This window comes from Lineus longissimus, chromosome 19, assembly GCF_910592395.1.
Source record: "Lineus longissimus chromosome 19, tnLinLong1.2, whole genome shotgun sequence".
NCBI lineage: Eukaryota > Metazoa > Nemertea > Pilidiophora > Heteronemertea > Lineidae > Lineus > Lineus longissimus.
In genome coordinates this window covers 6,699,401-6,829,770 of record NC_088326.1, presented here as the reverse complement: position 1 = coordinate 6,829,770, position 130,370 = coordinate 6,699,401, and the positions used below count along the sequence as shown (strand labels likewise).

Sequence of the window (130,370 nt, the reverse complement as noted above, 5' to 3'; positions counted from 1 at the left end):
AATTTTATCCTTCCCTCCGACTGTGAGAAATCCTATCATTTTTTCGAGACCATGAAATCTTTGGAAAAAAACATTTTTTTTGTCTTTGTTTTTCCTCCTCCTCAAAAATATATTCCTCCAAAAATCCGAGCACCAACTAATAAAAAAAGTCTCACCTAAGGTAGTGGACCTATTTGACATTCAGTTGATAAATAAGTAAGGGAGTATTACTAAATTTGGTTTGTGGCAACTTGCCACAGGGGTTATAAAAGGAGTACGTCTGGTCGTATCACGCGATATTATATGTTTGGTCAGAGCCAAGTCCTGATTGGGTATTTTGGGAATGAGGGGATGACGTATGGTTGGTTACAAAGGCTGAAAGGGTGGATGTCGTCGTGGGTGCCGACAAATGGTACCCAGGTTCGAGATCAACTGGACAATAAGCACCCTGGGTGCCATTACACTAGACAAATAGCACCCAGCTTCTTTTTGCCTGGCTTACTGATCTTAGGGACGAGGACGTTTCTTGCAATCTCGTTTTATCTCGCGCCGTGGTACTTGTGGCATTAGCAGTGCGCGAAATAAAAAGAACAGATAAACAGAAAAATAAAAAAACGCGTTTAGGCCAATATGTCTTTGAAAGCACATTTCGGATGATTTATTCAGAAAAAGTATATAGGAGGGATATATCCGAAATGTGTTTTCAAAGACCTATAGGCCTAAACGCGTCTTTTTCTGTTTATCTGTTCTTTTTATTTCGAGCACTGCTAATGCCGCAAGTAACACGGCGCGAGATAAAACGAGATTGCAAGAAACGATGTTCATCAATCAATCTATCAATCATCAATCAAGCAATGAAATATAGGCTAATTGATGGAAATATATTACAAAGACATTAGCGAAAATAAGATTGCACTTTATCTGTGCAAGACCAGTAGACCCGCGCCCAGCATCGCCATTAGGGTGATAACAGGGGGCACTCACAAAAAATGGGTATTTTGCAAAAGGTAAGGTTTTGTTTCCCTCAGAGGATCAGAAGCAGAAACGGAAATTCTCCCCCTCCCCACGGTCCTGCTGTACATCGTCATTGTACATCATGTACTGTACTGTTACATGCATGTAGGTGATCTGATCGATCGAGAGCCGTATCATGCAACCACCAGCTATGTAATATATACTGTTCCACGTTTTACCGACGACGGTAGGCCTACCAAATGATATCGAACACTTACTTGTTTTCAACTTAAAATCGCCGGTAGGCCCCAGGCGATTTTTCTTGGGAGCTGGCATCCCCATCCGGATCCATTTTTGACGGCCTGAATGACAAACACGTGTGACTGTACACAGTGTGTGAAGTGCAGGCACAATGTACACCGTATTGTGCAGACGGCGTAACGATAGTACGATAAAAAATCCAGGCTGCATACAACCCCTATCCAGGCGGCGATGTCTTACAACGTCATAAACGGTTACAAAAAACTTTATTCATTATCACCTGTGGGCTATGGAATGCTAAAGCAGATATGTATTTTTTTTATTCAAGATATGTTTTTTTATATTCAAGATAAAGAGTGTTCAAAATATTTTATTTTCATTCAAGATATTTTATTTACATCCAACATAAACATTTTTTTTAGAAGAATTACCAGAATATTTTGCACCAAAAAATAAATATATATACAAAAAATAAAGTTATCCTTGAAGCAAAATTTAAAAGGTATTGCATATAAATTCAACATCTTGAACATAATTTATTCAAGTTTGAAAATATTTATGCAAGATTCACGTGACCATTCAAGACTCACGTGACCACACAAATTGATGACGAATTGACGATAGCGCAATTGACCAATCTAAACATAGAGGGGCGAGGTTGATGGACGGACGTAGTCCCTCTAAAGCCATTCGACGACCCCATATTGAAAAATTAATCCGTGTGGTCACTACATGACGATTGTGACGAGGTCGCGCAGGTGGCAGAGTGAATTGGCAGAATTAGTCCTCCTCAAAGTAAACTTACATTTCGATATTTGTGCGGTTTCCTAACCATGTATCATCTTTATAAGTTCGATTAAGTTCATAACATACTTATGTTTGTAGCTGATTCTATTGTCTATATTTATATTTGAAATTGCTTTATTTTAATCGAGGTCAAGAGAAATAGTTTTGGCGCCAATGAGGTCATCAATTTGTGTGGTCACGTGAATCTTTAATGGTCACGTTAATCTTGTATGAATATTTTCAATCTTGAGAATAAATTTACATTCAATTAGATTTTGAATTTATATACAAGACCTTTTAAATTTTGCTCCAAGAATAACTTTTTTGTATGTATATTCATTTTTTGATGCAAAATATTTTGTTATTTCTTAGGAAGAAACATTTTATGTTGGATGTAAATAAAATATCTTGAATGTTTTGAACACATTTTTTGAACACATTTTTTATTTTGAATATAGATAATTTTATCTTGAATAAAAAACACATATCTTGAATAAAAAAACATGTCTTGAATGTTTATAAAATATCTTGAATATATGTAAAATATCTTGAATATATATAAATTATCTTGAATAAATTCCGCTTTCGCATTCGATAGTGGGCATTGGGCTCCCAAAGATAATAATTATATTCATAAGCGGTTTTCCTGGCGGCACTTGGCTCTTAAATAGAGTATTATATATTGGCTCTTGGCTCTTAGTTTAGGGTGTCCCTTTATTCAAGGGGACCTCTTAGCAACGCGACACACAAATACTAGAAAATATCAGGACCTTAGGACTTCAACAAATGATTCAAAATTTGTGTGTGTCCCTGGAACGATTCCGACGTGGAACAATCTACATCAGAACTTAAGGTGTATCGCCATTTCGCCTACAATCATTTCGCCTACAGCCATTTCGCCTACAATCATTTCGCCTATAACCATTTCGCCTTCAGCCATTTCACCTATAACCATTTCGCCTATTACACATTTCGCCTACTTTTCAATTCGCCTACTAGCCATTTCGCCTACTTGCCTTTTCACATACTAGCCATTTCGTCTACTTTTACTGCTATTTTTGTTCTGCTGGCAGATAGGAGTACAGTCACTATACATCAGGTGGCGCTATTGACTAAAAACCTATGAATTATGGAACATTATGCACTATTCGTCAACCTATTTTTTGATAATCCATAAGTTTGTAGTCATTAGCCCCACCTGTGGTATAGTGACTGTACTCGTGTCTGCCAGATACATGTGACCAATGAAGCTCTCTTTAAATCTCCCCCTTACAAGTATTTCTACCACCGAAGCCATTTTCTTCAGTTTCCTATTGTCTGTGAATCCTTTTATAGGCTTAATTAGTTTGCTTATGTTGTGTGAAACACTTTATAGTGATCCAATTAATCCAGTAATTAATCCAGTAACCAAATTAGAGCTTCAACAACAACAAATTAGTGTATGATGATTGGGACTCTAAAAGAGAAATGGGATACAATCCTCTGCAACAGTAGGCCTACATAGGGCCAAAGATATAATCTAGTTTCGTCTTTCTAAGGTACCTTCATTAAGCCCTGGTTAGCCCGCCTCCAACATACAGGGCAAACACCATCTGGAACATGATTGGATGGCGCCGGGCAAGGCAGGGGAGTATAATGAAGTTCATCGGTGTAACTGACACATTTCTCGACGGGTCGCGTAATTGATCAGATTGTCCATAGTCAAAAGGCCTTTTTACATGGTGCGGGTTCGAAACGGATCGAGGAAGGTTCGGATATTTTCTACACGCACAAATGAGCCTTTGGTCATTGTGGCCAGTTTCTATCAGCGTGCAAATAATAAGCAAACCTTCCTCGATCCAGTTCGAACCCGCACCGTGCTAAAAGGCCTAATATGACGAAACATGAAATGAATATCCCTTTGATGATCAGGCTTATCGACTGATTCAGTTGAAGGAAAGTGTCATTATACGTACAGGATGGTTCAAAAAAATGTTCACGTTCGAATCGGAAAAATCCGTACAACTAATGCTGAGTCGCAATAAATTCAGTCCATTTCTATTTCCTCCTCCAGAATGTTGACAAACTCAAGCCCAATTTCCTCCTCCTCTTGATCTTGCTCCTGCAGTGGTCCGTCGTCAATTGGGGTTGCCCTGAACAAGGCCGACTCGAATCCACTCTCAATTACTTGCGGAGGTACAGCTTCCAAAGCCTCACTCACGATATTAACTACCTCACGCAGCCCAATACGTTCACAGGTCCCGTCATCTTGGGTGTTGTCATTTTTCCAGGCTTTCCACGTCTTCCGCAAATTGTTCTTAAAGGATTTCATCACGGCAACATCGAGGGGTTGTGCCAGAGACGTACAGCATGCCGGGATAAAATTGAGGATGCCTCCCAATTCTGTCACTCGGATACCGAAATTCTCCGTGCGGTGCACTCTGTACCCATCCACGAGGAGAAGAAATTGATCGGTATCTTGTGTGGTGATGTATGGCTCGAATACTTCATCTAACCAATGATTGGCAGTCTCCTTCATCCAACCTGCAGCGGAGGAGGTTATAATAATGTTTGCAGGCAAGTCCTCCTCTTGCAGGGCTGCCAGTTGTCGGACGAAACCAGTCCTCGGAAAAGTGATGTGCGCCTGTAACTTTATATACTCCCGTCGCGGTGATGGTAAGGGTCACCGTACAACCCAGCTTGGTGTTGGATCGTGACGTCCGCACGTCAACCGACTTGGCTCCCTTGGCGTTGGCTGTATACAAAGGACGAGACTCGAACAGTGCAAACGTCTGGTCCATATTGAAGAGGAATTGCAAGGCAATCTGAAACTGATCGATCGTCTGCGTCACGTCGTCGCGGAAGACCTTGACACGTTGGGCAGCGTCAGCCGGCAGAGTGCTGGTATTCTTATTCACTTTCCGGAGAGAGATCTTCTTTCTCTTCATGAATGCTTCTACCCATCCGGCGGAAGCGTGGAAAACGTGCTGTGTAGGTCTGTACTCTATGAAGCCTTGTCTTTGTTCGTCCGGCAACTGATTCCACCAGTCTTCAAAAATCATCATAGCACTGGCTTGTATGTCCTGGATCGCAACAGGCAGCCTCCTCTCTCTCAGCCGCTGGTACCATTGGTAAACACGCTCCTCGACTACCGGCCATTGACCCACCAGTCGCTCTTTGACTGTCCTGTCCTTGCCGCGACCTTCGCGCTCTTTCTCTTCCAGGTCTTCAAGGTTCCACTTTCTCAACGTTAAAACTGGGATCTTGTAATGTTCGGCAAACTCGTTCATGCTTTCGACTGTTCCATTCAATAGCCCTGTCTCAAGGTCCCGCAAGTACGCTATTTTCTCGGATACCGAATAGCTCCTTCGCCGTTTTCTCAAGGGTTCTTCTTGTTCCATATTGACTGTTTGTCTGGGGGCGAGTGATCATCGGCGTTAGGCCTTTATAGGCCTAGGATGTCTAGACATGTTTTTAACAGAAGAAAGTGACAACGTGTGCCATAAAGCCATGAAATAACCGTTTACATCGCGTCTGGCAAAAGCAAGGCACAGGGCCTACTAAATTTTAAATTTTACGAAATTCAATTTTCTCTGTAGTGAATTAATTTCACTAATTAATTTGGGACTCAATAAGAGGTAGGTCAATCCGATATCCACATTAGGTTGTAGGTCTGGATGCTGAAATGGGGCTTTCTAAACGAGACATTAAAATGTTGAAGATTGTTTTTCTGGCACACTCTGTATGAATCAACCCATTTGCCGATTTTGGAATAAACCCTTGAATGAAACTGACATTTCCTGGGCCATGTGCATTGACCGTCTCGTCGCGGCCGGTGCAAACGGCATGCAGTTCGGCCATTCACATTGGTCAGTGATGTTGAATAGAACTGAATGATCCATTGTAATGGTAACTTGGGGCCGAGGCCTAAATACCGGCATGAATATATGGAAGGTACCTTAGAAAGACGAAACTCCAGGGACGAAACTAGAGTATTTTTGACAGATACCAAATAAATTTGGTGGATTTGCAAATCCTTTGCAACAGTAGGTATAAGGCCTGATAACATATATTTTTTTACTGATACTGGTATCAATATGGAGGATTTCAAACAAATTTATTCAGAATCATCTGAAATGGCATTTTCTGTATGTAGGCGAAATTGCAGTAGGCGAAATGGCGAGTAGGCGAAATGGCGGGTAGGCGAAAAGGTAGGCGAAATGGCAAGTAGGCGAAATGGCAGGTAGGCGAAATGGTGTAGGCGAAATGACTGTAGGCGAAATGGCATTTTTTGGTTGGCGAAATGGCTGTAGGCGAAATGGCGATAAACCGAACTCAATCCAGGCAGTAGGCCTAAACATAACGCACGTGGTCCACACTTTGCCTTTCAATACCAAATATGGATATGGGTTTTCCCGGGAATTTCATGCGGGAAGTTGACAGGTTGTGCACAGTGCATACTCTGTTACTACTCTATGATACATGATACATCCAGTCATGCATTAGTCTGTACAGAAAGCCTAGTACACGGTGTACATGCAATGAGATGTTGGTACATTATTGGCCTGCCCCTGTAGGCTATACATGGGCTTGTGGTATTCGACTCGATGACTCGACGACGCGATGACTCGATGACGCGATCCGGTTGGAATCTTTTTAAAGAATATCACTGCTTGGACTGTAATTTATACATAGAATCATAAGTGGAGGAAAATAAAAAAGAACCGATCATTACCAACCCCTTTCCAGCTGTTTTCACCGTATCTAATCCGACCATTTTTCGTTTCCTTCAAGTTCGCATTTTTCATAAAACCATGCGCCATGTTGCTATGCAAGCCACTGGTATCTTACCGTCAATACAGCTAATACACCTAAATATAGCTGGTTCAGATCAACCTCCTACCCAGGATCTTTACGAGCAGAAATTCCAATGTTAAAATGACACGCGAGTTCCTGGAGACAAGGTTGGCTCTGGATATCCGTTCAGCACGGCAATATTAAATGTCCTATACACCTTTCCAGAAATGGGGCGCTGAGTGTCCGAAATAGTGATGTCATAAGGGGAAACTAGGCCTGTGCTGGAGGGACAAAGGAGATAGTCATGGTTGACCAACACACTTGAATGCCTTTAATGACGGACAAGGGGGAAAAAGTTAGTTCCAATGCAAGCCACCAATTTCGGAAAGCATGTATAGGGGCTGATGTATTGGGGGGGGGGGGGGGGGGGGGGCAGATGTCAAGGGACAGAAGAGGGACTGAGTGACTGAGTCTAAAAAACTGCACATATGCGAAATTCCGATTCTTGACAGACTACCACATGACATCTGACATTGGCCACTAGAAGCTTGTTTGTCAATTAAATCTCCGGTCATTTTGCATGCTATGAAACTTCCACGAGTCCTTTAAATATCAAAATCAATCGCGGGGACCAATCTTCAGTGGCCATGGCTGGGGGGGGGGGGGGGGACATCCTTCCACATACCGTAGCTTGGTATGGGAAGGCCGAGCTAAAACCTCTGCTGTTGCAGCGGTAGCCCGGAGACCAGGATCATGGGATTCCGTATTTTAGCAAAATCCATAGCAACGATCGCGTCATCGAGCCATCGCGTCGTGGAGTCATCGAGTCGAATACCACAAGCCCTATACATGCTTCCCAAAATTGGTTGCTTGCATTGGAACTAACTTTTTCCCCCTTGTCCGTCATTAAAGGCATTCAAGTGTGTTGGTCAACCATGACTACCTCCTTTGTCCCTCCACCATAAGGCCTAGTTTCCCCTTATGACATCACTATTTCGGACACTCAGCGCCCCATTTCTGGAAAGGTGTATAGGCCATGCATGAAATAAAAGTTGGTTTTTCGATCGTCTCTGCTCGGTGTATTTATTTATAATATTATAAAATAAATATCGCCATGTTATTGTTGATTGACGTTAATTCCTTACGAAAAATCTGCCCCCCCCCCCCCCCCCCGATCATCATCATCATCATCAAACACGCTTTCCGTCATTGGCCGACATTGCGCGCGCCACAAGGCATATCCGTGCCGCCCTATCATTCGCCAGTTCAGTCACATGATCTAGTATCAAAGTTATGTTAGTGTTTTCAAGGTCTGTTTTTATTTCAGTGACTCATCCACGTGGTTTTTGGTTTGCCTCTTGGTCTTCTTGTTGGTTTTCTTAATTCATCTACGGCTTTTTTTAATGGTGTTTCATCTAGTAGTCTTAGGAGGTGTCCCAGCCACTTTAGTCTTCTTCTTTTTACGTCTTGGCTCCATGGTTGGGTTGGTTGTTTGATACAGTTCTTGATTTGAAATTCTGTCTGCTCTTTTGACATTAATTATTTTTCTCTGGAGGGTTCTTTGGAAGGTGTCGATTTTCTTTCCCAGTAGTTTCGTAAGTGTCCAGAGTTCACTGTTGTAAAGATATGCTGGTGATGAAAGTCATGAAGATGTTCATTTAGATTCTGGTTGTGGCTCTTGGGTTGTTGAAATATTTGGACAGGGTGTTGAAAGCATCCATGGCTAGACCTTTTCTTTTCTATATATCTTTCTCAGTGTCTAGGTGGCTTCCGAGTTACTTGCTCTTTTTCCATTCGTTTTCTCCTGTTCGGTTGATGGTAAATGTTAGAATATGGTGATCTCCTTCCTATACTGTAAGGTGCTGCCACCTATGTTTGCTCATTATATATTCATGTATGCAAGTGATTACCATGAAGGCTTGTCAGGATATTACAATAAAGAATAAGTCAGTTCCCGTTCTACGTTCAATGCAAACACATGTTCCCTTCTTTTATTCCTTTCTCTAATGTTACCATCATGCCGGACTCTGCTGACTCTGCTAGCTCTACCACGAATCCAACAGGTTATGGACAGCAACACGCTCCCACTGCGCAAGGGAGATTTAACCGGTTAATTTTTGACGGAGATGAGAGGAGATACGAACAATGGGAGGTGAAGTTTTTGGGTTACATGAAGATACAAAAACTGAAGGATACAATAACTGCGGATGCGGATCCCACGGACGAGGTAGGCCAAGCTAAAAATGAACTTACATATGCGGAATTAATTCAATTCCTAGACGACAAAAGTTTGAGCCTGGTAATGAGGGATGCTGCGGACAACGGACGGAAGGCTCTCAGGATTCTGCGAGAGCACTATGCGGGCACGGGAAAGCCCAGGGTGATTGCGCTCTACACGGAGTTGACTTCGTTAGTAAAAGTTTCCGGGGAGACAATCACGGACTATGTAATTCGGGCGGAAAATGCAGCGTGCGCATTGAAAAACGCAGGAGAGACCGTCCAGGACAGTTTACTGATCGCTATGGTTCTGAAGGGACTACCAGAATCGTACAAACCGTTCGTTGTGTGTCACACAGACTGACAAAAAGCAGTCATTCACGGAGTTCAAGGGGGCACTCCGTAGTTTCGAGGACACGGAAAAGGCCAGAAGTTCGGGTAGTGAAGACACCGTGATGAGAGTGTTCCATGGTGCGCCTCATTCAAACCCAGGATGGAATCCGAATATCGAATGTTACTCGTGTGGGAAAACAGGACATATTTCACGGAAATGTCCGACCAAGAAACCGAATGCGCAGAGCGGATTTTCGGCGGGAAAATGGTGCTCGCAATGCAAGTCATCGTCGCATAACGAAAGCAACTGCAGAAAGAAGAAAAGGAATGCTAAGGAATCGGTAAAAGTCGTATCGGACATGGAGGACAGGAATGCCCATGATCAAGGTAACGAAAACTCATTTCATTCTTTTGCCTTCAAAGCAGCTGACCAAAGCTGTGAGCTGAAAAGAGACGCTTTGCTGGTCGATTGCGGTGCGACAACGCACATCCTGACTGATGAATCAAGGTTCAAGACGTTTGATTCGAGATTTGTGCCTGAGAGACACTACATCGAGTTGGCGAATGGCACAAAGTCCAATAATGTGGCTAAGAAGCGAGGTGACGCTACGGTCACACTGATGGACAGATCTGGGAAGAAATCCGAAGTTTTGTTGAGAAACGCGTTGTTCATACCCTCGTACCCACAGGATATCTTTTCTGTGGATGCCGCTACTCGGGGAGGTGCCAAGATTCTGTTCTATGATGACAGGGCGGAATTGGTACACAAAAGTGGAACGGTCTTTGATATCAAGAAACACGAAAGACTATACTACCTTGATATGCATGACTACCGCAGGGACGAAATCGCATCGATCACAGATACCGTGTGTGTCACACGTGATATTAAGGCGTGGCACGAGATTTTAGGACACTGCAACCTTGAAGATGTGCAGAAACTTCCGGACTTGGTCGATGGCATGAACATCATTGATGTAAAATCAGGACCTGGTGACTGTGATGTATGTGTTATGGGTAAAATGTGTAAAACAAGAAGTAGGGTCCCCAGGACACGTGCGACTGTCCCATTAGAAATGGTGCATACAGATCTTGCTGGGCCCATTGAGCAAGAGTCGTCTGAGGGTTTTAGGTATGCGATGGTCTTCACAGATGACTACTCAGGATTCGTGTTTGTATATTTCCTGAAGAGCAAGAGTGATGCAGTCAAAGCTACTGAGAGATTTCTGGCTGACTCTGCTTTTCTTGGAAATGTCAAATGCATGCGTAGTGACAATGGTACAGAGTACACCTGTGAAGCCTTCGCATCACTCCTCAGAAGGAACAAAATAAGGCATGAGAAAAGTGCGCCTTATTCCCCGCACCAGAATGGGACCGCCGAACGCTACTGGAGGGTGTTATTTGAAATGGGTCGATGCTTATTGATCCAAGCAAAACTTGGTAAAGAAATGTGGCCATATGCAGTGATGGCGGCTGCATATATTCGTAACAGGTGTTACAAGAAACGGGTAGAACAGACCCCGTATTTCGCCTTGACGGGTAGAAAGCCAAATTTGGCTCACATGAGAGTGTTTGGCTCAGAATGCTACGCTTACAGGCAAGACAAGAAGAAGCTGGACCCCAGGTGCACAAAAGGTATCTTTGTTGGGTATGATCGTGCGAGTCCAGCATACTTGGTGTATTTCCGAGAAACAGGAAAGGTCATGAAGCATCGTGTGGTGAAGTTTGTTTCCACCACAGCCACTCCTGAGAATTCCAGTGATGAGTCATCAACTGGAGTGTCGTATGAGGATGACGACATGTTCTTTGGGCGACGCGGTGATGTTGGCTCAGAGCCCTCCGCCGAAAATGTATCAGTTGCAGATGAGGTTGAGAATGTACCTGATGAATCATCAGATGAAACTATGCCTGAAACTGATGACATACGTGTTGAAAATGCCACACCCATTTTGAGAGAGTCCAACCCTGAGTTAGGTTGTGAAATCCCTAAAATCAGGAAACCCCCTAGTAGGGAGAGGAAGCCTCCCCCGTACCTCCAGGAAAATTATGTAACAGGCATGGATTCTTCTGATGATGATGATCAGGTCAAGATGAATGTTGATCAGGTGTACAAGGTCGTTTCATCAATTCCACAGAGCTATAGAGAGGCCACGAGGTCTCCAGATGCCGGTAGTTGGCAGGAAGCTATGAAAGATGAGATGAATTCTTTGGAAGTAAATGACACTTTCATTTTGACCCCATTGCCAAGAGGCAGGAAAGCAGTGGGGGGTAGGTGGGTGTATGCAATCAAAGAAGATGCATTGGGCGCGAAAACCTACAAGGCCAGGTTTGTTGCCAAAGGTTACAGTCAGGTAGAAGGCGTTGACTACCAAGAAACTTTTGCTCCAACAGCAAGTTTCACTGCAGTTCGTACCCTCATGCAGATGGCAGCTCAGGAAGGGCTAATCTTACATCAGATGGATGTAAAAACAGCTTACCTTAATGCTCCCATTGATTGTGAGGTATATGTTGACCAGGCTGAGGGATTTGAGGTCCCAGCTGATCCTGTTAAGCCGGCAGGAAGATTAGTGTATAAGCTGAATAAATCCCTGTATGGTCTGAAGCAATCGGGCAGAAACTGGAACAGCTTGTTGCATGGTCACCTCATTGAGGATAAGTTCGCTCAGAGTCAAGTTGATCCATGTGTGTATGTTAGAAAAACTGAGCAAGATTTGGTGATTATCATTGTGTGGGTAGATGATCTGATTATCGCGGCAAGCAGCGATACTGTAATGACGAGTGTGAAAAATCAGCTGAAACAGAAATTTGTTCTGAAGGACCTGGGGAAACTTGCATATTTCCTTGGTATCGATTTCGAGCAAGGAAATGGGTGTGTCAAGATGAATCAGAAGAGGTACTTGACCAAACTACTTGAAAGGTTTGGGATGTCAGATTGTAAGCCTAGATGTACTCCGTCAGAACAGAAATTAACTGTGGATGAAAATGATGAAAGGGCTGACCCTCGTTTGTACAGGGAGATCATTGGCAGTCTCATCTACCTCATGACATGCACCAGACCAGATATATGCTGGGTGGTCACCAAACTGTCCCAGTATGCATCCAAGCCCCTACAAGGGCACATGACTGCGGCAAAACATGTCTTAAGGTATTTGAAGGGTACCATTGACTATGAACTTTGCTACAGAAGATGTGAGAATGGTCTTTCTCTCACTGGGTATAGTGATGCTGATTGGGCATCGTCCCCTGAGGACAGGAGGAGTACAACTGGGTACTGTTTCGCACTGACTAAAGAAGGTGCGCCAATTTCTTGGAAGTCAAGAAAACAACCGACAGTAGCATTGTCGTCGTGTGAGGCCGAGTACATTGCCTTATCTGCTGCTGTCCAGGAGAGTCAATTTCTGACTCAGATGTTGCGGGATGTTGATGTTGATGGTGAATATGAGCCAGCGTTGATATATGAGGATAACCAAGGTACAATTGCCCTGGCGCGCAATCCTGTAAACCGCCAACGCTCCAAGCACATAGACATCCGTTATCACTACATCCGGTCTGCTTCAAGCGGTGGAAAAATCAAGCTTGAGTATTGTCCCACTGCCAGTATGATCGCAGATGTCATGACAAAGCCAGCCACAAGATTCAAGTTAGAAGGTTTTAAGAAATTCCTGTTTGGTTAGGAATAAGATGGTTTGGCGCTTTAATAGAGACTTGAAATAATCCCAGCTCAAACCATGGAGCTCAAACTGAGTCTTAGATAGATGATTAGGACCACAATGGAGCCTAATTACGTGTGTAGTAGAATGTTTAGTTAGAAAATCTTTAATAGCATTTGAACAGATTTACTTAGTACTTTGATGTTTTGTTTCCAAGGGTTTTTGAAGTTAAAGACACAAGTGCATTATTTAGAGATTATTCTTAGAAAGTTTCGATCAAGTGGGGGTGTTAGAATATGGTGATCTCCTTCCTATACTGTAAGGTGCTGCCACCTATGTTTGCTCATTATATATTCATGTATGCAAGTGATTACCATGAAGGCTTGTCAGGATATTACAATAAAGAATAAGTCAGTTCCCGTTCTACGTTCAATGCAAACACATGTTCCCTTCTTTTATTCCTTTCTCTAATGTTACCATCATGCCGGACTCTGCTGACTCTGCTAGCTCTACCACGAATCCAACAGTAAATTTTTGTCCCCCCCCGAGCTCCTACCAAAACACCAGGCAATCATCGACATTTGAACTACGTATGCAGTTCGTTTGGTTACAATTTCATTTCCCGCGAAATCTCAAAGATCACATGACCTGCAATCGCCGATTGGATATAACATTGGCTGTGTCGCAACAATACAAGCATCCTGAGGAAATCAGGGGTTAATATTGCACACATGCCGAAGAAGCGAACATTAACCCCTGATTTCCTTAGGATGCAATATACAAATAAACTACGCACGTTGAGAAGCAGGCAAATAAATAACTCAATCCGTATTTCCCGCAACTCTTGACGTCATCAATAAATAGTGTGGGATTTAGGTAATAGTAAACTGGACTTAGTACATGTAGTATTTCGAAGTATGGTGAACTCGCGCTCTGAAGTCAGATAACAGTGATAACCATGACTAGGGTCGCAGGTAGGTGGTTGTGAGTGTTATTAAGCCACCAGACTATATTACGTCTTGTACGTTTGACATACGCTGGATCGGAGTGCACAGTATACGACTGCTGGGGTCATAACATTTGTGCCCATAGGATAGATCGACAATCCCAAGAAAGATCATGAATAACAGGGTAAGGATCCGTCCTTAATATTATCAGTGCAGTGCCCTAGGCCAGGGCTAGTAAGCGCACAGCGCCTTTAGGTTGGGGGGAAAGACTTACTGGACTTTGCGCAACGAAACGAAACGAGCGAAATGGGGGAGCGACCATTACGTTTTACCCCGGTACGTCAAACCATAGGCCCCTGAATGCTAATTAGCGGGATTATTGAGCTAAACAATGGGATTAGCTAGGAAATAATATTATCAGTGCAGTGCCCTAGTAAGCGCGCAGCGCCTTAGGTTGGGGGGAAACCCCCCAAACCCCCTGGTTGGGACCCTGCTATAGTTCCTTCCGCCAATTTTTTGTTTTGATAAACATTTTTCTCCGTGTATCGCATTAGCAGTAACTCAACTCCATCGTCATAATAGCCGGCAAAGAAATGGAAAATGTCCCCCCCCCGAAAGGTGTCCAGACTATCGTAGTCTGGGACTCTGGCAGATTCTAATGTAAAGTGCAAGCTCTATTGAACTCGCGCAACTGTCGCCATGGAGAGCCCCTCCCCCCCCCAACCCCCGTCCTTCTGACATGTTTTAGCCAGTGCATTGGGGGGAAGGCCCCCAAACCCCCTATTGGCCTCTCAATAAGTCCTTCCGAGCTGCTTACCCTGGGGCGCTCGAGTGGAACCCCCAAACCTTCATGATGGTGCAGTCCTTTGACAGAGCGAGGAAGAGGTACTCCTTTGATGGTACCCTAACTGCAACCCTCAACCATCATGATTACCCTTCCTTTTCACTGGCATGATATTGGCAAGACTCCCACGAGGTCGTACTGGTGTCTTCCTTGAGGCAATTGCTTGTGGTCGTACCTGGGCAACCAATTCAAGGGGTCAGGGATCTAGGGATCAGGTTTTTCCCCCACCAACATGTTGCCGAATGGTTAATGCATAAAAAATTGGTTGGAAAGGGTTTTTGCTGGCCAAGAGACTTGAAGACACTTTACTCTTGAGGAACACCAGACTGATGAACAAAGAACTCAAGGAACATAGAACCCTCTTCATACCTGGGAGCATAAAAAGCCTGCTAGCGAATATTGATTATTCTTTAGAAAAAAACAGAAGATCTGCAAAACCAATGGTACCCCATAAAAACATGCATTCCTCCTAAAGGTGTCTTCGGATCCCACCACGGCCCATGTGGAATTCATTCAAAAGGTTTATTGAAATCTCAAAATAACATTTTTTTTTTCGGAACGCCTGCCCGTCTTTTGCTTCATTATTTCGGGATTATATCCATTTTAAGCATCTTTTGGATATCATTACTAAAGTCTCAAAAATCAAAACACATATGTCGGGGGGTAAACCCCCAGAAATTGAAGTTTGATTAAAAAACAGAGAGAATAATCGTGTGGTTCTCTCTCGGAGCTCAGAATAGTCGAGTTGCTACATTCGCGCGTTTATCTCTTCTGGCGGCCATTTTAAGTCAAATTTAAGCCATTTGAAACGAATCCATGGACTTGAGAAACATTGTTTACATTGGATACGTCGTATGCACGTTAACCATAGTAGCGCTTATTAACAACATTGTCGGCATCGTTTGATGGTGGTGAAAGCGAATAAATTCAGAAAACTCTCCGTCCACCATCCCCCTCCTTGGTAACCTGAACTCGCAGTGAATGGAGTCCCGTGCGCTGATTGGCTAGAAATAAACACATAATTCTGCCAGGTCGCTGTTTACAAGCAAAAAGCCAATCAGCGCGCGGGATTCCCTTCACTGCGGTGCGATGCTGGCGTCATTTTGATTAGATTACCAAGGAGGGGGATGGTGGACGGAGAGTTTTCTGAATTTATTCGCTTTCACCACCATCAAACAATGCCGACAATGTTGTTAATATGCGATTGATGGCTAACAGAAGGCATGGGATTAAAAATTGGAGTGTTATAGATGGCGTGATGAGCAAAAAATATTCCGTTTCTCTGCGTTTTCTGGTCATACGAGAGGTCCGAAGTGGAGCTGTCTCTCGCTTCAAATCTGGTCCCTCGCTTGCCTACCTTTACTTTTTTAACTCCATATATATTATTTCCTAGCTAATCCCATTGTTTCAACACCCTCCGCCAGCCTACCTCTCTGGCTGGGCACCACCTCCACAGCTAGGAACCTCTCTGACCAGGAACCACACGTGACTGGTAGTATCACTTCCAACCGTTTGAAGAAATGGCGGTGCTGTTGGTTGATATGTTGGCGTGCAGTAGTAGCTCAGCTCATGCTCCGCGTGCGGGTGTAAAAGAAATGCTGGTCCCCATGAATCTAAGTCCAGTCTAGAATTCCTTTGTGAGGAATATTAGTTCTTGTGGGAAAAGGGAGATATATTGTTCCGCTGTGATAGAATCAAATGCCCTCCCTTTCCTGATGCCCGCCTGTATTTTTCTTCTTCGGATGAAGGGTCTTGGCCTCTTTAGAGTCCTATTGAATGGTGCCGGTGTTCTATTGTTGAGGGCATTTAATATCAGGGGGCATCTGATTCTATTACACCGGCACCTTTAAATCATATGTTGGGTTTCTTTGTTATAGAATACAATGGGGCCTACATGCAGCATAGCACCTTTCCTTATTGCCCTGCCCTTACTTAGAGTAAATTATACTATACACCTGCAGGGCCAGGGGCGTAGCTAGCTTTTTGGTCTGGCGGGGGGGGCAAAAGGCTCTCTGGGGGACAAAATGACCCTTTATGAAATCTTTTGGCCAAAAACACATATTTTGGTGACCTCGGGGGAGGGGGCATTTCCCCCCCCCCTCTGCTACCTACGCCCCTGCTTTCCCGGGCCTGCTATATACTAGTCTCGTTACTCTAAGCCTCCTCTAAGCCCTGCCCGAAACCATCACTATTGTATTAGGTATAGGCTATAGATCACTCTGAAACACTAATTACTTGAGAAGTGTTCTGAGCACATTAATATTGGGTTTGCTGCCCGATGTCCAGCTTGTTCCAGGCTTCTGTTTAGGAGTAAGGAGATAGCGACACCCCCCAGATCGAGCCAATGACTGAAGAGCGCATCCTGGGAAGATGCCCAACGCTTGCAGCGTTGAGGAGGGAGACTTGACCGGCTGACGAACACCAACTCCGCTTCTGATTACTAGTAAGTCTGGAGAGTCTGTTAGATGGAAATGAACACAAAGAAGAAGAATTTCCAGGCTGAAGGGTCCAAGTAATGAAATGACCACACGATTTAGTTTTAAAGATGTATTTATTAATCAATCAATAGACATCATTTGAATTACAACAATTTTGTTCAGTGGACACATTCGCATATCTATTAATAAAAACCTCCTGATGAGAATTGAACATTTTACACTGTGACTACAATAAATGAATACCACTCTTGACTTTTTAAGTAAAATGACTATAAAGTTATTACCACAATCCACCCAATATTGAATATTTCAAAGAAGTTTCTTCCAAACTGATCAATAACCCAATCTGTTCAATATTGGGTAAACTGTGTTAATTACAGAACATTTCATAGTCATTTCTCTTGAAATGGTCGAGAGCAGGTTACCTCCACAGCCAGGCACCACCAAGTGAAAAAAGCAGTGTATGTTTCCCTGGCCTTATACAATTGATAACTTTGATAAATATGTTCTGGCGATCAACGAATTGACAAGATGACGATAAGAACTATGCCAGAGGTTAATTACTTTATGAAGAGGACTGTATATTTATATGGTACAAGCTATCATAAGATACCTACAATTCACTATAGCTGTAAATGCTTCAGCCTAGAGCCAGCGGCTCCGTACTAGTTTTACACACGATTGCGGTGTCTCTTCTCGATGTTTTGCTTCATCCCGTCTTTGTACTTCTCCGCCAGTTTCGGTTTCTTCATCAAGGTTCTCTCCAAGGACACCAGGCGGCGACGGGCGATCTCGTAGTTACATGGAAGTTCCGGACTGCCATCTATCCATGGGATGGAAACCTCGTAACATCCCTGCTCCCTGTGGTACACCTTTGAAGCTTCAACACCATCTATAATCCTCTGCTCTTCGGGTGTAAACTCTGTCTCTTTACCATCGGTCATCAAATCTTGGTTCCATAACGCACGTAAACAGCTATCTAAGTGAATATCTGACATAACTGAACAAGTGGCTGCATAGCCACCTATCTCATCCTGGTCCTGGGAAGACGTCCCTAGCATCCCAGTGCAAGTCCAACCAAGGGGAGTAAGACGTGCTACCGGCTCTCCTGGTTGTCCTGCGACCTCCTCTAAAGACATCGTCAGCTCGGGATGATCGGATCCTATTACTATGTCTACAGTCTCTGCACCATCAATTCTCGGGAAGTCAATATCTGCCAAATGAGACCATCTATTTTTGTTCATGCCCCAATTCTGAGGACGCACCCCCTCGCATAGGCGATCCAAAATTCTACAGCCCAGTCTTACCCTTAGGTTGCCATTCAAACTCTCCACCGACAGGGTTACTGTACCACTCTTGACCTTTGTACCAGTCGTCGTCATAGTTGACATGGTGATCGTGTGGTCCTCAATTCTGGAAATCCCCAGCTCAGACAGGACGGATCGACGAACGTAGGAGGAGTCGGACCCATCATCGAGGAAGGCGTTCAATCTTCTCATCTGACCATCAACATCTGCAACAAGAACAGGTAAAACTCTTAATGATACTTTATTCAGACGTACCTGACCATTCCCAGCAATTCCAAAACACCCAACAGGCTCAGGTGTGTTCTTCTTGGCAGCTTCTGTCTTGGTTTCTTTCTTGTGCAGATGTCGATGGTGGGTCCGCTGGCATCCGTCTATCTCGCACTTCCGGGGCTCCTTCGTGCAATTCTTCGCCATGTGTTTCCCACACAGGCACTTGTAACATAAGGCTTTTTCCTTCGCTATTTTCCATCGCTCTTCGGTGGAGGCTGGCTTCCACAACTGGCATCTCACCACATGATGACTGCCCTTGCATAACGGGCATTCGAACTCTGTTCCCTGGCGCTTGTCATCCTTCTGTTCGACAGGCTTCGACTGGGAAGTAGTTGTCTTCTTAGTGTCAGTGGCTGAAACGGCATAAGAATGGCTTTTATTACTCTCAGACTTTCTTTTACTGTGTGGCTGTTCAGCAGTTTTTTCCTTGGTACAAGGAGCACGCAGCTCGGACATCTCCAACATCAAGCAAACTTGCCGGTTGAACCACTTCGTGAATACAGCCAAACCATCCTGGGCATTTGTACTGCGCTGCTCTGCATACTTCACTAGGAGAGAGTGTGGAACCTTTTGCTTCACTAAAGTATACAAGACGGTGTTACCAATTAACTCCCGGGCATGGTCAGTGTCATCGAGTTTGGAGATTACGTCGCACATCTGGTTAGACAATTCTTCTAAGGCTCGCAAGTCACCCTCGGACACCTCCTTCCAAGTTAGCAACCGATCTAAGTATTTCTTTAGTGTACGAGTTTCCCCCCCATAGCGCTGGTCAAGTTTAAAAATAGCCATCTTATATTGTGCTGCCGTATACCCCAGGTTGCTGATTAACCTAAGGGGATGACCCGACAAGGCATTTTTCAACATTATCATCTTGAATTTTACTGGTACCTGAGATTGTTCAACAAATACCTCGTACTGCGCCCTCCAGTCTTCGAATCGGTCTCTGTTGCCATCGAATTTCGGTAGATGAGGTTTTGCCAGACCCTGGAAGAAGCGCTGTATCTCTTTCGTCTCGGCAGGTGTAACTTCTGGAACATCTTTGGCTGGAGTGGAGGAATGCTGTGGTCTTGGCATCGGTGTAGATTCCTCAATCGACTGCACTAACTCGTCAATCGGGTTCAACTTTGAAGCTGCTAGGACACCAAAGGGCTGCAAAACAGGCTTCTCACCCACCTTCTCATTACTGCTGGATAGGATAGGAAACTTCAAGCTCGCCAGGTCCTGAGCTTGAACCTGCTGGATCCAACTATTGTGTGCGGATGCAGACCGTCTCTTCCCTGTCATCTGGTGCTTTTCCCCTGCTGGGCTGAAATCTACAGGAAAAAATTGAGTCGCTCTTTGCTTTCTAGGCGGTAACGTGAAGACGACAGGCTTGGTAGGCATGGTAGGCTTAGCGATGCCTCTGCCATCCAACTCGGCCAGCAGCTGAGCCTCTAACTTCGCGCTCTCAGCCTCATCCTCGGCCTTCGCCAAGGCCAACTTCTGTTGAGCTTCCTGGATGCGCAGCTGTTCGACGTACCTCTGCTTCTCTTGTTTGACCTTCAGCATCGCCAACTCTGCCTTTACTTTCGCCAACTGTGAACGGTTAGACTGCGTTGACTGATGTGACTGGTCACTCTTCGCGTCATCAAAGTCGTCTTCATCTTCTTCATCTTCAGGAAGATTATCTTCTTCTGGTTTCTGGTGTCTGGTGTCTGGGTCACCCTGAGCAAGCAATGACGGCGTCATTGAAGGAGCCTCGTCTGCACGCTCTTCAATCTGGTCGATGACCTCATCTTCTAACTGCTCGACGATGCTATTAGCCTGACGGCCCCAGTCTACAAGGCGCTTCATCCGGTCCACGCTCGTAGTCAACTGTGTCAGTCTGTCAACTACAGAATAAACATCACGAGAAGATGACTTCAAGCGTTCTACCAATCTCTGCATCTTAGTTCTACTACCACGATCTCCTAAAAGCTTTCTCAACTCAGACGACATGTCATTAATTCTGGCACCTAACAACTGCCGCTCATCTTCTAACCAACAAGCAATCGTGTCCGAGTTCTCAGGGTCCAAAGCAGTAGCAAACTGCCCTCTATTACTGGTTCCAGACGTAGTTGCCGCGGTCATCTTACTACCGGGTTGTGACGTGGTCGAAGGTTGTGTTTCAAGTACCTCACCTGGACGGAGATCCAATGTTTGTGGCTGCTTCGGTTCCATCTCAGGTTGATCTTCTCGGATATTTTCCCACTCGTAATCTTGAAGATATGCAGGCTTCTTCTTGATTCGCGTCGACCTCCGAACAGCACCAGACATCGCTTATACCAACTGCAAATTCACAATGTACACCAAATATACGTGGATGCACACTATATACGAATTCCACTGCTAATACTATGCAGTATTGGGAATACTAGGATGTACAATTGACCCTCAAATAACGGCAGTAATACTCTCAATATCTTGGTAACAGTGCATCAAAGCACCACGGTCATCCAACAACTACTGACTTCACAGAGAAAGTGTAAATTGTAGGTATCTCAATCATCAATGAATAACAAAGGAGCAATCAAAATAATCCGGTCGGAGAGACCATGTTCTGGCGATCAACGAATTGACAAGATGACGATAAGAACTATGCCAGAGGTTAATTACTTTATGAAGAGGACTGTATATTTATATGGTACAAGCTATCATAAGATACCTACAATTCACTATAGCTGTAAATGCTTCAGCCTAGAGCCAGCGGCTCCGTACTAGTTTTACACACGATTGCGGTGTCTCTTCTCCGGCATCTACAACAGGCTATCCTCCGTCTCGTGTTCGATTGCAGACTTCGGTATTCCAGCCCGGAACGTCAGTAGAAGGGCGTAGTAGATTATATATATATATCAAATTATTTTCCCACCAAGGGGAATATATCAATACAAGTTTTTTCCGCTAAGGGATATATACTAAAATGCTTCTCACAACTCAAAGCGTGCTACAACACAAACAGTCTGTAACATTGACTCAGGCTGACTGAAGCAACCTGACCGCTAGCTAGGACTATATAAATGACTTCGACTCAACCGGTTCTGCCCAGATGGCAACAGACTAGTCCTAACTAGCCGGCAGGTCGTAACAATAAACTAGCCAGTAAATTAAGAATACTATACCGCCACGGGTATTCTATAAACGGGGAGGGACGTCAACAGCAAGGCCTCGTCCTTCTCGATCTCTGCAGGGCGGATTCGTCCAAATCGTCAACACGGCTTCTGGCGTAAGCGGAGAGACAGTGATGGAATCACACCCACTGGCTTCTAACTATATAACTATCAAACAGTCACCTGAATTCAATTTACACAGATTAAAACGTGGGTTAACACAACATCTTTTTAGTCCCAAAATACAACTGGGTTTTTATATAATGGTTTTCCAGAAAAATCCGTTCGCACGGTCTATAATTATTAAAGTCTATATAACAGGTTCGAGTATGTCCAATAACACCAATGGACTAAAATACTAAACGATAACGATTCATTCTAACCGAGAATCAACAACATTACAGCCCATTCATCGAAAATAGGCCTAAAAGAGTGGAGTGGAAAGTTGCTCAGGTCGACCTGATCTACGCGAGCCTATTCGAAGCACCTGGTCCGCAAAGACCAGAATGCACCTTCAAACATTAATACACCCCCCTTTTAGACCCCTTCTCAAACTATAGAAAACCATGTCAATTAAATGCACAGATAGCTATACATTAGCGAGAGGAAGACACAAACTGGTGATACGTTTACAAACACAGCACGATACACACGGTCAGTGCATCGGCCGTATACAAATGTACGTAAAGCGTGAAAGGCTTCACACCGGTAAAATTATGGCATTTTCCATTCTATCGGTAAAGTACGGCGTGAATCAATCATAAAAACGTTACCACCATTTCAACGCTGCTTCAACCATTTCAACCATCTCGCTACGAACTTCTGGGCGTTGTCATCTATAGAATAGTACAGAACCGGCGGCGATCCTCACTCAATCGCGGACGGAGTCGAAGTGCTGTCTTGAACACACATGCCCATGGGTGTTACCTAAGTCTCGCCAACATCTCGCAAAATCTCGGTAAACAATTTTTTGGCGCGGAAATAATAATACAATAACGGGGTCAAACCGGGTCAAGGGAGAAGTCAGCTGATCGCAATAACAAACGATCACTGATCGTCACAACACCCCTCCCCGTGACATGATCCGAGTTAGCCATGTCACAATATATATATACATGTAGTTCCTCAGAACTTAACCTACTTCTTGTCGTCTGCTTTTTCGGTAGTCGTCTCACCATCGGCTGCAATCAACGGAACAAGGCGCGTGATAGGACGTCGATACGTTTTTCCTCTGGACAAGACTGTCGCTGTTCTTATATGACCATCAGAACCTCTCTCTACTTCAGTGACTTTTCCAATCGGCCAGCTCCAACGGGGGCAACCTTGCTCCTGCAGGACAACGACATCATCGACTGCCAAATCAGAATGGACTTCTCTCCATTTTCCTCTCTGCTGTTGGAGAGTCAAATACTCCTTCTGCCATCTAACCCAGAACCTGTACAACATGTCTTGGACTAGGCGCCATCGATGTCGTGGGTTGTAGTCAGTCTCATCCACGACATCGATGGCGCCTAGTCCAAGACATGTTGTACAGGTTCTGGGTTAGATGGCAGAAGGAGTATTTGACTCTCCAACAGCAGAGAGGAAAATGGAGAGAAGTCCATTCTGATTTGGCAGTCGATGATGTCGTTGTCCTGCAGGAGCAAGGTTGCCCCCGTTGGAGCTGGCCGATTGGAAAAGTCACTGAAGTAGATAGAGGTTCTGATGGTCATATAAGAACAGCGACAGTCTTGTCCAGAGGAAAAACGTATCGACGTCCTATCACGCGCCTTGTTCCGTTGATTGCAGCCGATGGTGAGACGACTACCGAAAAAGCAGACGACAAGAAGTAGGTTAAGTTCTGAGGAACTACATGTATATATATATTGTGACATGGCTAACTCGGATCATGTCACGGGGAGGGGTGTTGTGACGATCAGTGATCGTTTGTTATTGCGATCAGCTGACTTCTCCCTTGACCCGGTTTGACCCCGTTATTGTATTATTATTTCCGCGCCAAAAAATTGTTTACCGAGATTTTGCGAGATGTTGGCGAGACTTAGGTAACACCCATGGGCATGTGTGTTCAAGACAGCACTTCGACTCCGTCCGCGATTGAGTGAGGATCGCCGCCGGTTCTGTACTATTCTATAGATGACAACGCCCAGAAGTTCGTAGCGAGATGGTTGAAATGGTTGAAGCAGCGTTGAAATGGTGGTAACGTTTTTATGATTGATTCACGCCGTACTTTACCGATAGAATGGAAAATGCCATAATTTTACCGGTGTGAAGCCTTTCACGCTTTACGTACATTTGTATACGGCCGATGCACTGACCGTGTGTATCGTGCTGTGTTTGTAAACGTATCACCAGTTTGTGTCTTCCTCTCGCTAATGTATAGCTATCTGTGCATTTAATTGACATGGTTTTCTATAGTTTGAGAAGGGGTCTAAAAGGGGGGTGTATTAATGTTTGAAGGTGCATTCTGGTCTTTGCGGACCAGGTGCTTCGAATAGGCTCGCGTAGATCAGGTCGACCTGAGCAACTTTCCACTCCACTCTTTTAGGCCTATTTTCGATGAATGGGCTGTAATGTTGTTGATTCTCGGTTAGAATGAATCGTTATCGTTTAGTATTTTAGTCCATTGGTGTTATTGGACATACTCGAACCTGTTATATAGACTTTAATAATTATAGACCGTGCGAACGGATTTTTCTGGAAAACCATTATATAAAAACCCAGTTGTATTTTGGGACTAAAAAGATGTTGTGTTAACCCACGTTTTAATCTGTGTATGTTGAATTCAGGTGACTGTTTGATAGTTATATAGTTAGAAGCCAGTGGGTGTGATTCCATCACTGTCTCTCCGCTTACGCCAGAAGCCGTGTTGACGATTTGGACGAATCCGCCCTGCAGAGATCGAGAAGGACGAGGCCTTGCTGTTGACGTCCCTCCCCGTTTATAGAATACCCGTGGCGGTATAGTATTCTTAATTTACTGGCTAGTTTATTGTTACGACCTGCCGGCTAGTTAGGACTAGTCTGTTGCCATCTGGGCAGAACCGGTTGAGTCGAAGTCATTTATATAGTCCTAGCTAGCGGTCAGGTTGCTTCAGTCAGCCTGAGTCAATGTTACAGACTGTTTGTGTTGTAGCACGCTTTGAGTTGTGAGAAGCATTTTAGTATATATCCCTTAGCGGAAAAAACTTGTATTGATATATTCCCCTTGGTGGGAAAATAATTTGATATATATATATAATCTACTACGCCCTTCTACTGACGTTCCGGGCTGGAATACCGAAGTCTGCAATCGAACACGAGACGGAGGATAGCCTGTTGTAGATGCCGGAGAAGAGACACCGCAATCGTGTGTAAAACTAGTACGGAGCCGCTGGCTCTAGGCTGAAGCATTTACAGCTATAGTGAATTGTAGGTATCTTATGATAGCTTGTACCATATAAATATACAGTCCTCTTCATAAAGTAATTAACCTCTGGCATAGTTCTTATCGTCATCTTGTCAATTCGTTGATCGCCAGAACAAAATAAAACTTTGAATCTGTTCAATATTGGGCAAACTGCCTTAATAATCGAACAATAACGTAGTCATTTCTCTTGAAATGGTAGAGAGCAGGTTACCTCCACAGCCAGGCACCACCAAGTGAAAAAAGCATTGTATGTGTCCCTGGCCTTATACATTTGATTACTTGAACAAATAAAACTTTGAGTCTGTTCAATATTGGGTAAACTGTGTTAATAACAGAACATTTCATAGTCTTTTCTCTTGAAATGGTCGAGAGCAGGTTACCTCCACAGCCAGGCACCACCATATTTTCCTCAACTTCAATGCGCCTGCGTTACCGGAAGTGATCAAAACGGAAACGGAATAGATCCAAACGGAGCATGCGCATCCGTGGTGCCTGGTCAGAGAGGTTCCTAGCTGTGGAGGTGGTGCCCAGCCAGAGAGGTAGACTGGCGAACCCTGATCCATTGTTTAGCCGATAATCCCGCTAATTAGCATTCAGGGGCCTATGGTCAAACACACACGCAGTGCTTGCATGCATTGCAGAGAACGACTTTTGAGTGATGACCCACACCCACCCAGGCAGCTGAGACACATGTCATGATGTCTTGTTGGACATGCCTGCCAATTTTTACTAAATAAAAGCATAACTTCACTTCACACTTTTCGGGGTTGAAAATGTACTCACGTAAATTACCAAAATTACATGCCAAATTCGCACATGACCTGTTATTTCTCAAAGCTTGGAAGCTCAAATGTCTGAATGTAATGTATGCGCGTAATGTATACTCTCAGCAAACGAATAGTTGTGATCGTCGATTTTTGATACGAATCGTTTCCTGTATGGCCGTTACAAGCCGTTGTCTGAATATGATGTGAACCTGTTTACCGTTCAATGCTGCTCCCTGTGACGCTGTACCCGCAAATGTTCAATGAAAAAAATGCTGATAATGACTTACACGGCTTGTTCGCATCGTCAACATAGTGGTACCCGGGTTAACTGTCTTTGCGTTTGGCCTAATTTTACAACGATTACTCCCCATGTAACCACGATCTAGGATGGACAGGCTGTGTATTATGAATAGGAAAAGTCACCTAGGGACCGTTGCGTAGAATACTTTTTTGGCGAAATATTGCGCAAAGTCCAGTAAGCGGGGGGGAAACCCCCCCCAGACCCCCTGGTTGGGAACCTGCTATAGTTTCTTCCGCCATTTTTTTTTGATAGACAGTTTTCTCCGTGTATCTCTTTAGCAGTAACTCGACTCCATCATCATAATAACCGGCAAAGAAATGGACTATGTCCGGACTATCGTACTCTGGCACTCTGGCAGATTCTAATGTAAAGTACAAGCTCTATTGAACTCGCGCAACTGTCGACATGGAGAGCCCCCCCCCCACCCCCGTCCTTCTGACATGTTTTAGCCAGTGCATTGGGGGAAGGCCCCTCAAAGCCCCTATTGGCCTCTCAATAAGTCCTTCCGAGCTGCTTACCCCGGGGCGCTCGAGTGGAACCCCTAAATCTTCATAGTCCTTTGACACGTTTAACCCAGAGAGAGGAAGAGGTACTCCTTTGATGGTACCCTAACTCCAACCCTCGACCATTATTATCCTTCCTTTTCACTTGCTTGATATTGGCAAGACTGCCAAGAGGTCGTACGCGGTGGCTTCCTTGAGACAATTGCTTGTGGTCGTACCTGAGCAACCAATTCAAGGGGTCAGGGATCAGGTTTTTCCCCCACCAACATGTTGCTGAATGGTTAATGCATAAAAAATTGGTTGGCAAGGGTTTTTGCAGGCCAAGAGACTGGAAGACACTTGACTCTTGAGGAACACCAGACTGATGAACAAAGAACCTGAGGAACATAGAACCCTCTTCATATCTGGGAGCATAAAAAGCCTGCTAGCGAATATTGATTATTCGTTAGAAAAAACCAGAAGATCTACAAAACCAATAGTACCCCATAAAAACATATCTTGGGATCCCACCACAGCCCATGTGGAATTCGTTCAAAAGGTTTTTTGAAATCTCAACAAAAAAATTTTTTCTCGAAACGCCTGCCCGGTTTGTGCTTGATTATTTGGGATTATATCCATTTTAAGCGTCCTTTGGATATTATTACTAAAGTCTCAAAAATCAAAACAGTGTATGTCGGGGGGAAACCCCCCCCCCCCCCCCGAACCCCCAAGAAATTGAAGTTTGATTAAAAAACAGTGAGAATAATCGTGTGGTTCTCTCTCGGAGCTCAGAATAGTCGAGTTGCTTCATTCGCGCGTTTATCTCTTCTGGCGGCCATTTTAAGTCAAATTTAAGCCATTTGAAACGAATCCATGGATTTGAGAAACATTGTTTACATTGGATACGTTGTATGCACGTTAACCATAGTAGCGCTTCGCAGAAAAGCCTGGCTTTTCTGCTGCGCGCTTATTAGCTTAGGGCACAGTGGGTTTGAATTCTTCAGAATAAGTGAGTTTTGTGTGGCAGTATCTAAAACCACATACCACATACCCACATACCCAGATGCCAATTTTTCCAGGTGGGGCAAAATTTTTAACGGCGTAGGCCTATCAACAGTTCAAATTGATCTGTTTTAGACTCGGAATAAGGAGGAAAATGATCACAAAAAGTTGAGAATATTTGGTCACATGGCACATCTTATTATTCGTTAGAAAAAACCAGAAGATCTGCAAAACCAATAGTACCCCATAAAAACATATCTTCGGATCCCACCACAGCCCATGTGGAATTCGTTCAAAAGGTTTTTAGCTCAGCTGACAAAGTCAGCTGAGCTTGTCAAATAAGCTGCTCAGTGGCGTCCGTCTGTCAGTCCATCCATCCGTCCGTCCGTTAAACCCATGGTGCACATTTTGTAACCGTAAGACCTAGATACTTCAATTTTGCATTTCTGGATACTTCTGGTCAAACTCTACTTTCAAAACAAAATTTGTCGCCATTCGACCTACTTCCTGCGAGCAAGAGCGCATGAAGGAAACTGGCCTATATCGGCCTAGGAGCAGCAGAATTAGTCGAAATATGCTCTAATATTAAGATAAAATTCTTGAAAATCTATTTTATTGAGAAAAAGTTCAAAATTTTAACAGGAGAGGGCGCTACCTGCCTTTTAATTATTTCTGCCGATTCAAATTCCCGCCCGATGACGTCAGCCATCAATGAAGTCTCCTATTTGCCAGTTCTTAAAACATGGCAGCTACGCAACAAAAGCAGTAGCTCCAGGAATAAATCACTGTTCACTTCAGCTTCGTAATCGATTGTACCCCCACTTTATTGTGTTTTGTGTGGTGTTCCTATTCAATCAACGATGTAAGGCCTTATTATGTTCGTTTTAATTGAGAAGGTGCATTATAAGCGGCCTACGAAATACCGAAGCGGAGACAAAATGGTGGCATGTTGTTTACTCCTGGAGGCTGGAGCTCATGACACTCAGCTCGATGACGATGGCCCGCTATTTACCTGGCTACGGGCTAGTACTACGGTAGTCTGGTAGGCGATATTATCACCAGTTCGTTTCAGTGGTAGTCATAAGGGCTTTAGGGACTACTTTCAGAAATTAGTTCTTGAAAATTTGGCCACATTTCTGTGAAAACGATATCGGAAGTGCATGCTCTGTTCGCGATGACATCGCCGATGTATTTTGAAGTGGAGAATTCCCACAGTATGTGCAGTGAATCGGCATGATTCTGTTCGCCTATTAAGTTTTAGTTCTACGATTCTTTCATGAGTAAAAAGTAGACATTCTAAGCAATACAATAATGTCACTCCCATAAAAATTGATTGGAAATTGAGGGAGCTACGCATTCTCTTCGGCAACTGACAGCGCATACATTGCATACTGTACAATACCAAATGGCACATTTTAAAAAGCACTCATTTGACAACGTAGGGAATCACCAGAAATGACGTCATCGCTGGTCTAAATAGAAAATTACGGTGGCGCAGTGGAGCACAAGAAAAGGTTAGCATTAACTTCGTCATGCAAGCTTCAGCAACAAAACGATTTCTCATGAATGATTTACTTGATCATCATCAGCTTGTTTTCCCCTGATAGATAAAAAAATGATTTACAATTTCCATCAAAGTTTTCTATTTTGTGTATAGTCACATGTTATTTAAAGCTCTGTACACACTGACAACATTTTGGGAAACATGTTGGCCAACATGTTGTCCAGGTGCGATGTTATCGAAAATGTTGGCAGTGTGTACAGTTCGGAAACATTCGGTAACATGTTGGCCAAATGTTGCTCAAATGTTGTCGAAATAATACAAAATCAATTTTGTTGCCGAGATGCTAATGATGTTGTCGAGTTTTATCCAATCAGAAATAGGCCACAAATCACATGATCTACCTTAAGCCATGTGATGTAGTCAAAATGGCAGCCTCAAGCAAGGAATGGTTACTGAGTGAAGTTGAACAACTTATTGCAGTATGGGAAAGTTGTGCCTGTTTATGGGATGTAACATCCAGGGAATATAAAGACAAGAACAAAAAGAAAGCTGCTATTCTAGAAATAGCTACAAAATTTGCCCCATGCTGGTGTCTCATATAAATCCATGGTCTTGTCCACACTCTTTTCTCATCTTTACGTCTTCTTCGCCGTCTTTCATTCAATCAGGATACGTAAAATTATGGCAGAGCCACCGAAAATACATCTTCTTCTCTTGGAATCTTCCATTGTTTATGAATTTCCCTCCAAAATATTCCCTCAAAAATCCTCATTTCTCGGAAACATTCGACAACAAGTTGCCCAACATGTTGTCGAATGTTGTCATGTGTATACAGGGCCAAATTTTCGATAACATCGCACCTGGACAACATGTTGGCCAACATGTTTCCCAAAATGTTGTCAGTGTGTACAGAGCTTAACTGGCAAGGAGCCAAGCAGACAATCAAAACTTACTATTGTTCAATAAAACATAATTTTCTTAACTCTGTCATATTTTTCACTTTCATACTAAACAACGCAGGTTTCCCTTCATGACCCAAGAATAATTCTTTAGACATTTTTAATGACTCGGAATCCATGCACTCTGATTCTCCATAAATGGATGTATGGTTTGACCAATTCTTGCATGACATGTCCACCAAACAAAATGTGAATGCAGTCCGGCAAAGAGGAACAACCAACCATTCACTTCGACTTTTAAAGGCTACATGATTCCAAGAAAATACATTTATACTACCAAGTAAAAGGTTCATCCTACATTTTCGTTCATATGTAGTCTAGCATTTACTTGACTTGGTAGCAAATACTGATTTCTAAAAATCCTTTGCTTTCACAAGTACTAAACTATTCCAATTTTTGAAGCATACTAAATACTTCAAAATCTGGAGTAAAAGCTTATGCTAGTTTTTATATATGGCCCATCAACAGGTGCATACCACAAACCATGAGAATGTTCCAACAGTGGCATAATTATGTCAACCAAAAACATTGGTACCGTAGTGAACGCAAAAGGATATCAAATACCATGGAGCATGCATTTTCATGCATAATAAACTGAACACCGGGAAGACATTAATGATATTAACTCAGCTGAGCGCCAGGCCCTTGGGCCTCTTGTTTGAAATCTCAACAAAAAAATTTTTTCTCGAAACGCCTGCCCGGTTTTTGCTTGATTATTCGGAATTATATCCATTTTTACGTCCTTTGGATATTATTACTAAAGTCTCAAAAATCAAAACAGTGTATGTCGGGGGGAAACCCCCCCCCCCGAACCCCCCAGAAATTGAAGTTTGATTAAAAAACAGTGAGAATAATCGTGTGGTTCTCTCTCGGAGCTCAGAATAGTCGAGTTGCTTCATTCGCGCGTTTATCTCTTCTGGCGGCCATTTTAAGTCAAATTTAAGCCATTTGAAACGAATCCATGGATTTTAGAAACATTGTTTACATTGGATACGTCGTATGCACGTTAACCATAGTAGCGCTTCGCAGAAAAGCCTGGCAGAAAAGCCTGGCTTTTCTGCTGCGCGCTTATTAGCCTAGGGCACAGTGGGTTTGAATTCTTTTGAATAAGTGAGTTTTGTGTGGCAGTATCTAAAACCACATACCACATACCCACATACCCAGATGCCAATTTTTTCCAGGTGGGGCAAAATTTTTAACGGCGTAGGCCTATGAACAGTTCAAATTAGTCTGTTTTAGACTCGGAATAAGGAGGAAAATGATCACAAAAAGTTGAGAATATTTGGTCACATGGCACATCTTATGTACAGTGTTCTCGCCAGGCTGGTTTTTCCGGGCAGCACCGCCCTGTTATAACACAGAGGGCCGTACACTGCCCTGTTATAAAATACGGCGCCCCGTTAAAATAACGCTAGCCCTCTAAAAAAAACCTCTAATAACTCTCGTCAACACGCACCGCTCGATTAAAACCTCAAAGCTTCTGCCTCGAGTGATTGGCAAGCGTAACCATAGCAACAATTTCTGCGTCACGAGTCAACATTCTTCAGCACAGCCGTCTCGCGATTGGAGAGTAGTGTAATGTTGTGAATGCGTTCTGACGACTAGCGCCAGCTCGTCAGCTGATTGGTCAATTATGGGCGACGTCAATTTGCAAACCTAGAGCACATGGCTAATTGGAGTTTTTCGCGGGAGTTTCTGCCATTGTACACCGATCTATTGTAGGCCCTTACTCTTGAATGAAGCTATGGAATTGGGCCTCAAAGTTAGTATATTCTCAGGTGAGTTGTGTTGACGACGTGAAGTTAAGAGGAAGTGTTTTAGAGCGTGCTTTTACGAACACGACGATAGTCGATAGAGCTTCTAACACTGTGAGCTGACCAATTCGTGTTTGTGTAGGCCAGGGACCTTATTCACAAAGGTTGCGTAAATTGAGTGATTTGCGCATACTTAAGTCATGCGTAACCTAACTTTCCGCAAGAGTTACGTATCAGTTACACTTTATTCACAAAACCCGCCGAAGTGTTTCGTATGTAATGCGTAACTAAGTCGCACGTAAATGTTCAATACTTTATTGGCCTTTATGCGGATATTCGTCCAATGCGAGCCATGAGATGATGTAACTCGTCAACTTCATTTCTGGCACATATGTTTCATTTCCGAATTGGCAGCCACAATGTCTGCAGGGAAGAGAGCCCGCGGAGCAAACTTCACCAGCAAGGAAGTTGGGAAGTTGGTAGATTTGGTAGAGTTGAATTATATGGTTATTTCAAGCAAACTAAATGATACTGTGTCGTGTGAAAAAAAACAGAAAGTGTGGAATGAAATCACTCGTCGTGTAAATGCCATTTCTGATGTTGTTAGGAAAACCGATACTTTTCGTAAAAAATGGGACGATCTAAAACTAAAAGCCAAGCGGAAGGCAAACAGGCTCCGAGGGAACAGGAACGAGACGGGAAACTTGCCGCTGTCAGGAGATGAAGACCTAGGATCTGAAGCATTAACTGAAATGGAGGAACGGATCATTGGCCTGTTAGGCGATGACCTTGTTTACGGAATTGAAGGTGGAATCGACACCGACAAACGTTTGTCTGATCCCTGACCTTCAAAGAAGGTATGTTCATCTCGATTTTCACAACATTTAATTGTTTTCATTTTCTATTCTACATTTAGCTTATCGTTATCGGTAGGCCTACCTTTTGAAGTCATCTACATATATCTGTGAAATTCTACAGGGCCTAAATGGCTTTAGGTTGTGGCATTCCCTTGCTGTTAGATAATATCAATGGATCCTCTTTGACAACATACAAAGTAGCAGGTGTAGTGGTCGCGCAAATGCCGCCAGCGGATGAAAAACGTGTTTCATTGAACGAAAAATAAATTCGCAAAAGTGGTACCTACCCCCTCCCACCGTGGACTTTTTGCTACCCACTCCCATTGAGTAGCCAAATTAAAAGAATAGGCCTACTGAATTTTGCATGGGAAAAATATCGATCATACATCTGAAAGTGTCCGGTTTTTCAGGTTGCCTTTGGAATTGGGCCGCATTCGCCAAGGTTTTTCGAGAGTGATGTTCCTGAAAGTGCATCCCCAGATCCGACCCCACCATCTTCTCCGACTTTCCTCCAAGACGAAGAGGTTCGTTTTGGGAACCGGAAAGGATCGCCACCACTTCCATCGAAAGGCAGAAGAAAGACATCAATTGTGACTTACAGCCCAAGATCGCCGACCCTGCCAACATCACCGACTACCTTTAGCTTCAAGACCAATCAGGCTCGAACTCCTGCAACTGCTAAAAAGTCAAAACCACCTAAGTCATCAACGCGTCTGCCAACTGATTGGAAACATGGTGATCAGCAGAAAGACGCGTTCTCCTTCGTCTACACTACTCCGAGATTCTTCGTCAGGTAGGCATTATTCTTGAGATATGACCAAATCTCATTGCTAAAAAGACTCATCAACTCTCATAGATTAATTAATATATTTATCATTGTCACCCTAAATCCGATAAGACCGTCGTGGAAAAAATCACACTCCGTTTCATGCGGTGATTGAGAATTCAGTTGAAAATTTTTCGCTGCCTCTTATAATTTTGATTTCTTATTAAACGTAGAAACTTTTTTGTCAAGCGTGGCATTTGGCATAGGCGGCTCTCATTGGATCTCAGGTAATGGAATAGAAAAAAATGAACAACCATGTCACTAAGAAGACCTTGATTATTGCCATTAGAAGAAAGCAACATACAACAATTTGTCTATTAAAGAGATGAGATATATATTTTCCAGCCCCTCAAAGACTTGCAAAAGTGCACCGGCTGCAACTAAATCCACGCCGACTCCTAACCGTCAGCAGACCCCTTTAAAGAAATCTCCATGCTGAAATGATTTGCTGGATGTGGAAAAAGAACGCCTGGAAATAGAACGAGAACGTCTTCAGCTAGAAATTAGAAGGACAGCAGCAACTGAAAGGATTGCATGACTGCTAGAACAGTTAACACTGCAAGATGACTCCAAATCGAAGAAAGATTCAGCATTATCGAGCGTGGAAAAACAGAGTCTCTTTGAAACTTTCGGTTTAAAGTAATAACACACAAGTGTATTGCTGGCCATGTTTTCATAGCAATTGAAATATGAGTATAATTGATTATTTGATAAAAATTACTGGTAGGCCTATTGTAAAAAATGGTAAATGCTTGTCAAGCCAACCTCATCTTTGTCTTCTCTTTTGATTTAGTTTAGAACTGCTCACAGATAATTGCGGCCCTCCTTCTTTGACCGTCTCGGTCGTCTTCATCGCCAAGTGGTTCATCATCGACTCAGAATCCATGCACTCTGATTCTCCATAAATGGATGTATGGTTTGACCAATTCTTGCATGACATGTCCACCAAACAAAATGTGAATGCAGTCCGGCAAAGAGGAACAACCAACCATTCACTTCGACTTTTAAAGGCTACATGATTCCAAGAAAATACATTTATACTTCCAAGTAAAAGGTTCATCCTACATTTTCGTTCATATGTAGTCTAGCATTTACTTGACTTGGTAGCAAATACTGATTTCTAAAAATCCTTTGCTTTCACAAGTACTAAACTATTCCAATTTTTGAAGCATACTAAATACTTCAAAATCTGGAGTAAAAGCTTATGCTAGTTTTTATATATGGCCCATCAACAGGTGCATACCACAAACCATGAGAATGTTCCAACAGTGGCATAATTATGTCAACCAAAAACATTGGTACCGTAGTGAACGCAAAAGGATATCAAATACCATGGAGCATGCATTTTCATGCATAATAAACTGAACACCGGGAAGACATTAATGATATTAACTCAGCTGAGCGCCAGGCCCTTGGGCCTCTTGTTTGAAATCTCAACAAAAAAAATTTTTCTCGAAACGCCTGCCCGGTTTTTGCTTGATTATTCGGAATTATATCCATTTTAAGCGTCCTTTGGATATTATTACTAAAGTCTCAAAAATCAAAACAGTGTATGTCGGGGGGAAACCCCCCCCCGAACCCCCCAGAAATTGAAGTTTGATTAAAAAACAGTGAGAATAATCGTGTGGTTCTCTCTCGGAGCTCAGAATAGTCGAGTTGCTTCATTCGCGCGTTTATCTCTTCTGGCGGCCATTTTAAGTCAAATTTAAGCCATTTGAAACGAATCCATGGATTTTAGAAACATTGTTTACATTGGATACGTCGTATGCACGTTAACCATAGTAGCGCTTCGCAGAAAAGCCTGGCAGAAAAGCCTGGCTTTTCTGCTGCGCGCTTATTAGCTTAGGGCACAGTGGGTTTGAATTCTTTTGAATAAGTGAGTTTTGTGTGGCAGTATCTAAAACCACATACCACATACCCACATACCCAGATGCCAATTTTTTCCAGGTGGGGCAAAATTTTTAACGGCGTAGGCCTATGAACAGTTCAAATTAGTCTGTTTTAGACTCGGAATAAGGAGGAAAATGATCACAAAAAGTTGAGAATATTTGGTCACATGGCACATCTTATGTACAGTGTTCTCGCCAGGCTGGTTTTTCCGGGCAGCACCGCCCTGTTATAACACAGAGGGCCGTACACTGCCCTGTTATAAAATACGGCGCCCCGTTAAAATAACGCTAGCCCTCTGGAAAAAACCTCTAATAACTCTCGTCAACACGCACCGCTCGATTAAAACCTCAAAGCTTCTGCCTCGAGTGATTGGCAAGCGTAACCATAGCAACAATTTCTGCGTCACGAGTCAACCATTCTTCAGCACAGCCGTCTCGCGATTGGAGAGTAGTGTAATGTTGTGAATGCGTTCTGACGACTAGCGCCAGCTCGTCAGCTGATTGGTCAATTATGGGCGACGTCAATTTGCAAACCTAGAGCACATGGCTAATTGGAGTTTTTCGCGGGAGTTTCTGCCATTGTACACCGATCTATTGTAGGCCCTTACTCTTGAATGAAGCTATGGAATTGGGCCTCAAAGTTAGTATATTCTCAGGTGAGTTGTGTTGACGACGTGAAGTTAAGAGGAAGTGTTTTAGAGCGCGCTTTTACAAACACGACGATAGTCGATAGAGCTTCTAACACTGTGAGCTGACCAATTCGTGTTTGTGTAGGCCAGGGACCTTATTCACAAAGGTTGCGTAAATTGAGTGATTTGCGCATACTTAAGTCATGCGTAACCTAACTTTCCGCAAGAGTTACGTATCAGTTACACTTTATTCACAAAACCCGCCGAAGTGTTTCGTATGTAATGCGTAACTAAGTCGCACGTAAATGTTCAATACTTTATTGGCCTTTATGCGGATATTCGTCCAATGCGAGCCATGAGATGATGTAACTCGTCAACTTCATTTCTGGCACATATGTTTCATTTCCGAATTGGCAGCCACAATGTCTGCAGGGAAGAGAGCCCGCGGAGCAAACTTCACCAGCAAGGAAGTTGGGAAGTTGGTAGATTTGGTAGAGTTGAATTATATGGTTATTTCAAGCAAACTAAATGATACTGTGTCGTGTGAAAAAAAACAGAAAGTGTGGAATGAAATCACTCGTCGTGTAAATGCCATTTCTGATGTTGTTAGGAAAACCGATACTTTTCGTAAAAAATGGGACGATCTAAAACTAAAAGCCAAGCGGAAGGCAAACAGGCTCCGAGGGAACAGGAACGAGACGGGAAACTTGCCGCTGTCAGGAGATGAAGACCTAGGATCTGAAGCATTAACTGAAATGGAGGAACGGATCATTGGCCTGTTAGGCGATGACCTTGTTTACGGAATTGAAGGTGGAATCGACACCGACAAACGTTTGTCTGATCCCTGACCTTCAAAGAAGGTATGTTCATCTCGATTTTCACAACATTTAATTGTTTTCATTTTCTATTCTACATTTAGCTTATCGTTATCGGTAGGCCTACCTTTTGAAGTCATCTACATATATCTGTGAAATTCTACAGGGCCTAAATGGCTTTAGGTTGTGGCATTCCCTTGCTGTTAGATAATATCAATGGATCCTCTTTGACAACATACAAAGTAGCAGGTGTAGTGGTCGCGCAAATGCCGCCAGCGGATGAAAAACGTGTTTCATTGAACGAAAAATAAATTCGCAAAAGTGGTACCTACCCCCTCCCACCGTGGACTTTTTGCTACCCACTCCCATTGAGTAGCCAAATTAAAAGAATAGGCCTACTGAATTTTGCATGGGAAAAATATCGATCATACATCTGAAAGTGTCCGGTTTTTCAGGTTGCCTTTGGAATTGGGCCGCATTCGCCAAGGTTTTTCGAGAGTGATGTTCCTGAAAGTGCATCCCCAGATCCGACCCCACCATCTTCTCCGACTTTCCTCCAAGACGAAGAGGTTCGTTTTGGGAACCGGAAAGGATCGCCACCACTTCCATCGAAAGGCAGAAGAAAGACATCAATTGTGACTTACAGCCCAAGATCGCCGACCCTGCCAACATCACCGACTACCTTTAGCTTCAAGACCAATCAGGCTCGAACTCCTGCAACTGCTAAAAAGTCAAAACCACCTAAGTCATCAACGCGTCTGCCAACTGATTGGAAACATGGTGATCAGCAGAAAGACGCGTTCTCCTTCGTCTACACTACTCCGAGATTCTTCGTCAGGTAGGCATTATTCTTGAGATATGACCAAATCTCATTGCTAAAAAGACTCATCAACTCTCATAGATTAATTAATATATTTATCATTGTCACCCTAAATCCGATAAGACCGTCGTGGAAAAAATCACACTCCGTTTCATGCGGTGATTGAGAATTCAGTTGAAAATTTTTCGCTGCCTCTTATAATTTTGATTTCTTATTAAACGTAGAAACTTTTTTGTCAAGCGTGGCATTTGGCATAGGCGGCTCTCATTGGATCTCAGGTAATGGAATAGAAAAAAATAGAACAACCATGTCACTAAGAAGACCTTGATTATTGCCATTAGAAGAAAGCAACATACAACAATTTGTCTATTAAAGAGATGAGATATATATTTTCCAGCCCCTCAAAGACTTGCAAAAGTGCACCGGCTGCAACTAAATCCACGCCGACTCCTAACCGTCAGCAGACCCCTTTAAAGAAATCTCCATGCGGAAATGATTTGCTGGATGTGGAAAAAGAACGCCTGGAAATAGAACGAGAACGTCTTCAGCTAGAAATTAGAAGGACAGCAGCAACTGAAAGGATTGCATGACTGCTAGAACAGTTAACACTGCAAGATGACTCCAAATCGAAGAAAGATTCAGCATTATCGAGCGTGGAAAAACAGAGTCTCTTTGAAACTTTCGGTTTAAAGTAATAACACACAAGTGTATTGCTGGCCATGTTTTCATAGCAATTGAAATATGAGTATAATTGATTATTTGATAAAAATTACTGGTAGGCCTATTGTAAAAAATGGTAAATGCTTGTCAAGCCAACCTCATCTTTGTCTTCTCTTTTGATTTAGTTTAGAACTGCTCACAGATAATTGCGGCCCTCCTTCTTTGACCGTCTCGGTCGTCTTCATCGCCAAGTGGTTCATCATCGTCTAGGTTTTGCGCATCTTCATCATTTACCGGTTCGTCAGGAGGAACAGGGATTCCATGCTCCTCACATATGTTGTGTAACACGGCTGCCGCAACAATAACTTTGCAGCACTTGTCGGGTTTTAGAGTAAGTGCCCCAACTGAAACATAGGATATTTGTCTGTTAGAAAAACGTAATAAATACTGGCTAGTCGGATGAATTGTAAACTTTGTACTATTGAAACTATTGTAAGGATGAGTCAGTCTTGATTTAGAGGGTGGAAAATAAACGAAGTGAAGGAAGTAAGTGCCTCTCATCGTCCAGTTTATGCTGCTAACAGTACCGTTAGCACCGTAAGGCACCTTCCCCATAGAGGTTGGTATACGGTATACTACACTATACGCGAACAATGGCTTCACAAAGGGTGCATGACCATGAAACTATTGTTCGCGTATAGTATAGTATAGGGTATAGCTCTATGGAATAGGTGCCTTAGGGTAGATCATAATGAAATTTTGAATTAGATAAATGTTCATGGTATCCATGGTGATCTGAAGTGTTTTGAGCCCAAATCATTTTCCTTGACAGTTTTCAGAGATCAGGCATAGCCTGAGCTGAAGTGGAGGTTGAAGTTTAACATTGTGGACATTGTGGGTAAGGATTAATGTAGATGTGTGAACTTACCATCCTTACTCAAGCAAAGCCATCTTGTCTTCCACCTGCCAAACGTTGCTTCAATCCTCTGTCGTGCTCTTTGATGGTGCCGGTTGTAACTAAGTTCGGAGTTGGTCTCTGGTCTACGAATAGGATTTAACAGCCAAGGGCACAACGGATAAGCTTTGTCACCAAGTAAGAAACCGTCGTTTACAGCTCCTCGTTGTAGCTTCCGATTTAATTCACAGTTCGACCAGATGAATGCATCGTGCGTACTGCCAGGCCAAGACGAAACGATGCTAGTGAACTTCAAGTCGTTGGTACAGATCCCTTAAACGTTGATTGCGTGAAAGCCCTTACGACAAACATATGCCGGCTCGTTGATAGAATTCTAGACAAAGTTGGCTGGCTCAGATGCACGGTATCACCGTCAACTAACTGAAAGCTGCCCGTTACATAATACCGAATAGCACTAAGAACTTGCAATGAGGCGGGGACAGCGTGTGGTGTGGGGTGTGCGACATCGTCATACAATAGGTCAACAACCTGCATCAGCACGGGTCTTGGCATCCTATATCGCTTAAGCAAGTCCACATCGTCATATTTGTCAAATAGATGGATTCGGTCACGAAAGATCCGTTCTCGACGTAGTGCCCGACGATTCTCTTCTTCGAGTGCGAAAAACGCGGCCGCCATAGCTTCACATGTCTTGTACAGCACGCTCAGATGACTATTGAAGACATCCGCACGACTTACGCATGCTGTCGAGCTCACGTAGTTAAGTAAGACTTTACACACGTTGCGTAAAGTTACGCAGGCTTTGCGAATAGCGCGATAAATGTTACGGTCGACCGTAGAGAGACATAAGTGACACTTAACCCCTAAGAGCCTTTTGTGAATAAGGTCCCAGGCCAGCACCATGACCACTGTCACTGCATGTCAGACTGGCACTGATAAAAAGGGTACTTCCCAAAACTTCCAAAATTTCCTATTAATCTTGTTTTGAACCGTAGAACCTCTCTATTCAGGAACTCTTGGGACTGACAAAGCTGTCCTTAATAGAGAGGTTTCCTGATTACAGAGGTTAAATTGAATAGAAACAACCCACTTGGGACCAAAAGCACTGTCCTATATAGAGAGGGTGTCCTGCTAACAGAGGTGTTCGCTAAAGGAGGTTCTATACTGTATTTATTTTCTTAATCAATTGATTAGTTAAACAGGTTCACTAAGAAGTTCACACCTCTAGTCAAATTTTTCAGATTTATGCCAGAAGTCCACTTATCCATCTGAAATTCAGAAAAACGACTCAAATGTAACTAAGTCTAAAATGTAAACAAAAGCTTGTGGCATGCCGCATAATGAATGTGAAAATATACCGCAAAACCGCGCGTCATAAGCCACGTGACACAAACCTCATCTCATTAACATTTGACCAATCACAGCCCGGCTGACGAGCTGGCGCTCGTTGTCAGTTGAATGCGTTGTTCATATGGGCTGTCTGGAAGGGGTTGGTGGGAGGGTTACTTTAGTATCTCGGGCGGTGAAATATTGTAGTAAGGGTTGAAATTGGATTCATCGTTCAGGATTATAGGCCTAAATTGCAGTGCAGGATAGAGAATCAGGGGAGCTATCAATTCGTTCACGATCATTCATAAACAGATGCGTGCGTCAGTGACATCATGGGACGGGGACGTAAACTCCACCTTGCGCCTGCTTCTGCTTATGAATTGTGACAAGTAATGCGCTTCACAGTTGATGAAAATTAATTTTCGCACACGAAAACAGCCCATTTCTCCTCGATATTAACGGCCGCAAATACATTGAAATCCCTTCTCAAAGCATCTAGAGTTTCAAAATCTTTCTTTTTCTCATCCATGGTCTACAAATTTTTTTCCAGCATCTCCCTGAAGACTTCCTGGTATTCCTACAGTGTATAGACTTTTGGCAAAAGAGATATAAAAAGTACTACAAGTGATATTTATTTTGAAGCTAACAATCATACTACAATATGATAGATATCATTAATTTTTCATTTTAACCCCCTGGTATCGACAGCATTAACCCTCTCAGCAATTTAGTGAAAACTCATAAAAGGCCCTGTAGTAAACAATAGAATCATAAGAAGTTCCTACCTAATAAAAAAAATCCATAAAGAAACCCTAATATCGATCGAAAAACACAACCCAGCAGTCTACTGTACATGAATACATGAATGGGGTCAGGAAGCTGACTCGCCAACTTGCTATAGCCCTGTATTACTCGGTAAAATGTACAACAACCCGCCTAGGAACAAGTTTTATTATGAAGATATACACCCTACGCATCGCCCCTGTGGTGTTACTTTACTTCTCAGCCGCTTGGATATCTTAGGGCAGGAGTTTTAAACACGGGCGGCTACGGGTGGTATAGTGAGATCCGGCTTGGGTGGCTACGGGCGGTACAGGAGCTAAAGGGTTAACAAAGTGCGATTAAAGCGTTCACAAACTCCATTTCCCATAGGGTGATACGGTGTTGTGCGTGACTTAGACATGTTCATGAGCTTGCACAGCTCCGCAATGACCTTTCCTACAATTTTTACCTTGGTCACTATGAAGACGCTCAAGGATACCATAATGGACAATATAGTTGTTGAAAAGAACTCGTGCTGTTGTAGTAGCGGTCTGACTTTTAGTAGGTATACCTGTGCATTAAAATGATCGGTTATGACCAGAATGTTTTCATAAACATGTGACAGTTCTAAAGATAGGAAGTCCATGCACACCAGCTGCATAGGTTGAGTAGTGCGAATATTGACAAGAGGCGCACGCTCTTGTAGCTGTGGGTGCTTCCACTTGATACAAGAAAGGCAATTGCAAACCCACTTCTCTATTTGCCCAGACATCCCCGGCCAAAAGAACCGAAGTTTGAAGAAATCCAGAGTCCTGTCACGTCCGAGATGACCTAAATGATCATGAAACCCCTCAATCACCTTGGGCCGCAGACAGGGTGGGACAACAATCTGTCGAAAACTTTGGCCATTTAAAGTAAATTTCCTACAAAGTAAACTATCAACTAAGATCAACTTGTCCCAAAAAGAGCATAACCTAACCAGATCCGTGTGTTGTTCCAACAACAAATTTTGACTTGGACGCTGTTGTGACGCAACCTGGAGTTTAATTGACGAATAACAGGATCAGACTGCTGACCTGCCCTAATATCAACCTTTGGCCAAGGGGAATCAACCAACAGTGTCCTCCACAGGGTTTTCTCAAAGTAGGGTGATACCCTTGATTTTCATGATGTTTTACCAGTTTGACACACAAGGTAGGGTGGCCCTATAGGAACCCTCTACAAAGTTCTAGAGCAAGGTAGAGTGGCTCTTCCAAGGTAGGGTGGTAAGCTGCCAAGGTAGGGTGGGCCACCCTGACAAATAGCATTGTGGAGAACACTGCAACTGTGCTTCTGCAAAGATTAAATCATCTGAATCAGGCATACACAGTGAATCAACCAAACTATCTTCCACCTGCATGGCTTGGCATATGGCCTTGACACTTTCCATCTCAACTTTGGACCAGGGGAACCTTAATAAAACATCAGCATCCACATTGGAAGTGCCTGGAACATAAGATATGTCCGAATAGTTCAGCCAATCAACAATGCCCTGTGGCATCCAGCTTTGCAGGAGTCGGGACATAGGTCAGAGGGTTATTGTTTTGACATGAAAATAATTTCCATACAAATAATTAAAGAACTTTTCTGTTACTGTCCATTTTAAAGCAAGAAATTTCAACTTGTGAGCAGGATAGTTACGCTCTGCTTTGTTCAAACTACGACTTGCATCGGCTACCACACGGCGTTTGCCATTTTGGGTTTGCCACAATTTGGCTCCAAGACCTGAAGTGCTAGCATCAATGTGAAACTCGAATGGAAGTGAGAAATCAGCAAAACAGAGAATGGGTGGACCTGCCAATTCTTTGACAAATGACTCAAACGCAGACTGGTGTTGATCTTCCCATTTCCAGGAAGGTAGGAGATCCTTATTAAAGGCAGGGCTTTAGATAACAGGCATATGGGCGTATATGCGCCCGTGGAAAAGAATACTGCGCCAGGTTTTCTGGGCCTAAAACGTATTGTGACACCCCCTAAATGAACATCTGATTTCAGCGTACGCTTTCTAATATATCTGAAGGTGTATTCTGACGTCCAAAAATCCAGAGTCCCAATGTGTTTGGCATCAAACTTAAAACTTTCACCGCCCGCCCGCCTCACACTCCTCAGCACGGACGACACTTGATAGTCAGTCTGTCACAATTAGTTCCAAAATCTCCCGCTGGGGCTACTCTACCATGACCAAGTCCTGTTAATCATGCGGCTGGCCAATGAACGATGTTGCATGTACAGCTTTATGAATGAAAATGTTTTACTACGATAGTAGCTGGCCATATTTGGCGGCCGGTGAAGTCATCCTAGTGGCACGTGCCCAGAGTGATAGCTGTGATTGGTTACTGAATCTCAAGGTTACTGGTATTGAGAATATCTAATTACGAATTCTGCACGGCAGTGCCACCAGCGAGGAACTCAAGTACCAATCTGTCATGCTTTGGCTCCATTGTTTAGGGGCTTTAATTTCGGAATTCAGGGGTTCCCGTCGGCTGTCCAGCTGTTGAAATTGAGCATGAATAATGAAGCCTGGAACAGCCATTATCAGCTAAGACGACGAGGTGGCGAAATAGGACAAGCTCTATACTTACTCTGTGGTTTGAGATGCAAGAGAACTTTGGATCACAACATGCATTGCATAACATAACATGCATTGTATAACTTGAGTTTATACTTCCAACCTTAGGAAATTGGAAGTATCTGTATGCCCAGCCTGGGATAATACTGACAAGTTGGGAGTATTTGCAATGCCAGTTAAAACCCCAAACTCCCAAAATGGTGCATCAATAATGTTAAGGAAATACTTGACTTCCTGACCAAAAAAGTTATCTAAAGCCTTGTAAAGGGGCGGGCCAATATCGAAAAATCCTTAACGAACTTCCTGTAATAGCCCGCAAATCCTAAAAACTTTCGGACATCATCAGCATTCTGAGGGGTAGGCCATGATTAAATGATCAGGATCAGCCTCAGTTCTCTCTGCTGAAACCAAGTGACCAAGATATTTGATTTTCTCCTTTAAAAAAACACATTTACTAAGTTTGAACTTTAAACCACACTCCTGGAGTCTCTGAAATACTCTCTCTAATCTCTGGAGGTGTTCCTCCACCGTAGGTGTAATTATGACAAGTGCTAATTGAGCTTAATTGCGCTTGAGTTAAGGTAAAATGGGGTATTTGTAGCCCCGGTCTAATTGTGTGTAGGGAATGTTGTATGCGGCATTTGATGTCATTATTAAGGTGATACTATGATGTGATTTACAACTTTGCGGAAATACGTCCGCTTTTAATTGTTGATCACAAATGTAAAGCTAAAATTTTCCATGTTTGATTAGATTTATTATAAAATCGCTGAATGTAAACCACCGCGACCGCGAAAATGTTCATGTTGTGACGTCATCAACGAAAACGTCGTCGGCGTAGCGCAATTTCAATGGCATCGGAGCGAGCTGTGCGGGCGGGATTAAACCATCAATTTCTAGAAAATATGCATTTCGAATGGAAAACCTTACCGATTTATGAGAAAGTGACGTAGTCATTTGTCAAAAACAGCTAAAACATTTTATGGTGAAATTTGACACGAGTTACCCTTTAAAAGTTAATTTTTCAGAGGCACTTTTCTGACCAAGATACCCTCGGGGTATTTGTAGCCCGTTGGTGCGGGGTATTTGTAGCCCCTATAAATAGCTCAATATATCCGGTCATAAATCATGAAAATGCTAGTTTTTTTATTCTTATACTCGAGTTATATCATTTGATCATAAATCTCTCCGAATTAGATAAAATGTTAACCTTTTATGTACCAACAATGATACATTTGAGGTTTCATACTAGTTTATATGAAATTATTTCGAAATAATGTTGATATTTTCAAAGTTACTGGTGTCTCTGGTTAAAGCCACACGATTGACTAGATATCAGCATTTTTCATGGTACATGTACATTGTATTGCCATTAAAGTGGTGCCAGCTATAATTGGGGTTGATACCCGACCCATCCCTGAAACTAAAGTTTTTAACTGCGCATGGCAAGACCGTCAGTCAATTCAGAATATCACAAGCTGTTGTCACAAGGTGTAATGTGCAACAGAGGTGATAAATAGATTTGCGACAATATTGTTTAAATTGTTGGTAAGTGATTGCATCGAACATCACTTAATGTGTTCAATAAATATCATTTGATACCAGCTAAATCTTGTCGTCAACCTAGAGTGGAATAATATTGTAAGCTTTGTTACTAATAAAGACCATAAACCTGTGAAAAAAATGTTCTCATACATATATCATCATGCAATTTAAAATTTTAGTCAGGGTTACAAAGTTTTGTATTGTCTCTGAGAGGCATTGTTTTAGATTAAGTTTCCTAAATTGCAGGCTGTAAAATTGGAAGAGGTGCCACTTCAAGATGCTGGCCAGTGTTAATGAATCTGCCTCGAAATCTCTTGCGTAACCAATGTTAAATGTGAAAAAGGGGTTACAATTACCTAACACGTAGGCCTTCATTTGGCCAAGCTGTATGCAGTGCCTCTGTGAAAACAATAACATGGATTTCAAGCTAAAAGCAAGAGATTTTCGCGGCAGAATATTTTTCGCCAGCCTGACCTACTCGCGAAAATATTCTGCACACGAAAAGTTTCCGTTCTACACTATTATAGTGAACAATATTTTGGAACTGTAAAATTAAAATCATTTCTAAAATGTAGTGTTTATACTTAAAGTGGAAAATTCAAATGTTCTGGAATAGTGGATTTTACTAAGAAGGCTTATCCTCATGAATCTAAACAAAAAATTAAATGTCATAGATTTTTGAATAGGGGGTCACATGTCAACTATATTACAAGGTCCATTGGTTGCACTTTATTGTAGAATAGGTTTGAGAAGTTTTGTCAGGTCTCATTGAAAGGGGAATGTCCGTGTAAGAGGAATGTCCTCTTTACTTTTCTAGCTGTCCATTTGCAGATCATGCAAAGAGAGTGTTCACAAATCCTCCTTTTGGCTCACTGTGGGGGAATCTATACAACACCACAGCATCCGTCGTCGTCTGTATCCTGTTTCAAAAATAGTGGTATGTTTCTTAACCGCTAGTGCTATAAACGTGAAACTTTGTACACCGGACCCCTCAGGTCAGGTGATCTCTGACAATGAATTTCAGACCAATCTTATTCTTGACTTGGCCACCAGAAGTGGAAACCTAAAAAGTGTGATATATCTCTTATGACCTGTTTTTCGATAAAATTTTTATGCTAGGTTCTCCTAGCAAGGATACATCACATGTCATACGGTTTTTTTAATTTGACCTTATTTTCCAAGGTCACAGAGGTCAAATGGGGTAAATTGGTCATTGAGTATAACTATGGCACATTTCTTAACCGCTAATCTATGAATTTGAAATTTGATACACATGACTCCCTACGTCATATAACCTCTGACATTGAATTTCAATCTGATCTGATTCTTGACTTGGGCACCAGCGGGCCAAAACTAAAAAAGATAAAAAGTGCAAAATCTTGCTCATTTGTGACTTGTTTTCAATGAAATTTTTATGGTAGGTACTCCTAGCAAGGAAACATCGCATATCTTACAGGTTTTTGAATTGGCGAGGTCAAATGGTGTTAATTGGCCGTTTGTGTGTAACTATGGCATGTTTCTTAACCGCTAAAGCTATGTACTTGAGATTTAGTACATATGACTCCCTACGTCATGTAACCTCCAACACTGAATTTCGGTTCGATCTGATTCTTGACTTGGCCACAAGGGGGCCAGAAGTGGAAACCTAAAAAGTGTGATATCTCTCTTATGAGTGACTTGTTTTCAAGGTCACATAGGTCAAATGGCGTAAATTGTGTTTTTCAGTGTGGCACGTTTCTTAACCGCAAAAGGAATGAACTTAAAATTCGGTATACATGACTCCCTACGTCATGTTACCTCGGACACTGAATTTCAATCTGATCTGATTCTCGACTTGGCTACCAGGAGGCCAAAACTGAAAAAGGTAAAAAAAAGAAAGTGCAATATCTTGCTTATTAGTGACTTGTTTTTCGATGATATTTTAATGGTAGGTACTCCAAGCAACAATACATCACATGTCATACCGACTTTGGTGTAACCTATATAATATACATGTAGCATGTTTCTTAACCAAGATGAATTCCTTACCACCAAATATGAGGAGCACAATGGCCTTGTGCCATTTCATTTTTTGTAAAATGAGACATTTCACTGCTATAATTGCTCATATATTCATGTTCACACAAACCCAATCATCAGTCAATCAAAGTTTGAACAAAATTAGCCCAAACGCAAAGTGTCCTTAGAATAACGTTTGTGACATTTCACTAGTTTTTGAGGTTTCTTTGTAAAAGTGGGATTTATAAAACCATTTTTTACAAACATAAATTAACTCTAGGCAAAATAGCATATATTCTTGTTCAGGCAATTAAATTCATCACTCTGGCAGTGGTTTCAAAAAATTTAGGCAAGACTTCGACCAATATTGAAACACTATATTTTGTAGATTAATGCAAAGAGAGTGCCTACAAAACCCTCTTTTTAGCTCACCTCTTAGCAGAGGTGAGCTTATCCCATACCGTGGCGTCCGTCGTCCGTCGTCGTCGTCGTCGTCGTCGTTGTCGTCGTCGTCCGTCGTCCGTTGGCAGGGCACGTTTCGTAACTGTTAGAGCTATTGAGTTGAAACTTGGTACACATGTACCCTTATGTAATGACACCTTGGAGACCAAGTTTCGGTCCGATTCGTTTCATGGTTTGGCCACCAGGGGGCCAAACTTTAAAAGTGAAAATATGCAATATCTCCCTTAATAGTAGTCAGGAAATTTTGAAAAAAATATGGTAGGTACTTCTAGCAAAGGTGCATCATATATCCTCCGGGTTTTTGATTTGACCTCCTTTTCAAGGTCACAGAGGTCAAATGGTGTAAATTGGCCGTTAGGATGTAACGATGGCACGTTTCTAAACTGCAATGACTATTGATACCAAATTTGGTGCACATTTACCCCTTAGTCAGGTGATCTCAGGGACCGAAGTTTGGTCCAATATGATTCACCACTTGACCACCAGGGGGCAAAATCCAAAAACCTTAAAAATGTGATTATTCCTTAACTTCTTGCCCGATTGCCAGCAATTTGATATCATGGGTACATCTAACCACCATACAGTATAAGACACACATGTTTTTTAATTTGACCTACTTTTCAAGGTCACAGAGGTCAAATGGCGTAAATTGGCCGTCAGGCCGTAACTATGGCACGTTTCTTATCCGCAATGACTGTTGATCACAAATCAAGTACACATGTACCCCTTGGTCAGGTGATCTCAGGTACCGAAGTTTGGTGCGATCTGATTTGCCGTTTGGCCTCCAGGGAGGGGGCCAAATCCAAAATTCTTCAAAATGCTATTATTCCTTAATTACTTGCAAGCCGTTTGCTTCAAAAAGTCGAGATGATTTTTTTCAAGTCGAGATTTTTTTTTTCAAGTCAAGAAAAAATATTTCAAGTCAAGAAATTTCTTCAAAAAGTTGAGATTAGTATTTTCAAGTTTACACATTTTTTTTCAATTCTACAAGGTTTTTTTTAAGTCGACTTTTTAAATATATATACATGTTTTTTTTTAAGTAAAAAAAAAAATTTTTCATTAATTTTTTTATATACAACTTATCAGTTGATTATTTTTCGAATTCTTTTAAATTTTTTTTCAAGTCGATAAAAATTTATTGTAAATGACAAATTTCCTATTCAATAAAAAAAAAACACATTCGAGACAGAAAAAATAAGTCGAACATTATGACGTCATCACTTTTCGTGTACAGTATGTAGACTCGTCCCCAGCCGTTCTCTTGCTGACTTCGCATTCTAATGCCCACATATATACATAACAGGGGACCAGTCTATACAGTATGCAAGATGGCGGGAGGCGACGTTGTTGACATTGCCGAGTGTCTGCGTCAGTGTCCCGCTATGGTCCGGCGATCTGAAAGGGCCAGACATATCCACGCCCGCGTCCGCGCCCGAATAATCGCTGCTATTCACCATTTACACTACTAACAACAGACGTCGTGGCTGTCGAACACGGCGGTGTTTGTGCCTGGAGCACACACGTGGCAAATCTGGTGATTCTATTAAGCGGGTAACGACCGTGTTTACAAAATTTTCCAGGTCCGACTTATCCATGTTCTCCGCCATTTTTTTTAATACCGGCGGTCCTACTAGGCGGGGCGCGCAATGTACACAAAAACTGATGACGTCTTAATGTTCGACTTTATTTTTGTAGCGCTCGACTGATTATTTTCTCGAGTATGAAATTTTTACTTTCGACTCTATTTTGGTATTTATTATGTATCATTATTATATTTTACAAACACTACTTTTATTTTTATAATCATTTTTTTCTCGCAGTGAAATTTTTATTAATTGATTCAACTTCAATAAGTTAAATGAGAAGAAAAATAAATATCTCGACTTGAAAAAAAAATTTAATTTCAATTTTTTTTTCTTGACTTGAAAAAAAATATATTGACTAGAAAAAAATCATTTCGACTAGAAAAAAAATCATTTTGACTTTTTGAAGCAAACGGCTTGCCATACGATTGGCACCAATTTTATATCATAGGTACATCTAATTCTAACAACCATTCAATGTGTCACCCGGGTCTTTTTTGATTTGATCTACTTCTCAAGGTCACAGAGGTCAAATGTATTGTAAATTGGCCATTTTGGGGAAATTGTAATTGCTTGGACCTACATCAAACCTAACACTACATGACACAATACCATGCTCTTCATCCATCTTTCCTCCACATGAGGTGAGCACAACAGCCCTGGCCATTTCATTGTAAGATGTGACATTTCACTGCAAAAACTGCTCATATATTCATGTAGTCACAGACATAATAATCAGTTTGTCAAAGTTCTAACAAAATTGCCCCAAATATAAAGCGTCCTAAGAACAAAATAACTTTTACAATCTTTTGTAAAATTTTTGTTCATCAAAGCCACTATTTACAAAAATCAACCATGCTTCCAATCAGAGTAGTCCTAGCTACACTAAACAATGATATATATATATTAAGCATAGTACTACTAGTAATTAATCTCTCTACCTGCGATAAGCTCTGTACACACTGACAATTTTGTTGCCGAGTGTTGTCAAGTTTTATCCAATCAGAAATAGGCCACAAATCACATGATCTACCTGAAGCCATGTGATGTAGTCAAAATAGCAGCCTCCAGCAAGGAATGGTTATTGAGTGAAGTGGAACAACTTATCGCAGTATGGGAAAGTTGTGCCTGTTTATGGGATGACAGTAGACAGGAGACAGTGGTAGGCCCCATGCTGGTCTCTCATATATATCCATGGTCTTGTCCACACTCTTTTCTCATCTTTACGTCTTCTTTGCCGTCTTTCAATCAGGATAAAATTATGGCAGAACCCCCGACAATACATCTTCTTCTCTTGGAATCTTCCATTGTTTATGAATTTCCGTCCAAAATCCTCATTTTCTCAGAAACATCCGATAACAACTGAAAATGTTGTCAGTGTGTACAGAGCTTTAGGCTTGTTTATACACATCTGGTTATGTAATAATCACTCAAAGCAGCAGTAACCCATATCCTCAACTCAAAGGAGGTGCTAAACCCTGCTGCCTTCTATTGTATTAGTAATCGGGAGGACGGCTGATCTATGGAACAACCTCGAGACTTACCTGTAAGTTAAAGTTTGATTGAGATTCTATTGAATCCTCAATCAGGATTGGAGTAATAACATGAGATAGCGGATGCTAACTAACCATACTTGAATGTTGGAGAGAGGACACGAGAATACCACGGAAAGAAGGGTAAGGACACAACAAACACAAGAAACACATGAAAACACAGTTGAATTAATGATCATCAAAATGTACATCAATAAACCGGACTGAAGGTTGGGCATCTTATTACTCCATTCCCGATTGAGGGTTCAATAGAATCTCAATCAAACTTCAACTTACAGGTAAGTCTCTTTTAATTTTTAGATTCTTTCTCACCCAGCAATCATGGTCATTACGTAATCCCATGAGACTTGAAAGTCTCCTGTCTGAACGACGACCAGAAACACGGGATAAACAGAAACAGCATAGGAAGCTATGCCTCAAGACCAAAACAATACCGAAGTAGGTATGAAATTAACAATCCCACCATATATACAAAGAATGGGAAGGTACAAACCACATCCATAAATTCGAAAGTACTAAAGTTTAAGTAGTACAATGCTGGCGCAACTTGTAACCAGTGTAAAAATACGTAGCTTATAAATAAGCCTTTGTTTGCTATGGCACAAGGAGCCAAACAGATCATGCTAATACCAACTTTTAGCAGAACTATCGAGGGTGAAACCTACAATAATTAATTTGCTACAACCAAGATATATCATAACATAACGTGAAAAATAGTACATATAAGACAACATTTAAATGCTAACTGTAGATGTATCTCATTGCCATATACATCAGTGGGCCCATGGTGACAAAAGGGACAAGACCTTAAAGGTGATGCGTGTAAAATACTTCACCAGTTTGGAACACTAAAAGAGAAATGTTGTATACGCTATAAGTTTCATCAGACAACACTGAATGGGTCATATGACGGTAAAAATACTAGTGAATCAGTGTGCAGAGCACCGTCATCAGAAGCTTGAATCATAGTAAGCTTAAATTACTCTCTTTTATGGGGTCAGCATAGCGATTAGCTGGAGCCACAATCAGTAGGGCAATAGCCACAATGTCCCGGTAGATATGCTCTTGCCAGTGAACTGTAAATAATCTAATATTGGTATGGTATAACAAGTAGTTATCCAACTTCTACATTTGATATACTATTTGCACCTTGCCATTGCCAATTGCCAATTGCTTATTGTTAGGTATTGAAACACCCATTTCTGATTGGATGACGACTTGACAACATGCAACAAAGAATTGCTTTGCACGTAATTTGCAACATTTTTACAACATGTTGTAAGAATGTTGTAACAAAATTTCCACTGTACACACTAGCCACATTTTGCCAACATGGTGTTGCAACCAGGAATGTTATAAAATGTTGCTAAAATGCTACCAGTGTACACATGACTGGTCTAGGAAGGTACTTTCTTCCTTCCATTTACAACTAGTGAGCACATGGCCCCTGGCCATTTCATTCACATTTAGTTTTTGGCACACCTTAGGGCCGCAGTGTCCCACGTCCGTTGTTGTCTGTAACCTCTTTCAAAAACAGCGGCACGTTTCTTAACTGCGAGGGCTATGAACTTGAAACTTTTTACACATGACCCCCTAGGTCAGGTGACCTCTGACACTGAATTTTGGTCCATTCTGATTCTCAACTTGGCCACCAGGGGCCAAAGGTGTGATATCTCGCTTATAAGTGGCTCGTTTTCGAACAAAGTTATGTTTGGTTTTGGCCTACTTCTCAAGGTCACATTAGTCAAATGGCGTAAAATGGCTGTGAGAGTGTAACTATTGCACGTTTCTTTACCGGTTAAGCTATGAACTTGAAACTTTGTACAGATGACCCCCTGCGTCATATAACGTCTGATGCCGAAATCTGTTCCAATCTGATTATCGTCTTGGTCACCAGGGGACCAAAACTGAAAAAGAAAAAACTGTATAGTTTGCTTATGAGTGACTTATTTTCAATAATATTTTCATGTACTCCCAGTAAGGTTTTCACATATCGTACAGGTTTTTGATTTTGACCTACTTTTCAAGGTCACAGGTCAAATGGTGTAAATTGGTTGTTCGGCTTTAACTAGGGCATGTTTCTTAACTGCAGTGACCATTGATCTCACCTTTGGTAAACCCCTTCACAGTTAAAGGCCGGGGGTTGGCTATAAATAGCTGATTAGTATTCAGTATGGCAGAAACACACACATTTCATATGCATGAAGAGCTCTGACCAAATTTTTCACTTTTTCTTGAATTATTCCTATACGAGGTGGTGTATGAATCCTAAAATGGTACATGAACCCCATAAGTGCAAAACTGAATGGCTCAGCAATTTAGAGTTCATAAAATCTTTGAACTAATGAAAAATAAAAGAATTGGATAATTTCACTTCCAGTAACAGTTATATTTTCAAAATGAATTGGCAGCCAGCTAATGAATATTCATGATCATAGTACCCTGTGTTTACAACATAGGGTACCACTTGTGTTGCTATGGTAAACAAAGATGGTAGATGAAGAGAGGCAGATTGCTGGACATGCTAAGTAAAAGCTTCTACTTACTAAGCCATGGATTGTGTCAAATCCTTTTAATGAAATTATTACAAAGGTACATCCCAAGCAATGTTAAATCAGCAATTAATCCGCAGAAGGTTTGATAATGCCCCATTTATCGCCAAACGTCCCATTGCTTATGTCAATTTGCAAAGTACATTTCATATCAAGTGTTCAGGGATCCATGATTAACCCTTTCGCTGCGGATGTACGCTTCTTTGCGACCAAAAAAATTTTCCGATCTGTGCGGATGTACGGAGAACTGCGACTTGGGAGAGACCTGAATCAGATGATGTTTCCAATAGAAAATTAGTACAGAAACTTGTCGCTAGGTGTCCTGCCATGTTGTTTACCGCTAGAACTTCAGATTTCTGTGTGAAAACTTCGGTGTTTTTATTCAAAGTCTTGGCGATATTTTGAGTCCAAAGTTTTGTAAACAAATTTAAATGGCTCAGTCACGTGTTCGACGAACTGCAGAATCAATAATTGATGAAATAGTGAATTCGAGGCGTTAGAAGACGAGTCTGATTATGATTCTGAACATAATGCCGATGTACACAGCGTGCATGGGGATGAAAGTGTGCATGATTCAGGGTCCGAGGGGGGTGATAGTGATAGCCTGGGTCAAGATGAAAAATCTAGTTTTTTTTCTCGTTGATTAATATTAATAAGCGTTAATTAGTTAATTAACATAATTTCAGGTAATTAACAAATGCATAATTTGAAAGTCCCTGCTGTCCCCAACAATCTTTTCCAATAGTCCAAAGCTCTATCTCTTCTCCTTCAGGCTGTATATTGTCCTCAAAGTTACCTATGTTAAAATTGGCTTTTACAGTATTTTGGGGGCAGCAAGGAATCAATATTGAAATAATTTTGAGCGGTGCAACGAAAGGGTTAAGCAAATTATATGTTTCACAATTCTAAATCATTTCGATTTCCACTTTAAGAAAGGAACAAGTGTCCAATTATAGGCCTCATTATAATCAAAGACCACTAAAGTAAATCACCAATCTGAATACAATACTATCCTTCACGAAAAATGGGCCAAAACGAAGGATGAGTCATTCCCACATGTGGCCCATGTATGGTAGAGAAGCAGGGTTTGGAAACCATCGTCTAACTAGCAGAAGAACACATTTTGGCATGATGTCTCTTTTATGATACACATAATGTTTTCGACGAGGATCAATGGATAAAGCAGCAGCCTTCCTCTCTTTGTATCTTGGATCATCCCATACACCATAATGAAGAAGCATGGTCCAAAGTTTTGGAAATAGGCCTCCTATAATCATGGTTGTCTTCATGAGGCCAATGATCCTCTGTCTCTCACCATTACTGTCTATGATGTTCATCACTTATACAAGGCTTGCACAGACAAAGGTGATACTTTTCCCTGTCCTGATCCTGCTCCAACTTAAAATTGTTCATGTAGGGCTGTCCAGGATCTGCACCAACTTCTTGATCATTTGCCTCCCCTTCCGGGTCGTTGTCGCTTTCCACTTCATCATGTTCATCATTCTGCTGTGCGGTGTTCAAGTCTCCAGGATTTACTTCCTCTAAATCCCAATTAAAGTGGTTAAAAAGGGCCCGAATTGTTTCCTTTTGCTCCTCGGTATAACGCCTCGAAGTGCAAAAATTACATTATTTTCCATTGCTGAGTGTCAAGGTTCAGAGACAAATACTGAATAAAATATGGGCCTATCCTTTGGAAATTTGGCGGGAGTATCTCATGACCTTAAAACTTTGAACTAGCGGGAGGGGGAGAGGGTGTAGATGTCTTTAAAATATTTGTTCACAGTCACCTTTTTTTAGCTACGCTGGCTTCCAGCGGAGCTTATGGTTTGTACTGGAGCTGGCCGAAAGTAGTTCCAGCAAAATAGTTGCATTTTCATCCGAATTTGCTGTAGCTGGGCCAGAAAATGTGCCAGGATACCAATATTTTGAACTCTTGTTTCGATAGGATTATAGCTATTCACAGCAGAAAGACTAAACGCCCCGTAATTGGCAGTAATTGGCAGATTTTAAGCTGGAAATTGTCGTCTGGTCAAAAGTGGCAAAACGGCCTCGATCCTACCTGTCTCTGTAATGTACTGAACACGCTGCACATAAGGGATTGCCCTATGGCATTGCAGCCCAGGCTGATAAAGTGATGGCCATTTTGCGAATGTATATAGAGTGTGTACGTTCACTTCAAAACATAGTTCCAATCTAAATTTTTCATAACGAGCAGTTAGAAAGTGGTATTTTATTATTTCCTTATATTTTGAATCCCATTTTCAACATGTGGTTTTGTGGGGTTATTTTGTCTAATTCTTATTAATATTGCCGATAAAAGACACGTAGAGAAACCCAGATTCATGCGCTCAGTTCATCTACGTACGGTAGACGTTTTGACAGAAAACCAGGGTGAGTTTTCTCTGTATTTTCTCTTGATTTGCTAGGTACAATTGGCCATGACAACTGTTATTTGAAAAGTCATAGTATAGAATGACTCCCGTAGATTGTTTACATAGGAAGTGTTACTATTTTTGGCTTTCTGTCTCGTTAAGTTTGCTCAGTCATTGAGTCGAAGTCGAAGATCAAAACACACATGAACGCCATAGTACATTTTATTCACAAAATGGTGTTGCAAAAGATTCTTCCCAATCATCAGAATGAAATAATCGTAATACTTCACAATTATCTATTACACATAAATATAACAACTACAGGAGAATGACTTTGAAATCCAGACAAACGTTTGTTATAAGAATACTCTCTTTGTATTTATAAACATCATCGACGTAATCAAAACAAACCCGAACGCTAGATGAACAAACATGGCAGACCGCTTCACAAGACGTTGACGTTTTCTCATGTTTCTTGTCAAAATAACAATGATATCGTACACCTTTGATAGTGACACTGGTCAGTGGTCAGACACTGGTCATAGTAGTCTGCTGGAATTGGGAGGTATTTTTAATGAACAATAAAACTGCCATTCTCAGTCTATGCTGATACGGAAAACCGTGAGGAGCTGCATGAACTGGGCCTACATTATTTACCAAACATTACAGTTACATACCCGATACCGGTACATGAACAAATGCAATACACTGCAACATATGTGCAATGTGCAGGGAAGTGAAGTATGCATTGCAAGCCATGTGTCCAAACTCTACCAAGGTGAACGTTAGTAAATAAGGGTGAACTTTTTCAAATTTAACTTTATTTTACCCCCCCCCCCACCAGTTCACTAGTTTTTCACAAAAGTTTTGATCTTTTTTTGTACATTTATGTTTTACCTTACCACCAACATGAACAGCAAGCCATACAGGGTTGTATAAACTCTCACAGTTTTCGCGTAACATCACAGACTACTCATTGTTTTTGTAACACAATCGGGAATGTTAATAATGAATATCTTATGTTGATGGTGTTTTTTTACAAAGCGCTATTTTTTCTCACGTTTACAGGATGATGCAGTCTATATAATCTTCGAGTCATTTCGGTGGTCTCCACTGGCAAAGTGGTGTTGCTGTGCATGCTGTGGAACTGGTGACACGAAACCAATCAACCAGTCAGCCATGAGATTGACAGGATCGGGAAAGAAAACGCTGTATCTTAGCTGATTTGTCCTTCACGTTTTGGTCTTGTTTGACTGTATTATACAAGTTGATTGAATAAAGAAGCCTTGAAATTGAATAGGCATCTCTGAATTTTTATTTATTATAATATTAAATAGAGCTTGCCTATTAAACCTAAACTCTTGAACATGCAACCTTTAACCCTTATACTAGTGTCATGCTCTTAGGTCGAGTTAAAATTCCTACCCCTTTACTGTCGGGCTCGACCCTGAGTCGCGAGAGAGGGTAATGCCTCAGAAAATAAATTATCCACAGCGCAATTGGAGTCCTTTATGTTTAGTTTATCTGCCAGTGTAAAGACGGCACTGCATGTGATCATTTGATACCAGGAAACCAAATTGTTTCTACATGAAAATTTCCCGCAACTTGCAACTGAAAGTCAAGCACCTTTTCAGAAGAGGTCAGGCAAGGGGTATGGTAAGAGACGTCATCATGCCTCATGTCACAATCAAGTAAGAGACCGCATTGTCGCCTGAATGATATGAGACAAGAGGGTGATGTCACAATCAAGTAAGTGACCACATTGTAGCCTGATCGATATAAGAGAAGAGCGTGATGTATGAGACCCTATCATGCCTGATGTCACAATCAAGTAAGACTTCGTAGCCTGATTGATATAAGAGAAGCGGGTGATGAAAGAGACGGCATCATGCCTCATGTCACAATCAAGTAAGACTAAGAGACCGCATTGTAGCCTGATTGATATGAGAGTAGTGAGGGTGATGTTAGAGACGGCATCATGCCTCATGTCACAATCTAGAGACTGCATTGTAGCCTTATGGGAGGGAATAGGGCAGTGTCACAAGAACTAATCTAAACTAAAGTAATGAAGGAAAGATTTGCACTGACCTACTTTTATGACCTTCTGCCCTACTTTAAGACTGTTATAGCTAAAGTAGTCGTGTTTAGAAGATAATGAACAGTAGGTTTGTGCTAACCGATTTTCATTACCAACTGACCTACTTGGAGACGGTTACAGCGAAAGGTGTCATCCGTGTTTGATATCAAACTAAAAGTGTTCCAGAGTAGGTTTACCCTGATATACTTTTATGACTCACTAAACAACTTCAACACCATTAGAGGAAGGCAGTCGCGTTAATGGACTCAAACTAAAGGTATCGAAAGAGCAGTTTTGCGCTGTCCTGCTGAAACACAGTTGCAGCAAATGCACTGAAGGTATTGAAGAGCGGATGTGACAAAAGAACCCCTCAACTACTTCATTCACTGCAGTTCAAATAAAACCTTCACAACTGTCATCCACCCTAGGGGCCGAATTCATTAGACGTGTGTAACTTCTCCCTAATTAGTTATAAGGCCTATTCATGTTCTGTGAAGATTTACATGAAGGACCTGAATCTGTCTATTCAGTAGTTAAACGCTGTTTTAAGCTGAACGCCCTTCATGAATTTGGCCCCATTGGTCTAAGCTTGATTCCATCTAGTCTGTCCACATAGGTCTCTCTATCTACCATAAACCTACATTCTGGTATTTGCATATACTACTGGCTACATTTTCTTGCCATCCATCTCATTCCTTGCTATTAAATTCCGCCAGCGTAGCTATTCAGACCCCCAGGCCTCTAGTCATATGGATGCTAGTGATCTGGCTTTTGTTTCATCTTTTGGTACTCTAATCAACCTCTCCACACGTGTCATACTTAGTAATCGCATAACAGAACATCAGAAATAAGTATTATCTATATCTTCCACCCCTTTGTACTTGATAACTTGGAATTGGCCAGCATCTTCCAAGAATAGAATGTGTTACAGGTTAGCATTTGCTGACCTAAGCAGATTCTTCACCCTTAGTAACCATTTTAATTAGGGCAAAGCATTTGTGTTCAAGGTTTCTGGGAAAGCAATGCACATAATTTCAGAATTTGAAGGATCACTCAAAGACAAGGTCTGTTAGTATCAGTCATCAATTTTGACTTACTTGCTTTTCAGATTCTAGAAGTAGAATATATACAAAGTCTGACACATCCTGTTAAACAAAGAAATACATTCAGTGGTCTTGCAAACTACTTTAGGCTGGTGAAGATTTGGGAAGCTCTATCATAGATAAAGGGGTGTTGTCTCTTTCTTGAACACAGTGATCTCTAGTTTTCTGCAGTCCGAGGCTTAGAAAATGAGCCTACCACTCCCCACATAGCTGCAATGCAGAGCCAATTCTAACCAACTGCATCAAAGTACATGTAAGTGAGCTTGGGTCCATTCACTTCCATTGAGGTAACCATGGCTAATAATCAACCAAAACCATACACTCGCCCTCCAAGGTTCAAAATCGACATACCAGGAGATGTCGATCCTATCGAAAATTTCAAAAGTTAGAGATTACTTGAGAATGAAACTTGGCAGTTGTGTGACAAATGCTACTGTCATGGAGAACATCCTCGACTTTTGGGAGAAGAACCACCAGGTGGAATCTGGCACCGAAGAATACTGGGCTGGAGCGAACATGTACATGGCCACACCCATTGAGAAGACAGACCAGAGGAATTTTGTGGTATTGGACATTTCCTTTGACAAGATGCTTCAAGTCGCAGAGCAGCATGGAAGGTATTGCACTTCCGACCTTTCGGTCATAAACACAATTTATCGTGGACATTGCGCAATCAAAAAGCTTCAGTGTAAAAGGCATAAAGCGCGACACAACTACAGCTGGGCATCTTCACCATATTTGCCAAATGGAGAGTTTCTTTGCAACACACGAATCGAACATGGATATTTTGCGAGTGGAATGCTTCCAATGCAGTACAGGAGATTTTCAGAAGCTGCAGGGATAGGAACTATCTCAAAACAAAAGCAAAAATCAATTTTTGAGGATTATAAACCATGTGTGACAGAGGAGTACAAGGCATCAACCCTCCAGGCCCTCAATGAGAAAAAACAGCACTACCCAGAAGAAGAAGGTATTGAAATAGAAACAGATGCAAGGCATGGCTGGAGAAAAACGCCAAGAACTCCAGTGTTGCGTGCCTTCGGGACAAAATCCATAAAGTTCTATCATGTCAGAACATCACGAAGGAAGATGACAAAGTGGCCTAACGGCACGAATTGATTGGAACTGTTCGACTCTACGATTATTTCAATTCCATGGGAACGAAAATCAAAGTCCACAGCCATGACAGAAACCTTTCAATCAACTAATTGGTGCGGGTGCATCAAAAAGACACTACCAATCAGAATGACTTATGGCATGGAGTCAAGGGGGCCAGCAAGGCTGTCCTTGAAGTTGGACAAGGTGCAAAGAAGAGAAAATGTGTCACATGGCATGAGCAACTTCATGACAAGGCTCAGCCAGTTGCCACCCACATACACTGGGCAGTCCAGAATTGTGAAGGAAATCCTGAATACATCCGGACCTCCTTGGATAATGTGGTGAAACACTACAGCAATGACCACAGAAACTGCGCCAGAATATGAAGATGTAAAAAGGACCGCAACTATAAACCTTCCCTTGTTGTCATCACAGATAAAAAAGCCAAAGATCTTCTCCAAACAGCCATTCAAAATAATGTGATTTATAAACACCCAGATGATTATGTCCTTGGTAGGACGACTTACCACACAGAGTCATTCAACAATGTCTTCAATATATTCACCAACAAACATATATCAATGGGTAGCGACAATTACCAAATGCGAGCCAACCTAGCAGTAGTTCATTGGAACGAAAATGTGGACCATGATGTTACTTCTGTGTGGACCAGTCAGGCAACCAGAAGTTCCCAAAGACAACGAACAAAAAAAAACCAGATAGGCGAACACTTATGTATATAGAGATAATATTTGGAAGCGGCTTATGGCTAAAGTATACCACCTGAGTAACCTTTTCTCATCTCACAATGAATTTCGAGCATCATACAGAATTCGTGTCATGGTTTTTGTTAGCATGAGAAATGGGATTCAGGCAATAATATATATAGACACAGTGTGACTAGATTTGTGTATTTTGTGTAAAAATGCAGAATTATCAGTGAAAATGAAGTTAATCGTGTTACAATACATATTTGTAACTAGCCTGAAGGAATAGCAAATATATCAAACCCGTAATCCTTGGAATTTATTCACATGGAGTACGTTGCTGTTGTAGTAGGAATAAAGCTGTTCACAGTTACCTCAGAGTAACCAGTATTGATGTAAATCAAAAATTTTGAAGACATCTCCTGCATGGAGATTATCATATGATTCATATTAAAATGACACCATCACTATCTTCATCCATCATACATAAAGTTTTTTAGAAAGATGAAAATTGCCTTGTAAAATTGCTTTGATTCTATTTAATTGTTATGGACAATAATAACCTTACAGACTGCAAGATCAAATCAAGTAAAACAAAACACTTATCCACTGCCACATGTTAGTCACATTAGTAGGACTGTTTACATTCTAAAAATAACCCAGCCATAGCAACTCTCCAAGAGTTCAGTATGCATAGCTCCTCCCCAGCCTGCTTATCTATCCAGGTAGCCAGATAGCTCGGCGGTGGTAGCCAGCACCGTATGGGCCCAGGCCTTTAAGTTTGTCCCAAGTTGTGGAATATGGCTGTACTATTGAACAGTTCTCAGTTCGCAATAACATGAATGACAAACTGGTAGTGAGTCACACAACGGAGAATATACCAAGTACCTGATGCATTCCCGATACCTTCCCGGCAAAGGATCAACAAAGATTTCTGTTCCAATATGTTTATGGCACATTTACGACATCTCTTTGGACGGATGGGGAGCTGGTTGATCACATGTATTGTGCAGATTCATCATGTGAACCGCGCCTAGCTTTTCCATAGTATTATTCTGTTCTAACAGTCGTGTACTTTAGAGTGCTTTACTTTCAGGTTGAGCTGCATGTCCACCTGGATGGTGCAATTCGTCCTTCCACCATTTTTGAATTGGCAGGGTAAGTAACATCGTAATCAAATATATGCTGTTTTGCACTGTGTTTGCATTTCTTTATACATACATGCCATAATCAATGTGTTGGACTCCATTTCATGTTTTTGTCTTTGAATTTTCTCAGTAACATGAGTAATGTGTTTATTGACGCATCTACTTCCATTGATCTCGCATGATCAGGCGTTTGGTATAGGCCCTGGGCTTAATACAAGCAAGGGCTTATTTCGTGACCACATTTTGGAGTCGGGAGTACAAGCGCATTTACATGACGGAAACAAAAGTTCCCGCAAAAGTGATTGCTCCAAAACCAAACATTTTGCTAAAAGTGACTAAAAACTCCTGTCAAAGAAGCCAAATCCAGATCTGATCATCGTCAATTGCCCGTGACATTAGTCCATACGGTCTGTGGGCCGATAAAACCATATAGCTAGAAGCCATGTCGCCTATCCAGTGAATAGAAGTCTGTGCCACAATTGACCAATAATAATTATTTTATAGCTATTCGATTGGTGTCCGTCCATCTGTGGACAAATTAGGCATTTTGCAACCATAAGACCTAATAGGCCGTCGGGAAAAACAGCCCAAAATATGCTGCTGACATAAAATTCATTGTGATTCGCCTAAAATTCAGCTCACCTGTGGGCTAAAAGCGCAAAAAAATATTGTCGAATACCACCAGATAAAAGTTGGAAATAAAGTTAAAGATGTCTGCATAATATTGAGGTTTTGATATTAAATAGATTAGTTTCGATTTATGTCCCCAGTTGGCGGTATTGGGTAAAAATGTAAGTTGGCACATTGCCAGCTGGTTGGAATTTTGCGGTTCGAGGCAATACTTTGGCATCCCGAGCAACGTCACAGTTGCGCAGTAAGGTTGTGCGCGCCTGAAGCTGCATGTAGAACACAGCCATTTTGTTAATTGTGAAGGAATAATAAGAAGGAATAAAATCACTTCGAATCAATGGTATAAGTCGATCATCTGCTCAACACACCAGGTGAGATGTCTTGATTAGATTCTTGCGATTGGTTTAAAGTTATCAGTTTTTACCTGGGCTGACGAAGTCAGCACAGCTGGTAGAATAAGTGTTCAAATTCTGTCTGTCCGTCCACATGGTGTCCCAGTTTGTAATCATACGACCTAGAGATTTCGACTTACTGTCTAATTTTCAGGAATAGAAACCAAAAATCAGCACGATTTGACCTACATTCAGCATTCGAGACGGCTTTGTCTAAAAATGCTATCTCGCTACTGGAGGAGGAATAGTGTTCAATTTGGGTCTAAAAATAAGCTAAAATTATATTGATAAAGTTTCTGGGGAAAATATGCATTCCATATACAGTATAACCTCTCTATTGCGGACACCCATGGGACTGGCCCCAGGTGTCCTTAATAGAGAGGTTATGCCAAAATCGTCTGATAGGTGGATTCCAATCAGTGCTAAGTTCAGAAGTCTTGAATCCTTATATTTCAATCAGGATTTTATTTCATTTTGGTAGATGAAATAAAATAAAAGACAATTGAATTTAAGTAGATTAATATGTTATCTATTTTTATTGGTACTTGACAATGAACATTGTATAATATGTTATTTATTGTTATTTGTACTTTACAATAGACACTGTACAGCCGTAATTAGTTATGTACAATAATTATTCTATACTTAATTAGCATGATGGGATAAACAACTCAATAAACTGCAATTGATGTTACAATATTGCTTTGCATTATGTAAAGTGTGTTAAGCTAATGTTAGACCCTGATTACATGTAGACACAGTCAGGAGTACTGTTAGTCCACTGAATCAATGCAATTTTACTCTTAATCATCTTGAATACAATGGCAATGTTTTTACTTTAACAAAGTCACATTCGCAATGTCTTTCTTTGAAACACAAGACTTATTGCAAAAAGAAAGTGTCCAAAGTTGTCTGCCTAGCATTTCGTTTAGAATCTAAAACGTGTTCTTGTAGAAAGGTTTCGGATTTAAGAACGTCGATCTTAACAAAAAAGTATAAGTTGAGCTGCGTATGTGCAGAGCCATAGCATTTGAATTGATCTCGCATGCTGGGTCAACCGTTTCACTTTCATCGTCAACTTCATCTGTGTGTAGCTCGTCGTCAACAAATGGGTCTGTAGTTGTGGCTGGCGTACAGTGTTCGTTAAGAAGCTGCTGCTCGTACCCTTCCATTACATCGTCCATAACTGCCGTCTCATCGCCGAAGGCTATGTAATCTTCAGCATCCATGATGTCATCGATATCAAAGTGGACCTGGGCTTCTTGAATGAGCTGTGCAAGGGGCAGGTAGTTGTCAGGATCTTCGTTGATAACATCATCGGTGAAGCCAGATCTTGCAAAACACGCCATAACTGACGAAAATTTGACTTCCTTAACCGCAGCTATGACCCACTCGTATGCATCAAGAACGGATGTACGCATTGGTTCAGTTTAGAGATGTCCTCCCCATTGTCCATACGAAGAACGAGAGACTGGAGGAGACGATGTCTGTAATTCTTCTTGATTGCCGGATGATTCCTTGTTCGAGAGGTTGAAGCTTAGACGTGGTGTTGGCAGGCAGGAAGATGATTTTCTTCGATAGGCTGAAATCTTTTGGATGTGATGTGGCATTGTCGATGTAGAGTAGGATGTGTCTTCCCTGGAGTCAAATCCTGGAGTTGATGACTTCACCCAACGACCGAAAATGTCTCCCGTCATCCACGATTTCTTGTTGTGTTCCCATGCGATGGGCAAGTGACGTTTTGAAAGATTATGAAAACATCTTGGTTTGGCCGACTTCCCAATAATAAGCATCTGTTCAAAGTCGCCCTTGAGGTTGACGCAGAATGATACTGTGATCCAATTTTTGGATTTCTTTCCCCCTTGCATTCATCTTCCCATACTCTCAGCGTCTTCAAAGGCAATGCACGTAGAACAGGCCACTCTCGTCCATGTTAAAAATGTCTTTTGGGTCATAGCCGGCAATCAGTTCAGGCAGTTTCTTCTTCCACTCGTCTACAACATTTTCGTCAACACTGTCACTTTCGCCACATATTCTAGCTTGGTTGATGTTGTGTCTGGTCTTCCACTTTTCTAGCCAACCATTGGAAGCCTTAAAATCCTGCTTGTCCAAATCACTGGCGAACTGTTTGGCTTTCTTTTGCGGGGAAACCATTGTTTTTGCCTACTGTCTGTAATTGGGAGGGAATTGGACCAAAAATTAGCCATCACCCTGTCCGCAATTCGGAATAGAGAGGGGTCCGCCGTACAGAAGTTTTTGTTATGGAAATAGCTTAGAAAAAATCTGGACAGGCCAGACGTGTCTGTAATGTAGAGGTGTCCGCCTGCCAGAGGTGTCCACAGTGAGAGGTTCTACTGTAGTTAAATATTTTCTGCCAGGGGGTGTCATTGGCCCCAGAAAATTTTGAATTTTTACACACGAATGTAAATAAACCTGCTAAACTATCATCAAAGGTATTGTATCTTTATTTCTAATCTTGTAATTTTGTGGAAATCCTTTGTAATTGCGACAAACTTTTTAGTTTAACCCTTTAGCTCCTGTAGCCGCCCAAGCCGGATCTCACTATACCGCCCGTAGCCACCCAAGCCGGATCTCACTATACCGCCCGTAGCCGCCCCTGTTTAAAACTCCCGCCCTACGATATCGTAAGCGGCCGAGAAGTAAAGTAACACCACAGGGGCAACGCTTAGAGAGTAATCTTCATAACACTAGAGGCCTGTCGGCCTGGGAGCTTCGCTGGGTTAGTGGTGGAGGTGTATTTGGAGTAATGCAGTGTGCTGGTGACATTTCCAAATTCACAAATCTCCGCCTCGGGAATTCCCAGTATTTCCCAGTATCCAGAGTTCCATTTCGCGGAAATCTAGAGTCTCACTCAACGCGGTAATTATGCCGTTTAGCGCTGAGTACACGCCAGGCTGTACACTTCGCTATAGTTGGTGGTTGCTGCAGTGCGCGGCAATGGCATATCGAATCAGGATGGAACTAAGCATTACAAAGTGGATTGTAAGCGTTTTGAAAATGTTTCTTCGCCGGGAGTTGGCTGCAAAAAGTGCATAGCAGATAAAACTAGTTTTTTGTCTAAATTCCTTGTTCATAATGTAATAAATTGCCATGCCCGACTGGCAGCATGACTTACTCCTGCGACTTGCCCAGAAAATTTTTTACACTGGAATTGTTTACAGGCATCTCATGCGGCCGCAGGCGTGATCGCGCCCGTTTCCTGGCAGTAGTTTGCGGGCACAGGCGTGATCACGGGCGCGGGCGTGATCACGCCTGTTTACTGGCATGGCCCACCCGCTGGACAGCTGGCGGGAGTGAAAAAAATAGTGCCCGTGGAAAGGGTTGCGGGAGTGACTGATGGTGCCCGTGGATTTTTCTCATGGCAGGCACTGGCATCCTGACCCTGCCTGACCCCATTCATGTATTAATGGACAGGAGACTGCCGGGTCGTGTTTTTTGATCGATAGTAGGTTGGATTATCATACATTAGGGATTCTTTATGGATTTTTGGCTCACCGGCACGGTGAGTCTATGCAACACCGCAGTGTCTGTCGTCCGTCGTATCATATTTCAAAAACAGTGGCACGTTTCTCAATCGATTGGGCTATGGACTTAAAACTTTGTATGCATGACCCCCTAGGTCAGATGACCTTTGACACTGAATTTCTGTCTGGTCTGATTCTTGACTTGGCCACCAAGGGACCAAAACTGAAAACATAAAAAGTGTGATATCTCACTTATTAGGGATTTGTTTTTGATGAAATTTTTATAGGATATATCACATATCATACATGTTTTTGATTTGACCTTCTTTTCAAGGTCACAGAGGTCTGTTGGCGTAAATTTGCCGTTTGAGTGTAACTGTAGCACGTTTCTTAACTGGTAGGGCTATGAGCTCGGAAGTTTTTATGCGTGACCCCCCTAGGTCAGATGACCTCTGACAGCAAATTTTGGTCTGATCTGATTCTTGACTTGGCCACCAGGGGGCAAAAACTGAAAACACAACAAGTGTGATATCTTACTTATTAGTGATTTGTTTTCGATGAAATTTTTATGCTAGGTACTCCCAGCCAAGATACATCACATATCATAGAGGTTTTCGATTTGACCTATTTTTCAAGGTCATAGAGGTCAAACGGTGTAAATTGGCCATTTGAGCGTAACTGTGGCACGTTTCGTAACTGCTAGAGCTATGGGCTTGAAACTTTGTACACAAGACCCCCTAGGTCAGGTTACCTCTGACACTTAATTTCGGTCTGATCTGTTTCTCGACTTGGACACCAGGGGGCAAAATGGAAAACCTAAAAAGTGTGATATATCGCTCATTAGTGATTCGTATTCGATAAAGTTGTCATGGTTGGTACTCCCAGCAAGGATACATTACATATTATACAGGTTTTTGATTTGACCTACTTTTCAAGGTCCATTGTCAATTAAGTCGTTACCTAAATACCGGTGAGCACAATGGCCCCTGGCCTTTTCATTTTGATTAGGTAGGAACTTCTTATGATTCTATTGTTTACTATATGGCCTTTTTATAAATTTCACTAAATTGTTGAGAGGATTATGCTATCAATGCCAGTGGGTTAAAATGGAATATTAATGATACTATATTGTAGGTATGATTGTTAGCTTCAAAGTATATGTCACTTGTAGTACATTCTTAACTTTTTGTATCTCTTGCCAAAAGTCTATACACCATACGAATACCTTGAAATGTTCAGGGGGATGCTGGAAAAAATTGTAGACCCGTAGGAGCTGAAGGGTAAAGTAATAAAGACATTATTACTATTACCATATGTGACTCGCTCTACCAAAACTAGGCGCTTGTCGCATCTGAACTTGACAGGTTGATACGGACTTGTTGTTCACTTCCCTATTGTAGACCTTTTGTGAAATGTGACCAAATCAGTTTGTAATAGATTTCACAAAAGGTCTACAATAGGGAAGTGAACAACAAGTCCGTATCAACCTGTCAAGTTCAGATGCGACAAGCGCCTAGTTTTGGTAGAGCGAGTCACATATTCTCAATCATATCAATGAACTTCCTTGATCATCATTAGCACTTTCTTACCTTTGCTTTACCTTGATCGACCAATAATCATAAGCGCCTAATCAGTTGTTGTTGGTCTTGCATGATAATACTTTGCAAGGAAAATTAAAATGTTTTCTCGTCATGTTTTACAGGGATGATCGACAGCTGCCTTTCAACGTTCTGGTGACCACATCAGTGATCACCGAGAGAGAGAGGAGAACCAAACAAACACCTTGCACCTCCCATCAAACATCAGTGCTCACCTACGCGGTCATCAGAAGAACCAGTCGATTCTAGTATTTCATTCTTTTCACTGTAATACTTAACTCAAATCCATAGATTAAGTAGAGAAAACAGTATGTGAAAGTTGGTTTACAAAAATATCAGTGTATCTGTTAAGTTTTTACTTGCTATCAATGCGGGCTAAGAAAATCATACCCCTTGGACTTCGTCGTCTGTATACTGTTTTTAAAACAGTGGCAAGTTACTTTTCCGCTAAAGCTGTGAACCTAAAGCTGTGAACCTGAAACTTTGTACACATAATCCTCCAGGTCAGGTGACCTCTGACACTATATTTCGGTCCGATCTGATTCTTGACTTGGCCATCTGGGGCAAAAAATGGAAACCTAAAAAGTGTGATATCTCTCTTATAAGTGACTCGTTTTCGATAAAACTTTTATGGCAGGATACATCACATATCATACATGTTTTTGATTTGAGCTAATTTTCAAGGTCACAGAGGGTGAACTGTCAGGTAGTGAGGGTTATTTGATGATCTGGGCAGTGCAATTCGCGGCAGGTGGCGATTCCAGTGGGCGTTATTCTGATGTCAGTAATCAGAATATGTCCCTGAGAACTGATAGTAGTGGTGTAATCTGAATAATTACGCAATATGATCCGGTTAACAAAAAAAATTACATGGTTAGTATGTTCATAAATGAGATATTGCACTTTTTACGTTTAGAAACATGCCATAGTTACACTTAAACGGCCAATTTAGGCCATTTGACCTCTGTGACCTTGAAAATTAGGGCAAATCAAAAACCCATACCATATGTGATGTATCCTTGCTCGGAGTACCTACCAAAAAAATATCATCGAAAACAAGTCACCAATAAGCGAGATATTGCACTTTTCACCTTTTTAAAACGTTTTGGCGCCCTGGAGGCCAAGTCAGGAATCAGATTGGACAGAATTTCGGTGTCAGGTTATATGACGTAGGAGATTCTGTGTACTAAATTTCAAGTTCATAGCATTAGCGGTTAAGAAACGTACCATAGTTATACTCAGAATGGCCAATTTTCGCCATTCGACCTGTGACCTTAAAAATTAGGTCAAATCAAAAACCTGTATGGTATGTGATGTATCCTACCATAAAAGTTTTATCGATAACGAGTCACTTATAAGAGAGATATCACACTTTTTAGGTTTCCACTTTTTGCCCCAGGTGGCCAAGTCCAGAATCATATCGGACTGAAATATAGTGTCAGAGGTCACCTGACCTGGAGGGTTATGTGTACAATGTTTCAGGTTCACAGCTTTTGTGGTAAAGTAACGTTCCTCATCTAACAGCCGCTTCGTCTTGCATGCTGTAGCCATGATTCAGCCCAAAAACTGTTGACAGTGGTGGCCGGTAGTGTTCTGAAACTAAAGTACACTGTGCTGACGATCTATGGGGATTCCCCATCGAGTTTTGGAGTGTTGCCTGGGCTTAGGTGAGTCATAAACATAGGATGCCATATAACATCTTACGCAATGCACAGCCTTCAGGCCAGGACGTCATATATTGCGACTTACGCTGTTAACAGGTTAAGACCGCCACACAGCCACACACTCACAGTGTGGTAGTCTGTATCCAATCAGTGGTTTCAGCAGGATAACTCAAGAACTAAACCACATATCGCCCTGAAACTTTGAGGGCTTGTTGCTATGTGTAATGAATCAAAAGTTGTTCAAATCTGAATTTTGGCCTATTTCTAAAGTTTGACTGCAAATCAAATGTAGTCCGAATGTCGGCTCTTGGCTAACAACTGATGATGCAGGAGGTTTTGCTCATCCACTATTCCAAGTTACCCGTCGATGATCACCACGATATACCATACTACCAAGCTCCAGTGCACTCGCAACTTCGAATCGATACTTGAAAAAAATCGATTCGAACTCCATTGCAAATCCGCCTTTGGTGGACAGTATCTGTGTATAGGCCTACACAAGTTGTAAATAAAGATGGCTATCGCCGAAACTGGTTATGAACCGCTCATTGCACTGCATCAGAAAAGTGTATGCAACTCTGAGGTTACAAAGGTTGATGCTCAGACTTTGTAGATATGACATGACATTGCAATATATTCCTGGAAAATTCCTGATGGTTGCCGATACATTATCGCGAGCGTATCTGCCTTAACCTTTTCAGTCCCAGGGGTATACCATGCCCCATGCTCGGGTACATTTTTAACAACAGACAGCCGAGACAAGACCACCATAGATTTTTTAAGCCTTTTAGCTGTTAAATTGTCGATGTTTGACCGTGTCACATCAAATACTGCGTGGGGTTGTGAATCTGAAATTTGATATGATATTCCGGACAGTCGGGCAAGTAAATGATGAAAAGTAAACTGGTAGTTGACCACGGAAATTTTTTGATAATCGACAAATTGGCCAAACGTTGATATTTTCACTCTTTTCAGCCAACTGGCAGAAAAATCTCAAAATACTATTGCCAAATTATCCAATTTCAAATTAAATTTTTTCTTCAAATAATTTCTTTATACCTTTTCAATACCTTTCCAAATATGCACTTGACAGTTAAAGACATTAGCTGCGCTTACACCACGAAATATTGGTGGACCAATTGCACTTACACCACCACATTGCCGCGACAAATTGGTTCGGCAATCCATTGCCGATACAAATTGCCGAGCGAATTTGTCCCACCAAGCTTGATGGTCCAAATTCGCCCGGCTTGTTAAAAGCTCGGCTTTGTCGTGGTGTACGCGCAAATGGTTCGGCAATTAGCTAGTTAGATGGTTCGGCTAGTTAGATGGTTCGGCTCCAGGCGGCGCTTTCGAAATGGCGCTTTCTGCCAAGGCTTTCCGCGTTCTGCTTATTGTTTGCGCGCCATCTGTAGCCGGATTTTATAACTAGCTGCAGCGCTGGTGTAAGCGCTTGGTGGATTTTCGATGGTGCGGCATTGGTTCCCGAACCAAGATTGGTGGTCCATTTTCAGGTGGTGTAAGTGCGGCTATAGTCGCGTTTAATTTATAGGTCTGGAACCTCCAACCAATGAATATTCAATGGTGGTCTTGTCTCAGCTGAGACAAGACCACCATTGATTTTTTAAGCCTTTTGACAGTTATATTGTCAATGTTTGACAGCAACTCATCAAACACTGCATGGGGTTGTGAATCTGAAATTTTGATATGCTATTCCGGACAATCGGGCAAGTAAATGGTGAAAAGTAAACTGGTAGTTGAACACTGAAATTTTTTGATAATCGACAAATTGGACAGACATCGATATTTCCACTCTTTTCAGCCAACTGGCAGAAAAATCTCAAAATCTCAAAACCCTATTGCCAAATTACCAAAATTCAAAATTAATTTTTTCATAAAATAATTTCTTTATATCTGTAGACTTGCCACAGCAAATATTTTTTCAGTACCTCTCCAAATATGTACTTGAGAGTTAAAAACCTACTCGCGTCTAATTGATAGGTCTGGACCAATGAATATTCATTGGTGGTATTGTCTCAGCCTCGTCTTTTTCCTGGACGCAGCCATGTTTTTCAGGTGCAAATTGATGGATCAAGAAATTGATGACCACTGGACACACTAGTATATTGGTTTATTTTTCAAACAAAAGACGGAAGCATCTGTCAAAATAATGAACATACAAGGCATGGTAGGCGGATACAATGGTAACTTAAGCAGGATGCTGTCCCGCCTAGGGACTCAAAAGGTTAAATGGAAACTGGTAAAACAAAAAAACGGAATTGAGTAACATATTGCCATGATCCAAGCTGCAAAACTGTTCAGTGACTCTATGTAGGAACGAACAGCGAGTGAAACCGCTAAAGATGTTTTCATACCATCCATTTTTAATCGCCTCCGTGACAACAGTGAGCTGAAACCATACTTTCATGTAAGATCAGAGTTAACTGTCATAGATAGGGTGGTGTTGAAAGTTCTCAAAGCAGTGGTACCGGCCACCTGAAATGTTGCAAAAAGTACATGAAGGACACCTTGGACAGGAAATGTCATGCCAGAGCGCACCAAGTTGGCCTAACATTACCAGGGACATTGAGAACTTTTGCAATAAATGCAGTGTGTTTCTTAAGTACAGATACAAGCAGTCCAAATAACTGCTTCAACCACATGAGGTTCAAGTTCCTGACATTGCGACATCGAGAAACCTGACCAGTAAATGCGCTATAGATAAGTTGAAATCCATCATGGCAAGATTCGGAATTCCTAGAACTTAGTGACTGATCCAGGTTTGCAATTTCACAAGTGTAGGCTTTTCAAGGACTTTGTGCGCGATAATATGGATTTGAGCACATTGTTTCGAGTCCAAAACATTCTGAGAGTAATGGAAAAGCCAAGAAAGGAGTCCAAATTGTGAAAAGGTTGTTGAGAAAAGGTAAGGAGTTAGATTAAGACCCTTATCTGGCTTTGTTGAGTTACCGAAACACTCCTCTCTCAGGTGGTAAGTCACCAGCTGAGATTCTGATGAACATCAAATTGCGTGACAGATTGCCAAATGCAACCGAGTATAAGACAAGTAAGATCATGAAATCTCTGAACATTAAACAAAAATAGTGTGTTATGATCGCGGGGCTAAGAAACTGAAGCCCATTAGTAGCAGTGACATTGTGCGAATCAGAAGGGAAAGGAATGCAAAGAACAGTTTCTGGACTGACAAAGAAAAAGTGTTAAAACAGGTTGCGCATAATTCATTTCAGGTGTTGCTTGAGAATTGGTTCAAGGCTGAGATGCAATAGGCCTTCTCATAACATCCGAGAACTTTCAGTTCAGACTTGCGATCTAGGAAGGAGAATCAAGTGACAATACTGTGAATGTGACAAATCATTGATTGCCACACCGCATGGACAATAATAATACTGAACAGTCAGTGCAATCCTGCACAGTGCAACCGCACACTCTTCCCACTGTGGTGCAAACGCTATACTTTTAATTTGCTGAACTTTACACCGCTTGATTGTTTGATTATGGTTTTAGAATTGAAATTTACATCTGCACTGTTGTGAAAGAGTACATGATAAGTAAAGGAGATGTACCGTAATGTAGTATCAAGTAGTATTGCTTTTACGACATTGATGTAGGTCGTTGTATGACAACGCCGTCTATAATAAACGCTTCACGTCAACCCGGTATAAGGCGCTGGTTCATTATGATACACATACCATCTAACTGCGCAAACCAAAAGAATCGCTACTAAACTTTGGAAATCCTGGTCCCCTCACGATGCCAGGCTGCTTAAGCGGCCACTTATGAGGCGCCATGTGGGAATTAAATTATTTGGTTCTATTAATTTTTTTTAATTTTGATTATTTAACAAACCATCATTTCGAGACAGTTTGATTATTTGAAACCACGGATATTCAGAGAATGTATTATTTGAAAACAATAAAGTTACGTTGTTTTATTGGATAAATATAATCAAAAGAGAGCAAATTCATTGTTTGAAACAATATCGATAGGAACAGTAAATGGTTTGAATACAATTGGAATAAGCAAATTTATGGTTTGGAAATAATCTTGACTTCGTTCACTCATTTATTTCGATATATTTGCTTATTTCAAATAATTTCTTCAAATAATTTAATTCCCACATGGCGCCTCATAGCCACTAGGAAGTTAACCCTTTGAAGCCTGCTTAATGTGAGCCCCATCCTCAAATGCAATTAATTTGAGATCTTGAATTTGAGATTTCACTGATATCGATATTGAAATATCAAATTAGAACAAATACAGCATCCAAATTGACAAACCAAAATCATTAGAATGTATTTCAAGACCAACTTCTTGATGATAAACTGAAGAAATAGGAGTGATATGTTGGCGTTGATTAGTTAAAATACAATACAGTTAGGTCAATTTATCTTTTCATCATCATGTTTTAAATGAAAGCCTAACCAATACAGTGCGGAGATCAGTGGTTAGGCCTTGTAATTATATGGACACCCTTACACCTTGTAATTTTTTAAGCTATTTTGGTGACATCTTGTCTCATTATTTAGCCTAATTTTTCCTGGCAAGCCATCAAAGTTAGTTGAAATTTCAGTGGCCAAATCTGAAGTATGTGTCTGATTCTCTGTCTTCACATGAAAGTGTTCGAGTGTTTCAGGCATTAATTCATGGCATTAAGGAGCAGAATTGGGCATTTTGAGGTGTAGAAAAGGCTTCAGGGGGTCAGTTGCCCCTTTAAAATATCGCTTTCGATTCGTGAACTGGGTTAATGTGAATATCCAGCAAAAAAATCAAAATGCACATCATGAACATTTGCAAGAGCTCAGCTTTTGTCATACTTGGGAATGTATATTATATTTACTTTAAAGAAATACATTTTTCAAAAAGAAACATGTTATGAAGATTATATTACCTTTAAAGGGAAGCTATGGGAATAAATTGATGCAGCAAAATGAAATACATACCAAGTTACATGACAAACAAATACTCTACACCAAGGATATGATGAATATTCCTGGATAGTGTAGAAAATTGCATTTAATAAGCAGTTTGCGGGGGTAGCCATGTTTGTTCAAATCTCCCGGGCGAATGACGTCACGGATGCAGGGGGGTTTTTTCATCAAGGTGAGTACTACTTGTTTCCACTAAGTTTCCAGACCTTTTTTTGCCCCGGTACCTTGGCTCAAACGCATAGGGAACTAGACCTGCTCGTTCTTCTGCTGATGCACGGTTGTAATCGAAGGATTCATCGCCGGACATCGACGAAGAACCCGAAGAAATCAAGGAACTGTCATCTGCCATTCCAAGCATTCGCCATTGTTCAAACAGCTGATTATCACAATGGCTGCATCCATGACGTCATTGGCTCTCCGTTTTGAGGAGAGACCAGATTAAAGTCCACCAAGATGGCGGCATACTTGATTCAAAAATAAGCAATTAAAATAATCCGTTTCACTCATTAATGTTTGTTTATTTATAAAACCAAGCGCCACAGTTGTTGTTAATTATACGCAGTTTACGTAGATGTTAGGGTTGTAACTGCTGGTCGAATGGGGAATAATTACCATAGCTTCCCTTTAAAACAGACTAAATATTTCTACACCCTATATATCAATTTTCACTCTTCTTGTTGTAGAAAAAAGGGTATCAAGCTTCCTGGTGCCAGTTTGGAGGACCTGAAGGCAGCTGTCGAGATAAGGGAGCTTGGCAATCTCAAGAAATATCTAGAACCCTTCTTAATATTCATGCCTGTTATTTCGTAAGTACAGTTATGACAGTAATCTTACTGACCGCTAATGTTTATAAATCATTTTAAAAAATTAAAAAACAAAAGGAGCATGATGACTGGGCACAAAAATTACTATGTGTTACATCGAAAGAGCCTGAGTGGCACAGTCACAGTGGTGATTCAAATTTTACTGTGTGAGGAGTAAAACTTCCCATTCAAGCAGACAATCTTTCTCAAGTGGGTTATAAATCTCAGTATGCTTATAAATATAATAGCAAGTGAAGTCATCCTTAATTTTTTTCAATTTTTCTATAACATCACATGTAATGTATGAGACACAGTAATAAGGCTGTATCTATTACATATGCACAAATAACAAAATATTGTTGCGGTAAAGATGGCAGTTTAACGATTTTTGTTTCTAAAATATGCACTTACATTCTACCAACTACTTGGTCAGTACTTGGACAACAAATTATTGAAATAAAGGCGGACACAGACTACACACTGTTTAAAGTTCTAGGTCACCAAGTATTGAAGGCAGATGTGGCCAAGTTGGTCAAGTATCCAAACAGTGCACAGACAGACTAACATCTACGGCCCATATTCATAAAGGATGTTTATACACTGATTAGCTTATACTACGTTCACACTGAAGGCGAATTGAAACCGCTTGAGAGCGCTCTCCGGAAAGCGGTTTGTAAAATCCGGTCGCGTCACACTTGGGTCTTAAAGCGCATTCAAATCGGTTTAAAACAGGTCACACTGAATACGCATTAACGATGCGCCATCTATAATTACATGGTTGAACTCACTCACAGTTATGCTGTGGGCATGCTCAGTGCGAACGCACTGCTTAATGCGCATTAAGCGCGCCACACTACGAATTCCAAAGCGGCTTCAATGCGAATTAACCAAAGCGACTTCGTTGATGCGCATTAAAGAACCGTATTTGTTAAAGCGGTTTGAAAACGGTTAAAACCGACCTGAGTGTGAACACCCAATACGTATTAAAGGTTTAAAGCGGATTCAATTCGCTTTATAACCCCAGTGTGAACACAGTATTAGACAGGTCTATCTTCTAAACAGTGTTTAAAACAGGTTTGTCCATGACTGCATAAATACCCCTGTTTATCGCATTTCATGAAGGGCGATGATCGGCCGATTATACGTCTGTGTCTAACTCAATGATTAGGCCCTGTTTTTCTCAATCTGGTAAACGAAGGATCATGTAATCTGAACACGTAACAGGTCGAACAATTCACCAGCATGGCCAGTGTGGACCGGAGTGGCATAAGGCTTTCAAGATTCTACACACGTCACTCATTTCCAAAATGTCGAAGAAACGAGCAGACAATTTTTCGCTCGAGCAACGTTCGGGATTAATTGAATGTATCAAAGAGGATGAAAGTGAAAGAAGACAAACGAACCGATACGATTGCTAACCAAAAGAAGCAGACCGCTTGGGAGGCTATCGCGAAGGAGATGGCGGCTCTTTTCCCAGAAAGGGCGAAAACACCGTTGAAGGATTTATGGCGACGGATGAAAACCAAAGCCAAGAATACAGCTCGGGCCGTCAAGATTGACATCATCGAAAGGAGGAGGTGAAGCCGTGACAGAGGATCTTTCAGATGAAACGCAGGCAATTCTCAATATCATCATCGGGGAGTTGAAACAGATCCACAATGAGTGGGATGACGACAGTGTTCCTGCGGACGGGTCTGAACCAAACCAGCAAATTTCAGATGATTCTGAGGTCACTGAATACGATGTGAGCGAAACGTTCACCACAGGATGTTCATCAAGTGTTAGGAGTACTGGTGGTAGGAGCACTGAAACTCGCGATGCTAGGTAAGTCAAGTACGTAACAGCGCAACTACGATTGGAAATCATGTACCATTGCCACAGAGGTCAACAAACATAACAAAGGCCTCTAAAAATGAAGAGGAAGAATGTGATACTGTTATATTGAAATTTTCATTTATTGAAAATCTGATGCTTTGCTTTACATGTATCTTCTCTATTTGCAGGAAGGCACTGGTCTGGTCATTTCCTTCCACATCGAAAGAAACTAGGAAGGAACCTGTCATACCTGGTAGTACCAGTACTTCAATGAACATGGGAAAAGGCAAATGTACATCGAAGAGTGACAAACCTAAGACGTACGTACACATTTTCTTCCTGTGGGGTAATGTACATAGGCCTATAATAACAGTTAAAACAAACGAAATTAGAACTTTCGACATCTCGAAACCGGAACAGAAGATGCTACATGCAATCTCCTACTCATCCACATTCATCTTTCAGGCAATCGAAACCTTCAGCTGTCTCGTCTGCTGACTCTCGCAGCACCTCACCGGTGCTATCCAAGGCCGACACTGCACTTGGCTACCTGAAAGAGGAACACGAGGCAAAGATGATACTGATTCAATATGAACAAGAAGCTGCTATGGTAAAGAAGGAAGCTGCTGTAGAACAAAAGAAAGCCGCTATGTTAGAGCAGGTCACCGCGAAATCGAAGAAGACCGCATTTGATGACAAGGCTGAATTTTACATAGAAAAACCTAAGAAGCTTTGTATCAACCTGTAGTCAGTGTAAAGATTTTTTTGAATAAATAAATCTTGATACCCACTGGAAGTGTTCTCTTATGAATCTGTCTCTGAAGAGATTGCCTCGCATATGCGCCTCAACGTGATGAGCCGCCAATTCTGGCTGTTCGTACCGTATTGGGCGGGGGTCGTCATCTTGCAGCAGGATGGCATCATTTCGTTGAATGGCAAGGTTGTGAAGACAAGCCGTGGCTACAATAATAGCCTTACTACCCTGCAGCTGAATAAAACGTGTATGATAAATATACTCCCGGAGTTTGTTATTGCCTGTGCTTAAAGGCTGGAGAGATCGACAATTTTAAAGTTAAAACATGATATTGAGATGTTCATAAACTTACCTGACATCGGAGGGAATTGCGGTCGCCAACAGAGTGGAATCGTTTCTTCAATATGCCATACGCTCTTTCTATCAGACCTCTTGTCCTCCTTTGCGCAGTGTTATATCTCGTTTCCGCCGGTGTTCTTGGATTACGAATCTGTGTCATCATATAGGGTCGGCAAGTATAGGCTGGATCCCCGAGTAGGATTCCACTCAACCGGATGAAGCGTTCCTTCCCTCCACAGATCGCTGCGGAAACACGACGCACCACGCGACAACACGTAGCTTGCGAGACACCACTTGAATCCCCAAATTCGATTTGAATACAACCAAAAGGATAAAACCGGAGTGCAACAGCAAGTTGCTCTATCGGAAGAAGGGCTCGATTCCTTCTCGTGGGATGCTCTATCTGGGGTCCAGTTAGGTCAAGAACATAACGGAATGAATACTTTGATATTCTGTATCGCCTTATAAATGCCCGATCAGTGTACTCTTCAAGAGGGTTACTACGGTCCACGTAAAACGCCAGGCGGCACTTCCTGCCCAGCCTCTGCGGCTTCTTCCGCAGCAAATTCGACCGCAACTAGCGCATCCATTGTACTCTCGACGCTCGCCAGAAGAGAAATGACCGACTGATCAGCAGTTAAACAAGCCCCTTTCGACTTTTAAAATTTCTTTTGTCATCCTTAAACAGGCGATCTTGTTTAGCAACCGCCTAAACATGGGACAAGCTAATCACCCTTTATGAAATGCTGTCTAATTTGTGTGCCCGATTATCACCTGTTTAAACACTGTTTAAACAAGACAACAGTGTTTAACTGAAAAACATCGTTTATGAATATGGGCCTAACTCTCTTTTTTAATTGAATCCATGCATCTGCGGTGGGCTACCCAAGAATAAAATCCCCTTGACCTTGATGATTCTGGATGGAAAATACAAAGATGGCTACTGTTGATATGCTGACAGTGCTTGTCCAGAGGAAGAGACGGGCAATTTCGATTTTATTTAGGGATTTGATATGCTTGTTCTTGTATTCTTTAGACGTGACATCCCATATCCCTGGTCGATCCTGTACCAGCTCTATGAGTTTGAAGGTTTCCGCTGTAGATATGTTACAAGTATCTGCCAGAGCTCTTCTTCTATTCAGTATACAGGATACTACTGACAAAAGCCCACTACACAGTATCTTCAGACACAGGAATGCAATCTGGTATCACTCAAAACACCAGAAATGGCCCTATTTTGAGGTCATTACCATTGACCAACTCAGTTTAGATACCAACACACCTGTCAACAACGGGCCAAGATAAACAAATTGCTTGGTAAGAATAGAGCAGTCTCCCTCAGCGGCCAACACTTGGCAGAGTACCTCCCCAGTATCAAACTACTTTGCAAAGAAAAAATTGTGGACCAGACACACTGCCATGGAAGTTACCTGAAGGGATGGTATCAATTAAAACACTTTAGATAGATGGTAGTCTGTTCGCCTTTACACAAGGATCAAAACTAAAAATACAAGATAGTCATCAAGTTGCCTGTAAGAATCCCCTCAGTATGTTAGAATTATAAACTATAAATAGATTTACAAAATTTACAAATTTCAGCGAACAGGTGTTGTCCTGAAAGTGTCCGTAAACTTCTGTTTTAAAACTTTCCTGTGCAGCAGGGTATCTGCCTGAGGGTGAAATGCCCCAGTATAATTACTTTCTCCCAAAAAATGGTTACAGGAGGAGTGTTGAATTCAGGTGCCAGATGCCTGGAAATCCCAACGGCGACTAGGGGTTCGTAGAGTCCAAAGTTTCCGTGGGGAGTGCATCCAGTATCAGGCTTTGCCTTATTGCTCGGTCCCAAATTATGTGTCTCCGCTTGTTTGGGCATGTTTGTGGATATTTCCTATTTGTTGCTTTCTTAAAGTTATATTTGAAGTTCTATATCTCTGTTACTGCATTCCAGCTCTTTGGGGCTCTCAATCTTTGAGAATGTGCTTGTATTGTTCTTGCTGATCTTGCTTACCAGTGTACTTGAAAGTGTAAATCACTTGTAGTTTTCAGTCGATTTTTTTTTCAATTAAAACATATTATAAGTGGTGGATATGTACAGATAGTACCAGAACTAAGTATTATGTCGTACCGCCATCGAATCGTACCCTGGTCATGTCCTGGCACTGTACTGTCCTAGGTTGTTCCGATGAATCGCAGTACGAACCGCGTTTCGACACCCATTGGCTCGTATCGTCATAATTGTCGGGTCGTACTTGATTTTTTTTCGGTTCGTGTTTAATTTCGGACCGTACCATGATTTACCTCAGATCATAATTGACATGTTGTCTGTCAGTTCCTGACCAAAAAAACTAAATCACCATCACCATCATCGGCTCGTGTCGTATCGTATCGTACTTCAAATCATCCGTATTACATTCTTAGTTTCGATGGGTTAATTTTTTCTAACGTAATTTGGCGGGAAATTGAAGTTCGTTTATCATGAAGAATTTGCGAGAAAGTTGATATTTCACTTTCTTGACAACATTACAGCCAGATCCCGTTAGCGAAGGTTAAAAAGCGAACCTCAGGCTGCAAAGGCAAATGCCTTGAGGCCGTGAGGTTGGAGTTTCTCTTTGAATTGCCCGATGATGTTGTTATTAGGGTAATCAGGCGTGATCAGAGATTAGCGCAATCTAGCCTAATCTCCTATGGCATGTCTGGCTGACCTACCACAGCAGGTGTTACAGAATTTGTTATCGTTACTCCTGCCTGTAAGTGGCACATCATCTGACAAAATCAGAGTGTACTCAATGTAGGCCTAATGGCAATGCTTCAGATGAAGACCTGATTGGTCCTGTCGGATGCTTGTTTCTATATTGCAATATTGTAGTTGATCATGGTGCAGGATGTAACTGCTTTTTCGGACTGTTTGTTTATAGTAGGCCTATGTGAAAAAAACATTTTTTTTTTTCATAGTTTTTCATCAGACTGGTTAAAACATGTACCTTGCTTTTTACGTTAGGCCTGTAAACAATAATGATGTAGGGGCCTTGAAGGCTTTAAACAATATATTGTTCCGCCCTGCGAATAGCGATCGTGTGCAAAGCGGTGGGACAGAATGGGGTACAACTAGATTACCCTGGGCTCACTGTTATCCATCCGAATTTGACCACCCCCACCCTTATACTCTAATGCCGTGGTCACACTGGGGTTTTAACACGAATTGAATTCGAATTAAAACGTTGATACGTATTGGGGCGTCACACTCAATTCGGTTCATACCGATCTCAATCCGCTTTAACCAACACGGTTCTTAAACCGAATTGAATGCGAATCAGCTAATCCGAATCAACGAAACCGTATTGAAATTTCAAGTGTGACGCGCTTGATACGAATTAAGGTTTTCGATCGCACTGCGCATGCGCCCGGCGCATGGAAAGTGACCTTTGACCGCGGGAACTAGTGCTCCGAACCAGTTAACTGATGTATTTAAATTCATTAACTCAAATCGTTTTTGTTTTGCCATAGAATAGGGAAAAATCAACTCCCTTGCACGTGACTTGCATTTTCATTTCCTGGCAAGGTATGTTGCCGCCGGTTCGTTGGTCAAAGGTACGCTGGTCAACAACATCGTTGCGGCGGGGTTTTCCCCGGTTTTGGCCTCGTTTTCGAGGGCGAGGCCGGGATTCTCCGCATTTAGCGACGGTGGTGTTGACTCGCTGAGGACACTCCTCTTTGACCCGAACTTTGGCAATAGGCATGGCCGGGAGATGGAAATGGTCAAGCACCTTTCGCGATTTTAACTTGTTAATAATGACTGTGTGATACTGTGATATTATATACTTATATGTTTTGTACTTGTAAATTTTATTCTCCCATATGGGAGGTTAATAAATAATAATAATAATGATAATAGATGGCGCGTCGTTAGTACGCATTAGTGTGGCGCGTTTTAAACCGATTTGAATGCGTATTCGGGCCAGTGTGACGCGACCGTTCTGAAACTGGATTAACCAATTCGTATTCCGGAGAGCGCTCTACGGAATACGGTTTCAATTCGCATCCAGTGTGAACACACCATTAGGAGAGGAGCTTTGCCTCTATCTCGACCTAACTTGAAAATAGTACACATCCCTGCGACCTATATAATGTATGCTATTGCGTGGCCTACTTACTGACACAGACTCCCTGTAGGCTGGTCAGAACTATCCGTCCAATTTCAACTTAAGCTAAAAAAATTGCAATGCATCAGGTGTGGATATACTGCCTATCCTGCAATGTCCAGTTTAGCATGAAGCATGCTGTTTCATCTTTACCTGTTCTGTTTACACACAGACCATGCAGACCTTGGCCTAGGAATTTTATGGTCAGTCTGGGGTGAAATCCCAAGGTGTATTGTAACAGTGACAAACAGGAATATTGCTTCAAATCTGCCAAGGGTTTGTAGAGTGACTTTGAACGAAAATTTCATGGACATCAGATAGAAACCAATGCAGAAGCATACACTGCTTCTCTGCATCACAATCATTGAAGCAACTGTTCCTTGGCCAATCCATGACTCATCATTATATAACATTATATAACAATTCATGGCACGAATTCAGCAACACATTGAGTGCATTCGATCTAATCCACATACCCATATTGCACCAAGTGTAATGAACCCAGTAAGACAGGTAAACCTAACACAGCAGGTGGTGTCTGTAGTGCAATAGCAGATGTCTAGGAGGAAGGCCTTGGAGTGCAATCAATCAGCTTATCTGACCTATTATAAACATCCAGCTGAGAGGCATTCCACCTATTTTGCTCATCTTTCGCTAACGGGGTCTGGCGGTCATGAACATGGCAAAATGCGTACGTTTTATCAAGCTTCTAACTTATCTGTAAATATTAGCATTTATATTCTAGCCTTAGCCAATGATTATCACTTTTGACACATATGGAGTTATGACATGTTTACAATCGAAGTATGTCCCACTCGCGACAAGCGCAAGCTCGTCAGCCGGGCAGTGATTGGTCAATATGGGTGACGTCAATTAACATCGAGCACATGGCTAATTTAAGGTGTTTTTTTTGCGTAATGATGTTAGGAATTTCTCTCACCTACGTCATAGATATTCTATTTAAACCAGGCGAGTCAATCAGTTGAGATTGAGACTGATCCGGTAATACGCTTAGCATTAACCAAGTTGCCATTTAGCGAGAAAAATGGCAGTGTAAATCAACAACGTGGTGGGTCAGCCTGTGCTGGCTAGTATCATATCGTTTTGTCGCATCGTGCCGTATTCAGATGATACTCAGGCAAGACCGAATCGTACTCCGATTTCTATCGGCTTGTACTATATATTTTATCGGACAGTACTTTGAATTTCTTCGGGTCACGTGCTGGTTTCTCTCGGACCGTGCGGTATGCGCACAGTCAATACGGTCCTCGGATCGTTTTTGGTTCCTACTCGGACTGTACAGCAAATAAACCATACTTAGTTCTGGTACTCGCTGTATTAGTATGTGAAGTTTTGCTGCAGCATTTTTTTTTCAACTGGCACTATCTCATGCTGACAGTTGATACCAGTTGTGTACAGTGGGGCTTACTTTTATCTGAATGGTCAAAACTATTCGAGAGTGATGCTAGCTATACTATTAGAATATGACTATAATTATCTGGTATGTTTGGCATGTTTAGAGAGGGTGCGACCAAGTGCTGTTGAATTGATATTTGAGAAGGGCATGACTTGCTGTGCACCTCACCCACAGCCAGCAACAGGGCACGTTTGCTCACTCTTGAGTCTAGAAAGTTGAAACTTGGTGTGTGGATGTCTTATGACAACATGACTTGACACAAAAAAATCATAGCCATTACACCTACTTTCTTGGCTCCTGGCGGCCATCTTTGAAAACCTTATTTTGTCAATATCTCATGAACGTTGATAGCTAGAACAATGAAAATTTTAATGGTCAATACTTCTGATGAGACTACAGGACATTGATATACATGATTTCGATTTGACCTTCTTTTGCAGGTCGCAGTGGTCAATATTTCAGCGAAGGCAGCTCTTTTTGTCATTAATTGTCCAAGACTCTTAAAATTTGATATCTATACACCTATTGGGCATCTGTACATATTAACAATAACTTAGGTCAATGCGACCTTCTTTTCAGGTGAAAGTAGGTCAGGTCATAAAACTCAATGTCAGTTATATCAAGAAACCTTCAATGTGTGATCCTCAAAGGTGCATCATTGATCGATATGATCATGATTGACATAGAGCGTATAACATTTTGACCTTGACATAGTTTCCAAGGTCAGGAAGGTCAAACTCTAAAATTACACTGAAGTTGATACGTTTTACTTCTATTTGTCTGAGATTCTTCAAATTTTATATGGAAACACCTGTTGGGCATCTGTACAACTTGATCCAATTTAGGTCAATTGTGACCAATTTATCAAGTTCACAGATGTCAAACTCTAAAATTGTCATTGACAGTGCCACATTTTGTCCTATCTAAAAGTAAATTTAACCTTCATATTATGTCATTCCGTATGCAACTAAATGATTCCCAGGTGAGCACAATGTTCCCAGCACATTTCATTCTCACAGTTGTCTAAATTTTTTTACCGAAGGAATGGCTAGCTCAAGTTGTTTCAAACTTTTTTCATGAATATTTGTTTTAGACCAAACAGTACTGCCGTAAACAGTGGCCTCCATCATTGACCAAAAAGTGTGCTGAAAATGTAATTTTATGAATTATCATTTGCTTAGACTTCATCGAGGCTTTGGGAAAATTCGTCTCTTAATTACATACAGGACAAAACAGTGACCGAAAATCATACCAAAGGTTGAAGTGTAAAAACCAATTTCAGACAAGGCAATGCAACTATATTTGAACACTTCTGACAATTTATCCATTGTATAGCGTGCGGTCCAGCAATATGATAAATTTCCGTATCACGTTGGTATGCAAGAAGACATGGTCATTGTTTTGGCCGACTGGAGTCATAATGTAACGGTTCCATTGTTTCCTGCTGCTGTATCTGAATATGGTGATATTTGTAGGGTGTTAATATTTGTTTTCTCTTCAGGGGTGATCCAGAGGCAATTCAGAGAATAGCGTATGAATTCTGTGAAGATTGTTCACACCAGGGGTTGCTGTATGTGGAGGCTCGCTACAGCCCACACTTATTGCGAGAGTCTGGGGAGACGGAGAAAAATGCACTCAACTCCGAGGAGGTCGTTAGACTCGTAAACGAGGGATTCACGAGAGGAGAGAAAGACTTCGGGGTCAAAGTTCGGAGTATTTTGTGCTGTATGCGACACATGACAGGTATGGGATAATGATCATTGGTTTCATGATGGTCATCCTGTGTTTTACCTCACTTACCTGGCGTGCAATCATGTCAGCTTGTCTCTTGCATCAATCCATGGTGAAAGCATGTTTTGCACACTTTGAACTGTGAAATCTTTGTGAAAGTTTTCTTTTTTCATGATTTTTTGCTCACCATAGGGGAGTCTATACAATACCGCAGTGCCCGTCGTCGTCGTCGCTCTCCTGTTTCAAAAACAGTTGCATGTTTCTTTAACTGCTAGGGTTATGAACTTGAAACTTTGTACACAGGACCCAGGTCAGGTGACCTCCAACACTGGATTTCTGTCCAATCTTATTCTTGACTGAGCCATCAGGGGGCCAAAAGGAAAGCCTAAAAAGTGTGATATCTCTCTTACCGATGACTCGTTTTCGATAAAATTTATGGTAGGTACTCCTAGCAAGGATACATCACTAATCATTAGGGTTTTTGATTTTACCTAAATTCAATGTTATAGAGGTCAAATTGCGTAAATTGGTCATTTGAGTGTAACTATGGCACATTTCTTAACCGCTAAAGCTATGAACTTGAAATTTGGTACCCATGACTCCCTCTGTCAGATAACCAGGTCCAATCTGATTCTTGACTTGGCCACCTGGGGTCCAAAACTGAAAAGGTAAAAGTGCAATATCATGCTTATCGGTGACTTGTTTTCGATAGTATTTTTATGGTAGGTAAGGTACATCACATTTTTTGCGGGGTTTGATTTGACCTACTTTTCAAGGTCACAGAGGTCAAATAGCGTAAATTAGTCATTTGAGTGTAACTATGGCACGTTTTATGAACTGGAAACTTGGTGCCCTACGTCAGATAACCTCTGACACCGAATTTTGGTTTGATCAGATTCTCTACTTGGCCACCAGGGGGCAAAAAGTGAAAAGGTAAAAAGTGCAGATTCTCGCTTATTAGTGGCTTAATAATATTAATTATTAGTGACTCAATAATATTTTTATGGTAGGTACTCCAAGCAAGGATACATTACAAACGTATTTTGATTCCACCTACTTTTCTTGGTCTCAAGAGATCAAATGGTGTAAATTTGTCGTTAGGCTTTAGTATGGCACTTTTCTTAACAGCTGTGACAATTGGTCTCACATTTGGTACACATTATACGGTACCCTATAGTAAGGTGTTCTCAGATGCTGACATTTGGTTCGATCTGATTCACTGCTTGACCAGCAGGGGGCCAGATCTGAAAAATTTTAGAATGCGTTTATTGCTCTACTACTTGCTCGCTTGCCACCAATCTGATATACGTATTATATGTCACTTAGGTTTCTAATTTGATCTACTTTTCAAGGTCACAGAAGTTAAATTGCATAAAATTTCTATTTGGCTTTATATTATAGCATGTTTCTTAACCAGCATGAATTCTTAATCACCAAATATCTATACGGTGAGTACAATGGTCCTTGGCCTTTTCATTGCTGATGCTGTGTTAAACAGAAGCTTAACCCATACGGGGGCACCTAAACAATGTCATCAGTTATCACCATGCAGCCGTTAAGAATGACCAATTCGCATGTTTTTTCGCCATTGTCTGTTTGATTTCGTCTTTTCGATGTATTTTGAGGGGTTTTTGTAGGGTTTCTGATGGAGGGACCAGGCCAGCTATGGAGAATGCTAGGGAAACATGAATTATGAAGTCCATTATAGGGAATAGGGGTTAGTTTATGACTTTATTTGACAGTATATCATCTCTACTTTCAATTCAGAGTACTACAGTGCGTATTGGTCAATGTTTGTAGTTGTGAGGGTTGGTTTTGCTGGCCGACACCCCCTGGGCCCTTTTTGGTGAATAAGTCCCTTTTTGGCTCACCGTCAGGGGAGTCTATACGATAGCCCTGTGTCCGTCGTCGTCCGCATCCTGTGTGGCACGTTTCTTAACCGCTTGTGCTATGAACCTAAAAAATCTTTGTACACATTATGACCTAGGTCACATGACCTCTGGCAGCGAATTTCGGTCCAGTCTGATTCTTCACCTGGCCATCAGGGGGCTAAAACCAAAGCCTTAAAAAGTGCGATAAATCGTTTATTACTGATTTGTTTTTGCTAAAAATTTTATGGTGGGTACCCCTAGCAAGGATACATCACATATCATACGGGTTTTTGATTTGACCAACTTGTCAATGTCACAGAGGTCAAACTCTAAAATTTGACCGATAGTGGCACGTTTTGTCTTTTTTTTAATATTTTACTCTTTATTAACAACAGAACATACATATACAGGTATAACAATACAATGATACAAGAGCTGTTTTTATTTATTTTACAATCCTGCCCTGCCCTATTACCCCCACCCACCCACACACACACCCACCCACTACCACCAATAACACCATCTTTCAGTCTGTCCCACTCAAAACTGGCTGTCCTGTCCATATTTATCAGTCCAAGTTTTAAAGGAAATCGAATGTTGGGTCCCATTTTTCAGAAAATTTTTCAATGTTTTTATTTTTATAAGCTATTTCTTGTTCCAGTTGCCTTATGTATTTAATTTCATATTTATATGCCTTTAGGTCTGGTGCCACCTTTTTGTTTCTACACTGATGTATAAATCGTTTTGCCAACATTATCAAAGTGTGCGAGAGGTGGTTATCAGTTCCATGAAATACTGTTGGAGCATTAATTTTAGTGTGCAAAAAAAGGTTAATGCAGGTCATAAAATCATTCCAGAACCTTTTGATTATTTCACATTTCCAATACAGATGATATATATTTTCCTCATAGATATTACAAAATGTACATAGGTGATTTTCTTGAATTTTCCATTTCGTTAGCCAGAAGTTATTAACCAAAATATTGTTTAAAAATTTGTATTGAAAGTTTCTTGTCGCTGTTCCTAGTGAGTATCTATGGCACCTTCTAAATATGTCTTCAATAGTTTCTCCATCAGGAATTTTTACATACTTCACCGTTCTCACTTTTGGACACTCTTTATGGCTTTTATCCAAGAATTGACAATAGATATAACGTGTGAGGGATTTTTTTAATGGTTTGATTCCTACTGTATAGATCTCTGCGTTGTTCAAATTATTTTGTTCTTCTTTAAATAGGTTGAATAGCTCTTGCTTGTTTTTGATAGCTTGGACAATTCCGTACCAGCTGAACCACTCTTTTTGATGCAAACCTAGTTCATTAAAATTTCTTACCCCAATACCATCAGAGAGATCATGGATAGTGTTTATCCCCTGCTCACTGAAGGGTTTATAGTAAATTGGTTTATGTCCGATTTGTATATCCTTATTGTACCATATGTAAGATTTTTTTGTGGCTGATTGTCCAACTTCAGACCAGCTTTTCAACAGTTCAATGTAAAATTTTGGCACTTTATTCTCGATTTGATATTCTTTCAATGATTTTATAGAGTAATTTGCAAATAAGAGTTTATTTATTTGTAATCCACAGTCAATGAGGAAAGTTGAGAAACACTTTTTCCATACATGGTCTTCAAGGTATATGTATTTTTTTAACCCATTTGATTCGATTTGTTTCGATCATGCATCTTATGTCTGGAATATTCAAACCACCTTTGTCGAGCGGCTGCTTTATAAGTGAGCTTTTTAATTTCGGTTTTCCACCAGACCATATAAAATTAGAAATAACTTTCTCTAACTTTGAAATTTGTCCCTCCGGCATATGTATCGCACTTAAGGTATACAGGTACTGAGCGATTATAAATGTTTTGATAATTTGAGCTTTTCCAATTAGGGTCAAATTTCTACTTTTCCAATTATTCAGAATTTTTTTTACACTTTTCTAGATGGTCCCCGAAATTGAGATTTATACATTCTTCTTCATCATATGATATAAAGACACTGAGGAACCTGAGTGGTTGGCTCGGCCACGCTATTCCTAAAAGTTTGTCCTTTCTATTCCTAAAGGCACCTAACCATGCAGCTTCTGTTTTTAATTTGTTTAGCTTCAACCCTGAAAAATTTCCAAATTGTGTCACAGTCTTAAGATAAGCTTTTGCTGATTTCTCATCAGCTAATAAACCAGTAGTGTCATCAGCAAATTGTAAAATTTTCAACTCATGATTTCCCAGTGTAATGCCTTTTATCTCATCATTTTGTCTTATGGAACATGCTAAAACTTCAGCTACTAATAGAAATAGATAAGGAGAGAGTGGATCACCTTGTCTTACTTCACGACCCAATTCAAAATATGACGATGTTTTGCCATTATTTATAACACAACTCGATATATCACGGTAGAATGTTTCTACCCATTTGATAAAGGATTCCCTAAAGTTGAGTCTACCGAGGGTCAGTTTCAAAAATTCCCAGTCTACAGAGTCGAAATTTTTTCGAAATCTATGTTGATTATTATTCCAGGGATGTTTTTTTGTTTTGTATAAAAATATATATCATCAACTGTCCTGATAATGTCACTAATATTTCTTCCTTTGACATAGCCAACTTGATTTTGGTGAATGATACTTGGTAAAATACTTTTTAGTCTTTCTGCTATTGCTTTTGTCCCTAGTTTGTAGTCAACATTTAATAGTGATATTGGTCGCCAATTTTTTAATAGTCTTCTGTCTTTACCTTTGTCCAGGAGGGTTATTACGGCTTGTCGTTGTGATGGAGAGAGCTTGCCTTTGGTGTAACCAGAGTTTAGACAATCTTGTAAGGGTTTTTGTAATATTCCCCAGAATTTCTGATAAAATTCAACAGTTAAACCATCATTACCAGGGGTTTTGTTTTTCTGAAATGTTTTTGATACTTTTGTCAGTTCTTCTATAGTAATTTCTCCTTCGCAGGCAAGTTTATCTTTTTCGGATATGACTGGCATCATTATGTTTTGTAAATAATTTGATTTTTCCTTTATGGCACTGGTGTTCTGTTTTGAATACAGCGTTTGGTAATAGTTTTTAGTTAATTCTGTCATTTCTTTTTGGATTGTTGTTTCGGTATTGTCTGGTCTCAAAAGTTTATTCATATTTGATTTAATTTTTTTCCAGGAGCATTGTCTCAAAAAATACTTATTGCTCTTTTCCCCCTGTTCATGCCATTCACATTTGGAGCGCAGAATTAAGCCTCTAGTTTTTTCATCATCTATTGCCTGGAGTCTGGCTTTAATTTGGATTTTCCTATCTTCCAGTTCATCCCTCTCCTCATTCTCACATGCATCCAGCTTTTCTTCTAGTGCTTTCAAAGTGCCCTCAATTTCCCTCTATTGGTCCCTGTTGTTTTTTGCCCTTTTTTTACCATAATCTGTAGAGAAACATCTTATTTTGAATTTAAGATATTCCCAGAAAGTTATTTTATCAAAGTTTTCGGTCCCATTTTTTGTGTGTTGACAATATTTTTTATCCCCTTAACATAATCTTCTTCTTCTAGAAATGAGTTATTTAGTTTCCACAAACCTTTACCTTTTTCTTGTTTAGATTTCGACTTGATGGTCATTACTATTGAAGAGTGGTCGCTTTTGATTGATGGAATTATGTCAATTTCATTAACTGAGTCACATAAGCCCCTGCTGATTAACCACATATCCAGACGGCTAGATATTGGTGGGGTTTTCTGCCTCCATGTAAAACGTTTAACATTTGGGTTTCTTAGGCGCCATTCATCACAGAGATCAAATTGTTCCTGAATTTCGTTTATCATTTGTATACACTTCATATACGTTTTGTCTTTATTCATCCTATAGTCCTTAAATTTGGTATGTAGACACCTGTTATGTAGCTCTACATGTTGACAAAAAATCAGGTTGATGTGGCGTACTTTTCAAGGTCACAGAGGTTGTCAAATATTATGTTACCCTGAATAACCTGGACAGTTGCTATCCAAAGCATCGGTTACATTTCCTCTCACCGTGGAATCAGCTTGCTGACCCCTGGGTCAGCTGCAACATGTGTTGACCTGTTTGTTTAGTCTACTTTCGCCCTACACTGTCTTGTATCTTACAATCATGACTAAAGGTTAGTTATCAAATGGAACTCCTTGTGTACAGTTCATTTGTTCACAAGTAAAACTCAAAAACCACTATACGATACCAACTCAATTCCACAACTGGTGCCCTGACCAGGATTGTGATGTCACACAACAATGGATGATGTACGACAACTGATCGCTAAAAGAGAGGCAAGACAGCGCACCTTCGACAACTCTGTCGCAGATACAGAAGGCGCAGATGACATCATTCTCGAAGGACTTTATGAAGAACTCAAGGAGACATACCACACGCTTGAAAACATTGACAATGAGATTGAAACGAAGTTGAGTGATCTAAAAGAAGATGCTGACATCGCTGAGCACATTGAGGAAAGTTCCAAACGTCAAAGAAAAAACCGGACACAACTCATACGAATCCAGAAGTTTCTACCGGACTGCACCAAGCCGGATCCTGATACAATCACCCGTCGAGATCCACCACCACTGAAAACTGCGCAACTCCCAAAGTTAAAGCTTCCTTTATTCGATGGGAATTACACCTCATTCACCAGCTTCTGGGACTGCATTGAAGCTGACGTACTCGACGGCACATACTCAGACATCACCAAATTTAATTATGTAATGGGACAGCTAAGGGGAACCGCTCAGGAAGCGGTACGAGGAATTCATGCTTCGGGGACGAACCTCCCAAACTTGATAGCTATTCTGAAAGATAGATTCGGTCAGAAACGTAAAATTATCAGAGCGCATGTCAACAGCATTACGGACACTCCATCACCAGCTTACACTCATGCAGCTCTCACAAAATTCTTCAACGGGATTAACGCCGATCTACGTTGCCTTGAACACCTGGGAGTCGATATTGAAAACAGTGCTTCGTTTATCATCCTAGCGCTAGAAAGAAAAATCCCTAAACAGCTTATGGAAAAAATGGGGACGTGCGGACAAGGAGAACACTTCTGTCTGAGACTTTTCATCAAAATCATTTCAGGAACATTTGGAAAATATTGGTGAAAGACATGAGTCACAATCTCACTCTTCACCCCGGGACACGACGCCGCCGACCCATTCTACCACAGAATCGTTTGTTGCCAGTGTGAGACCCCAAAGGGTCAAACGGTGTTCGCTCTGCAATGGTGAACACATTACCATTCGCTCCGCCCTTGATCCAAAGCAACGTATGGATCGGGCAAAGGCGCAACGCTTATGTTTTGTTCATCTCAAAAGACACGACAGAAACTCATGCCAACAAGGACAGAAGGATTGGTACGCATGCAAAATATGGAAGAACAATCGTCATCACACTGCCCTGCATGAGAGTTTCCAAACACTCAGTTCGAATTCGCCGGCTGGGCCAGCCCAACCGGTACATGCTACAGCCGCCGACGGGAATGACGGCTATCACTGATCGGGACACCACATTGATGTGTCAACCTGTGGAATCCAAGTCGGATTATTGCAACCCTGTACTTCTTGAAACGGGACAGGTCCAGATGGAGGACAATCATGGAAATAACCGGAGAGCATCTGTCCTAGTGGATAGGGGCAGCATGCAGTCCTACATCATAAAGTCCTTAGCAAATGGATTAGGCCTTAAGCCACACTCTCGGAAAACAATGTTCGTGAACAGATTCGGCGGTCATACAACCCGGAAGGTGTATAATGTCGCAAACGTCGGAATAATAACCTCGGATGGTACTATCTTCATGGATGGTGTCATAAGTGATGAAATTGTGAAGCCCATCGTTCGTCCAGACTAGAAAAAATGTCTGGACTTTGATTACATTGCGCAGGAGAATCTAGCGGATGATTTCAAGGATGACGTTTTTAAAGTTGATTGTTTGATCGGGTGTGATAGCGCCTACCTCTTCCTTGACAACAGGATGGTCAAGAGGGAGGGGGGCCAGTCGTTCAATTTTCAAATATCGGCTGGTCCATTGAAGCCAGCACAACACTGCCATACAAATGTGAGCACTACCGCCATCGTCTCAAATTTGGGACACTTTGATGATTCGGATATGATTGGAAATGTATTTCCCCGTGAACGTCTACGTGACATAGTGGACATCACACCGCTCGGCTTCAGTAATGCAAAGCAGGAGTACGATTATGATGAGAACACCTTAAACAGGCCTACGTCGATCGCATTCAATTTGTGAATGGTGAATACCAGGTCCCCTTACCGTGGAAAGAGAATCACCCCGAACTTCCCAATAACCTCGCAACGTGTAGGAGCCGCTTCAATCAGGTGACGACCAGGTTGGATAGGCTGAAGCTCACTCCGGCGTACATGAATGTCATGCAGGAAAACATTGATATAGGGTGGATCGAGAAAGTCAAGAACCCCGATACCGCACTGCTGGAAAAGGATTGTTATTATTTACCACATTTCTTCATTCTAAAGGAGAGTGAAACGACTCCCCTCAGGATTGTGTTTGACGCCAGCTGTGGCGAACCCTCTCTAAATTCATGCCTTTACGAAGGCCCCAACATGATGAATGACCTCCCAAAATTATTGGCACTGTTTAGGACGGGAAAAATAGGGCTAGTTGCATATATCGCACGCGCTTTTCTCTCGGTAAAATTACTGGAATCGGAATGCAAATAGGTCCGCTTCCTTTGGTACAAGGATAATGATCCCACCAAACCGGTGGTCCCATATCACTGTAACATGGTGATCTTCGGAAATGTGTCCAGCCCCTTTTCTCTCGCCATCGTACTGGATGAACATCTGTCAAAACACCATGATCCGGTAGCAAAGGATATGATTCAAAAACTCTATGTGAACAATCTGCTATCTTCGGTTGACACCCAGACTGAGGCCCTGGCCTACTACGAACACTCCAGAAAAATCATGAAGGAAGGGTCCTTCCTCCTTAGGCAATGGGCCAGTAACTCGTCCGAACTCACCAACCACGCCAAGGCCGAAAATATGGCAACCAAGTCGGCTACAGCGGTCCCAACACTTGGATTAAAATGGGACACGGAGACTGACACTCTCAAACATATGGATAAGGAGTTTGATGACTCCAAACCTCCCACCAAACGTTGTGTTCTGTCGGAGACATCATCTGTCTTTGACCCCCTTGGTCTAGTGGCGCCGCTAATCGTCCCGCTAGGAAATTCGTAAATGAACTCTGGGAGAAGGGCAAATCGTGGGATGAGCCACTGACCAAAGACGAAAACAAAACTTGGAAAAACATCCGTGAATCGCTTAGCTCAAAAGCTGTCGTTTCCTCACGGACTCTCCATGGATCAGAACAAACCACTAAATTTGATTGTGTTTTGTGACGCAAGTCCCAAAACTGCGTCAGCTTGTGTCGCGTATTTCCAACAGGGTTCTACCGTGCGTCTGATAGGTTCGAAGAACAAGATTGTTTCCAGCTCTGGCCTTACCACCCCCAAAACTGAGTTACAGGCCATGGCTATTGGTGTCAAGTACGCACGTTGGGTCATGGAAACCTATGGCAAAACCTACCCGGACATCAGACCGTTTTATTTGACTGATTCCGAGGTGGGCCTACACTGGCTAAGCTCAGAAAAAAAACTGACTCCGTTTGTGAAAAATTGTGTTGAACTCATCAGGTCACACGCTAAATCGAACGGTGGTATCATGTACGCTTAGCAAACAATATGGCCGACATACTGTCCCGAGGAGCTCCATTCAGTGAACTTGAGAAATCTACCTGGCAATCCGGGCCAGATTGGCTACGAATGGACCTCAATGATTGGCCCTTAAGCCAACCCACGATCGATTATTCTTCCATTAACACTGTAACACTCGCGACAGCGATTGAAATCGAAAACGACTTTCAGCCAAGTGGCCGTCAAGGCATTGACAATTTGATAGATATTGAACAGTACAATGATTACAGGAAACTTCTGTGTGTTACAGCATGCGTGAATTCTGCCTTTCACCGTCGGCCACATACCCTGACTGCCGACAAACTGAATGCCGCTGAAAAACAATGGGTTAAATCAGCCCAACACTCTGCCTATCCGGACATTATAAGGAAGCTGGAGATGGCCCAAAAAGGTAAAACGAACCTCAAGCACCTCCCACCTTTAGTGCACCAACTAGGACTTGTCTTGTCGGACGACGGACTCTTACGCTGCGCGGGAAGGGTGCGAAATCACCCTATATATGATCATGAACATAAACTACCAATTCTTCTTCCAAGGAACTCTCATCTCACTGAACTGATCATTCTTGATGCACATAGAACTGTAAAACATTATGGTGCCGGAGCAACGATGGCACAAATTAGGACAGAATTTTGGATAACATCAATGTGTAGCTTAGTACGCAAAGTTCTTCGCTCGTGTGTGATCTGCCTAAAAGTCACAGGTCGATCATATCAAACGCCACAGGCTCGGCCCTTACCAAAATTCAGGCTGGAAGAAAAGCATCCCTACAGCGCCACTGCAATTGATTTCACAGGATATTTGTTGATAAAGGCAAATGGCAAAACTAGGAAAGTATACATATGTCTGTTTACATGTTGCTCTACTCGCCACATTGCCCTAGAAATAGTGGAGGACATGACAACAATATCATTTTTGCGGGCATTTCGTCGATTTTGTGCCAATTACTCAGTTTCTTCGATAATATACTGTGACAATGCGAAAACATTCACAAGCAGTGAAACTGAACTAAAACGTCTGTATGACCTCGTGTCAAAACAGGACACTCAACGTCACTTCGCGGACAAACGGATCAAATTCCGATACATCCCAGTTCAGGCCAGCTGGATGGCTGGAGTTCATGAAAGGTGTGTTGGCACATGCAAAAACCCAATCAAAAAGGTTTTAGGAAAAGCCTTAGTGTGTGTGGGGCGGAACTGAAAATGCAGATTAAAGAAATTCAGGCAATAGTAAACAATAGGCCACTGACTTACGTTTCATCCGAACTTGAGGAATTAGACATTCTCTCACCAAACCACTTAGTTTATGGCCACCTGATAGAACTCTTACCAAGGGAAGAGATCGATGAATCTCAATTTGACAAGGACTACGCTGGTAAAGAACACTTAGAAAAAGTGGCATATCGCAGCGCGCAACTAATTCAGAATTTTCAGACACGTTTTGAGAATGAATACCTCACCTCACTACGAGAGCGCCACGTCTATGAAATTAAAAAGCAAAGTACAAACACTGACTTCATCAAAACTGGAGATGTTGTAATCATTCTACACAAAGATCAGCCGCGGCGTGACTGGAAACTGGGGATTGTAACTGAAATCTTGATGGGAATGGATGGGCTCTCACGTGCTGCCAAAGTCAAAACAAACTCTGGAACTTCAAACAGGGCTGTAGCTCATCTCTACCCACTTGCGATGAACATTGAATTAAACAAGGACATTAATGACTCTGCAAGCAGACCGCAGGCCAGTAGGCCCACTCGCAATGCAGCGGCTATTGCTGGTCTCAAAATTAGGGACCAGGCGCAAACCACTCAGAGTTGAAAGTAAGGTCACGACTCAATCTGTTTTTAAAATCTGTGAACCTGTTTGTAGCATGCTTGACTCTAGTTACTCACAACTATTTTAGATTTAGACTTTTGATGTTTGAAACTGTATTGATAGTATTAGATTGGTTTCTTGTCGCTTTGGGGAGGATGTCAAATATTATGTTACCCTGAATAACCTGGACAGTTGCTATCCAAAGCATCGGTTACATTTCCCCTCACCGTGGAATCAGCTTGCTGACCCCTGGGTCAGCTGCAACATGTGTTGACCTGTTTGTTTAGTCTACTTTCGCCCTACACTGTCTTGTATCTCACAATCATGAATAAAGGTTAGTTATCAAATGGAACTCCTTGTGTACAGTTCATTTGTTCACAAGTAAAACTCAAAAACCACTATACGATACCAACTCAATACCACAGATGTCAAATGGTGTGAATTGGCCGTTTGTGTGTAAATATGGCACGTTTCTTAACCACTAAAGCTATGGACTTTAAACTTGGTACACATTACCCCCTAGGTCAGATGACCTGTGACACTGATTTTCGGTCCGGTCTGATTCTTAACTTGGCCACCAGGGGGCCAAAACTTTGAATAGTGCCATATCTCACTAATTACTGATTAGTTTTTGGTAAAAATTTTATTTTAGATACTCTTAGCAAGGACACATCACATATGGTACGGGTTTTTGATTTGACGTACACAGAGGTCTAATGGTCTAAATTGGCCATTTGAGCGTAACTGTGGAACGTTTGTTAACCCCCAAGGCTATGAACTTGAGACTTTGTACAAAGGAACCCCTAGGTCAGCTGACCTGTGACCCTGAATTTCAGTCCGGTCTGATTCTCGACTTGGCCACCAGGGGGCCAAAAGTGAAAACCTAGAAAGTGTGATATCTCGCTTATTAGTGATTCGTTTTTATGGTATGTTCACCTAGCAAGGATACATCACATATCATATGAGTTTTTGATCTGACCTGCCTTTCAAGGTCGCAGAGGTCAAGTCAAATGGGGTAAATTGGTCATTTGATTGTAACTATGGCACGTTTCTTAACCACTAAAGCTAGAACTTGAAATTTGGTACGCATAACTCCCTACGTCATGTAACCTCAGACACCGAATTTCGATCTGATCTGGTACTCAACTTGGCCACCAGGAGGCCAAAACTAAAATAGGTAAAAAGTGCAATATCTCGTTTATTAGTGACTTGTTTTTGATGATATTCTTATGGTACTTACTCCAAGCAACGATACATCACATGTCATACCGACTTTGGTTTGACCGTGAGCACAAGGGCCCCTGGCCATTTCATTAGTGGTTAAACTCTTGTTTCTTTCTTGATTTCAAATCAGGAATATTTAGATAACATTATGAGCTTTCGGAAAATGTATACTTTATTGGGTCAACCTTGGTTTATTCTGTTGTTATTATTGTTTTTCTGAATTGGTTGCTATTACCTGAAATGCCTTGCCCCTTTCTGGGTTTAGAAATATTAAGGGCTTGCCTCCTTTATCATTTAAGTCCTTAACATGTACAAGAACTTTGTTTTTTCCTCAGGATGGTCTACGGAGGTTCTTGAATTGTGCCAAAAGTTCAAAAATGATGGTGTGGTCGGCATCGATATTGCTGGCAGTGAGCAGCTCTGTGATGAAGCTACGCATGTAGACCATGTCCGGGTATTTCAAGTAAGTGATATCAACAGTGTTATCACTAGATCTTTCAGCCCATTCCTCTACAAGAGAGATCGACATTACCTTCAAATGGAGGCATTTCATTTGTCATGCATTTCTTTTGTCAGGCTCAAAGTAAACAACCATATCACATTCCATGCCTGACATCACAAGCACCATATGCACTGTGATTGATCGATTCAAAAATAATGTAGAGCATGCACAAGAAAGTCGCCATCCCTAAAATAGCTCTGGGGTAGTCTGGTCATCCTCCAAAGAGCCATCCATGCACTGGCATTACCTGGCAAATTCATTGCAGAGCCGGGGCCTCTTGTCTGCGCAGGAGCTGCATTGTGAATGGCTGAATTTCCTCGCCGTTGTTTACCCCACACGCAGACATAAATGTGAGCTCATTTCGTCAGCCTTGGTGGACTGTGTTTTTACTGTCAGACTGGTGGTTGATGGTGACTGCAAACTTTAACCTTTTTGCTGCAGCTGACCAATGGAGCAGTACATGAAATGATATTCCTCATACCGCACCACTGACCTGCTGAACTGTACTCACCATTTTTACTTTTAACTCGTACACTAAAGGGTCGTTTACACGGGACGGTCTAGATCGGTCTGCTGTGTAAACTTGAAGTAGCATACATGTACATTTATAGTAATAATGATGATTTGGCTCTTAAGTGTAATAATCGCATCATATAGTTCATGCAGCACAAAATGAAAACTTCCTTTGAACGCACTGCTAAGAAACAAACTGCATCACTGTCTATTATATTTGTAATCTTGAGCAGGCAACTGATGCATGGATTGGCAGTGAACATTGTTGGTTCACGATTGTGATCCTTATTTTTGCCTCAAAATTTTTTTCTTCATCGATTTTTTCCTTAAAGTCTATTGCTACAGTTCTTATTACTTTTCATAGCCTATCTAAATTTGTATGCAGTTTTGTCTCCTGTCAGATTTATTTGGTATAAATCGCTAGTGTTTGGGAAAAAATTTGTTTTTGTGGTCATTTGTCCGTTTATTTCGTGGATACTTGGGGTGATGTCCGTTTACTCAATAACTGCTTTTGAAATCAAATCAAAGGTCTTTAAGGTAATTGATATGAATTAATATTACTATTTGTTGCGTGGGATTGTCGTTGGACGTTGACTGTAGAACAGTTATGTGGGAATGATGAAAATATGTCCACATTGTTCAGAGTACATTCACTTCATGAATTAGAACCTTTCCCATTGAGAATGCCGAATTGTAAATTAGAATGTGATTGACAAACCAGGTCTTTTTCGCCAAAATTCATGTGTGCACGTTTTATATGTTTATTGCAATTTATTTCTTATTTTTGAGGATAATTTTATGTCGTTCATAATCTGCCCAGGTCCGACTTTTGCATGTGTACTCTTATCGGACACACCCGAGGAAAAATTAATCTTTTTGTGATAGAAAAGTGATGAGCTAGTTCACATAGCTACACCTAGGCGGCGCCCCAATACAGCCTCTGCCTCGTGAAAGCCCCCATTATTCAGTACTTTTTCCTCTGCGCGTTGTTATATCGAGTTATAGGGCACCTAAGGGAAGGAGAATATTCCGGGACGCGGGTGAGATCATTCTTTTTTCATCATTCCTCCCCGTTTTTCTTTTGTTAGCGGTTTTCTCTCGACTTTTCACAAAATTTTCAAGTCTCTTCCCAGGCTATTGATAGACCCTCTATGGCTGGGGCGCCCATCTGAACGAAAGGGACCTGACCACCAAGGGCACATGGTCAGGAGAGTATTCGCGCCTCTCGATCAACATTCTTGAGAGGCAGGCTGTCATGCTGGCCATGAAGGCCTTCATGTCTCAGCTGAGAGGCCACAGGGTTTCTCTCTTTTCCGACAATTCAACAGTGGTCGCTTATATTCGGAGACAAGGAGGGATGAGGTCCGACACTTTGTGTTGCCTCACTTGGGAGCTCCTGCAGCTTTGTTGCCGCTTGGACATTCAGCTCCTCCCCTGTCACATCCCAGGCAAGAGAAACATCCTTGCTGATGCCCTTTCCAGGGCAGACCATCTGTCCAGACGGAATGGACCCTTCACTGCGAGGTGGTCTCCCGTCTGGCAGGGATGTGGGATGCCCCGGTCGTGGATTTGTTTGTGAACCGGCTAAACAAGAGATTCCCCCCTGTAGTATTCGCCTCTTCCGGACTAGGAAGCCTTGGGAGCTGACAGCCTGTCACCTGATGGGGCGGCCTCAATGCTAATGCATTCCCGCCAACCACTCTGCTGCTCCCTGGACTGAACAAAGTGGCAAGGTTCTCAGGTCAGAGTTTGTCTGATAGCCCCGTGCTGGCCAAACCAGGCTTGGTTCCCGGTCTTACTGGAGTCCCTGACGGACCATCCCCACTGTCAGCCAGGTTGGGACCGTCTGTTGTATCACCCGATTGGTAGGGTCTATCATCAAGTCCCTTCTTTCTACAGGCTTCACGCCTGGAGACAATCCAGTGTTTCCTTCGAGAGAGAGAGGCTTTTTAGGAGAACGTTATCCGTAAAGTCGCTCAGCCTCAGAGACAGTCTACACTTGCTTCATACGACAGTAAGTGGGATGGCTTTCGAGACTGGTGTAGGGAGCACGGAGTTTCTCTGGTCGCTCCCTCTCTTCCCAACTTCCTCCAATTCTTGAATTTCTTATTCTCGGTCCGAAAGTTTTCGGTTCACACTATGTCGTTGCTTTGCAATATGTCTCTGGAGCGTCTCCACTCCATTCAGTGTACCCCTAAATTGGATCTCTCGGTGGTGCTAAGGGCGCTCATTAAGTTCCCATTTGGGCCTATGCACCATGCAGATCTTAAACATCTGTCCTTTAAGACCACCTTTTGGTGGCACAGAGAGGGTCCGAGCTCTATGCCTTAGCCTTTGATAATTGACTTTTAATGAGAGTGGCGCAGTCCTGGAATTTGTCCCAGGTTTTCTTGCAAAAAACCAGGCGCCACACACCTTCAGGCACTCAGTTTTCATCCCTCCTTGACCGCTACGGTCTCAAGGGATCTCCTGAACAGAACTCTCTGCCCTGTCCTATCATTGAAGTTCTATTTTGATAAGACCATGGAGCCTGCCATTTGCCTCGGCAGGAAGCGCCTCTTTGTGGCTTATCGGGAGGGGTTTACTAGGGAGATAGCTGCTGTTATGGTCACCAGGTTGTTAGTGGCCACCATCCGGCTGGCCTATTCTCTGACACTTGTCTCTCCAGAACTTCACCGCCTGGGTGTCATAGCAGACCATGAGATTCGTGCTATCTCTACTTCTTGGGCAGAGTATAAGGGAGTGGCGCTATATTAGGTTCTAGATGCAGATGCGTGGAGCTCCCACTCCACTTTCTCTCATTATTTTATGCACGATTGTTCCGCGTTAACAGGCGGTATGCTGTCTCTCTGTCCAATTGTCGCAGCTCAGCACTTAGTCTAGTTGCTTCCCTGCCTAGCCCACTCTTCAAATCTTTGCTCTCTGGGTATCTTCCCCCCCCCCCTGAGTTTCAAAAAGGGGGGACATAGATATTTGTCAGGGCAATCTTGCCCGCGCACTCGCCCCGTCTGGATGTCATAGGGTTAAGCTGCCTAGGTCTCTTTAGGGTTATTCCGTGGGTCCCATTTTGGGTGCCCCCTATTATAAATCGCAGCAATTCTTGTAAGTCCACATTGTGCGTCTTGACGAAATGTGCTGAGCGGTTACCATATGAGGTTTTTTCCCCTGCTTGAGGAGAGGTGGGTTCCCCAGTTATGCTTTCCTTTGTTTTCTCAAAGGGTCTTTTGATCATTAGCCCGGGTCATCCCCAAGCTATCTTTTTCTGGGTTCCCTTGGTCTCATCCGCTGGGTTCTGCTCTTGAGACAGTTCACTTCACTAGATGGTAAGTCACCATCTACCCACCTTCCTGAGTTGTTGGATTCGATGCAAAAGTCTGACCTGGTTAGAGAATGAACGACATAAAATTTCCATTTCCTGTGGAAATGGCATATTAATAGCTCAGCTGACAAAGTCAGCGAAGCTGGTAATATTACTAAGGGAATGGTGTCTGTCCTTCCTTCCGTGTCACTTTTGGGCATTTTGTAACCACAAGGCCTAGGCACTTCGTTGACGCTGCTAAATTAGGCGTAACCCAAGATGAACTCAGAAACCAAAAATCAGCGCGATCCGACCTCATTAAGCGAATGAGGTAATCAGGAAGTTTAAACTTCATTCCTTTATACCTCGGTCCACAGAGGAAATATTGTTTTCACATCTGGCCGAATATTTTTTGATAATTTTTCATTTTTCCTTGTAATGGAATTAGTTTAGTTTTCACCGCCAGTTGGCGCTACAGGCACATTTAACTGAATTTTTGACGATTCAAAAGCCCGGGCTATGAAGTATAGTTGCGCAGTTGTATTCTGTGCATGGAATTGGCAAGGAAGCAGGCTATATTTCAGCATACCAACTGTGACCAGTCTAAAGATGGAAGATTGACTTTGCAACATGGTAATTAAGCAATTTTCTGCTAAAAAGAAGTCAAGTAGGCAATATTATCACTACTTCCTTTTCTGTGGGTAGTCATAAGGTCTTTAGGGACTTCTTTCAGAAATTAGTTCTTGAAAATTTGGCCACAATTCTGTAAAAACGATATTAGAAGTGCACGCTCTGTTCGCGAATTATTTTGAAGTGGAGAATTCCCACAGTATGTGCAGTGAATCGGCATGATTCTGTTTGCATTTTAGTTTTTAGTACTACGATTCTTACATGAGTAAAAAGTAGACATTCCAAGCAACACAATAATGTTACTCCTATCAAAATTGATTCAAAATTGACGGAGCTATGGCATTCTGTTCGGCAATTGGCAGCGCTGATAAAATACATTGCATGCTATAACATGGCTAATGCACGCCAAATGGCACACTTCAAAAAGCGCTCATTGGACAACGTAGGGAATCGCCAGAAATGACGTCATCGCTGGTCTGAATCTATATAATAATATTAGAAGGGGGACAAATAAAGTCACACTTAGAGGCGTTGGATCGCCTTGAAATTGTGCATGAATGGTGGTGACACCTTACCCTGATGCAACGTCTTGGTTTTATTCAAAAATTTACTTCAGCGGAGCAGTAATGAGGGATTTTTAATCGGACACTGTCAATTCTCCTTACCACTCACAGAAGCCAAGCCATTGCTGTTAAGTTATGCTGGTGCTTAATCAATTACCTGCACTCCCTGTGGGGTGGGGTGAATAACATTACATTTTGAATAGCTGGCTATAGGGGGATGATTGGAACAGCCGGTATACCTGCTGACCTGCTGAACCCAGGTTGATGTTATTTTCAATCCACGATTGCAGGTCACCTGATTTTCGAGATTTCGCGGGAAATGAAATTGTAAACAAACGCATGTGTGCAGTTCAAATGTAAACAAAAATGTATTTTTGGTATTTTTGGTTGCTGGACTTGGGTTTTCCCGCAGTTAGGAGCTAGGGTCAAATTGGTGGTCTATTGTTTATGGGTGCTGTTTTAGTCAGAGGTAGCCCTTGATTATGAAGGGATTTTCAAATTAAGGTGACCATGGTCTTTTTATATGCTCACCACGGCTTTCAATACTTGATGTATCTGAAGAGGCGTGGGGAACCTGACACACGGTGCTGAAATTCTAGCTTGCCTGTCGACTAAGTGCCTTGCCCGAGACATTGCATTAGATTTTCATCGCAATTCAGTCTATTCAAGACATAGCCCATTTGAACCTGTCTGCGCCACAGGTATAATGCTAGTAAAAATAGATTGGTTCCCGATCGACTCACTAGGGATATGCAGTAGAGCACAATGTCATGAAAAACGACCCTTTGTAAATTCCAATCACCTGCAGGACAGGTCAATTTCTCTCAATAAAGTTAATTTTGTTGACTCCTGTAATCTCTACCTTATTAAAAAGAAAAGAGTGTGGTGTAAGTCCCAAACTGGTCAATTCTATTTATTTTGACCTCTGTTATCAGGATACCTCTCAATTATAGACATCATTTTGTATCCTTGGTTACAGCACGTACAACCCAGCCTGGACATACTACAGTTGTCAATGGAGAAGTCACATCCTCTCTGACACTTCTTGTCTGTAAAGCTACCGATACAACATACTGAACTAGGAATATCTTCCGTTGCCTCCTGTAATATTTACATACCATGGATGATTAGCTCAGTCATATTTCATCCAGCTGGCAGCTCTGCATTGGAAATTTTAGTGGTATAACATGTTCTCTTGACCTTCAAACAGTAGTATAAAGCCGATATTAGTGAGGTTTCGCAACCGCCCGGTTAGGCCCTTCAACGACGTTTATCTATTGTTCAGGTAAACTCACACAATAGATAAACGTCGTCGTAGGGCCTAAACGGGTGGTTGCGAAACCTCACTAATTACTACTTTTCACCCTCAGTCCTATGTTATTACTATTAGGTCATCCAGCTGAGCGCCAGGCCCGTGGGCCTCTTGTTAGTTCATACCTACCCATGACACGAATGTGTCAACGAGGACAGAACACTTAGCACTTTCGCAAACATCTTTTCATCAGGAGACCTCTTTACCCCCTATCCTCGAATACCATGGTCAGTTGTGTGCTTCTCTCCATAAACATATAACTAAAAAACCTTGGTCATTTATAGGTGCCAAGTGAAAAGCCCTGAAGTTCGGGATGCTTTACCCCTTCTAACAATACCAAAACCACAAGATGAAAGAGATTACCAGCGCCGACCATTCATTAGAAATACGACATCGGTGCTGACCTTCAAGCATTTGCTTGATGATTTTTAGCAAAGCATTTGCAGTGAAAGGTCCACATTATTCATACAAAAACAAGCATAATCTTCTACTTTTAGCAAATACTACCTCTACTTAAAGGATTTGCTTCCAAGGAAATGCTAGTGTTTTTATTCGTATGGCCCAATACCTGGCAAATGGCAATTGGCAATGGCGATGTGCTAAAAGTATATCAAGCTATAAAACAGTACCCAAATTTCAGTGGATTGTGGTCTAACCAATCCAATTGTGCACCTAGTGAGGCCGATAGGCTAGTTAAACTTTACAGATGGCCTTACAAAAGTTATCAGTTTCAGGTCAATCGATGTAATTCTGAGTTAATCCTTTCAGGAGGCAGCCAAGCTTGGTATATGTCGGACAGTCCATGCTGGAGAAAATGGACCTGCTGGTGTGGTCAGGGAGGTAGGTTTCAAAGAAACTCGGTAGTATGCAACTGCAAAACTTGAGCAGTTCTGGAGGTTGTATCGGGTGTCCGAGAAAAAACCCATCTCACTTGTAATATCTCAATTAGTTGATTGCTGAATTCAGTGAAAAGAAAAGAGTCAAATATCTATTATTGAATATGGTGAGCTCCCTGAAAATATCCAAGTAATGTGATAGGGATCGCAACATATTTGTTGAGATATTTCCATTTATAAAGATTTTATTGGCATACCACGTTGATGACTTTGCACCTACAATGTAGCTTACAGCAATGATGTCATTTCAAGCCATGTGTTAAACACTGTTAGGTCACTCTTTTCGTAGAAATTAAGTTTTTTTTCTGGAAAGACTGCTCTTCTGTGTGCTACAATTATTTTGAGGACAATTACTCAACAAATCTGACGTGTTTTGGTGAATAAGTTACTCTTTTTAGTTTGCAAAACTTGATAATCGATTCGGTTTAAGTATGACATGATCATTTCCAGGTGACCACATCGACATTACCAAGCAGCTTGCAAAAATGGCAACTAGGCCTACTGCATTTTGCATTGTAGCTTTTTCTGTTATATCAACTTTTAAAAAGTGTGAGGTCACCTTCGATAACTTACCTTTCCAGGCTATTGAAGAAATGCACGCCCAGCGTATTGGCCATGGTTACCATAGCATTGATGACCCTGATGTTTATAAGCTTGTCAAGGAAAGAAATATCCATCTGGAAGTTTGCCCGTATTCCAGCTATGCCACTGGATCTTTCTGTGGAAACTTCAAAGAACACCCTGTCAGGAGGTAAATTTTTAATCAGAGTTATTGCCAGTCCGGCATACACGAAAGTTACTGGGTCCCAGTAAAGTTGGCAGTTCTTGCATTTAAAGCCTGAATACATGCTCAAAGCTTCGTTGTTTTTCAAGCAGGAGTGGCCCCTAACAGAACTGCAATTGCAGGACGGGTTTAACCTGACGAAATGGCCTGCATAATATACAAACAAGATACAAACCATCAAATTAGTAAAGACTAATCTCTATAAATTCTTGATACCATGTATGTTCTACTCCTATTATGACTACAGTATCAAATCTACAATGTATGAACTAAAATCAATAATACAACAATTGGAAACTTTGTTTTATCATGTGCAAGTCAAATTCAGCATTGCATTGCATTGCATTGCGACAAGGTTCTACAATCAAGTTCGCTTCTTTTTCTTCCAGCTTCCTCCTTGACAATGTCAACTTTTCCATCAACACAGATGATCCCCTGATTACTGGCCACACTTTGAATGATGAGTATGAATTATGTAAGAATGAGCTGGGCATGACAGATGGAGACTTAGCATTCATTGTGAGTACATGATTGGATCCAGGTTAACATTGGTCCATCTTTAAAAACGTTTTAAACATGTTAAAGGGACTCTTATGATGGCATTTCAGGGTGTCATGTAAATGGATTGAATATTTTTGCTTATGTCTCATGTATGGTTTACAACCAAGAAGAAACATTGTAAGCCAAAGCATTTGATGAGGCTATATTACAAGAGAAGTAATAGTTATGAATAACGCGAGCGAGTACCTTATAGGCACCAATGAAGGATCTCAAGTCCTTCACCTTGACAGGGGGGTTACAGTTGGGTAAGTGTAGCAATGCGATGCGGTCTAGCTTGTAGGGTGCCTAGAGACCAGATCCAACCCAAGGTGGTTGTTCTTTTAGGCGCGATTACCGTTTTAGGGCCTGAAAGTGTGAGTCCATTGACATGGAAGACGTGTAGGTACTTCATGAAATTAACAAGAAGTTCCTGCAATGTATAATGCCTCCGCTATTTTGGCAACGATGCCGTCCCTGATAAGCTGTCCCACGGCACCAGACATCAGCTCTTTAACCCTTAAACCGCCAGAGGCGACGATCGTCGACATAAGGGGGAAAGCGCCAGAGGCGACGATCGTCGACAGCAGACATTTAGTTCCACCTGTCTGCTAAGAGATGGCAGTGAGTGTGCATGTACGCTCTTTGGTACTTCGACAGTGATGCTTAGCACAAAATGGCATCGAACAAATTTCAAGTTTCTATACAAGCTTTTGAGTATTTTATCAAAAACTTGAAGCCCCATTTTCGCGGGAATGACGTCATCAGGAGTAATTAGCGCTGCTACGACTAATTAGACGGATGCTTCGACCAGGAATCGGATGGAAACGATGTATTTAGACCCAGACTTCATATTAAAATACCAAGGGAGGTATAAAAAGCTGATGGAGGTATGTTCTGGCCATATTTTTGTTGATTATGGGTATTTGCACTAATTAACCCCTAATTAGTAAATTTTGGCGGGAAATGTCACAAAAATCGACGGGAATTACCAATTGTATAAAATCATCAGTACATTCCATGGTGTTTGTAACAAAAATAACGTTGTTATTAATCATTTTCAAAAATGCTCGGTTAATTCGGCGCTCAGGGGTAATATGATTTTGTTAATTCGGCGCTTTAAGGGTTAAGTGCAGTTTCAGAGCCAGGCATGCCCAATGCCGAACAAACATATACACGGACTCCGCGAAATGGGGTGCAAACGCCACAATATTTCATGGAGTCACGTGAGAGGGGCATTTGATAAAATGCGCTAGTGAGATCTGTTGTGATTACGTACTTCAATTTGGCTATCTGTCTCAAGGTCAGGTCAATAAAGGCTGTGGCTTGCTTTATCTGCCAACGTCAGTGAACGCTGTGACAAGTTGGAAGCCTCCTTTGGGTTTCTTCACTCATAGAGACAAGACCACTAATGAATATTCATAGGTTGGAGGGTCGAGGCCTATCAATTAGACGAGTGCATGTTTAGCTCACCTCTTAGCAGAGGTGAGCTTATCCCATACCGTGGCGTCCGTCGTCCGTCGTCGTCGTCGTCGTCGTCGTCGTCGTCGTCGTCGTCGTCGTCGTCGTCGTCGTCGTCGTCGTCGTCGTCCGTCGTCCGTCGTCGTCCGTCGTCCGTTAGCAGGGCACGTTTCGTAACTGTTAGAGCTATTGAGTTGAAACTTGGTACACATGTACCCTTATGTAATGACACCTGGGAGACCAAGTTTCGGTCCGATTCGTTTCATGGTTTGGCCACCAGGGGGCCAAACGTTAAAAGTGAAAATATGCAATATCTCCCTTAATAGTAGTCGGGAAATTTTGAAAAAAATATATATATATAGTTTATTTATCGTACTCTTGTACATTTTACAGTATTGTGCATTGTGCGCTTACAAGAAAAGGTGCATTGAACAAGACAAGAACGTAAAAACAAAATACATGTATCAAAGTCTATTTATGAAAGAAAAATTCTCATGGATCCTCTGCCGCGGGGGGGGGGGCAAAGGTCAACTTATCATTCGCATGCTAGATGCGTAATAGTATCTGACAGCTCATCTCTATCAAAGAGGTGATAGTCACCCCTGTCTCTCATCAGTATAAGATCCCTGATCACACTGCCTATGTCATTCGTTTCGATATCACCAACTTTGTTACCCCTTCTAATAAGGTTGTCCCTATCGGTCCCTATCTTCTCACATAGTACATTGATGTTTCCCCCGACGGAGGAACTACTTCCGTAAATGACTAATTTCGCAGACAGTTCAACCAGTTCATTATTACTTCTCAGAGCAGTCTTAAAAAATTTTAAAAACCTGCTGTGCATCTGAAATTCCGGATTGATATCCCGGCATATAGTAGGCAACAAATTTGAGTGTGTCCGATACGGTAATTTGAATAGTTTCCTTACACATTTCCTCCAGGTCGTAAGCAGTCTATCCATGTGCCTAGAAGAAAAATCCCACAGTACGCTGCCGTATAAACACATGACATATGTTTTGAACAGGCGATATTTTACATCAATGTCGCAATGACCAAATGCAGAGACAAGTGCATTAGTTCGGGCAATCATGTTACCAATAGCTTGATCAATAAGTGTCTGCTCGGCGTGGGGGCCTATGATATGGCCCAGGTGATTTGCTATATCTTCTACCTCAAGTCTGTTGTTTTGCCACCTTAAAAAAGTATCGGCTGCTTCTTTTCCAAACAATAGGAAGTGTGTTTTAATGACATTGAACAATAATCTATACTCCTCGGAATATCTATCACAAATCTTAAGCATTTCCTGCATGCCATGTCTAGTGGGGCACAATAGAACTACATCATCGGCGTACGCCAATGCCCCTACAAATTGTTGGCCAATATAACATCCGTAACTCGACTGTTTCAAGTCCAGTAGCATTTCATCCGAGTAAATGCAGAATAAAATAGGGGACATTACTCCACCCTGCTTTATACCATTTTTTACATTAATTACCCTACTTAGAGTGTCCTTCCATTTTACTTGGACATATTGACACGTGTACAGCGTTGCCAGAAATTTCACAATCAGTGGACAACATTTCTTTTTTACTAACAAGTTGAACAGCCTGGTGTATTCAATCCTGTCGAATGCACGACTGGCATCTAATAACGTCACGTAAACATTACTTCCATGCGAGAGATAATAATCAATAACTTCTTTGAGCACAAATGTACACTGGGTGGTAGAACTCTTTTTCTTAAACCCAAATTGCAGATCAGATGTGCAAAAAACCTGAGGGCATTTTTCCATAATGATGTGGTCTAACACCTTACATAAGACACTACTTAATGCGATTCCTCTATAGTTATCAGAATCGTTAATAGACTTTCTCTTGTTCTTGGGGATAGGAATTATAATCGACCTTTTGAACGCCTCTGGTATGTAAGAATGGGACAACATGAGCGTGAAAAGCTCCGCTAGCTTCTTGTCGAGTACCTCTGTACCATGTATCAAATGGTCACTAAATAGAGTCTTCCCACCATCGTGTTTTCCTTTGTTCAGTTTGAAAATAGCAGATCGAACTTCAACTGCTGAGATAGTGTGGCTAATGCACCCACATCTGTTAGTTTCACATCTAAAGTCTATGTCGTTGTCCAAGTCTTTAATTATATCACTCATCTGATCCTCGTCGTAACCAACCGATGAATATAAAGCCTCATATTTAACAGCAAACCTATCCGCGATGGATCTGTCATCCATAGCATCATCAATTCTCACCGCGTAGGTCTGTTTCTTCTTTTTTCCCCTATTGATCAACTTCCAGAAGTCGCTGTCATTCTTTTCCAGGTATGCCATTGCTATTCTATTACTCTCAGCTACCTTATTCTCCTTTTTGGAGAGTTTGACGGCATGGTGGTATCTCGCCCTAGTCGTTTTACGGATCTCGAATACGACCCCTTGCCTTTGCGACCCCCCGGCCTTCCAGATGTTGTGCCAAAGCAGCGCCCTTTCTCTAAGCTCTCTAATGTTTTCGTTCCACCCTGGAAAAGGTTTCCGACCTTTTGCCTGAGCATTGACCTGACAAGGAAAACATTCTTCCCCTGCAGTTAAACATGCACTCATGATATCATTGTGTAAAGCCTCGATCCCTTCCCTGTGGTCATTACATTTGAATATATTACAATAGTCGCGTGCCGTTCTTTCAATGGCGTTCACCTCCCTGTCTAGATTAAACTTATATTGCACAATGTCTTCTGGGGCGAGTGAGTCCCATTTAGGCACATTTCCTCGGGCACCGGCTGACTGCCCTTCATTATAAACATGTTCAATCTGCATGTTAAACTCGACAGAAAGTGGCGAGTGATCTGAAAAGTTATCGACATCGTGAGTCACTCTATGGTCAGATATGTCCCCCAGAAGATTCTCTGTGATATAGAAATGGTCTAACACTGACCTGCTGTTGTTTATCTTACTCTCGAATGTAAAATCAATCTCACCAAAATCGCTGATAGTCTTCAGTGACTCTGACTGCAGGAATATCTCAAGTTGTTGAGTCGTGTTCAGATGCGTTCTGACCCAATCTACATTAAAATCTCCTCCAAGAATTATTCGGTCAATATCTTGTTGAGCAAACAGAGCATTCAATTCTTGTAAAGTGTCTTCGTACTCGGTGGGGTTATCGACGCCTGGCATATATACATTGCACATAAGTATTTTTACCGAGTCAGTTAATTCTACAACAATGGCGCAAAACCGGTTCGTTTTGAAAGTAACTGGCGAGATTACATGCCTGATACTAGTCTTCCAGAGGATGGCAGTGCCACCATAAGGCCTGCCCCTCGTTATAACGCCAGGCTCCATCCCAGATACCGCGTGGGCATTGCATTCGGGAAATCTACTGGTCAACACATCAAAAAGTTCGCACTCGTGAAGCCAGTGTTCTTGCACAAATATAAAATCGTATTTGTCAGAAAGGATTGTCAGGTATTCAACTCTCCCAGTACCAAGTCCCTGAGCGTTGTAACTGGTGATGGAAAGTGGAAGTCTATTGCCGAACGACTGTGCCATGATTGGGAATAGGATACAAGTAAGAATGAAGTAATACGTTAGAGGGCTCTTGTTCATATAACGGATTCTTTTGTGGCGCGATCCCGAGACGGGACGATATATTTTCTTACCATTACTCCTTCAGGCCACGTGTCCTCACTCATTAGCTTTGGAAAGTCCGACTTCCCCACCGTCACTCTAAACGAGCAAAAAGCTGCGTCACAGTGCGAGAGCATTTTAACCGCGCGCACTTTGATATTCTGCTCCGACACGTAATCCTCTATGTCCGCTTCGAGAGTTCCCTTGTTTATCCTATAGACGAAAGCGTCCCTTGCTGGTTCCGGACCAGCCTTTAATTTGTCGTGCGATTTTCCGCTGCCAGTAATGGCCTTGCGCCTTTTGGCCTCGCGTTTCTTTCTTTTCAGTAATTCATGTATGCCTGGTTCGAAACCGTCACTGTCACAACCCACATAGTCCGATGCTAGCGACTGCATGCTATCAGCACCCTTAAGGCGTGACACACTTCTATGAATAGACATTAGGGGGCCCGGTGGCCTCCTTCCTCTTGATGAGTGATGTTCCTTAGAAAGGAAAGAGTTGTATTTCGCGGGCTGCTCAGTAACTTCCGCGTACGAAGGTATATCTTTATCTAGCGTTCCCTCCGATCTGTTGGACGTGGTACTCCTGGACATTCCACGGGCACCTCCCCTCCGACCGTTATGCCCCCTCGTTACAGGGGAAGTATTGCGCGATGTCGATGCGTATATTGACTGGAATGAAGTTGGAGGCCCACTCGATCCCGTGACCACACTCTGCGAGGAATCCCCTCTGTCTGCCGTCAGCGTATCCCTTGCTTCCTCCTCTACTATCTCCTTGTTTTCATCTTCGCCACGAGTCGCCAAGTTCAATATCTCGAGAGAGTTCTTCTTCACAACACACTGAACTTCAGTTATTCTATGCTCAAGCTTGGCCAGTCTGTCGACCAACGAGATGTTATTTAGCTCCTCTGGATGAGCTCTGGGTATCTTTCCTAGATCGCTCGCTGCAATCACGAAGTTAGGTAATTTGTCAGCGGCGTCTAGCTTACGAATAGCCATCACAATATCAGCCGCATTTGCTGCCTCTTCTGTTCTATTAACAGAGGCTTTCCTGTTCTCCTTTTTGCCTAATGTATTTGAGTCACCAATCTCCCACAGCTTGTTTTTTGCGTGTAGGATGATATTTCCAGAGAAGAACGTTGATACCGCCTTTTTTACCGCGTCATAAGTCCCCGAGTTGATCGCGAATGCAACATACGCAAGTAGCGGATCACATCAATATGGTAGGTACTTCTAGCAAAGGTGCATCATATATCCTCCGGGTTTTTGATTTGACCTCCTTTTCAAGGTCACAGAGGTCAAATGGTGTAAATTGGCCGTTAGGATGTAACGATGGCACGTTTCTAAACTGCAATGACTATTGATACCAAATTTGGTACACATTTACCCCTTAGTCAGGTGATCTCAGGGAACGAAGTTTGGTCCAATATGATTCACCACTTGACCACCAGGGGGCAAAATCCAAAAACCTTAAAAATGTGATTATTCCTTAACTTCTTGCCCGATTGCCACCAATTTGATATCATGGGTACATCTAACCACCATACAGTATATGTCACACAGGTTTTTAATTTGACCTTCTTGTCAAGGTCACAGAGGTCAAATGGCCTAAATTCGCCGTCAGGCCGTAACTATGGCACGTTTCTTAACTGCAATGACTATTGATCACAAATTAAGTACACATGTACCCCTTGGTCAGGTGATCTCAGGTACCGAAGTTTGTTGCAATCTGATTTGCCGTTTGGCCTCCAGGGAGAGGGCCAAATCCTAAATTCTTCAAAATGCCATTATTCCTAGTAATGACTTGCCCGATTGGCACCAATTTTATATCATAGGTACATCTAATTCTAACAACCATTCAATGTGTCACCCGGGTCTTCTTTGATTTGACCTACTTTTCAAGGTCACAGAGGTCGAATGTACTGTAAATTGGCCATTTTGGGGAAATTGTAATTGCTTGGACCTACATCAAACCTAACACTACATGACACAAGACCATGCTCTTTATCCATCTTTCCTCCACATGAGGTGAGCACAATGGCCCTTGCCATTTCATTTTAACTCTCAAGCACATATTTGGAGAGGTATTGAAAAAATATTTGCTGTGACAAGTCTATAGATATAAAGAAATTATTTGATGAAAAAATTAATTTCGAATTTTGCTAATTGGGTAATAGGGGGCTTGTGTTTTGAGTTTTTTCTGCCAGTTGGCTGAAAAGAGTGGAAATATCAAAGTCTGTCTAATTTGTCGATTATCAAAAAAATTTCCGTGGTCAACTACCAGTTTATTTTTCACCATTTACTTGCCCGACTGTCCGGAATAACATCATCTAAATTTCAGATTCATAACCCCACGCAGTATTTGATGCGTCGCGGTCAAACATTGACAATTTAACTGCTAAAAGGCTTAAAAAATCAATTGTGGTCTTGTCTCCATTTACACTACATTTTGGGTCAATTTAGTGAAAAATTTGAATTTGCTCAAATCACTCTAATTCATTTAGAATATTGTATTGCTGATGATTTAAGGTCAAAACAAGCTAAAATAATGAGAAAAAAACTTAATTTGACCCCAAAATGAGCCAACCTAGCCCCGGTCTAAGTTCGGTTTCATTTTAACAAGTCTTGTTGTGTTGCCATTCATTTTGTAATTTCTTTGAAACTACTTAGGCCTTGATTCTGAAAGTTGTGCCCTTAACAGCAAAGGTATTTCCAAATCACATCCTAAATTTTCAGCTCCATAGCTTGCTTATTCTGGCCAGGGCTGGTCTTTGAATTTGGTGCTGTTGGCTGCAAAATCATGACTTTTTGTCGATTTTGTCCTCTTTCGTCGCTTTTGGCACAGTGTACCACTCTTGGAAATGTCTCTCATTTCTCCAAAAATGTCCAGATATCACTATCCTTTGTTGGAGTGTTGTGGGATGTCATCTACATTAGTTTGAAAAAATTCTCAAAATGTTAACCCCTGAAATCTACCTTCATTGAGACAAGACCACTAATGAATATTCTTAGGTTGGATTGTCGAGGCCTATCAATTAGACGAGTGCATGTTTTTAACTCTCAAGTACATTTGGAGAGGTATTGAAAAAATATTTGCTGTGGCAAGTCTACAGATATAAAGAAATTATTTGATGAAAAAATTAATTTCGAATTTTGCTAATTGGGTAATTGGGCGTGTTTTGAGTTTTTTCTGCCATTTGGCTGAAAAGAGTGGAAATATCAAAGTCTGTCTAATTTGTCGATTATCAAAAAATTTCCGTGGTCAACTACCAGTTTATTTTTTACCATTTACTTGCCGGACTGTCCGGAATAACATAATCTAAATTTCAGATTCACAACCCCACGCAGTATTTGATGCGTCGCGGTCAAACATTGACAATTTAACTGCTAAAAGGCTTAAAAAATCAATTGTGGTCTTGTCTCCTAAAAAGGAGAATTTAAGTACTCTACATTTATGCCTGCATCTTCAGGTCGTTTAAAGAGGCCTTGCATTTCTAGGGTGTCGAACTTGTCTTTGAGTTCTAGTAGTTGGTCACCGGCATATTGAGGTAAGCGACCCTTCCTTTGTGGAGGTTGAACAGGACCCATATTAACGTGAGCTTCGAATGGGCCGGATGCACCATTATAACTCTTGAAGTCGGGGTTGAACATACTGTCATATTCGTTGAGGGCAGCTCTGAATTAAGATGTTATGTCAGCAAACAATACATCGTCAGGGTTAAGGTTAACTGCGGCGGAGTGTTTGAGCGTACCTGGTTTTATTCGCGAGGTTGGCTGTTTCACAGCTTGATTTTGCGCAATTTCCATTCCTGGGGCAAAAAAGGGCAAATTTGACAGATGTGTTCATTGCGTTTCAAGACTACAGGCTCATCTGTAATGTTGGGGATGCGAATTTTCCTGGCGACGCTTGACACTACAGAGGGCATAGGCCAGGTTTCTGTTAGTACTGGTCTCGAATATACTTTGGGTTTGAGAGTGTAATCATGATCAAGAAGGATGTCAGCTGGAATGTCAATTTCGAAATAATCGCCAGGCCAAACCGTGACTGACAGTTGAGGGGCGTGAATCACACTTGACTGGATTGCGGGACGATTGGAGGATGTTTCACCACGGGAACCATATGTGTTGTTCATACCATTCCCAAGGATGACCTCACGTTTTGTAGGCCAGATAGAGATTTCGTTGTATTCCATAAATGGGGTACCTGTAAGAATATGAACTTCCAGGTTTTCGACAACAAGACCTTTAAACAACAATGATTGATCTTCCCTGGTCAATGAAAGTCTAGTTTCACCCATGACATGCAAAGGGGAAGACCCGTCTTCCTGGTGTGCTGACTGTGAACTGTGGCGCCAAATCTTTTGACAGCAACACCAATTCTTTTGACAGCAGACAAACTGATCAAGTTCCCTGTGGCGCCACTGTCAATAGTGATACGAGCATTATAATGGTTGTAGAAAGAGTCTAAGTAAAGAGATTGGCACACTTGAATCCTCTTGGCAGTATGGGTAAAGTCATTTCTTAGTACGGGCGCATTGTCACTACGAGTATCAAACTTGAGAATGTTGCTGGGTGGAGTTTTGGTAACAAAGTCCGGGACATCACTGTCAAGGATACCAATTATCTAGCGGGTTCTTACCATGTACCGTCGGTCCTTCTCTGGGAGAAACTTACACTCGCTAAGAAAGTGTCCGTCAGCTCGGCCTGCTTGCTTACAAAGGGGACACAACTTGTTGCCTCTTCGGCTATTTCCTTGGGGCGAGAGGGACGAAACTGCTTTGATGTGGCGGCGCGCATCACCTTTGCACTTTCGTTGGTTTGAATTTCGTCAAGAATTGAGTCTAACGTTTGGGAGATTTCAGGTTTGATAGAAGCTAGGGTCCTGGTTCTCGAGGGTAGGCTAAAGGTTCTCATCTTCTGTCATAGCAGACCCATGATGTGATAATCCATCAGCTTTGAGCAAATGTCCTCCACGTAGGCAACAAGTCTTTGATAGAGATCCTCAGGCCTTTCGTCCAGTTCTAGATGACATTCGGTTAGGTCAAGAAAGTGTCCACCGGTGGTTTGGAAACCAAAATATAGACGAATAGTTTGCCAGATATTTTCGACGGATAGAGTTTTTCACAATTGTGTTTCTTGAGACGACTGGGCAAAAGTTGGCAATGTGACCCAACATTAGCTCTAGATCAGTCTCTTTCTGTTGAGCTGTTCGTCTCCAATCCTCAGGGACTGTTTTAACATCATTCTTGAAACCCCAGACAATGTCTGCCCTTGTTTTCTTTTGCCAGGTTACACCTTCTGCCAGGAATTGGGCAAAGTTAGGATCGAGCGATAATGTGTACAACAAGTTTTGCTTCCAATTCTCAAAAGAGCTGATAGTTTCGTTTTTCGTGAGGCACCTCTGTTTCGGTGTGCGTTGCATATTTGGATTTTGTCGGTACTGAGTTCAAAACAGTTCACCACTTATGAGTATCCAGGGCCTCTTTTGTCCTGGGTTGCGTGTATATCCTTGAATCCGCATTATCAGTTATGTGACCGTTAAGCGACTAACTACTTTTTAACTACTTCTAACTACTTTTTAGCTCACCTCTCTGAGATGTGAGCTTGCTGTGGCGTGGCGTCCGTCATCGTTGTCCGTCATCGTCTGTCGTTTTCTGTTAGCAGGGCATGTTTCGTAACTACTGGAGCTATTGACTTGAAACTTGGTACACATGTTTCCCCATGTAATGACACCTGGGTGATCAAATTTCAGTCCGGTCTGATTCCTGATTTGGCCACCAGGGGGCCAAAAGTGAAAACATAAAAAGTGTGATATGTCTCTTATTAATGATCCGTTTTCAATAAAAATTTTATGGTAGGTACTCCTAGCAAGGATTCATCACATATTTTACGGGTTTCTGATTTGACCTACTTTTCAAGGTCACAGAGGTCAAATGGCATAAATTGGCCGTTAGGATATAACTATGGTACGTTTCTAAACTCCAATGATTATTAATCTCAAATTCGGTACACATGTACCCCTTAGTCAGGTGATCTCAGGGACCGAAGTTCGGTCCAATATGATTCACCACTTGACCACCAGGGGGCAAAATCCAAAAAACCTTAAAAATATGATTATTCCTTAACTTCTTGCCAGATTGCCAGCAATTTAATAATCATGGTTACATCTAACCACCATACAGTATATGGCACACAGGTTTTTAATTTGACCTACTTTTCAAGGTCACAGAGGTCATATGGCGTAAATTGGCCATCAGGCCGTAACTATGGCACGTTTCTTAACCGCAATGACTATTGATCACAAATTAAGTACACATGTACCCCTTGGTCTGGTGATCTCAGGTACTGAAGTTTGGTGCGATCTGATTTGCCGTTTGGCCTCCGGGAGGGGGCCAAATCCAAAATTCTTCAAAATACTATTATTCCTTAATTACTTGCCCGATTGGCACCAATTTTATATACATCTAATTCAGGTACATCTAATTCTTACAACCATTCAATGTGTCGTCCGGGTCTTTTTTGATTTGATCTACTTTTCAAGGTCACAGAGGTCAAATGTATTGGCCATTTTGGGGAAATTGTAATTGCTTGGACCTACATCAAACCTAACACTACATGACACAATACCATGCTCTTCATCCGTCTTTCCCCCACATGAGGTGAGCACAATGGCCCTGGCCATTTCATTAAAATAGATCTGGGTAATTCCTTCAAAAAATAAGCTGAATTTCGTGCGGCCTGTCATTAATTGACAGCTGTCTCCTGATGTCATGCTGATTGGTCAAAGCAGCAGACTGCTCAGTTTCAGCGGCAAGTGTGAAGATCAAAAGGGTGAGCGATCAAGAAAGTTTTGACAAGGATAAATAGCCTTGGATGATTTATAGTGGTGAGTCCATTGATGTGTTCGCAATATGTTGAAATTTGATACGCCTGACTCCTAAACAATGAAGGCCAAAATATCCGTGTTCTGAATTAAATAAATGTTTGCCCCACCCGCCCAGCATCACATCATTGGTGAGGACGGGGCCGGCCATCTTTTTCCCGGTTCGTGTCGGTTTGTATCATCGTCACATCGGGTCGGGTCGTGTCGGTCGGTAATCTAAATGACCTTGGTCCATAATGTAATTTATTTTGGTTCATGTACTGCAAAACCTAGGTATGATATACATATTCAGCATAGTAAATATACTAGTAATTAATCTCTTCCTGGGGTCACACAGAATGTATTGTTTAGAATGAGGCTTGTTTTACACTATATTTTGTAGATTAATGCAAAGAGAGTGCTTACAAATCCTCTTGTTTGTAAGACGAGACTTTCACTGCAAAAACTGCTCATATAGTTGTCACATAATAATCAGTCTGTCAAAAGTTCTGCAAAATTGGCCCAAACATAAAGCGTCCTAAGAACAAAATAACTTTTACAATCTTCGTAAACTTTGTGTTCATCAAAGTCCCTGTTTTCAAAAATTAACCATGCTTCCAGTCAGAGTAGTCCTAGCTCCACTAAACAATGGTATGCTCTAAAACCTAGAGTACAAGGTCTGAGCCCCCCCCCCCCCCATTCATTACAATGTTTTTGAATGAGGATGGGCCAATAGGTCCGGTATTATTCTTTTATCAATGGCAATGGCCAATGGAGTTGCATGTATTATAATCACGCTCTGCTCTTGGCTGACATTGATAGTGAAACGAAATCAACATCACTGGTTATAGTAGGCCCATTTCTTCTAATAAAAGAGACCCAGCCTATTACTTAGATTGTCAGTCAAGATCAGCGTCATTGGCTGACAGAACAATGTGAAAACTTGACAATCCCTCCTCCATTGTATTGAATGGGGGCGGAGCCTCAGACATTGGGTGATTTCAAAGTCAGTTTTTAGATTTAGTTTTAAAACTAAATGGAACACTAAAACCCATGATTAAACCAGCATTGAAATGAAGTGGGTTTTAGTTTCATCCTATATCAAAGTCGGTGTTTGTTGGTTTTAGCATTATGTCCGGTTTTAGCTCAAAACTAAGGGATGGTTTGAGTGTCAAAAACTAACACCGGGACTAAAACTAAAACTCTCCACAACACCAGAAATGAAATAAATTCTGGTGTTAGTTTTGACACTCAGTTTTAGCATTCTCCTATTTCAAATTAGGTTTTAGTTGCACACTGAAACCAATTGGAACACCAAGGTCTGATCTTAATCCCAGCTCGGTGTTATATTTGGAAGATTTGTAGTGCATTTTGTATTACCAATAAAACTAACACCTTAGGCATTAACACCGAGTGGATTTCAAAGTTGGTGTTGGTGTTAAGAAAAAATATCATTTTGTTCATACCATTTCAAGAAGTAGTTGCTGGTATTTTGAACGCTGATGGGAATGATGATGGACGTGAAAGAAGACGACCATTTTTATATAGATCTGAAGCGGTTACAATAGTGAAACAACAGTAACAACGACAACAACATGCATGTTTGGTTTTCCCAAGGTTTTATCTCTGTCCATCTTGGTGTTAGTTTTACCTGCAGAATAAAACCTCTTCTAAGTTTCAGCCCAGGTTTTAGGTGTTTAGATAAAACCAGGTGTTGGTGTTAAACTAAAACTTCGAATTGGTCTTATCCAGACATAGGTTTTCAGGGGTAGAAATTAAGAATAAAACTGACACTAACACCCAACACTAAAACCAAAACCAACTTTGAAATCACCCATTGTATTTGAGGTTTTAGAGTATATATTAAGCATAGTATATATACCAGTAATTAATCTCTACCTGGGGTGACTCAGAAGTATTGTTTAGAATGAGGCTTGTTTATACACCTCTGGTTATCTAATAATCACATAAAACAGTGACCCATATCTTCAACCCAAAAGAGGTGTTAAATCGTAAAATCCTGCTGCCCTCTGTTGGATTAGTTATATATATGTAATAGGGAGGGTGGCTGGTCTATGGAACAGCCTCCTTGCTACGGTTGGGAACAATGGACAGAACTTTTTTAATTTTCCACAGCTCCTTCCATCATAGAGTTGACATCTATCAAAACCAAGCTGGGCAGTCAGCGACACATTCAGATATTTCAACTTCAAAAGCTATTTTCTTACGAAGTCCAATTTTGAGGCAGGCGGTATTTGCACCATGCCACCACGGGCACCATGCCACCACGGGCACCACGCGACCACCACGCCACCACGCGAACAGGCGGAGCGATCATAATGACGATATCAAAACAGACCATCAGACCACAGACACTTGAGAGTTTTGGTTACACCTACCAATTATAGATGGCATGTTGGTATACTGCGTTGTTGCCTGACGGGAGTTACGAGTATTCATTACTTGTTAATGGCATTTGCAAAAAGCAGGGCTATTATAAAGCCGCTATACATCCGTGTCCAACCGTTTGTCATGAGAGATCTTATCACATCATTATTGTTATCACAATACTGTCACTGCGGAGAAAGTATAGATCGGAGACCTATTATTGCGAATTTGAGTTGTACAGAGACTTGTCCCCGGTAAAGGTCCTGTACGGCATGTACGCTTATGCATTGAAGGCCTATTTGGTACACTGATGTGAAAGTAAATATTGTGACCTGTTTTAAAGGTCCCGCCCTATTGTTCGACAATGGTTCAGTGATTTTAAATACCTGACGGGCTCATCTTGCCTATAGGTGTATTGTCTCGTGTGAATAGTTTCGACGTCCTGTGAGAGGTGAGAGCCCCTATTGGCTACTTCGTGTAACTTTATTTTGCCTACATAGCTGCTGCCTATAGCGTCCCTTTAAACACTATGAAGACTGTGACACTGGTGTGAAGTAAATATAGTCCACTATTTAAAAGTCCTGTTCTATTGTTTGATGGGATTTCATGAATAGCAATATGGGCCCAGGCTTATACATCGTAGACGTATTACAGTCATTTGAAAGTCAGTATAGTGCCCAGTTTTAAAAGTCCGGGTGATTTTTCAGGAATTTAAAGATGACTACTGCATTAACTTTCATATCAGGCCATTGATTTTGAACATTCTGCCCTAGGTCATATGCATTCGGAGAGCGCGATCGCTACTGGGGACCTTTTGGTCGCTCGTGGGACCCACTTTGATGATCGCCGCCCAGACCCTCACGTGACCCGCGTGTTAATAGATGGCGACGGCGTTGTTCCAGGCGGTGGTCGACCTTTCCCTGTGAATTTGAGTATAAACTTGTATGTACGATAAATGATAAGCGTGTGTGCCAACGCCATCTATAATTGTTCCAAGAAACCATGATCCAATGAATCGACCGCTATTTTGATATCGTCATTATGATCGCTCCGCCTGTTCGCGTGGTGGCGTGGTGGTCGCGTGGTGCCCGTGGTGGCGTGGTGCAAATACCGCCTGCCCAATTTTGACCCTCAATTGTTAAATAAGCGATCATTCAAGAGGCCCTGTAAAAAAAGCGTTTGTTTCAGGGACCTGGAATTTTAGGATTTTTCTATCTACCCATTGGCCTTTCACCCAAAAAAAATTAGTCAAATCTGAGATGTCATATATCACCCACTGTCTGAATCTTATAAAAACTGGCTCTTAAAGGGTTGAAGATACAACAAATTACCATTCAAGAAACTCTTACTAAGCTGCCCCTCAAATAATTTCCTGTTTTAGTGTATATAGCTGAACTTAAGGGAAATTCCCCATGTTCATCCCCGAATTGACAATCCAGCTTTAATTCCTATGTTCTATTTTCAGAATCTCAATGCTGCTAAATCTTCCTTCCTGCCACCCGATGAAAAAAGAGAGCTGGTTGATCAGTTGGAGAAAGTGTATGGCCTTAAAGATTAAGCCTGGTATTGTGAAAGGTCCTTGTCAGAGCTTTCGTTTTCACCAAATTTGGTCCACATATGATATCTATAGCATTATGTTTACAGGCCCCTTAGAACTAAATTGAGTTGAGCATTACAATAGGGTATAAGCTTTTTGACAATGGTCGAGTTAGATCAAACGATGGACAGCGTGCGATATGACCAACACTCGTCAAACTAAATATTTATAAACTCGTCTTTTTTCAGTCAATTTTGAATTTAAAAAAGCTTATTTGTAAGAAAAATACATTTGTAGGCGAACTGTCTAGTTTCAAAAAGCATCGAAGCAAAATGTGGTACCCTTTTTAGCTCAGCTGTTCAAGTGGCACGCGCGTCAGTCAGTCAGTCAGTCAGACGGTCCATCTGCTCAACTTTATGGTTTTATGCCCGACATTTTGTAAACGTAATAGGCAGAATCGTAAAACTTGGTGATCGTGTAACTTTGGATGACCTCTGATCAGACCTGTGACCTGCGGTAAAATCAGTTTCTATGTGTTAGTGATTAATGAAAAAAAATGTTTTGTACGAAGTAGTTGACATTTTTGTAACCAGAGGGCACTTTAAGCATAAAAAGTAAATTGTGTAATTAAAAAAACCCCGCTTGATGACGAAAGCTAGAACTGCGTCCAATCATTGAGCCAAGTTTAGCCCTGGTTCAAAATGATGGTCATGTTTTGTTAATCATTTGAGGCGAATGGCAACCTACTTTCAATCCACCTAAATCTCACCTAATTGATCGGTATCATTTTTTCCTCTCAGCGTGTAGAAAACCTCTCAAAAAAGAGATAATATGTGACTCGCTCTACCAAAACTGGGCACTTGTCGCATCTGAACTCGACAGGTTGATACGGACTTGTTGTTCATTTCCCTATTGTAGACCTTTTGTGAAATCTATTACAAACTGATTTGGTCACATTTCACAAAAGGTCTACAATAGGGAAATGAACAACAAGTCCGTATCAACCTGTCAAGTTCAGATGTGACAAGCGCCTAGTTTTGGTAGAGCGGGTCACATATCTGTTACCTTTAAAAAATGATTCATACATGGATGTCAAAAAGATACTGTATCATTTTCGAATCGATGAAACAGCAGGGGAATAAATTTCTATCCCGGGCTTCTGTCAATAAAATAGCCAAGAAATGAATGGATTCCTCTAAAATATGTGCAAAATATGGATGAAGAGATTTGGAAGTTCCTATTACTTTATTTGTGCATTTCATACTTCAAAACACCATTTTAAATTCATTTTTATCTTGCTTCTTTTTGGCTCGCCGTAGGGGAGTCTATACAATACCGCAGTGTCCGTCGTCCGTCGTCGTCTGTCGTCGTCCGTCGTCGTCGTCGTATCCTGTTTAAAAAACAGTGGCACGTTTCTTAACCGCTAAGCCTATGAACTTGTAACTTTGTACACAGGACTCCCTTGGTCAGATGACCTGTGACACTAAATTTCGGTCCGATCTGATTCTTAATTTGGCCACCAGGGGGCCGAATGTAGATATCTAAAAAGTGTGATATCTCGCTTATTAATGACTTGTTTGGAATGAAATTTTTGTGGTAGGTACTCATAGCAAGGATACATCATATATCGTACAGGTTTTTAATTTGACCTACTTTTCAAGGTCACAGAGGTCAAATGGCGTAAATTGGCTGTTTCAGTGTAACTATGGCACGTTTCTTAACCACTAAAGCTATGAACTTGAAACTTAGTACATATAACCCCCTATATCACATAGCCTCTGGTGCTGAATTTCAGTTTGATCTGATCCTCGACTTTGCCACCAGGGGGCCAAAAGTGGAAATCTAAAAAGTGTGATATCTCGCTTATAAGTGACTTGTTTTCGATAAAGTTTTTTTGGTAGGTACTCTTAGGAAGAATACATCACATGTCTTACGAGTTTTCAATTTGACGTACTTTTCAAGGTCACAGAGGTCAGATGGTGTAAATTGGCCGTTAGAGTGTAAACTATGGCACGTTTCTTATCCACTAAAGCTATGAACTTGAAACTTGGTACATATAACCCCCTATATCACATAGCCTCTGGTGCTGAATTTCAGTTCGATCTGATTCTCAACTTTGCCACCAGGGGGCCAAAAGTGTGATATCTCGCTTATAAGTGACTTGTTTTCGATAACATTTTTATGGTAGGTACTCTTAGGAAGAATACATCACATGTCTTACGAGTTTTCAATTTGACCTACTTTTCAAGGTCACAGACGTCAGATGGCGTAAATTGGCCGTTAGAGTGTAAACTATGGCACGTTTCTTAACCAGTAAAGCTATGAACTTGAAACTTGGTGCATATAACCCCCTACATCAGATAACCTTTGATGCCGAATTTTGGCCTGATCTGATTCTTTATTCGGCCACCAGGGGGCCATAATGGAAAAAGGAAGAAGTGCAATATCTTGCTCATTTGAGTGAATTGTTTTCGATAAAATTTTTATGGCAGGGACTTCTAGCAAGGATACACCACATGTCCTACGATTTTTGGATTTGACCTCCTTTTCTAGGTCACAGAGGTCAAATGGCATAAATTGGCCATTAGAGTGTAACTATGGCACGTTTCTTAACTGCTGAAGCTATGAACTTGAAAGTTGGTACATGTAACCCCCTACATCAGATAATCTCTGACACCGAATTTTGGCCTGATCTGATTCTTGATTTGGCCACCAGGGGGTCAAAACTGAAAAAGTAGGACGTGCAATATCTCGCTTATTAATGACTTTTTTTCGATGAATTTTTTATTGCAGGGACTCATAGCAATCACACGATATTGATCTTGTTGATGTCATAGACTATTATTGGTTGGCTCATAAACTTATATATACTGCCCTGTCTTATTACTTGACATCAATACACATCTAAAAAAGTCTTCATGCCTGATTGTGTTCACCATATTCACCTCTAAATTAAGCATGATCCTGCCTACTAAAAGATGTATACGGTGAGCACAATGGCCCCTGGCCGTTTCATGTTTACACATTGTAATACACAGGGGATACACAGTGACATAGCATAAGCATTGCGTAAAAATCGTCATCACCATCATCATCTACCACTACATGGTCGGGTGCATTACTGCGCGTAATCAACCCGGTGTGGGTATGCAAATGTGCAGACAATAAAATCTTGGTTGGTGCTGGTAAAACTGTTAAAATCTGGCATAAAATCATTGTGGTCTACACAGAGTTAGCGGTGATGTGCCTCTTGAACTCCTTCAGTGAGTGGGCTGATGTTGTTGGGTTCGGGAGGGAATTCCAGTTCCTTATAGTGCGATGGAAAAAAGACTGGGCTTCTTGGGTAGTGGTGCATCTAAGTTGATGGTAATTGTTTTCCCCTCTTGTTCTTTGGTGTTGCAAAGTCGACCAACCCATTTTGGCACTTGAAGAGAATGATGAGTGATGCATTTCTTCTTCGGCACTGTAAGGTTTCCCATTTAAGGGTTTGGTATAGTCTTGCCATTGCTCCCAGTTTCCTGTCTCTGTACTGGTTTCCAAAAAATCCGACTGCTCTTCTCTGCACTCGCTCCAGTATGTCTATGTCCTTCTGGAGTTGCGGGTCCAAGACCAGGGCAGCGTACTCAAGAATGGGTGTAAAGAGGGACTTGTAAATTGTATCAAGCACAGGTGTGGGGCACTTCCAGAAGTTTCCTATTCCATTATGTTCTTCTGCCCCTAATGATTTTTCTGCAAGAACGCCCATTTAGAGCCCTTTCTGGGTGTCCATTTTATCAAGATTGACCTGATGACCCTTGGGATTAGCTGTTTAGTTTGTGTATCTCGGGAATATTTCCGGTAAAATATTGTGTAGTGCTGCTTTTGGAAACATGACAGTTCGCCAGCAATGCATCTCTATCACAAATAGCTCTTTTAAATTTTGAAATTGACTGAAAAATTACGATTTTAGAGCTATAATAGGCATTTTTGTCCATCTCGCCTGGTTTTCGTCATTTGATGAATCGCTGCGGCTTTGCCGATCAGTTAGCGTACCCCTGCCCCTTTTTTCTCCAAAGATGAATGATATTTAGGCAAAATAGCATAAATATTCTTGTTCAGGAAATCATAGTCATTAATCTGGCAGTGGTTTCAACAAAATCGAGGCAAGAATTTGACCAATATTGAAACACGACGTTTTGTAGATTGATGCAAAGAGAGTGCTTACAAATCCTCTTTTTGGCTCACTGTAGGGAAGTCTATACAACACCGCTGTAGCTGTACCATTCAATATGTTTAGTATTTTCTACATATCATATGATACAACTCAGCTATCAGATAAAGTATGTTTGTAGCTGCTTTTAATGTTTGAATGGTCTTCTTGAGTTATTATTCTAGAATCAAGGTAAAAGGAAGTTTCTGGTGCCAATGATGCCATCGGTGGCAGTTTTGCACTCAAGTTCAGGTCAGTTATCCTCAAGTCAATCTGTGGCAGTGCAGGTGGCTTTAGGTGTGCACCGTGGTGGATAATGCATGACGGAAAGAGTTTAGTGGAAATAATATTGTCATTACATGTTTGTGTAATTCATACTTAAAATATGCTCTTAGTGCATACAGTTCGTATATTAGTAATAATCTAGAACACCTTTGTTGCAATGTATAGTTTAGACTTATAAAATACATTATGGATATTTTTGGTTTTGGTGTTGCAGCCATAACCGCTTGGCTTAATAATTGGTAGAAAATATGGAAGCAGTCAAAATCACATTTCTGTACATGTATTTAGTTGAGGTATTTTAGAATAGAAATTGATACATCACTGATGATGTTGGTTGTCTCACAAAACCAAGCCTGACATCAAGTTCAATCTGCTGTGAGCACCATGGTCCCTTAATTTTTGGTCTCTTAGGCCTTCATTGGTATTGTTTGCCAAAATATCATGTCAAATTGCCTGGAGTGACTGAATCAACTGTTGTATGTTCAGATGAAATTATGTCTGACTACATGAATACGATCATTGCTGCGTGAGGACTTTTGACTTTTGTTTTATTGACGAACCAAGTCCAGTAATAAACTGGCCTGCATCATGTGGCATGCTGGAAATAATGAAAAACAATTTCCTCTAAGTTCACAAACTCGTTGCATTGGTGCTGCTTTTGTATCACAGCCCAACTAATACATGATAGCAGTGTTACATGTCAGTGAAAATGTAATATTTTGTATCATATAGATAGTCTAAAAATGGTCCGCATTTTGACTTTCCAAGATCATTCGATAAAATTTCAAAATCAGGACTGATACAGATTTGGATTGTTGAAATCTGTATCAGGGAGATATCGCTGGAAGCTCCTCTGCTCCAATGAATGTTGTGTTTTCTTGGAACACATCATTTCAACCATCCCAACAGTCCTTTAAAAATCAAAACAGCCGTAATTTGTTGGCATTTTCCGCACTGCTGCGTCAGGAACACGCCTTCACGTCACGACCATGCTTTTAAACTCAGCAGAAGTCATGTACAATGCAATTGGTTGTGGCGTGGCAGCCATGTTTGGTCTGTCACAGCTATTTAATATGTTTCTAGTTAGACCATATCCACAACTCCGTGGATATGGTCTATTGTTTTTACTGAGCCGATCGCCAGGACCCGAGGGATGTGGTTTTCGACACGTATCTCCGAAACTGCCGCACGGAACAACCTGAAATTTGGTTAGGTTACGTTTCATAACCTGCTTACGAACAACGTGTACTTTATTTTTGCAGCCGTTGCTTACTTTTTTAGTTTTCGGGTAATTTTTGATGAAAATCGCCGGTTCTGAACCGTTCCGGTAATAGCACTGCCTCCCGCGTTTTTACCGATTAGGCAAGTTGCTCAACGTTGATCTGTCCCGACCTGAACAGGTGGGAGGATACCCGCTACATGGAAGAGCCAACAGACATTTCGTCTACGCATTCTAGACTGGGTGAGTGTGATTTTTTCGTGATTGTAATCGCCCTCAAATTTGTGTTGAAACACTGCATCAGACAAAATTAACTCATCAGAGATCAAGAAAAAGATCTTAAGAATATATATTAGCTGTTAGTTTTGGTGATTATAGGGAGCACGTCCATCTTTTGAGGCAAACTTGTCATCCGAAAGTTTCCAGATCCCCGCAATGGCGGATATACATTCATCAAAAAAATTACGAATTCGGGCAAGTTTCATCAAACTGTGCGCCTTAAACACCTAGGAATGTCTCAAAATCACCCAGACTCTACACATGAGATATACCTTCACTGAAAATAATTGCTAAAACCTCGCTTAACGTGTCGCGAGTGCTGAAAGCAACAGTTTTGGAGATCGTTTTTCTGTACATCCTGCTCACTCCTGTAGAAATGTACAGTAAAGCATGTATACACGTGCAGTGTAAATGGACACACGAATGTACACACCTTCTGAAAATATTGTCAGCAAAGGTGATAAGTGTTTGTTCTGAATTATGACAATGAAATTCATAGACTATTAGCAGGTAGTCAGTGTCTGTTGGTCTGAATAATGAATGATAAAACTTCTGGTGAAGTTAAAATATTTCCTCGCTCTGTTTTACAGCCTGACGCAGTGACGAGGATGATCAGCATCTGTTCTGTTCTGCGACCGCATCAGTCACGGATATAGGAGCCTTGACCACGAGGAGCTGATGAGGCAAAGTCATATAACCGTCTTAACCTTGACATCGGTGCAGTGCTGAATTTGCCGTCCGAAGACAAACCAGTATAATATTCG

General features: G+C 41.7%; 1 protein-coding gene across 2 annotated transcripts; it reads left to right on the top strand.

Moving 5' to 3' along the window:
• The first annotated feature begins 13,873 nt into the window (after window positions 1–13,873).
• On the top strand, window positions 13,874–124,513 carry LOC135502981 (adenosine deaminase-like). 2 transcript variants are annotated; one of them, XM_064796217.1, is made up of 9 exons: window positions 13,874–13,927; window positions 62,316–62,377; window positions 75,769–75,891; window positions 85,854–86,095; window positions 99,060–99,187; window positions 106,311–106,382; window positions 107,020–107,189; window positions 107,612–107,741; window positions 123,563–124,513. In XM_064796217.1, the coding sequence occupies exons 3-9, from the start codon at window positions 75,878–75,880 to the stop codon at window positions 123,653–123,655; spliced, it is 849 nt and encodes a 282-aa protein (XP_064652287.1). In that variant the 5' UTR covers window positions 13,874–13,927; window positions 62,316–62,377; window positions 75,769–75,877; the 3' UTR covers window positions 123,656–124,513. The 2 variants fall into 2 exon arrangements, with proteins under 2 accessions (XP_064652287.1, XP_064652286.1); XM_064796216.1 differs by having other exon boundaries at window positions 13,881–14,084.
• The last annotated feature ends 5,857 nt before the right edge of the window (window positions 124,514–130,370 follow it).

Coding starts and splice junctions, on each gene's coding strand:
- LOC135502981 (XM_064796216.1), top strand. Junction 62,378..75,768: donor ACCATTTTTGAATTGGCAGG/GTAAGTAACATC, acceptor TTCTTGTTGTAG/AAAAAAGGGTATCAAGCTTC. Junction 107,742..123,562: donor ATGGAGACTTAGCATTCATT/GTGAGTACATGA, acceptor TTCTATTTTCAG/AATCTCAATGCTGCTAAATC.